The 124,469-nt window shown below is 31.1% G+C and overlaps 16 protein-coding genes and 1 pseudogene across 20 annotated transcripts; 9 read left to right on the top strand and 8 right to left on the bottom strand.

The window, feature by feature from the left end:
• Positions 1-1,777: 1,777 nt before the first annotated feature.
• On the bottom strand, positions 1,778-10,025 carry LOC113868420 (CSC1-like protein At1g69450). 3 transcript variants are annotated; one of them, XM_027503982.1, is made up of 11 exons: positions 9,931-10,025; positions 9,187-9,540; positions 8,821-8,976; positions 8,600-8,663; positions 8,073-8,282; positions 6,830-7,024; positions 6,401-6,696; positions 5,327-5,603; positions 3,955-4,227; positions 2,477-2,710; positions 1,778-2,201 (listed from the first exon to the last, which is right to left on the bottom strand). In XM_027503982.1, exons 2-11 carry the CDS (start codon positions 9,468-9,470, stop codon positions 2,046-2,048), a joined length of 2,145 nt encoding a protein of 714 aa, XP_027359783.1. In that variant the 5' UTR covers positions 9,471-9,540; positions 9,931-10,025; the 3' UTR covers positions 1,778-2,045. The 3 variants fall into 3 exon arrangements, 2 of the variants coding, with proteins under 2 accessions (XP_027359783.1, XP_027359784.1); XM_027503983.1 differs by having other exon boundaries at positions 2,477-2,607; positions 4,041-4,227; XR_003505369.1 differs by having other exon boundaries at positions 2,061-2,201; positions 2,477-2,607.
• A 1,573-nt stretch (positions 10,026-11,598) lies between these two features.
• Positions 11,599-17,496, top strand: LOC113869225 (vesicle transport v-SNARE 12). 2 transcript variants are annotated; one of them, XM_027505448.1, is made up of 6 exons: positions 11,599-11,748; positions 11,849-11,956; positions 13,131-13,189; positions 13,286-13,474; positions 15,260-15,430; positions 15,652-17,496. In XM_027505448.1, the coding sequence occupies exons 2-6, from the start codon at positions 11,860-11,862 to the stop codon at positions 15,802-15,804; spliced, it is 669 nt and encodes a 222-aa protein (XP_027361249.1). In that variant the 5' UTR covers positions 11,599-11,748; positions 11,849-11,859; the 3' UTR covers positions 15,805-17,496. The 2 variants fall into 2 exon arrangements, with proteins under 2 accessions (XP_027361249.1, XP_027361250.1); XM_027505449.1 differs by having other exon boundaries at positions 11,622-11,743; positions 15,652-16,013.
• LOC113869223 lies at positions 16,699-20,255 on the top strand. The gene is made up of 5 exons (XM_027505446.1): positions 16,699-17,228; positions 19,055-19,154; positions 19,236-19,371; positions 19,756-19,851; positions 19,937-20,255. Exons 1-5 carry the CDS (start codon positions 16,808-16,810, stop codon positions 20,072-20,074), a joined length of 891 nt encoding a protein of 296 aa, XP_027361247.1. The 5' UTR covers positions 16,699-16,807; the 3' UTR covers positions 20,075-20,255.
• Positions 20,256-22,046: 1,791 nt separating this feature from the next.
• On the top strand, positions 22,047-27,998 carry LOC113869222 (integrin-linked protein kinase 1-like). The gene is made up of 11 exons (XM_027505445.1): positions 22,047-22,396; positions 22,474-22,548; positions 22,751-22,867; positions 23,358-23,452; positions 24,109-24,229; positions 24,333-24,412; positions 25,811-25,870; positions 26,018-26,139; positions 26,701-26,786; positions 26,882-26,997; positions 27,561-27,998. The coding sequence occupies exons 1-11, from the start codon at positions 22,127-22,129 to the stop codon at positions 27,685-27,687; spliced, it is 1,269 nt and encodes a 422-aa protein (XP_027361246.1). The 5' UTR covers positions 22,047-22,126; the 3' UTR covers positions 27,688-27,998.
• A 1,505-nt stretch (positions 27,999-29,503) lies between these two features.
• On the bottom strand, positions 29,504-31,342 carry LOC113870402 (annotated as a pseudogene).
• A 1,862-nt stretch (positions 31,343-33,204) lies between these two features.
• LOC113869221 (rhamnogalacturonan I rhamnosyltransferase 1-like) lies at positions 33,205-38,048 on the top strand. The gene is made up of 9 exons (XM_027505444.1): positions 33,205-33,602; positions 33,716-34,034; positions 34,595-34,662; positions 34,750-34,838; positions 34,922-35,084; positions 36,003-36,292; positions 36,706-36,910; positions 37,224-37,381; positions 37,610-38,048. The coding sequence occupies exons 2-9, from the start codon at positions 33,764-33,766 to the stop codon at positions 37,887-37,889; spliced, it is 1,524 nt and encodes a 507-aa protein (XP_027361245.1). The 5' UTR covers positions 33,205-33,602; positions 33,716-33,763; the 3' UTR covers positions 37,890-38,048.
• Positions 38,049-39,279: 1,231 nt separating this feature from the next.
• Positions 39,280-44,253, top strand: LOC113869224 (multiple myeloma tumor-associated protein 2 homolog). Its single transcript, XM_027505447.1, has 4 exons — positions 39,280-39,470; positions 39,863-39,952; positions 42,267-42,534; positions 43,690-44,253. The coding sequence occupies exons 1-4, from the start codon at positions 39,428-39,430 to the stop codon at positions 44,000-44,002; spliced, it is 714 nt and encodes a 237-aa protein (XP_027361248.1). The 5' UTR covers positions 39,280-39,427; the 3' UTR covers positions 44,003-44,253.
• A 963-nt stretch (positions 44,254-45,216) lies between these two features.
• LOC113869220 (phosphate transporter PHO1 homolog 10) lies at positions 45,217-51,269 on the bottom strand. 2 transcript variants are annotated; one of them, XM_027505441.1, is made up of 15 exons: positions 50,863-51,268; positions 49,747-50,230; positions 49,142-49,496; positions 49,016-49,064; positions 48,765-48,836; positions 47,960-48,089; positions 47,736-47,856; positions 47,346-47,604; positions 47,086-47,190; positions 46,962-47,006; positions 46,735-46,884; positions 45,907-46,185; positions 45,683-45,819; positions 45,417-45,542; positions 45,217-45,257 (listed from the first exon to the last, which is right to left on the bottom strand). In XM_027505441.1, exons 2-14 carry the CDS (start codon positions 50,210-50,212, stop codon positions 45,440-45,442), a joined length of 2,271 nt encoding a protein of 756 aa, XP_027361242.1. In that variant the 5' UTR covers positions 50,213-50,230; positions 50,863-51,268; the 3' UTR covers positions 45,217-45,257; positions 45,417-45,439. The 2 variants fall into 2 exon arrangements, with proteins under 2 accessions (XP_027361242.1, XP_027361243.1); XM_027505442.1 differs by having other exon boundaries at positions 47,960-48,068; positions 49,747-51,269.
• Positions 51,270-53,170: 1,901 nt separating this feature from the next.
• Positions 53,171-57,567, top strand: LOC113868527 (TMV resistance protein N-like). The gene is made up of 5 exons (XM_027504177.1): positions 53,171-53,697; positions 54,326-55,424; positions 55,549-55,824; positions 55,928-56,752; positions 56,848-57,567. Exons 1-5 carry the CDS (start codon positions 53,213-53,215, stop codon positions 57,358-57,360), a joined length of 3,198 nt encoding a protein of 1,065 aa, XP_027359978.1. The 5' UTR covers positions 53,171-53,212; the 3' UTR covers positions 57,361-57,567.
• Positions 57,568-63,095: 5,528 nt separating this feature from the next.
• On the bottom strand, positions 63,096-64,179 carry LOC113870401 (piriformospora indica-insensitive protein 2-like). The gene is given in 3 exon segments (XM_027506994.1): positions 63,096-63,443; positions 63,446-63,487; positions 63,925-64,179. Coding segments are annotated over 3 exon segments (588 nt in total). The 5' UTR covers positions 64,123-64,179.
• Positions 64,180-65,487: 1,308 nt separating this feature from the next.
• LOC113868526 (protein CROWDED NUCLEI 3-like) lies at positions 65,488-74,733 on the bottom strand. Its single transcript, XM_027504176.1, has 8 exons — positions 74,356-74,733; positions 72,941-73,150; positions 70,846-71,099; positions 70,472-70,742; positions 70,264-70,347; positions 67,220-69,327; positions 66,160-66,370; positions 65,488-66,073 (listed from the first exon to the last, which is right to left on the bottom strand). Exons 1-8 carry the CDS (start codon positions 74,638-74,640, stop codon positions 65,876-65,878), a joined length of 3,621 nt encoding a protein of 1,206 aa, XP_027359977.1. The 5' UTR covers positions 74,641-74,733; the 3' UTR covers positions 65,488-65,875.
• Positions 74,734-79,508: 4,775 nt separating this feature from the next.
• On the top strand, positions 79,509-83,520 carry LOC113870400 (TMV resistance protein N-like). Its single transcript, XM_027506992.1, has 5 exons — positions 79,509-79,996; positions 80,147-81,245; positions 81,428-81,703; positions 81,813-82,637; positions 83,020-83,520. The coding sequence occupies exons 1-5, from the start codon at positions 79,509-79,511 to the stop codon at positions 83,518-83,520; spliced, it is 3,189 nt and encodes a 1,062-aa protein (XP_027362793.1).
• Positions 83,521-85,040: 1,520 nt separating this feature from the next.
• On the top strand, positions 85,041-87,626 carry LOC113869686. The gene is made up of 4 exons (XM_027506136.1): positions 85,041-85,182; positions 85,542-85,664; positions 86,909-87,011; positions 87,113-87,626. The coding sequence occupies exons 1-4, from the start codon at positions 85,088-85,090 to the stop codon at positions 87,341-87,343; spliced, it is 552 nt and encodes a 183-aa protein (XP_027361937.1). The 5' UTR covers positions 85,041-85,087; the 3' UTR covers positions 87,344-87,626.
• A 2,920-nt stretch (positions 87,627-90,546) lies between these two features.
• On the top strand, positions 90,547-92,323 carry LOC113868466. The gene has a single exon (XM_027504069.1). It carries the CDS (start codon positions 90,638-90,640, stop codon positions 92,117-92,119), a length of 1,482 nt encoding a protein of 493 aa, XP_027359870.1. The 5' UTR covers positions 90,547-90,637; the 3' UTR covers positions 92,120-92,323.
• A 5,949-nt stretch (positions 92,324-98,272) lies between these two features.
• On the bottom strand, positions 98,273-100,733 carry LOC113870399 (transcription factor MYB16-like). Its single transcript, XM_027506991.1, has 3 exons — positions 100,601-100,733; positions 99,971-100,100; positions 98,273-99,239 (listed from the first exon to the last, which is right to left on the bottom strand). Exons 1-3 carry the CDS (start codon positions 100,731-100,733, stop codon positions 98,273-98,275), a joined length of 1,230 nt encoding a protein of 409 aa, XP_027362792.1.
• Positions 100,734-109,900: 9,167 nt separating this feature from the next.
• On the bottom strand, positions 109,901-111,447 carry LOC113870398 (transcription factor MYB16-like). Its single transcript, XM_027506990.1, has 3 exons — positions 111,315-111,447; positions 111,039-111,168; positions 109,901-110,654 (listed from the first exon to the last, which is right to left on the bottom strand). The coding sequence occupies exons 1-3, from the start codon at positions 111,445-111,447 to the stop codon at positions 109,901-109,903; spliced, it is 1,017 nt and encodes a 338-aa protein (XP_027362791.1).
• A 9,016-nt stretch (positions 111,448-120,463) lies between these two features.
• On the bottom strand, positions 120,464-121,663 carry LOC113870397 (transcription factor MYB106-like). Its single transcript, XM_027506989.1, has 3 exons — positions 121,531-121,663; positions 121,241-121,370; positions 120,464-121,121 (listed from the first exon to the last, which is right to left on the bottom strand). Exons 1-3 carry the CDS (start codon positions 121,661-121,663, stop codon positions 120,464-120,466), a joined length of 921 nt encoding a protein of 306 aa, XP_027362790.1.
• Positions 121,664-124,469: the final 2,806 nt, after the last annotated feature.

Raw genomic sequence — 124,469 nt, 5'->3', positions numbered from 1 at the left:
TCATAGTCAAAATTTAGAAGCATCTCAAGAGTGTCCTTTCAATTGAACTATACAGCTTAGATAGGAACTTTGTTCTTATTGCTTATCCACTATTCCAGCAATTACCAGGATCAATTCAAAATGTAGATTGGATTTAGAAAAGGAAAAACAAATTAAGGGGAAATTATTTAATGGAAACCCTTGTTGTGTACCCTCTCTTGGACCAAGAAAAATTTCCTTCTTGCTTAAATGGAAGAAAGACGAGAGAAATAAAGTATGAAATTATGGTTAAAATATATTTATAACTTTGAAGTTTTCAAATATGCTATTTTCTGCTGTTTCCTCTCTTTCATGGAAAAGTAATGTAGATAGATATATTATCTTTTCATGTTTTGAAGAAAAATGCAAAATAATTATAGTAAAATTCACTCTCTTTTTTTGTATAAATTTCATTGGTTTCACTTTTGTAATATGACTTATCATCTGATCTTACTAACACGAGAGTATTTAACGGAATAGTTTTTATTCCACTGAAGAATTCTCTTATTTTGTTTGATAGAAAAATACTTAAAAATTAAAAACAAAACTTTTTTTAATTTAAAAGTATAAAGGAAATTAAACAATTTTTTTTAATAATTAACGTCTTCAAACATAGGAGTATAATTTATAAGGGTCCTTCTTTAAGCTCTTTAAATTTTCTGTTTTTTTTCCTCCAAAATTTTGACACTGCACAAAGAACCTTTGCATCTCAAGAATCTTGTCCTTCATAAAACGGATATGTTGCACAGACATTCTTCTCATAATATGCTTTGGTATGCCATGATTGGGTTCTTTATTGTTGCCACATATTTTTTCAACTGGAATGAACCATCTTTTTAATATAGATTTAGATTAGCTTTCGGCAACCTTTTGTCAACGTCACAAATCCTGTACAATTCACTCTGTCACTTGTAAAGCGCGCGTGTGTGTGTGTATATTGAGACATTCATATTATATGTGCAAAAATTAGAATAATAAATTTTATATATTATATTTTAAATTAATCATATGACATTAATTAACTTTTAACCTTGACTATTATATATAGTTACATGACTCACATTTATTATTTTTATTTAAAAAAGACATTTTCATTTAATATATTTCTTATATAAAGATATATTTAGTGGAATGTTAATTTTTTATAAGAATGAGATAAATAAATATAAATTCCATAATTAAAATTAAAATTCATTGAAATTACAGACCAATAAATAGGTGTGTATTAATATTCATGATTACTAACATATACTTCTTAAAAGAAAGTTAACAAGACTTTGATTTTCTTAATATATACTATATATTTGGTTTGCATCATTCAGATTTTTTCTGGGTCAACGGTATGCACCATTCAAGGGCGGAGAACAAGGGCCTTAAAATTCGGGCTCCATCGGTGTCAACCTGTGATGGATTGGGTCAAAATATGTTTGGTCCATAGTGGGTCACCTATAATTTGGTTAATGTTGTCTAATCCTACACTTGAGTCCTTGACCAAAACAGAACACTGATCGAGTTATTTATGTTGCCACATTGGCTCACCTGTTTTTCCCCTTATTTCAACAGAAAATTAATTGAATTCTTTATGTCATTCGTAAATCATTTCTAATATTTAATTAATGAAAAATATAAACCACTTCTAAAAGTAATTTAGAAATGGCTTTCAAAATTTAATTTCCAGATAGCAAGTGTGAGCAAAATTAAAGTAAAAATATACTTTTTATTTTGTTCCTGCTAGCAAAAACCATTCTCTAAATGTGTCAATTAAGCATCCTCTTTGGCGCAGACATATCATATACACAATCAGTTCGATATACACAAATCAAGGCAAAAGATAAGTTTAATACTATATGCAAGTTTTAGGCTCTTCATTTAGGACATTGATAACAATCGACCATTATGTTGGAATTCAAGAGTTTTCTATCTGCCCACAAAGGCATTTACAAGCTCCTTTTCACTTCATTACTCTTGAAATATGAATATTCAATCACACACACCTCTCTTATATTGAATAGCATTGTGCCTCAGCATTAAGTTTGAGATATAAGGGGACTGCGAAGACTGTCAGTGTTTGATGAGAAGTGACTTGGAAGCAGTGCAGGGTCTTTATAAGCATTCACCAAATTGTCATAAAACTCTGTCATTGTAGCATCATTTTGGTCTTCCCTGTCCTTCTTAATCAAACTCTGGAAACACAAGCCAACGTTAAAAACATACCTCAAAGATTTTATGCAACAAGCAACACATTGTTTAACATACTCTTTCTAATGCACTGATAATTATTAGCTAAGATTTATTTTAAAAAAATATATGGTCCTCACTCTTAATTTAATGAATCTCTCTCATACTTTTATAATTTTCAAAAAAATTTAGTCAATAATTAAGTAATTTAAAAATAAAGTATTACTGTTGTAGACTGTTTCTAGCACTCTTCTAGTTCTTTTCTGAATTTGAAATGTACCTCTGCAGAGTATGCAACAAATATGGGCAGGAATCTTTTTCGGCAGTACTCGTTGAAGAGAAGTGTGAGGACTGGTAGAGGAATCGTCAAGGTGGATGCTATAGAAAGCTTTTTCACTGCAAATATTCCCACTGCAATGGTGTGCATGAGTACAAGCGAAAATATCATTGAATTGTGCACAATAGGCCAAAATTTCCCAGCTGTTTCATACCTTGGTGCATATACATTTATAAACTGCATAATAGATAGGTACTTAATTATATTAACGTTGTCAGATTCCAAAATCTACAAAAAGAAAATAATCCTTGCATATATCAGCAATACCTGCCAGGCAATCAAGATTATATTACTACTAGCACTTTACAATAGTCAACCTTTTGAAAAAATCTCGCACTTTAACAGTTTACTTTCAAATTCCAAACCATCTTAAACATCCCTCATTTATCTTAAATCAAGTCCATCTCCTATTCAATCTTCTATTTCCAAACTTCGTTATATTTTAGAATTTGGCTTCACCCATCCCATTTTGGCTTGAGTCATGATATCGTTTCAATAACTACTGCAACCTACATGAAGCATGGAATAAGCACCCTACATGCAGTCGCCCTTACTCCTTACCCGCATGAACCAAATTGCTCATACAACTAGTATATTTTGAAGGAGCTCCATTCACAATAACCAATTGCTTTGTTCTTGTCCAAACCATCAAGATGACCTCTTGAATCATTGCTGATCCTATAATTATCTTTTAGTTGTGGCAAGAATATCTAAAACCACTGCTCAATTATCCATAATTACTTAACAAATATTTCTCCACAACATACAAGGCTTAATTTCACAGGAATTTCTGAAAACCATAACCCACAGTACACTACCCTCAAACAGTTCCCGGCATACACTCAATTTAAATTATTTGATTAAAAATTGTAAGAATAAATGAAAATATCTTGTCATATGTTGGAATATCTAAGATTATCCTCTAGGTTTAGTTTTCCTATTTTCTCATTTTGTTAGTATTGGTTACTATACTTCCTTGTCTTAACAAATTTCTACTATGGGAAAAAAAAAATTAACCAACACCCGGATTTAGCTATTAAGTGGAGACATAGGACTGATTATATATCTCTCTCTCTCTGACCTGCCCCATCACTTGAGAGCCCTTTGGACTTGAAGTATGGATAATCCTCCCATTTTATTTAGTAATTTAATTTAATGTAATTCAATTTAATTGTCAGAATGGGTGCAACAAGGATAAAACTTATCATTTGGCAACATATTAAAAAAATTCAATTTGACAGCTGAAGCCATTAAATGGAGACTTAGAAATGGTTCTATATCTTGAACATTTCATATATTGAATATTTTTCGAATATCATAATTCTCCTCAGAAACCATCCATAGCATAAAATAGGTTTAGCAAATCAAAAACCCTTCTAGAAATAGATCAATGTCAAAATAAAATCCACAAAAATGCTTACCTGGTTTCGATAAATGATGTATGCAAGACAAAAGTAGGCCAAGAGGAATGGTAAAATTAGTGGAGCTAGGAAGAAATATGTAATACCAAGAAGTCCCATGAACAAGACCCTTGGCATATCCCTGTGGTATGGAAGAGATGGAACGTCAAATTCATCGTCTGGACACTTGAACGGCCTTGTTATCAAACTGAAAATGTAAGGAATTATACGGAAGAGTTCTGATGACACACTTGTCCATCCTGATGTGACAACATATGTGATAAAAAAAGAAGCCTGCAATCAAACAAAAATAAATTACATCAAAGAGATGGAAATAAAAAGAATTACATTATGTTATTATAAATTGGTATTTTAGACTATATATTTCATATTTCAATTACCTTGTGATTTGAGGATTTAGCGTTTTGGTAATGTACAAACTTGATTTTGAAGTTCCTTTTATTACTTGGGCCAGGGCTCATGCTTCTTACCCAAGTATGATCAGGGGTTCCAAGGGTTTTCCATTTGCCTATTCAATTGAGTTACTAAATATTCAATTTAGTGAAAAACTTAGCTTCTTTACTGCCTTTTTCTACTTTTATTCTTCTACACTTCATATTTCTCCTCACTCTAGACCAGGAAAGAAGCATTATTTTTGAGAAATCATCGATATGTAACTGCCACCAGAAACTACAATGTCATTTATTACCTTTTGTGCCTATAAAATCATTTATGCTTAAACTAATACTATAATAAAGATAAATTGAATCAGGCATTGTTGAGTAGCTCTAAATATTTTTAGCAGCTAGTCAAGCTAGCCTCTACATATGAATATATAAGCTCATCCTTTTCAATTTGAAATACTAGTTGTTTTTGCTATGGGTAAATAACATAAAAGACTTCTAGAATTAATTCATTATGGACGATTTTAAAAAACAACTAACATGAAGTGTGGAGGAAGTAGGGGTGATCCCTCTCTTCTCTTTGCTAGCTTTACTGCTTTACAGTTAATTAAGATAGTAACTTGTGCATTCAATAAAGAAAGAAAGGGTGCAGCTGCTTAAGCAAAAGGTTAGTAAAGTTATATTGCTAATTATATTTTATATTGTTAAAAAATCATGATTAATGATAGTGATACTTCTTTATACATCTCAGAGCCTCAGACAAAGGAAGATTTGCTGAAATCAGATTAATTTATGGAACATAAAACTAGGTTCAAAGCTGAACCATTATTTTTGGGAGTCCTTGCTCCTTATTCCTCAAAAGTAATTTGAATAAAAGTTTCAAGGTACTTTATGATGGGAGAACATGTTTTCTAATTTGCACCAAATTTTTTCAGCCCCAGAAATATAAGTTTTAGGAACGTTTACAACAGAGAGAAACATTGTCTAACCTGTGCTGGAACTGCAACTGCCAACTTCCCGGGAAGGCCCTTGGGATCAAGGATGACAGACAGCATAGATAGGATTGAGCCAGAAAATAAAGTTGCAAAAAATACATTCCATATTGTGAACCACAGCACTTTATTACATGCACTCATTTCTATATCACTATGTGAGATGTACCCTTGAATGGAGGAAAGGAACTCCATAGCAGGAGGCACCAGTTTCAGGGACAACTGAAGAATAAGGCTTGGAAGGTATCCTGTAATTATTTGACTCACAATGTTTCTGTAAGCAAGTACACAAAAAAACTCAGATTTTGCATTAAGACATTAAAAAACAAGTCATAAATCTAAAGCTAGCATGTCAAAAATGTTAAGCAGATTTAGCATCACAAGTAGATATTTGACTAGATAGGAAAAAACAAAATCACATCCAGATATTTGGCAAGACACAAAATGCTGTGATTGGAACATCCTAGTGGCAAGAAATAAATTTCAACATTGAGTAAAGCTGCTACAAAGTTCTTCAACGACATCTACCTGGTCTTCAAGTAACTACCATCCTCTGTCAATTGCAAAACCTTTACTAATACATAAGCAAATATGTATGAAAAACAAGGGTTATCCCAGGGTTTCTATGTGTTGAGGCTGTGTTCATGCAATCCGATTGCAATATTCCTAAGTATAGACATTCATGCAACATTTTTCTTTCGACCAATAGATAGAACCATAGTTCTGAGTTCTGACAACCTAGGATGATATCTCAATTTGCTTTATGCTTTAAACTCAATTAACAGTGTCCTGAATTATCCTTGTCTGAACCAACTAATACATGCAATCAAGGCAACATAAAATCAGCTATCACCAACTTGTGATCTAAATAATTGAAAGTGTATACTTTGAGAAACATGCAACAATCACATTGACCAAATTCTCACTCAACCCTCAAAGTTATTCTTTTGAGTATAAACTCCAAGGATAATGATTAATGAGACTACGAGGGGAGGGAAAAAAGAGAAGCAAAATAACAAAAAGAGAAAGAGGGGTTAGGCATTAAAAAATAAATATACCAAGCTAACTTACATGGTTAGAATGCTTGTCAAGAAGGGAAACAAAATTTCCAATTGGCTCAGGTTTGTAAGCCCTTGTACGATTACTACAGGTATAAGAAATGTAATAGTGAAAAGAGCACACACAAGTACAATCACCAACTTAGAAATCCATTTTCGCATGAATGATTCAGAGAAGAAGGGCCAGTAAACATCACGAGGTTCTGGAGCTAGCTCAGTAATCCACTGTGTGGGATTGACTGATTGCTGCAAATGGAAAGCAGTTGCAGCACCAAAACGAGACTTGAATAACACAAAGGCAGCTCGAACCTACTTGAATATTGAACAAGAATAGATATTGTTGGAAAGCAATTTATATGAGAAAATTGTAAATAGTTAAAAGAGGAATGAAACTACTTTTATGATGTTTCTTTCAAGAAAAAAAAGACAGATTACCACATACTTCTCCTCCTGCCAATGAAGCCTCTGACTGTTTCAATCTTACATTCTCCTCAATGTCCTCTAACTTCTTTTCATAATGCTCTATGAGATTATTTTTTGGGCCAAAAAGTCCCAAAAAACCACCACGTTCATTCTTCTGCTGAGTGGGATTTGATCGTAATTGAATAACTCTTTTACACAGTATTTTTGCTTCATTCTAGATTAAAGAAATGGAAATATAGGGAAATGAGTTGCATAATCCTTAAAAATGAAATAGAAATAGAATATCAGATCACTTAATTTGATCAACAACAAAGCACCCCCCCTTATACATACCATTGAAAGGATAATTGGATTTCCAGAAAATCTGTTAAAATTAATGAATGAAGGTTGAGCAGTGAATAGATAATAATAGATTAGAATGAAGGTTTTGAGTAGTATAATTGTCTCAACTCTCACGGAGTTTTTCTTTAGGAACTTTATTTTACTATTTTCTCATGGAATATCACATTTATAACCATCTTCATAAGTGATTCTCAATCACGGATTTACAACACTACGTAAGATGAGTATATATTAAAAGCGATGGATGGGGGGGGGGGGGTGTCAATCACTTCAATAGGGGAAAGAAAATAGGTAGATTATTGTACACACAGCTCCAGCTTATTTGTCTGTCCCATTCATATACAGTCAAAAGAACTCTGAATGTCAATACTAAATGTAGATCAAGGGTTTTTTTTTTTTTTTTTTTTTGGTCAAGAATGTAGATCAAGTTGTGCAGCAACATGATCATCCCCACTCTCTCATATCTTAGTAATTTACAAGGGTACTTTAGTAATTCTATTTTCCCTGGTATGGATGGTATTTAGGCTTGGTATGTGTTATTCAGGTGTCATTAATATTTTAGTAAAATTCATATTTGTTGATGGGCAATAACAGAGAGTTGATAGCTAAAAATATATGTAGGTGAGAGAGTGAGGATGGACTTCTGTTTTAAATTCCATGGATGATATGAAAAGGATATTCCAATCAGTTTTAATAACTTGTTATTTAATTGAAGGTCTGATTTGACTTCTTTGTCAACTATAAATGATGTACCTCAACACTCAAATTTTGAAATTAAAGCACAAATATGTAGAAATGCACAAAGCCACAAAATTATGCACACCTTTGGAAGATTAAAAATAAAGTTTCCAAGAAAATGTAAAATATAAAGGAGAAAATCAATTACAAAAATGGAAATAAAAATTCTACACAATCCTTACTAGGAGACTTTGAATTTTGCTTGTACGACGAATAACCACATTTGACAGATATGTAGAAGGGTAAAGCTCTTTAAAGAAGTTCTCAACACTGTCACTGATGCTGCTAGAGGAGTATGTGGGAATGCTGCGAACTAAAATGGTGAAGTGATGAGGCTGAGGTTTGGATGAATATAAATAAGAAATTCTTCTGGAAGATATGTATCTATATTCCTGAAGATTAACAAAATATAGAAATATAAGTAAGTTGTTCAATTGTTGGCTCATGTATAAGCTATATCTACTTATATATTTCAATTAGTAATTAAAAAGAAAACTTATTATCAAGCCCGGTAGGATTAAGAGGTAATTCTTATCCCGTTAAGTAGTCTAGTATACCAGTAAAAGACATAATAGTTTCTTAGATATTACACATATTCATCTTAAAACTCTATAATAATTAAGTCTTATATACGACACATAAAACTGTAGAGTGATTGCTGAAGCAGTTAGACAAAATATTTCCGTAAGATAAGAACGGATATACTTACATAAAAAAGTAGTATACATATGAATCCAGTGAAAATATATACAGCACTGAAGTGGACCCATAACCTGAAACAAAAATCACAAAGGATGACAAACTCAGAGATTCTAATCCATGACAAACCAATAATAAAAGATAAACGCTGAATACTAAAACTCCCATGGCTGAAGTAAGTTCTCCAAGAGCAGCTCAATTAGAACAAAAAAATCTTGAGGCAGTACTCACCAGTGAGAGCCACTGTTTACATTTGATATAGTGAACACATCCAAGGAGTTATTCACAAAGTCTGCAACATCAATATCTTTTAACTGGTTTCCCCAACAGTTGATTGGAAGAAGCACAAGGATCCCAATAATCCCAGCAAAGGTGAATATTTTCAAACTGCATCCAAGAAACACAAGAACTCAATCTAAAATTTAAACAACAGAAGCTTATTGTACCATGTATCAGAGAGTACTGCGAATTATGTGGCTATGGTTTGGATTCATGTTAGAATAGGCATGGATACAAGTTTACTTCAACAATACTAGTTGTAATCTCTACGCTGGATCCACATTTACACGATTCATGTCAATGAATGGAATGATATACCTGAAGGTTATAATGCGCATAAACACCACACCATCTAATCCTGACAGTGATAACAGTTCCTCCTCTGAAAGCCTCCAGGCTTTTGCAACCCAACCTGGAGAAGGAATTAGTCTTTCTAAGTTGAAACGGCTTCTCCTCTTAGAAGTTCCTTCGGCCAGTAGGCGCGGCACATAAACTTCATAATTGCTCGGTTGTTTCCTCAATATAGAATACAGTGTGAAGAACAACACACAGAGAACAGCGTTGATACCAACAGAGGTCAATAGAGCAGACACGATCATCATTTCAGCAGACAAACAGAAAATTTATTGTTTCCTAGGTAATCTCAGAAAATGAGAAAGTTGGATTCAGCTACTGCAAGAAACATAAACAATAGGAACCAGAATGAAAGATTTTTCAAATTTCAGTTCATCATATGCACAAAACACAGTAAGACCAAGAAAGAGCATTAAGCAAAATTTGTAAATGAATGACCACTCATTAGATTATTTGATTATAAATAAAAGTACAAAACTATATCCCAAGTTCACTTTCTAGCAATAAATCATTGAGCAATCAATTGAACACTCAGACACATTCAATGCTGCACAGAACCATAGTTGATTGCTCAAAAGAGGAAAAATGAAATAAAAATAAAATAAACATACTCTTGAAATAGATGTTGAAAAGCAGAGATTTGAACAACCCAGATTCAGAAACTCCCAAAGTATAAAACTTCAATCACAGTATGATTGTTGCACTCACTCAACTCCCAAAGTGGAACATAGTTGGACAGTTATATGATTATGTGACAAATTTTGCTATGTTGAGTAGAAAAACTAAGAAGTAAGAAGACCCAAGGCAGAGAAGAATGAATACCCGATTCTCTTGTCTGTGTGTATCTAGTTTTGTGAAGGAAGAAACCACAAGAGAAAGTTTGTGTTTCAGAAGAGAATTGACCAAGTTAACATGACAATTACATCAAATCCTTTTTTTTCCTTTTAATTTTTTAAAAAAGTTTAATTTCAGAAAATAAATTAAAAGTCAAGTTATTATCATTTTTAATCCCAAATTAACACGCAAATGTTATCATGTTCTTAAAATATTGATTAAAAAACCAAAAATTGAAAACTTTAATCTGAAAATGTAATTCATAAATCTATTTTTATGTATTTTTAAAATAAAACTTTTACTTTTACTGTCTTTAGAACAGTAATTAACAAGACATTATTAATAATATGAAATGATATTCAACCGGGTAAGAGTTTTGATGCAGCTAAACTAATTAGGTTTGATAGAGATGGAGAGGTTTTTAATTTCAGTAGTTTAATTATTGATTTCAAAATGTATATTTTATTTATTTTATTTTTTTGTGATGGAATGTTGGAGTTGAAAGGTGGTTACCACTGTGGAACGTTCAACCAATGGCTTCCAACTGTCAGTCGCTTATAGTTATTGAACAAAGCAAGTTTAACAATGGCCCACCTTTCTTGCAGCTTATTTATGCTGTTTGAATAAATCAGTAGAAAAAAAATAAAAAAGTAATTTAGTGAATGTAGTAGAGATTTAATGCGACATTACTTTGTTTAGAATAAAAAAAGTATAAGATATTTATAATTTTTTTAGAAAAGGGCTTATTCGAAGATGGTCAAGGAGAGTAGAATGAAGATTTTTTTTTAGTTAAACATTTCATATATTTTCATTTTTAAATTTATAAGAATTAATATTATATTATACTCTCATTGCATCTCTTAATTATTTAATAAATTTACGAAGTAATTATTTAATTTTAATAAATTAAAAATTTATAAAAATCGAATATAAAATTACAATTAGTTAAACAAAAAAAATCTAAAAAAATAGGTGATTAACTGAGTAGAAAGTAAACAATATTTAAGTATGTTTGTGTATGTATAAGGATAAATTTAAGACTTACATATATAACAGTATTCAATATAAATAGTTATTTTTTAGTATGAGTATATATTTTACTATATTTTTTGTTTTTTGTTTTATGATGTATGACTCTATTATTAGTCAAACTTAATTTTTTATTTCGTTCAAAAAATTTAAGTTATTAAAATCCTCTCAGGTCATTTTGTTGAGTGTTTTTCCCTCAAAATCTTTTTATAATTAATTACTTATTTATTTTATGTTAAAATGTTCCTTTTTATTCAAATTTCAACACTTATATCTTCAAATTGACTATTTTCAATTTTAAAAAAAAATAAGTTTAACTTACTTATAATTTTAAAATATATTTTTCCGTGAACAAAATTCCAAGTGAATTTAGTTTGAGTAAGTAGCAGTAAAAAGAGAAATTGACTGTTGACTTTTTTTTATTGTCTGACCATTATATAATAGTAACCGGCAACCGTTAACTAACCGACACGGCATCATAGACAAAAGTCCAAAGAGTGTGAACCGCAGGCGATCCTTCCCTACGTTTGGTGGAATTACAGTTCCTCCAGTGCAAAAGAAAACTTGTTCTTTGTTTCTTCTTCATTTTTCACTGTTAACCAGCAACAACAATCTCAATCCTCACAGATCGCTCAAACTATTCGATCCATCATCCAAGGTAAGGTAAAGTCAATCATCTATCACCTTGCACTATTGGGTTTCTATTATTTCTAATTACCAATTTTTAATTTGTTCCCTTTTTTTTTATCTCTTCCTGAAAAAGGGTGTCACAAGATGAGTGAGGTTTTCGAAGGGTATGAGCGCCAGTACTGTGAGCTCTCTGCTAATCTCTCCCGAAAATGCAGTTCCACGGCTCTTGTTTCTGATCAGGGTACCTTCAAAATCCAAACTTTATTGTCGTTTCGTTTTGTTTCTGAGGAACCCTTTTCGTTTTACACCTATTCCTTGTTGTTTATCTGTTCTTGAACTGCTCCTTGTGTTTCATTGCTCTGATTGGTTCTGAAGACTCATAGAATGTATGTTTCTAGAGTTTGCCTGATAGCTGTACTCTATGAACGAAGGCCAGTTTTTTGTGTTGAATTGGTGTGTAAGATTGGTGTACTAGAAATTGGTGGCTTTGAGCAAGACAATAGGGGTTATTTTCCAAAATTTGTTTACTAGAAGTTCTTTGAATAGCAAGAGGTGGCCAAAACAAGTAATTGTGTGTTTGGGTGAACGTTTGCAGACTTGAGTTTGAATGAACTTAATTTTGTAGAATTGTTTTTCTTGAAAGAAAATTTAAATTAACGTAATTTATGTTTGGAAAATTTTCTTTTAAAAAGTAAGTTTGTAGTAAAACTCGGTATAAAATTTTCAATTAAATGCAAAAGTTATCATCTATCACATACGCATCAACTCAAACGTTAGTTTAGAGTCAAAATTAATTTTCATTCGTACCTGCCAAATATGTTAGTTTAATAATCAAAGCATGTTTGCATCTATTTAACATGATTTTTGAGATGTAATGTGTTTCCAAACACACACTGAGTGCTTGATTGTTTTCACGTTGGATCCATTCAAATGGATGTTTAGACGGCAGCAACAGATTCTTGCTTATCTCTTTGGAAGTGTTGGAATGCACATCAACAGAAAAACAAACATAGCCTAAAACTGTTAAAAGTCATTAGTTTTTGTGTTATGAAATGATTTTGAGCTACTGCTCTATGATTTCACGAAGTATCTGACACCAACAGCTATTAATCAGTGATCAGTTGAGTTAATTATATTACTGGCTTTTGTTGTGTTATTGGACTTGTTGATCTTTGCTACTTGTTGTGCAATATGATGATAGCTGGTGACATTGATTTTGTCATGTGTTTCTTTTGTTAATAGTAGAAATGAATTCTTAAACAGTTTTTCTAGAAGAGCTGGAGGATTTAATTTAATGTGCTAGGTGACAAATGTTTTCTCAGGCATGCTTCTGTGACATGATGCATGATGGCTTGTCATTTACTTTCACATCCAATCCCGGTTACTGATGAGTTTTTAATCAACACTAATTTCAGAACAGAAGCAGCAAAAGTTTGCTGAAATTAAAGCTGGACTGGATGATGCTGATGTTCTGGTACAAAGTTGAATTGTTTTCTCACATATTCACAATTTGTGTTTATATATATTATCTTCTATTTGTTTTTTATATCCCTCTTCTCTTGCTCTCCAGATTCGGAAAATGGACCTAGAGGCGAGGAGTTTGCAGCCAAGTGTAAAAGCAATGCTTCTTGCAAAGTTGAGGGAATATAAATCTGATCTAAACAAGTTGAAAAAGGAATTTAAAAGGTTAACATCACCTAATGCTGATGAGGCTGCCCGTGAAGATTTGTTGGAGACTGGAATGGCAGATACACATTTGGTATATCTGGAACTCTAGATTGTTTTACTTGATAGCATCTATTTCTAAGAAATAGCAGAACAGAACTTGACAGTTGACACTTTCTTGGTTAGGGAGATCCAATTTTTTTAAAAAAAGGTTCTGTTTCTAGTTCTGATCCCCCCCCCCCTCTTATTTGTTTGTGATTATGTGAAATATGTTCTCTTCTCTTCCAGATCTTGAATGAGTATAATTTGACTTGTTAGTTGAAGTAAATGTTAGAAATATAAAACCATTTGTTGTTACATGGATCTTGATGGTTGAGGATCTTTAATCCCGATTGTACTTGGGGATTTTTCTCTTGATTGACAATGTTGATGGGCGGTGTAGTTGCCTACCGCATTATATAGAGTGGATCCTTGTGGGTCAAGAAAGTTGAGATCTCCAAAATTAGGAAGGTAAAATCTACGGTACTCCCTATAGTTGAGAGGGTTTGGTACCCTCTCTTACACGTAAAATAATCGTCATCATTATTTTAATAGTAGAATTAGTGGTTTAGCTAAAAAAATTTTAATACCCTCTAATTTTTAAGATATTAAAGAAATTACAACCGTTAATCCTAAGAGAGTATATAATACCTTTTCAAATTTATGGATACCGTAACAAGCACCAATCAGGAAAGTAATCTTCCCCTATGTGATAAGGTAAGTGGGAAAGCAAGATATTGTTATTTTATGCCTCAATAGTGGATAAAAATCCATTGGAGAAAGGTCTTCAAGGATCTTTATGGGTTATGGTCCCCAGCACCATTCATTTGTTGTCTCCTAACAGCTTAAGTTTTTGGGATAGTGGGTTCATGATATATAGTATTTGAGCTCTTATGAACCCACGACTAGCATTTGATTCTTGCTGCCCCTACTCTTCTAATAAAAGAAGATTTATTTCAGCATAAGATAGATAGACACCAATGTGTTGTTCACGTTTCAATCCCAAAGAGCTCCTGCATGAGGAGGCATGTTAGAAATATAATATGAAATTATTCATTTGTATTCATATAGCGGCTTTAACTTTTGGGGTAGTTGGTTCATGACAGTGACCACCATTAAAGACTCTTCAAAAAGTGATCTTTTGATTGATCGACTGTTTCCATTAATACACACTAACTTTTGTCCCAAATTTACACTTTTTTGGCTATATTATCTTTTTTTTGGTACATCATATTAGGGTATTTAATTTTGATATCTTTACTCTCTTTTAATCCTGAATTCTGTTATAGAATGTATGGTTCTAGTTGCTGGACACAATTGATGTTTGAAAAAATATCTGTGACTGAATGTGAGTTTGATCAGTTACCGAGTCCAGTTTTTATAGAGGCTATGCTATTACAGAAGTATTTATTATAGAATGGTTGTGAATTATGACTGTTATTATTGTTATCATTATTAATTATTATTATTATTCCTCATGGCATATATATATTTGTTCATTTATGTATGTGTGTGTTATGCATGTGGTGAGAATGAGACTGATTGTTACTTGCAAATAAGGTTGCAGGTGTATGCTTATCCCAGGCTCTGTTTTGCTTATACCAGTAATTTGTTTTTCTAAAATTTGAAATTAAAATCAGTTTCTGAAAATGATTGCACTTGTAATGAAAGTAGTGCAGTTGCAAATGCATAATCAATGCTCTGGCCTGTCCCCATTTTCCAATTCTGGAATTTAAAATTAGTAGGCTTTTGAAGTTGGTTGCACTTATAAGGGAAGTAGTGTGGTTGATCTGATGTTGTTAATGTACTATTTGGCTGGGAAATATGGATAATATTGCAGGCATCTGCCGATCAGAGAGAAAGATTAACTATGTCAGTGGAGAGATTAAATGAGTCAAGTGATAGAATTCGGGAGAGCCGAAGAACCTTGTTGGAGACCGAAGAACTTGGTGTCTCAATCCTCCAAGATTTACACGGACAGAGAGAGACTCTACTGAACTCCCATAAAAAGGTATCTTGATATGTAAATGCTATTTTTATGTCAATTTTAGATAGTTTTGGTCCTGTTTTCATTCACTAGGAAAGAATCATGAGATGATCTTATTATCTAAGAAGTATTAAAACCAATTATGATACTTCTTCCTGGGAGAATAAGATTGTGAGCTTTCAACATAATGAATTCAATGTAAAAGTTGTGACGATTGTTGATGGTCATTTTTCTACACCTTGCAGCTTCATGGAGTAGATGATGCTATTGATAAGAGTAAGAAGGTACTGACTACCATGTCACGGAGAATAACTAGAAACAAATGGATCGTTGCATCTTTGATTGGAGCTCTTGTTTTTGCTATAGTTGTTATTCTATTTTACAAGCTATCTCGTTAACTAATATGCACAAGATAGGGCAAGAATCTTATCACAAGATGCTTGCAATGTTTTATGCTTATATGTACTTGGTTGTATATAGGCACCGTATGTGATCATATCCCTGCAATTATTTCTCTGTTGTTATGTTTATGATTGGTAAATTTTCAATGATACCTTACATTTTATGCTCTTAATTGTATTTTTCTTTTGAACTGAACGAGTGTTTACCTGATGCAAGTGGAATTGTTAATGTATACTCATTATATGACATGATGCTTTTATGAATTAAAAATCCTTGTGCTAATGCTGTATGCATGCTTGCCACCCTTCTTTTGTTTTTTTCTTATGCATTTTTGTTGCTTCTTGGCATGTTTTGAGATGAAAACGTGTTGGACAAAGCGTTTGAATGAAAGGGTTTGTTTCATAGTTGAAATTAAAATTTGGAGCAGTCGTCATTTTTCTCCTTTCTTTCCCTCTGGACGTTTCCAAAGAGTGAAACGTGGAAGAAACAAAAGGGCATTTTTATTTTGGGTCCACAGACATGGGAGCTCTAAAAGCACTTTCCCCTTCTAAGCGTGTAATTAGCAATTTTCTTTCTATTTATAAAAGGTTTAATTATGTTTTTAATTTCTCAAATTTTTTCATTTTCATTTTACTTCTTATATTTGATTTGTTATTTCTAACGAGTTTTTCATAATAATTTTTATTGTTAAATGGTTTTTTTTTTATTACCTTCTACTTTATTTTCCTCCAAGTCGAGTTATTGTATTTTTTGTCAATCTAAAGTATAAAGATTAACAAGGGGATAATATATAATAATCTTTATCTCCTATTTATTGGTTAAAGAAAAACGCTTCTGCAATTCTTGGCCTGAGAGTAAAAATTGAAATAGGAATGAGATGATTAAGGAAGAAGTAGTGATAGGATAGGGTAGGAGTGAAGTAGTTGAGATGATTAAGTAATCATGTAGAAGATGATGACCAAGTTTAGGGGCTTCATACCTTAATACAAGAGACGTGGCATGCGTTTTTCATTTCATTCAGAAGAAAGAAAAATAAGACCCACGTGGACCCCAACTTCCCCAAAAAATCTCCAAACTCCCAAACCCCAACTTCAACTTTTCTTCTTCTTCTTCTTCTTCTCTTCAGAATTCAAATCATCCATGGATTCTCTTCCTTCGGTGTCTCCTTCCATGGTTCTCCCTCCCACCAACCCCTTCCGTCGTCTTGTTCCCACCCTCGTCTCCGCCAGAACCAGAAGGACTCACCTGTCAGTCTCCTGCACCCTCGGCGGCGACGGAACTCACGACGACGTCGAGAGGGCGCTTCACATGGACGGCACCATTCCCACTACCTCCAACGAGTTCCTCAAACGCGTTTCCTCACGCGCCTATGATATGCGCCGCAACCTCCACCAGTCCTTCGATACTAGCAGCTACGACGGTACCTCCTCTTCCGTTTTGCTTCCTCGCTTTAATTCAACTTTATGAATGAATTGTTGCCAAAATTATTGGTTGGAGCATGAAATTTTGATCGTTCCTGCATTTATCAATTTTATTCAATTCACAAATTAAGTCGTTGGACATTGACACACGTGACTAGCTGCCATGAGTAATGGAATGAACAAAATGGTGTTGTTCTATTCTCGCCGATTACATTCCTTCTGGTGAAAACCAAGATGAACCATTTTAAAAGAATAAATAAAAAGGAAAATGTTAACCTAAAGGCCTAACTTTATTATTATTATTAAACTTAATTCTAACAAAACCATAAAATCCCGTGTGCCGTTATGTTCACATTGTTTGAAAGACCCAATAATATAAAATTGGTTTTTCTAGTATGTGTTTAGGGACACATAATAAGGAGTTAATAAATAATAATTTTTTATTGCAAATTGCATATGTATTAGATTTTATTATGACTTTAAACGCACATGGAAAAATTGATATATAATTATTTATGTGGCTTCACCTAATAGTTTTAGCTTTTATGATAGTTGACTCATGACATGTCATTAAAGCCTATGTGCCAAAGTGGTCTAGAGTTTAATCCTTACTGTCATCCCCATTTAAAAAAAAATAAAATATGCCTTTGTCCCCTGAAGTCCCAAGGGGCTTTCACACGAGGGGACATGTTAGAAATATAATATAAAACGATTTGTTTAATATATGTATCCTTGCACATTATAAGAATTTATATATGGTTTTTATTAAAAATTACAAAACTTAAGAACAATTTAATGGTGGATACTATTAAATACTATAATTTTCAATAAAAACTTGCACACTTTAGAAAAATCATATATAAAAACCAATTATGTGTTTGTACTTAAGAGCTTATCCTTTTGATTGTTCATGATATACATGTCTATGAATTATAAAATTCGAATGCACACACTATTATCAATTCAGATCAAAAGTAACTTATTCGCCCCATTTGTTGTAATACTTGATAAATGTTTTCTGATCTTGTTCACTCAGGTGGATGATCTATTCACCTCTTCTTAGCACTTCAGTGTGCATTTTAGGCACTTAATGGCTATTTGTACTTTTTGGATAAAAAGAGAAATATTATCAAGAGCATGTATGAGAACAATTTTTTTTTTCAAAACCCTCTTTAAAAAGTTGTATTTTCTTCAACCTCAAAATAAGCTGATCCAAATACACAGCTAGGATCATGAGAGAAAAGGTCTAAAGGAGACGAAGCTAAGAAATCTTCCCTAGAAGAGCAAACAAACTAGCAGCAAGCTCATCAACTAAGCTAAAATTACCAATCTCTTTACTTGTTTAACAAAGAAATCCTGTTTATAGCACCTATTGGCTGAGCAAAATAAAGAGGCTGAGAAAACGACTCTCACAGGAGGCAGCAACAACAGTTCATCCGTGAAAATTGTGATGTTCCTTTCTAACTGTAATCACCAAAAACAGTACTTACATTGCTTGTCTCCAGAGACCAGAGGGATTTTCCTCCCTACTCCTTGCAGGGCGTTTGTTCAACCCCACAACTATAATTGTACGACCTGTTTGATGTAGTGTTACTTAAGATAAAGATAAAATAAGTTTCACACTACCTTGCAAACGTTTAGATATACTGTGATTGTCAGCTAGTAAAGACTAACCCTGTCCATTTGTGTGTTGTATATGTGGATTGATAGATATGTCAAAATAGACACTTGCAGAAAGATTTTCTACTTCTCACAGAAAAATCTCAGGTTGATTTTTTTGTAAAAAGAATATCATTATTGATTTTTTTTCCTTTTCGTTCATCAGTTTTAGATGCCAACCCTTGGAGAGAAACTTCAAAGCCTGTGTATGTACTCACCCAAAAGGAAAATCAGTTGTGCACAATGAAAACCCGGAGAAATAGAAGGTTTGATTCACTTTAGTCTGTTCTTTTCTCTGATGTAATGTTTGGCATTCCCCTTAGCGGAGTGTACTTTTTGTGTAACAGCGAAGTTGAAAGAGAGCTTGGCTTATTGTTTTCTAAAGGCAGCAACTGGAGATCTGGAATTGGAAATCAGTCCAAACAAGCAAGGGGAGGGACAAAGTTTCAAATGCTTGTAGAAGATATTAGAGAGGGAGTACTGGTATGTATTCTATTCATAAACACGCACCCACACAAAATTGTAATCTATGAAACTGACTTCACGTTGAAACTTGCATTTATTGCCGGTATTTGTGCTCCTTTTTTCTTTTTTCATTTTATGTCAGAGGCTATTTTTTTTTACCTTCCTTTTTTTCTTTTTAATTTTGGACCTTTTAGGCCCGATCCATGGGTGAGGGAAAGAGTTTGGGCTCAAGCTTAAGTAACCTTTATCTAAAATCCCTTAGGCAAGTTTAGAGTTGAGGCTCTCTTACTTATATACATGTGTTGCTAACCTTCTAATGTGAGACTTTATATCTTAACATTTATTGTAATTTTGTATTCATTCGCATAATTTATTTACTTACAATTTACAATATCGTTGCAGGTATTTGAAGATGAAAATGAGGCAGTGAAGTATTGTGACTTGCTTGAAGGAGGTGGTCAAGGTTGTGAGGGTGTTGCTGAAATAGAAGCTTCATCGGTACAAAAAACTCAGCAGTTATTATTTGCCAATGTTCTCTGTTGTTTGAAAACTTAATACCATGACATTTACATTTTTCCTGCAGATATTTGATCTTTGCCAGAAAATGAGGGCTCTTGCAGTTTTATTCCGCAGAGGGAGGACACCTCCCCTACCTGAAAGTCTTAAGCTCAATCTTCGAGCTCGTAAACGGTCCCTCGAAGACCAAGATGATTTGATATGAGATTTAGATTCCCTTGTGATGGGAGGGAAGCAACTGTGTGCTATTTGCTAATATGCTTTGCCCCCAAAAGGAACACAAATATGTATAATGACTAGAAATTCATTCATCATTATAATTGAAAAGAATATAGCATGTACATTGTGGCTCAATGCTCAAGTTCAAAATTTCAGCTTTCCTTTGGTAATTTGACCCATGAAGGTGGCCCTCTATGGATTATGGATCCAAGATAATCAACTTAATGCGTATAAAATGGGCTTTTTGACTAAGTGATGTGAAATTAGGGACAAATTATCGGAAAAAATGGAAATAAAAAATGTTTTACTAGTTTGGGTTGCTTGGAAACTGAGATTTTCATGTGTTGTGTAACTGAAGTGGATGTAATGTAACTAGTATCACGCATAATAAAATTGTGGTGCATGTCAAATCGACGCAACACGTCATGTTAATCATGTCTGGTTTAAAACAAGTATGCGTAGTCATAAAAGAAATGTTCACACACATTTCTCTCCCCCTCTCTCTTCATATTTCCCCCTTTAAGACTCGAGTCATTACAAGTTTTGATCTCGCCTCTGTACTTTTATCTTCCTTCTCGGCAAATGAATAAGCTAAGCTAAGGTTCTCAATAAAATTGTGGAACTTGTTTTGCCATAAACCTTTTAATGCCTCTTTGGATAGCAGGCGAAAAATTTACAAGGTCAAATATCAGTATTTAGAGAGCGTTAAAAATATCAATGATTTTATTAATTCTTGTGTAAAAGCTTAAATGTAAAGTAAAAAAGAATGGGGGAAATAAAAGTTAGCTTAAAAACCTTATAGAATACACTAAAAAAGAGACTAAGTGTTACACTTACACAACATGTGTTACGCCAAGCTATGACGACACTACTTATATCATATGACAGTATTTTAGTTATTGCATATCTTTATCATTTGTAGCACTTCAATGAAGACGGTATGGAGAAAAATGAGACCAGTGGATTTCACACCTTGACATGATCGATTGAAATCGACAATGAAGTCGAGGCCAAAATTTAAATCTTTTATGAGAAAATTCTTCGATGAAAGTTGAGATTAAATTAGTTTTTGTTATTTATATATTATTTTAAAAAAATTATTCATATCTTTTACTTTAGCAAATAATAAATGACAAATCTCCTAATATTTGTTTGTCGCTAACAATTTTCATTTTTGAGTTACACTAACTTTAGTTGCATAACACAGATTGTTGCGTTGCAAATAATCTCAAACAGTTAAAATATTTTTTATTTACATTATTTCGCTTATTGGTTTTTAATTTTACATTATTTTGTTTTTTTAAAACAGCATAAAATGTCACGGACTTTGCTCCCTATTGGAACATTAAATATCCGGTCATCCACTGCCATGTGCCAAGACCAAGACTTAATTCCCCGGTCAGCGTTGAATTTTCCCCTCTCCCTTTTAAAGTCAATGCTGAGTAATGATTAGTATATAGATTTGACTTGTTGATAAAATGAAAGCCTCGTTATCCACTTTTGCATGAGCACCAGCAATTTCTTAATATTTTGATCCAATTTTACAAATTATCTAACAACATTACTTGTCCAATTATTGAGCTTTTGAAATTAAGGCTAAAACAGTATTTTACTTGAGCTCAATTTAAATAATTTTTTAAAGAAGTTTTTTTTTTATAAAAAATAACAAATTTCTAAATTAGAATAATTTATACTTTTTTATTTTTTGAGAAATTTTGAGAAACAAATTATTTAATTTTTATGCTAATTTTTTTTTTTACAAAAACTTCTCTCAAAATTTAGCTAGACCGGACCTTGAATAAATAATATATAAATTAAAATTACAATCAATTTATATTTGAATTGATTTAAAACGAGAGAATAACTAAAAAGTGTTGAATTAGTAAAAGTACAATAACTACTAACTGATAAGAGAGCCAAAAACTTCACAATCACATCCCACAAAGAAAACTAGAAAGAAATCAACAAATTACATTACAGAGAACCATTTTCATTTGCATTTGCATTTGAGAGCGACCGGCGAGGGAGGCAATCGGCGATGAGCAGTTGTGGATCGTCCGGCGCGGCGGAGAAGGACAAGGAGAAGGCTCGGGTGAGTCGAACGTCGTTGATACTGTGGCACGCGCACCAAAACGACGTCGCGGCGGTGAGGAAGTTGCTGGAGGAAGATCCGGCGCTGGTGAAGGCGAGGGATTACGACAACCGCACGCCGCTGCACGTGGCTTCGCTCCACGGTTGGGTCGATGTTGCCAAGTGCTTGCTCGAATTCGGTGCTGACGTCAACGCTCAGGATCGCTGGAAAAACACTGTACTCTCTCTCTCTCTCTCTCCCTCCCCTCTGTGATTGGTTAATTCTGAAATTTGGTGTTGTTTTGCTCTGGAAAGCCTCTGGCTGATGCAGAAGGAGCGAGAAGAAGTGCAATGATTGAGCTTTTGGAATCACATGGAGGCTTGTCTTATGTAAGTTCCTCGTTTCTCTCTCCAATGGATGTGACATTTTTTTTTTGTGTAAATAAAAATAAAAATGTGTTTTGTATTGAATGAAACCGAGGGAAAAATAAGTTGGTAATATTAACATGCATGTGTTGTGTTGTGAAGGATGTTCGGTTGGTGATGGATTTGAAAGTGGTAGGGGTCCCTGAATTTATGTTTGATGATGCAGGGTCAAAATGGAAGCCATTTTGAACCAAAGCCTGTTCCACCTCCATTGCCAAACAAGTGTGATTGGGAAGTTGATCCTTCTGAGCTGGACTTTTCCAATTCGGTTTGCATTGGGAAGGTGTTTTCTTTTCTTCCTGTGATTGGCATTGTATTGTATTGAGATTTTTAGCAATGAATAAGACTTGCACTTTGTTGAGGTGTATTGTTTAGTGTGGTAGTGGTAGAGTTGCGGGTCTGGAATTGTGTATCTTATCATAGATCATAAATTAGTCTGATGATAAAATGCTTTAGGAATTGGAATTTAAGTTTTTTTGGTTGGGAATCTTCATGATGAAAATGTGGTCGTTTGAATTTGCTTTCATTCCTGTCTGTCTGGGTTTTTGGTTGTTGGGTGATAATTAGTGTTAAAGATTAGTTACTGAAAGAAAAATCAACCCCGTTTATCTACACTAGCTAAGTTTGATTTTCTGTGAACACTCTGCTTCTTGCTGTTACTTTTGTGCAATTGCGTTGCTGCTTGGATGATTTTAGTTATACGTCCTTAGACTGTTGATGGACTAAATCTGCATTTGAGGTTTGGTCTTATTATTGATGTGTGTTTCCTGAAGGGATCTTTTGGGGAGATTTTAAAAGCCCATTGGCGTGGAACACCTGTTGCTGTCAAACGCATTCTGCCCAGTCTTTCAGATGATAGATTGGTGATGTAAGATTCTTTATTTATTGCTGTGGGATGAGATGATGGATGATGTGAAAGTCTTGTGATTGCCTGTGGTTGATGAATCTTTTTAAAATGTTAGCTTACTTTTATCAGTCTACTTTCAAGTGTTATACTTACTCGCCTGAGAAGGCGAGCATGGTTCCCCTTAAAAACCAGCAAGCCCATGTTCATGGGATAAGGTGTTCGAATCTAAGGTCATAATTCATGTCTTATTTTCACCTAGTGGGATAGGCTTGTTTGTTGTATTTATTTTAAAATTGACTTTTACATGTGTTTTTTATTTAAAAAAATTAATCTGGCCCTCACAAACTGAAATTGTCTCATTATGGACCCCATCACAATCTTCATCTAGCTCTATGCCTGGCTATGGATAACCATTTCAATAACTAAACTGTTTCTGATACTGAGATTTTGTTCTGGTCTAACCTACTTCCGCTTTGGGGAAAATTGATTTATTTTAAACCATGTGTAATTATTTGTTTATCAATGAATAATCAAACAAAAGGAGAGAGAGGCAAGGGAAGAGACAGACAAACTTGTGATTGAGCTTATGTGTTTTCAGAAATAGACCATTTTTTCTATCTTAGGCCTTTGCCAATCTACTTATCCTTTTCTATTTTGCTGGCTACTTTTTAATACAGTCAGGACTTCAGGCATGAGGTTAACTTACTTGTGAAGCTTCGACACCCTAATGTTGTTCAATTTCTTGGAGCTGTTACTGACAGGAAGCCCCTTATGTTAATTACTGAGTACCTGAGAGGAGTATGTGAATGCATATAACTGGTCACCTAGGCTCTGATGCACTGAACCTATGCAATCTTATGCTTTAAGATTAAACTTTACTAAATTATTGTGCCATTTTTAGGGTGATCTTCACAAGTACCTCAAGGACAAAGGTGCACTGAGTCCTGCAACAGCTATCAACTTTGCCTTGGATATTGCCAGGTATGGTGTATCATCACCTAAAGTTTTCTTTATATTTTTCTTCGTTTTAAATTTGTATATAAAGAGAACCAACAGAAAACCACAAGAACAAAAGAAACATTAACTCCAATATCTCTTCAGCCTCTCTGTAAATCTGTTATATAAATCACCCATAAAATGTATAATTCTCATGGAACAGTTACATACTGAGAAAACTATCAAACCTGATCCCATAAAAGATCTGAGATCACAAGCCAAGCACTCTTGCAAAGGACCTTACATTTTAACCTTGTTCAATGCTACTGAAATGGATGGACGAAAGATGTTCCAATTTCAAAGAGGCTGGCCAACCTACTTTTCAAACATTGTAAAAGCTATTTTTCCAAACGTGCCAAGCAACCTCAAAATCTAACAAAAAAGACTGACTGTATCTGAACTCTCGAATCATATAAACATTGGGATAGAAATAGTGTTTTAGCTTCTTGCTTTACAACCTTGTTTGTTGTTACTGTAGTTGTTTTATATCCAGCAACATTATTGCTTTACGAGTGTCCCCCTCAACCCACTTTGTATTGGATTGTGTTTTCTGGATTTCTTTGGTGTTCTGGTTAGCTATGCTTCAAGGTATTTTCCATTTCAGATATGCATCAAGATTGTGCAGCTTGACTGCATTTTTCCACGTCTTATAATACACCCCCCCCCCCCCTTTTCCCCTTTTTTAGCTATATATTATACTCCCCATAAATGTACTGTCCTTCGTCTGCTATAAATAAAGAAAATGAAAGAATGCATGTGTTTTATAAATGGATGCAAACTGACTATTCAACTCTCATGAATACCACTATATCATCTTTGCTGAAAGCTGATTTTCTCAGTTGCTTGACAAGTCAACTGCAAATTTTGAAGGAATTGCTGCAGTTTACTTCTCATTGTCATTGCTGCTGTCTGACATGATGTACCTAGAATTGGACCATGAAATTGTGTGGAGTGACCTTCTGTTAAGACATATGTCCTTGATATGATTTTCTACATGGTTTTTCTTGTTGTAGTCAGCTTTGCCGTACGAGAGGGTACATGAATTGCTACCCTAATTTAACATTTTTCATTAAATAGAAGCACTGAACCAAGCAACAATGGATGTAAACTGTATTCGCGGGCTGACTTAAGAAGGATTGAAGCTTTTGTTATTCCTCAGTTGAGGAAACTGATTAGTTCTTTTTGAGGAGGTGGCTTAGGTCGGGGGATAGGAGGAAGCCCTCAAAAATGTTGCTGGATTTATAACTGAGCCAATCTCAGAGCATCCTGTATTTATCAATGCTGAGAAAATAACATTAGGAAATCTAGAAACATTTGCAAGCATGCTGCTTAATTGAATCTAACTACTATGTTAATCAATACTTTTGTGAATATTGTTTGTAGAGGGATGGCCTATCTTCACAATGAACCAAATGTTATCATTCATCGAGACCTAAAGCCAAGGTAGATATATTATTCTTATAAACTGACATCAACTTTACTTTCTCCTAGATTGAAAATATGTAATGTCATCTGGAACGTGGCTGGAATTTATGTGTATATGCATTACATGTTGAACTCTTCTCCTCCCCCCTCCCCCTAAAATTTCAGGAATGTTCTTTTAGTCAATTCGAGTGCTGACCATTTAAAAGTTGGAGATTTTGGACTTAGTAAGCTTATTAAGGTTCAGAGTTCTCATGACGTATACAAGATGACGGGTGAAACCGGAAGCTGTAAGTATTAGAAGTTCTTTCAAATTAATAAGGGAAAAATGTATAGACATGCCACGAACTTTACCTTGTTTTGAAGTATCCACCTTGAACTTTCATAACGGTGTGAAGTCCTTAACTTCCTACTAAAATCTGCCATCAGACCCTTCCATTCAGCGATTAAGTTAAAATCAGTCATCCTGTAACTTGCATGTGATTATCTCTAATTTTTCCATTTTATTATAATTCTTTTTATTTATTTTCTTTTTCCATAAATTAGAGAAGTAGAATAATTTAAAAGGAATTGAAACTAATAGAGGATTTGAAAAGAAAAATGAGTAAGAGGTTATTATGTATATTAATCAAAATACATCCACCATATGATGAATGGTTTTTGTTGTACTTGTGTATGGAAAGGTCTATTTGCAAGTTTCAGAAGTTCAAGGGCCTTCAATCCAAAATTGAAAGTTCGGTATGAATATTTCAAATGAGGTAGAGACGTAAAGTTGAGGGAATGGGTGCTTTTTTTCCAATTAATAACAGTAACTTACAAAATTGAAATTCCCTTTGTGGGGGCAAAAATAGACCGCTATATGGCTCCTGAAGTTTTCAAACACCGGAGATATGACAAGAAGGTTGATGTGTTCTCCTTTGCAATGATTCTGTATGAGGTAATTCTGCGTACTCAAGATTTAGAATTTCATAGATAAAATCATAAATTTTGAAGCTAGTTCTAATTCATGATTGAAATTCTTATTTTGTACAGATGCTAGAAGGTGAACCCCCCTTTTCAAATTATGAACCTTATGATGGAGCAAAATATGTGGCAGAAGGACACAGGCCTACTTTTCGGGCAAAGGGTTATACCCCTGAACTGCGAGAGTAAGTCATTTCTGATTTTTTTTTCCCCGTCCAATTTCTCTTTTCCCATCGAGTCCTATACCTGTTTGCTAATTGTTAGAAGCATAAATCATTTTTGAGCTTGAACCCCAATAACTTAAGCATTCACTTCCCCCCTTTTCCTTTTACTTTTACACCTACCTAGCAGCTATGCTTACTGCGTGTGAAGTGTGCACAGTATGTTGAAGTCCTTGATGATCCGATTCATCATGAATGAGATTAAGATTTAAGAGAACAAAAGACATGGTTATGTTTTTATCCTGCTTCTTCATCGGACTTGGGAAGAATATCGTACCACTACGCTTACTCTCACTAGGTTCATTCAATTTTGAATTCTGAGTGTGACAAGCATAAACATGAAATCTCTAATTATAAAATCACTTAGTAGTAGATTCCGGATTCTTCGCAAATTAGGCTGTTAGAAGTTTCAGTTTAGTTCAATACTTATTTCTTTTATATCAACTACTTAATAGGGCAGCTTTAGTCTTGTAATATGTAATCCTACGAGTAGTATTATTATGAACTTTGAAATTGCATGTTCTTAGGTTAACAGATGAGTGTTGGGCTACTGACGCAAATCAAAGACCTTTCTTCATAGAGATCCTTAAAAGGCTTGAAAAGATCAAGGAAAATATACCTTCAGATCATCATTGGAGCTTGTTCACTTCATAAATTCTAGGATCATTAGTGTCCAGAAATTTAGATGACTATCAGCCATTACCATTGATTACAGCAGGTTGCCTTCTCTACTGCTGCGGGGTTTGTGAATAAAGCCAACTTGGAAAACCTATTGAGGTAGTGAGGCTTGTTTTCAACTGTTAGACTCTTATGAGCGTAACTTGTTGATGCTGATTGCTTTTATCACAATATAAGGTGTCTGTCTACATTCAATTACTCTTGTCCAATTAAAAATCTTGCGATGTTCCATTCAGCTATTCAAGTGAGTACTAGTTGTTGCTTAAGTGTAATGTGTTTAGTGTACAAAACCCATTGAGGAAATATAACATCTCATGTTATCTACTGTTTAATATTTTGTCTTGCGTTTAAAAATTAGTAGTAATTTTCAGTTTTGGATATTATTTTGAGCAATTTCTGTGGTCAATGCTTCCAACTTTCAGATTTCCCTTCTAAGTTCTTCGTTGAAGTTTCTTTTTATCGTTTCACGTTATTTTTCTTTCCATTACATTCTGGACTGGAGACCAGGAGAAAATTAACTATCCACCGTTTATTTTATGTTTCCAATTTTTATTGATATGTTTTTATTAATAATTATAAAAATATCATCATTTATACTTAGTTTCTTAATTTTAAGGAAAATGGTGAAAATACCGAGTTTTTCCGGTGATACAAACGGAGCCATTTATTACTTTCTAAGAAATGTTGAAATGGTAATATACAGTGTACAAGGATTATTCTAAAATTTTAATTTAAAAATATTTCTCTCCAGAATGGATAAAAATAGTAAGATTAAAGAAATTGAGTGGATAAAAAAGAATTTACTTAAAAATAATAAAAATAAAAATGATAAAATGATTTTAAGTTATGAGTTTAATAAAAAAACACTAATACTAACCATGCTTGATATCGAGTTAATTTTTCAAAAAAGAAAGATGAGGAAGAAATTTATGTAATAATTATTCTTATTTAAAAAATTTTAAATAATAAAAAAATATTTATACACCTTTCAAAACCTTTCTAAGATTATATTTTTAAAATTTTTTTAACTTGTATTTTTTATTAAACTTCTTTTTTTTTTCTTTCGATTCTTTTTTCTCTCTCTTCTTCTCTTACCTTTTAAAGCTTTTCTTTTTCTTTTCATACAAACTTTTAAACAAAATTTTAAAAAAAATACAAAAAACTAATTCATTTTAACTACTGTGTTAAGTTATATTTTAGTTTTATTAAATAAATTTTACAACAAGCTTTTAACTAATTGAAATGTTTTATAAACACAATCTAAAACAATAATTTTATCTTTATTCGTTATAAAATATATAAATTATGTTCAACATTGAAAAACCCTCGGACATTTGTTATATATTATTAATTATTAATTTTAAAAAAATTGCATAATCATATCAACAACTAGTGTTCATTATACCTATATTTTACACGACATACATATTACATAGTTTATGATAAAGGTATATTTTTACGGTATCAGTAAATTTAAAAGAATATTATATATTTTTATTAACAGTTGTCTATTATTTTAATATTTTATATATTAAAAAATAAAAATATAAAAAAGTGTAAATATATAATAATTCTTAGCTAAATTATATTTCCAGCTCATCACAGTAATATATCATATGTAATTGTTTGTTGATTTTATCTTTGAAGATTCAAAATATAGATCATCAATAATTCCTGAAAATTATTTGCCATGAATCTATTTTTCAATTAACAAAAAGGAATAATCTGAGAAAATTCTACAAATTGATGCTCTGTAGTACATTAGAAAAATATATAAATTATCACCAAAAATTTAGAAGAGTTTCTTTTTCTCGAAGAAGGTCTTCAAGTACCATAGCTGCAACCCTGCAACTGACATGCAGACAAAGACTGAAAGCAAGCTCAACCAGAACATTTTAGTGTTCGTTGCCCGATTATGCTGCTCCATTTCTTCTCCTCCTAAAGAAAAATGTAGATATAATAACAATACATATAAAGAACTTCTATATCTTTATTCTCATTTTCCTACGTTCATCTTTTTTTATTTGATTCATTTAAGGTGAGAAAAAGTATAAAATAAGTAAGAAATGATTTATCTATCATTGATTTAAAATTAGTTATATGCACAAAATACTTTAATTTAACTCGATACGACTAAATTTTTACTTTCTGCCTTTACATATTTACTCATTTTAAAAAAATTCCTTCATTTTTTTTATATCATCTATAATATCACTTCTCTCTCTCTCTCTCTCTCTCTCTCTTTCCCCTTTTCTCTCCTCTATCCACCCATTTTACATGAAAATTTAAGTGTTAAAAAATAATTTTCTGAATATAAATTAAGAACGTATGTGTACATAAGTGTATGCTTACTTTTTATAAAGATAAAACATCTCATGAATGCAAGACTACTTCATGCAAATTCCGTAGCTCTAGTGTCATTGCCTGGAACACGTAAGAGAAACCACCAGTATAGGAATTATTTTATCAAAGATTACCACTCTGGCAACTAATCTGAAAATCCAAAACAATAGTTGCTGCTGCTGCGAGAGTTTGATTAGGTTGACAAATTCATTTTATACATGTAAGACAACCATTGTTGAATTGTATATAATAAATAAAATGACTTACATGAACATTGCTTCTCTTCGCAAGATTGGACCAATCCTTGGCCACAACACCAGTTCTCCAATCAAAATCAATCATGAGTGTTATTGGGGGATTGTGATGATTACTACTCAAAAAACACGCCATTTAGTCACCACTCTCCACTGCTTCAGATGCAAACTGCCCCGATTGAACACTCTCCCCATAGTGATAAACATTGACCCCATCACGCGAACTCACCTAATTAGCAAGAAATCAAATAACCCATCAATCAAATTCAATTCTTTTAATGGTGTTGTAATAAGGTTTATTATACGTACCCGAACGGTGACAGTGGGGGAATTGGTGATGTTGTAATTGAATTGGCCTTTATTATTTCTTCCACTATGCATTTGACGTGATCAGATTGTAATTCGAACCTTAGGGATTGAACTGAACGTGACAATAGTACTTGAACTAGACCCAGAACCAGAAAAACAAATGGTAAATGGGGTTGCTTTGGAAACACAGTGTATGCTCCAAGAGGGAGAAATGAGAGATATTAGTGATGCCTACCAACTTTCTCTTTTAAATATGTTTTTAGTTATTGATTAAAAATATTAAATTATCACGAGAAAGAATAAATTTATATGATTTTTTTAATAACAATTAATGCTGTATTAAACAAAAACATGTTATAAAGTGTGTTCATATATTTAACAAAATAGTGAAAAATGTTTAGAATGTTTGAATATCATATTAAATATATCTAAGTCAAATTAGAATTAAAATAATTACACACGATCATTATTTTCATGAAAATTTAATGCAGTTAATGATTTTCAAGCCTTTTTACGCAGCTATAATATATAATTGTAAACAACATTAACATATTTTGAATTATTTGTTTAGATAGTAAGTCATACTTCACATTTATGAAACATAAAAGGTTTAGTTCTTAAGAATTTAATATTTTAATTTTTATATAAATTGTAGATTTCTGATGCAACTTTGTTTTAATATTCATTAATACAACTATATACACCAAATATTAAATATAACCCATTATTTTTGTCATATAATTAATAGTATGTATCATATGAATTATAATTTTTTTGGCTAAACTATGAATTATAATTTTTTAAGTTAAAAGGAATGTGTTTATATAATTGTTTAGGAGTTTAATAAGTTGTTATTACACAATAAATTCATATCATAAATTAAAAATATATGTTTTTAATTTAGACTATAAAAATATTTATTAAAAATAATATTATTTGAGTTAAATAAAATTATTACGAGCAACAAAATTTTTTATTTAAATATTGAAGACAAAATCAATTACAATTTAAATTCGAGACTGAGACCATAGTTAAAAAAAAATCTTATTTTAATAAGTTATATTTAAAAATTTGTTAAAATCATTACGAAGACAACTACTCAAATTGATCATATATCTATTATTTTTTATTTCTCTTTCCCCCACTCACTTCATATCCTAAGGATAATAAGGCTTGATGGAGTATCATAAAATGAAAAATGAAGTGAACAAATTATAAAATCCATGTGAACCAATCATGAGAATGGGCAGGCATAATAAATAAAGGGAAATTAAAGAAGGTGCTTTAGGTATCCCCAGTTTTGTGTGCCATTGAAATGGACATACAAAGAAAAGAAAACAATAGATATTCATTTGAGGACCATAAAAGAAACATTAATCAACATTGATTCAATACATGGATTGTAGGTAGGTACAACCATGATTCATTAATTCAATTCCATTAGCCATGATTACTTGTTTGTACTTCATTAAATATTAAATTAAAACTTATATATACTATTTGTGAAGAAAATTATAATAAAGGTTAAAAAAAATAGAATTAGAAGTTATATTACCTTATTCTATTTCCTTACATGATGATAGATCCTTGCACCTAACTAATGTTACAAAATATCATTGCCTTGCAGATGCTTAGATGGCTTTTCTCCTCACATTATGAGGATGAAAAGGGCAAACTTTTCTTGAAAGCCAAGTTATCATTTTTTTCAATTAGAAGAACACAAGTTTTTCAACCTTTTATGATTTTGGGATGGATTATATTGTTGTTGTATGCACAAATGATGGTAAGTTTAGATAGCATTTTGTGAATATATACATAATTTGTATATTTTAACTTTTATATTAAAAAATTATCACTCTGTTAAATTTATTGATGTAAATATCCAAAAATATCATTTTGTTAAATTACTAAACACGTAGATCAATAAATAGCTCAACTAATAAAGAATTATATATTGAGTTAAATTTTAGGTGGTCTGTTGTTTTCTCAAGATGTTGCTCATTGTGTATGAGATGTGCGTAAAATATGATTTATTGAATAAATATTTTTAATTATGTTATTGTATAAATGTGGATAATTTAAGAGCAGTTGCAGCTTATTATGTAGTTTGGAGATAAGAGTAATCTAATATCTAAATAATTAATGATATGTTTCTTAAAAAAAATTGAAAAAATAAATATTATAATTTTAATAAAAAATTATTATTTTTTAATTTCACATTATGTACAATTTACACAAGTTAAAAATATAAAAATCAAATAAAAAATCATCATAAACTATATTTTTCTTTTCAATTTTGTATTACCGTCTGTCATATTTTTTTAATATAAATTTATTACCATCAACTTTTAATATTAATTTTAAATTATTAAAAAACATATTTTTTAAAAATTGATTTTATTTTTATATTTCCAATATAAAAAATATTTTTTATTAAAAATTATCAATTTTAATTACGTAAAATTCATTTTGCTGTCATGAATTTATCATTTTCTTGAGAAAGCGAAAGGTATGAAAGTAACTGTGCGGTACTCATATCCTTTTTAAAAATTCCTATAAAGCAAGAAAATCAAAATCGGAGAGAGAGAAAGCGAACATTTTTTTTCCGTGGAAGAGAGAGAGAGAGAGAGAGAGAGAGACTGAGAACTTCCTTTGAGATTGGCGAAATCGTGGTGTTTGATACAAAAGAAAAAAACAGAGAGAGAAAACAAAATTTTCCCGGAAAAGGGAATCCAAAAATGCATTGCAAGACCCTTTGTTTGGCGTTGAGATTTGATCCTTTCCCTTCAATCTCATGGTCTTGGATCTTTCTCGTTTCTTTTTAACATTCTGGTCGTCGGTTCTTGAAAGAGCTTCATATTCTGTTGGAGCAAAAAGATCGTTTTTTGAGCCTACCTCACAATTCTCTGCTTCAAATTTAATTCTGGGTGGGTTTCCATTTCTCCAAAAAGATTCATTCACTCTGCTGCATTGCTTGCATCCGTGGTAGGGCTTTATGGGTTTGCCAATTTCAAAATGTAATGTACATCAATGATTTTATTTATTTATTTTTATGTAATGCTGATTTGAGTTTTTTTTCTTTTGGAATGTGTGTAAAGTTTTAAAGTTAGGTTCGATGAAGTGGCAATGAGGTGTGTGGCTAAGACATGGAGGTTAGATCAGAGGGTATACAAGTGAGGTGTGATAAACTTCAGGGTCCTGTGATTCCTAAGACACGTTTGAGGATTTGGTTCATTCGTGTGTGCTCAAGCATTGTGTTGTGGACGTGTCTGGTTCAGTTAGTGACAGTTAGTGAACTATGGCATTCACATTTAATTTCTGGGATTACTAGTGGTATATATCATATAACCCAAGTTCAGCTTCCAATACAAGCGAATAAAGGAGTTGCTCAAGCACCTCCTGCTTTACTTCCTGCAAGTTAGTTTCTTGACTGAGTACTTATTTGTCTTAAAGCTGTGTTTTTTGATTGATTAAGTTATGAATTTGAAGCTGTAAGGCAACGTTGGGTATAGTATGATTTAGCAATGCAGTATATGTGTATTCTTGAAGATGATTTTTTTTAGATGGTTATGGTTGTTAATAACTAAAATGTAGGTGCAAATTGTGTGCTAGATTTGTGGATTGTGAAAACTCTGTTTGGAGCATCAATAATGTATGGATTTATGTTGGGGCTGGCTGGAAAGCAAATAAGACTATAACTTAATGTGTCGTCCTTCTACTGTAACTTCCTTTATAACTATTTTATATGTATTGGTCATAACTTATTTGATGCTGCTTGCTTGAGATAGTTTGCTAGTGACTTTTTTTTTTTAGATATTAATATTGATATTTCCCTAGTGCTGGACAAAATTGGGTGCTATTAATATAAAGCAATACTTATAAATGTATAGCTTTGATCGATAGGATGTTTAAGTTTCTTTTACCCGTATTTTCTTATTTTGGGATATGCTAAAGCCTTTTGACCTAAAACCTTACAGGAAATTACACTAGTAATGGTTTTCTAAGAGTTTCCTGCAATGGGGGCTTGAATCAAATGCGTGCTGCGGTTTGTACTGCCACTTCCTATTCTTCAATTTCTCGGTTTCTGCTGTTTGAGAAGCATAAATACTCATTTAGAGGTATGATTTTTCAGATTTGTGACATGGTGACAGTTGCTCGTTTTTTGAATCTCACATTGGTTGTTCCTGAGCTTGACAAGACATCATTTTGGGCTGACCCTAGGTATCTTGTATGTTCTTAAAATTTTGAATATCCTCTAATTTGACCTCCTTGTCATTTTAATGTTTTGTAGTTTTCTTTTGCAGCAATTTTGAGGACATTTTTGATGTGAAACATTTCATTGATTCTTTAAGAGATGAAGTTCGAATAGTGAAAAGGGTGCCCAAAAAGTTTAGTAGAAAGTATGGATACTCTACCTTGGAGATGCCTCCTGTTAGCTGGTCAAATGAAAAATATTACATGGAGCAGGTGTGCACATTTTATTTGTTTCATTTGAGCAAATAGCCGGAGCTTTGCAACTTGAGGTCTGATAATGTGATTTATAAATGATTCTTCACCTTTATTTTTATGGCATGGAAATATATAGTTTTAGGACAACAGAGATTCTTTAATTTGTCAGTCTTATGAGGGTGTAGTTTCCCCTGAATTGCTAATTTTTCAATGCTTTTTGAGAAGGCCTTGAAGCATTTCTTTATTCAATGTCACTAGTTGTCTTATTTGGTAGGCATGACGGTAGGATGGATTGTGCATGTCAGTAATTTTGTCTTTCCTGAATTAATTGGGACTTTGGCATTATTATTGTCACCAGTCTATTATTATGAATTTCTTGATCTAAATTATGCTTTAGTTACTGTTTGGTATTTGTGTTATTTGATTTCTCTTGATCCTGTCGTGTTATGCAATGCACCTAAACTGAAACATAGTGATAACTTGTATTATATAAACAAGGAATGCAGTATATTTTCTCATTTGTCTTGTTATTGAAATGCCTCTTTACTGTCTTACCTGTCCATGGTGCAAGGGTGAATTGGGATAATGGTTAAAAAATCATTTTGACATTCCATATTAGGTGTTGTAGAAAATGGAGTCTGTTGGTTACCTTATATTGAGAATTAGATTGGAATTGAAGAGGAACATCTATTAAATTGAAATATTGATCAGTTGAATGAAGAAAATCGTAAATACTTATGGATGAATTGTATTTACTATTTAGCAACTAGACTGAGTTGCTTCTGATGTAGCAAAGTCAAAATACATTTCAAAAGTAGCACATCATTGACTGTTTTGAAGTAAGCAAATAATTACTTTTTAGTATATTCTTGCCCTCTCTTATTTTGAGCAGTATATATGTTGAGTTTAATTCAATGCTATTGATTCCAACTGCAGATTTTGCCACTTTTTGGAAAACATAAGGTGTTACACTTCAACAAAACTGATGCACGTCTAGCAAACAATGGTCTTCCACTTGATCTACAGAAGCTCAGGTGCCGTGTCAATTACCAGGCACTTAAATTTACTCCTCAAATTGAGAATTTGGGGCACAAGTTGATTCAGATACTTCATAAGAAGGGACCTTTTGTGGCGTTGCATCTGAGATATGAGATGGACATGTTGGCTTTCTCAGGCTGCACTCAGGGTTGCATGGATAAAGAAGCTGAGGAGCTCAAACGGATGAGGTCTTTTATGTTTCTTGTTGACTCTATATATTGGGTTTAAGTCATTATTTCCTGTCATTAATTGAGAGATAGATGCTTCTTATTTGACAGTTGCTGGGGAAGATACAAGTGAATAATATCTTTTTTGTTTTCCCTTTTATAACATTTGAAATAGTTAATTATGCCAACTCTTGGAGTTGAGATGAGAAATAAGCATATAATAGTTAGGGATTGATGGTAGATGCCAGTTACTTGTGCTGATATTCAGATGGATGCACCTTCCAGTTGGAGGAGAGTAATGGTTCTATACTATAGTTCATGAATTATATGATATGTTGGATTTGGAGTATTTTGACACAATAGAAAGAAAGATTTTTATGATAAAATATTTTGCAATGAGCCACAAAAATGTTGATTTTGCTTCTGTAATTCAGGTATGCTTTCCCTTGGTGGAGAGAAAAGGAGATAGTTTCTGAAGAGAGGAGATCACAGGGTCTTTGTCCTTTGACACCAGAGGAGGCAGCCTTTGTTCTGCGAGCCTTAGGTTTTGGTAGGGAGACACAGATCTATATTGCAGCTGGTGAGATTTATGGTGGTGAACATAGACTTGCACAATTGAGAGCTGCGTTTCCACAAATTGTGAGTTCATTAGCATTGTAATTTTTCCTGCCATTTTTTCGTTTAGTTTTTGGATTTTCATAAGATGTTGCTGAATGAATGTGACTGATACTAATGGACTGCTGGGGATTGTACAAAATTGTCCGCGTATATTTTATATCACATTGGTACATAGCAGATTCTGCTAAAAACGTTCAAATCTATGGTTGAAAATTGTTCTAGCTCTCAAAGTGGTTGAACTTGTACTAAATTATGCATTTTCTCGTTATTCTCATTCTGCTCTTTAACATTATTCCAGGTGGCAGCATCTGACTTTTCTTTATTGCAATATCAGGTGAAAAAGGAAACGTTGCTGACCCGTGATGATTTGCGGCAGTTTCAGAATCATTCATCACAGATGGCAGCCTTGGATTTTATGGTTTCAGTAGCCAGTAACACGTTTATTCCTACCTATGACGGGAACATGGCAAAATTAGTGGAAGGTCATCGCAGGTTTGCATTTACACTTGCTGATTGCAATTAGATTTTGAAGAATGCTAACAACACATTCTTTGACATAATGTCTCGTACTGTATGATTGAGCGAATTTCATGCAAGTCTACTATTCCAATTGATTGAGTGAGATCCATATGAAATTCACCAAGTGTATTTTTAGCAATTCTCTTAGATTTTACATGAATGTCTATGGGGAAAGCATCTAAGTAACTAGTTTATGTGCAGATATTCTGGTTTTAAAAAGACCATCTTGCTGGATCGAAAAAAGCTGGTAGAATTGCTTGATATGCATCAAAATGGAACCCTTTCCTGGAATGAGTTTGCAGATGGTGTGAGACAGGTTCATGAAAAGAGAATTGCTCAGCCAACTCGGCGCAGAGTTATTTTAGAGAAGCCAAAGGAGGAAGACTATTTCTATGCAAACCCTCATGAGTGTCTCTGTGAGGAAACAAATTGTGATGACTTACTTGGTCCTCATAACTCTAGTCAAGTACATTACTCATGAGTAAGGAGGAGGAATCCAAAAAATGCACTCATTCCACTAACTTACTCAGGTGCTCTGTTAAGAATCAAGATTACTGCCATAAGATCTCAGATTACTAGAATTTTGTAGAGAAGAGAAAAATAATAGAAAAGAGAGGAAAATTATTCTTCTATTGAGCCTAGCAATAGATGCCCCTTCATTTTTACCTTCACTAGTTTAATTCTTTCGTCCCTTCCTAGTTTCATTCAATAAATACTTGACAATTCAGGTGGAGTATACCCCATTAAATTGATCCTTTGGGCTAATTTTAAGTATCTAAAAGTAATATAATTTTATTGAAAAATAAATTATTACACTTTTGTATTTCTATTGTAAAAAAAATACCTTTTTAATGATTTTTCTACTTTTTAGATGTTTATAATAGAATTGGAATGTGAAATAATTTTAAAATATAGAAGTAAGAAATTTAGTGAAAATTTTATTTATTTTGTAAACTTTCATATTATCATTTGAAGAAGAGAAGTTGTTTTTTTTTCCCTCTAATTTTTCATGATATTTGATGATTTAGTTTAATTGACTTAATTTATATTAAAAAAACTTTAAAGTAAAAAAAAGAAGAAGAGAATTTAAGGGTTTTAAGAGGAAAATTGACTAGACAACTAAATTAGTTAAATTAAAAAAAAAAAACTTATTAGCTGAAAAAGTTTAAAACTAAATTAATTGTAGGTATATACGACTTATTAAATATTAATTTATTTAAATGCAGACTTACGTGAATTGACCTATTTAATCGCAGATTTATGTGGGATAAGAGCGATCGACTCACTTGCTAGTTACAATACGATAAATAAAAGGTTAAATTTAAAATAATTATCACATAATGACAATTTTTTTTTCAGTTTCATGTTTATAATACTCATTTATTATTATTTTTGTAAATATTGATACTCATTTTTATTTTAATTCTACACTCAATTGCACGTCAAAATTAATACTTATATGCATAGAGATTAAATCGGGATAAAATTTTTAAAAAATGCTGTATAAAAATTTTAATCATATTAAAAGAAATTGATATATTTTCATTATTTGGTATTTTATTTTTCAAGACTTCAGATTTATGGACAATTTTTAAAAATTTAACTATATTTTTAATTTCTATAAATATTTTTAAAAAATTATTTTAGTTCTTCAATTTTTTCTTATTTTTAAATGTAATATTTTTTATTTTTAGTGATGATTTATGGTGTGTTAATTTTTTTCAGTACATTAATAAACAAAATTAAAGTCTAAAATTTTATAAATTTAAATTTAAAAACAAAAAGTAAAAGTTGAAATTTGAAAATACAGAGATGAAAAATATATTTAAATCTTATTGATCTAGATTCTTAAGAATACGATTATAAACTAAACCAAACAAGCCCTAATGTTGTGTGAACGTGCTTAAACCCGGAAACGTGATTCGTTGATTTCATTGAATCATTGCATAGATGCAGTGAAAAGCAAATAATCTGAAAGTGGAACAGACAAAGGAGAGAACATAGCGTTTAGGGGCAGACATGTATCACCCAACCAGAGGTGGCGTTCGTGGCGGTCGAGATCGTATGTTTTCTCTTCTCATCCCTACCTTCAATTTCTTCCTATTTTCCAAAATCTCCCTCTCTATCTCTGTGTGTGTGTGTGTGTGTCAAATTTAATCTCTCAATATCTTTTCTGTACTGCCGATTTCGTGAAATCGTTATTCAATTTGGTCTTATGGACGATTTCTACAAATTAGGGCTTTGTCCTTTTCTTGTTATGCTTTGCAATTTGATCATATTAAATCGTAAAATTCTGGTGTTTACGCAAATCATGCTTAGAAGTAAAAACTTATGTATATAATTTTAATTATTTATGTGTGTGATATTGGTAAACCTGGTAGTTGGTTTCATCCTATAATGGATTCGTATTTATATTTTTTGTTGATTTGTTTGTGTTTTACTTTTGATGGTCAGAATTCACTTGGGAGGATGTAAAAGTTGATAAACATAGGGAGAACTATCTTGGCCATAGTATCAAGGCCCCTGTTGGAAGATGGCAGAAAGGTAAAGTTGATCGTTTATTTCAGCCCAGCTTGCTCTTTATTAAAAATGTGATATGTTGGATTATACTCATTTCATTTAGCATTAAGACAAGCAATTACTTAGTTAATTAGCAAGAGGGATATGGCTGGCCTTGACATGTTTTATTCTGGTTATTGTTTGGTGTCTCTAGTTAATTGGTATCTGTAGTTTTATGCTTTGAATTGGCTAATGGAATACTGAAACCTTATGCTGATCTAAACTTGAGTGATTCCTTCATTTGAAGAACTTTGAAGATCCCACTCTAATTTTCAATAGGATATTGTGAAACTAAAATTTCAATGGCAGAGCGAATGTCTCACTTTTTCTGTTATATAGATGCTGTTGTTCTACGTCCTCTGTCTTGTTCCTTATCAGGCAATCTGAAGGCCTTCTCAATGTATGTGTAGGTATTATTGGTCTGAAACAAGAAAAAAGTGATATTTCTACTGGGACTGCTAAAATTCCCTCATGATATTTTTTTTAACATGGTTGTTCAAATTTCAAACTAATTGTTTTTTATAGTCTTGAACAGGAAGTTCAGATGTTTAAAATTTAAAGTTGTCCTATTCTATGCTTGAATCAATCAAAATGTTGATTGGTCAGTCTTTGGTTTACAATATCTCTTGGTCGGTTGGTCCAAAAATTTCCACAAGAGTGAACAGTTCAAAGTTAAATAGAACATAAGATTTGATGCTATTGGAAGTATCTGAATAAGGATCTTCTATATAGAATAAATTTGTGTCCTGATCAAAGGCCAAATTTCAATTTTATTTATTTTTTATTTACAGGGGTCTTCTCTTGAGTGTTTCCCTGTATCCAATTCTCAGTTTAAACATTGTATAGTAATTTATAACCTTTATTTACTTCATTTTAGTATTTGAGTTTGGGATATGCAATCATGTTTCTGGCAATGTGGGTTGTAATGCCAAGTTGGTGCCTTGACATGTTTTTAAGTATGTTTAGAGATGAACTCCGTCCAATGTAATTTTTAGAGCTCTATTTGATTTACTTGAATTGACATATAAGAAGCTGGGAAGACTAAAGAAGGATAAATAGACATGTACAAGTTAGGTATCCATCTGCTTCCTGTTTCTATGATGCTTAAAAAGGGCTAGAGACTCATTTGTAGAATCGTATAAGCATTATACTATTGTTTGGCTCTTAGCATCTTTGTTTTTGTGCTTCTGCTTTTCCCATTTGCTTCTCATGTATTACTTGGAAGAAGTAAAGTAGGACTTCATTTACTGTTTGTAGGAGGATGATGTGCTGTTTGTATTGATGGTGAAATGGTAGTGAAGATTTGTTAGAATTGAATGCAATTCTGATGGTTGGGGAAATAATTGCTGTCATTTCAAAGTTTGCAATCACAGCTCTAAGCTTTAGTGCTTTAAATTTGATTATTTCAGTTACACTTTAACTTTGCTAGTGCTGGAAGAAATGTTATATATTAGGCTTTGAGCAAACTTGGAGGTGGAAGTTTTGTTGTTTATTTCTTGACTTAGGGGGAAAGGGCATTGGCTGATCAAATCTTTAAATCAGATGATTAATGGGCTTGGCTGGGATCTGGTGTACTATCAAAGTGGATCAAAATGAAAGTACTCAGTCCATATTTGTAAGAAAGGTAATTTTGTGACCAGGTGCCCAACAGAAAATAGAAAGAATAAAAGTAGTAATGGAGCTTAATATGTTTCAACCTACGGTAAGCTATAGGCATAGGTCCACCGTCCATAAATGAAATAGAAAATTCATGTCAATAAATATTACCAGGATTAGCTGTTTAGTGCTCACTGTAATCCCAATATTACCAGCCTATGCTCATTTCTTGCCCCCTCCCCCTTCCAAAATTTGTGTTTGATTGCATGTGGTACCAGGTCTATGTTTCAAGTCTGGTCACATGTTGGGCCACACCCAAAATTAAGTGAAAGCCTCTTTATTATATTTAATAAATTTTAATTCCCATTGTTAGTTGTTAACTATGAGATTGTAGTTATAGGAATACAAGAGTATTAGTCAGTCTCTCGCAAGATTTATCTTTCTTTGTTTCCTAGCATGATCATGACTCAATCTTTCATTTTTGAACATGTATAGAGGACTGTACTTAGCTGATCTCATCCGGTGGGATAAGAGTTAATTGTTGGTTGGTATAGAGGGCAATACCTCTTCTCAGTTCTCACTGTATATTTATATCACTTTCTCCTCCATTATTATGATTCATTGATCTATTTTTCTTGTAATGCACACTCTATTATTATCTTAGTAAAAATGCATCTTTAAATCTATTCTTTTAATTCAACAGGGAAGGATCTTTTCTGGTATGCCAGGGATAAAAAGTCCCAAAGTGCAGAAAGGGAGGATGTAAAAGAAGAAATAAAAAGAATCAAGGAAGAGGAGGAGCAGGCCATGAGGGAAGCTCTTGGCTTAGCTCCTAAGCGTGGCAACCGTTTTCAAGGTAATCGTCTTGATAAACATGAATTATCAGAACTGGTAAAGCGAGGGTCTACAGCAGAAGACTTAGGTGGAGGTCATGCTGAAGCAGCTAGGGTTCAAGGTCTTGGTTTTGCAAGGTAAATATTGACTAGGAAAGCAGAACATTTTTAAAAGCAAGGAAGTGAATTTGATTTTCATTATAAATACTTCAATTTTTGCTATTTCCCGTTTTGGTTGTTTGTGATATTTTTTAGCACATCATACAAAAATGATTGGAGTAAGAATCTCTTGGTAGGTTTGCTTGTTTTCACATGTGGACTATAAGATTACGTACTTACATTACCATGTAAGGTCTAATGTATTATGTTAGTTTTTTCTAATGATGACTGACCAATCTTTTAGATATATCTCACCAGATCATAAGCAACTCAATATTCATGAAACTTAGTCAGACCAATGTGTCAGAGTTCAGATTTCTGAAGCATCAGATGGTTCAAAAAGTATATTGTCCTCTTTTTAATTAGTTGGTTTTATAGAAAGGAGAGAAAAGAGATAAAAAGAATGCTGAATGTTGTGTGTCTCTTGTACACGTACAAAGAATCAATCAAATCCCTAAAAATAAGGTAACCGATATCTACAAAGATATTCATGAGATAATTACAATATTTACAGTCATGACTAAGAAGATAATTTAGTTATGTAACAGGTTTTATCAGAAAATGAGCTACCACCCCTTTGTTTATGATTTGGTAGAGCAGGATATGGTCATACTGGGTTTATTTAGTATATGGCCAAGAAGTTATGATACATAGCTGTTTAGAAGAACTGGCATAGAACAGAGAATTTGATTTGGCGATCTTCTTTTTCTTCCTTTTGTTCTTTCTATTTTTCCCAGCTATGATCCTTGGTGTTGAGGGAGTAGTGGATAATGGCTAGTGGAGAGTCACTTTGTATCTTGGTGAAATCACCTTAGGACCTTAGGTAGAGGAAAGTTGTCTGCTATAAATGTCCACATTCTTTCGTTGGCTTTGCTGGTCTTAACACTAAATGTGAAATTTGCTCAACATGGATTAATGTGGTGTATAAAATATAAATATAGATAGGTGGTAATTCTTGTATACTGTCACAGTCTTAAAAATTGGACATTTAAATGTGTGCACTGATTGTTTATTTAAAACATAACGGACTCAGTTTGTTTTCCTAGTAAACGAAATTATTATGCCATTGATCATGTTTCTTGTCAAGGAATTATCTACCAATATTTTTTAATTTATTTTTCCTACTGTCTGTAGAGCACCTCAACCTTGGGAAGAACCTGGTTCTTCAAAGCATGCACTTAATGTTACACCAGCTGAGGTAGAGAATGTATCGATGCTCAAACAATCCGTGCCAGAGGCTGAAGAGGATCCTGAAGATGAAAGTAGAAGAAAGAGGAGACGTGAGGAGAGGAAGGAAGAAAAACGTGAAAAGCGCGAGAAGCAGCATTCCCGCGAGGACAGGAAGCAAGAGAAACGTGAGAAGCGTGAGAAGCGAGATTCTCGTGATTCAGATGACAGGAAGAGACACAAAAAAGATAAGGAGAAGAGGAGACATGATTCAGATTGAATATACTCTCTGGGGTTTTCTCATCATCTAATGTGAATTGTCATGTTTTTTTAGTTTCATAACTCAATATGGATGGTGTATCTTGGTGATTGACAGTGCAAAATGCCTGCTCATTGGCACTAACAATCAGGCATTCTTTGTAATGTTTAAAATTGGAAATTCGTGTTGAGTAATGAAGCCAATTAGGCTTTGAAATTGGAGTATTCTTGCTTCCTATATAAACTGGGTATAATATTCAGTAACTTTGCCTTGTCTTCCTGTCTCTACGAGTGTCAATTAAGCTAATTAGATTTACTTTTCTTCATGTAGTTTGTGATAGAATTCTTATTTCTTACATTTATCGTTTCAAGTTATATGATTATTATTTTAACTTTAAGATATCTAACATCCTATTTCAAATATTTATACGCATCACAAAGGAAAAAGAGAATAAATTTCACTTGCCAATAGGATTACGTCACGGTACTTTCGTCCAATTTTCTTACAGTAATTTTCGGACTCGTTATCATCTTCGTCATAAAATTATGCTGTAAATTGTAACATATAAAATACATGCAGTCCTTAATTTTGAAAAAATAATACTTATTTAGTTAATATTGGTTGAATTTATATTTATTATCTTATTACAATAACTCGAGCTCATTTTGAAATTTGAAATAGTAATAACACAAACAAGAAAGCAAAAACATAAAGTTAGTCTAAAATATTTATAAAAAGGTAAATATCATTTTATGCTTAAGTGTTAACTTAAATTTATTAAAAATAATGTAAATCTTACTCTTTTTATGTTTTTCATATATTTTTTTAATAAATTTTAGTCAATAATTAAGAATATATTAAAAAAATATGCTAGAAAATTTGCTATTAGTATTTTTTTAAGACCAATATTCAAATTAATTTTAAAGTAAACATTTATAATGTCAAATTAAGATCAAATAAAAAGATAGAAATTTTTTTTTATAAAAATTAAATTTTATTCAAGTAAAAGTTCTTTCATAGATCAAATTCAACGTATATTTTTGTTTTAAATTGTAAGTATTTATTAGGTTAGAGAATAGTATGCTAGAGAATTTGCTATTAGTATTTTTTTTAAGACTAATATTCAAATTAATTTTAAAGTAACATTCATAATGTCAAATTAAGATAGAATAAAAAATAGAAAAAAAATTTATGAAAATTAAATTTTATTCAAGTAAAAATTCTTTCATACATTGATCAAATTCAACGTGTATTTTTGTTTTAAATTGTAGGTGTTTATTGGGTTGGAGAGTTTATAGGAATAGGAAAAATATCATAATAACTTCAAAACCTTAAGACATTGAATATATGAATTCATCTGATTATAAACTCTTAACTTACTCATATTTTAATCTATGTGAAACTCAATTCATACTTGATTCTAATATTGCTATATATAATCTGTGTACCGAAGTGCCACTAGTCATTCTTATCATTTCTCTCATCATAGTAACTAAAAGGATGAGGGACAGACTTGAAGGCACGGTAGTTTCCAACGTTGTTCAAGTGCTCATTCTCCAACCTGAATAGTTACACAGTGTCATGCAGAATCTGTCATTCTTTAAATTGTTACAACTTATACAAAACACAAAATAATTAAAGATATCCATGAATAGATATAATAAAAAGCCAATGCCATGAAGTTTATGTCAAAGACGTTACCTAAAGAAGTTCCAAATGCCACGACGAATAATTTCAAGGCAGGAAGTGACTGTAATCATTGCCACTTTATGAAGGGGGTTCCAATCCATTTCAAACACTAATTGCATCCAGGAAAGTCTAAGAATTATGTCAAGGACCTATGAATATGCAAATAGATTGAATGAATATCCAATAACAATATATGGAAGACCACACCACTTTTCTTTTGGTGAATTTATTGTTACCATGGCTATGAAGTAGATACTTTTGTGTGGAACTATGAGTTTATCTCTCAAATAGGGGTTCCTTGAATGCCTTTTCAAAAGCCCCCAGTCCTTGACAATGTCCCAAAATGTGTTCTGAATTACTGCTAGTGCTGAACTTATAAGTGCCAACACCTTCCAAATTCTTCCCTTCTTTAGTTCAAAGGTAGTCCTAAAGACCATGGCAACAATTGTGGAGAGATAATTTAAACCATTGAACAAACGGTTGAAATCTCTCTCTTCATAGAATTGGCGCATGCACTACACAAATATGATATGCTCAGTTAGTGTATCTTCTGGATTGCAATAAAATTTAGACACCATAACTCCTATAATGGAAATAAACATACGATCAAGATGTGATTGAATGTAAAGTTGCATATGTATATGAATGAAGTGACACACCAGAGCCCAATTAACGACCTTACTTATAATAAGATAGCTTAAAACATGAGAAAAGTAAACATATAATATGATCGCACTAGTGTATAGATCTTCATATTTTTGCTATGGACTTGGATTCAAGAACCGATTGTGATTTTCCATTCAAATTCGAACCAGTTTTAAAACAATTCATCCAGTACTCAGAAAGCATAAACAACGATCCCCATCAAACACAAGCTGTCACAATTGTTAATAATGTTTAACAAAAAATAGTCTTCTGGCATAATAAAGCATCACAAGAATAACACCTTTTAAACTCCAAGGCCGAACTTACTTCACTTATTAAATACATAGCTGAAAGCAAATGTCGTCATGCATATAGAAAATAAAATAGAAGGCATATAGCAAAAAAATATTGGAATGAACCTGTGCTAGGCGAAACCAGTAAGGAATGATGCCAACAATGAAATACTGGATATTGTAGAAACCACGACGGTGACATTTGTTTTGCCTCCTTGAGTGTTCTCCCAAGCCATAATAACATATGTAAAGCTCAAAACTCCTGAAAGTTTGGAACTAAAATAAAAAGTAGTAATATATTACAATATGAAGTGTATTAATTTTTGTGACATGAAATCTTGGGAGCACAATACCTGGCTGGTAAGTTGATCAGCCAAGAAGAAATCTGGAAGACGAACCTGCAAAGTAAAATAAGTTTTGAATAGCATCTAGTCATTTAATTTTGTCATTAAATTTTTGCCTCTTTGATTCTATTACCAGGAAAAGAGGAGCACATATGCATCGAAATAAACACTGGATAAAGAAGAAACGACTTGAACGGTGTATGATGTCGAAAGGGCAAAAGGTAATCAAAAGAACAAGCTGCACATGCAACAAAGAGTTTAATAAATTAAAGAGGTACTGAAGTATAGTCCAGAACAAATAATGGTGAGGACCAATGAGTAAAGACAAGTTTATTTTTGAAACAACATAGCAAATATCAAAAAAGAGGTTATAGTCCAAACTAAGCATCTTACAAAAATTAAGCTCAGAGGAACAAGTTCAGTCGCTGTCTTATAGTTTTGTGTCCTTTGATTCATCTCCAGCTGCAAATTTATCAGGAAACATAGTAGTGCAACCACTGCATGACCAGTGGTCAGAAGAAAAACTTCTCTATAATCCATCTCAGTTCCAGGCTTGAAGCCAAATAAGAATGGATAATTGATCTGATACCGCTTCCAAAAATATGTGTTTGCAGCATACATAAGCATATGGAGAGTGATATATCCAAATAGACTGCGAGAACTAATCCCATCTTAAAAAATAATATGGCAATAACGAAAGAGAACGAATCATCATGAATACAAAGGAAACCATATAATCATACCAATAGATGTGCAAACAAGGCTCTAAAAAAATATTGTCACCTGTACAGTGGGAAAATGTTTTCCATGTAAAATGTCCCCTCCTGCTTCTTCATTAAATGTTGAGATCCTATTCTTAATACAGTAGCAACCAGTAGAGCAACAAAGCAACCAGAAAAGAAACCTGTAAAAGAAGACAAGGTAAACATTAGTCAACACAGTGGTCAGTGAAAAAAATCAACTTAATTATTTACATACTATTATTTAACCAGAATAGCGTTATTTACCTGTAAAAAATGTTATGCTGTGCCTTTCCCTTTTTGTTTTATGCCTTAGTAACTTCCTCCCTTTTTTGTGATTTGAGTGTGTAAAGTTCCTGATAAAGGTACATTCCACCCTCTCCAAAAGAAAATTAACCTAAAATCAAATGAAACAGATAGCATTACTAGGACGGTTGAGGATGGTAAGGATCAGGGAATGATAGTGTTCACTTCTAGTAGTATCACAAAGAAAGTGATGAAGATTTCAAACCCATCAAATCAAAATAATCTCTAATACAGAATTCAATTGAACAGAATGCAACAAAACAATTTGGTGTTTATGTGCACAGTTAAATAATAGTTCCATCAGTAATTTATCCACTTTTTCACTCGTTCAAGGACATAAATTACATTGTTTAATACAATTGAATTATCTATTGTCATAAAGAGACAATGTAAAGCTCATAAAATATTGCCAAACGAAAGATGTACAAATAGGCTGAGATAGCCATCTTAAATTTGGAATTTGAGCTAAAACCCTATACCCTAAACAACCATTTTTTTTTTTTATTTGAACAAGGTTTCACATGTGAGACTAACTCCTCAAGCACGTCTGGGAAGAAAAGATTTAGCTCCTATAAAGTGAGGAGATGTGTAAAATGAGAAAGTAAGCTTATATGCACCATTGATTTGAATTTAAGAATTTATTATATATAACTTTTAAATCAAAGATAAATAAAGGCTCAATTTCTCACTTTACACATCTCATAAATATAGGGAAGAAATAATAATGATTAATGCTATGAATATAACACATAGGATTCAAACCAACCTCGTCAGAACTTCCCAGATAGGAGTTATCCACTACTCGCATGTATGCTGCAGATGCTGGTCTTGATGTACTCTTTTGCAAGCAAACATATAATGATAAAATAAAATGAAGTTAAACAAAATTTTTTCTGAATTCTGTTTCTGAATAGAGATTTTTTTCATTTGTTTTTAAATGCCTTCAAACTAAATAAAATTTGTGAAGAATGTAACTAAGAAAACTGAAGTTTCTTAGGTACTAAGTATACTTCTAACCTTTTCATATTTCTTCATGATCTTGGAAAATGCGGAGAGGTTCATAAAACTGTCGCATCCATTTGTATAAATACAGAAGCACATGGCAAGATTAGAAATTATAAGGTCCCATGATTTTCTTATTACCTGTAATCTTTAAGATGGAGAAGTTTCTGATAGAACTCAATAAACACAAGCTTCAGTTGCTCTTCAATTTTTCTCATCTCTTCTTTGTCGGGGCTCAATTCATTATTATTGGAATCAGTAAAAGCTTTTTTAATTGTTGACATTGGAGACTGAAGAACATTATCAACCTTTACATGCTCAAGAATTTCCATGGGATCTTTTCTATTGTAATTATTATGTGTTTCTGCTAGCTCCTCCTGATGAGTATTTCTATTGGCCTGTTGAATAGGATCAACTTCAGGACCATCTATAGAATCATTTTGCTGATGATTTTGATCAAAAGTTTCTTCAGGTGATGAGGAATTATGCTTTGATCCTGCAGATTCAGGTCAAACTCAATCTATCCACATGTGCATGGAAACATAGAAAAACATATATTGAATGTACATTATTTTATGAATTTATCTCTATGTGGTATCAAATTCCTTGTGATCTTATATATTTTTTTTATCTCGATTTTCCTTACATAGAAAAGCATCTACTGGATGTACATTTTTAAAATTTTGTTTCTAATAGAACTACGTACTAAACAAACTATAAAACTGAAGTTTGAATTTTGTATTTACCTGTTTCGGGACTTTTCACCTTTACCCTTAATGCAACTAAAGCCTCAACTTGTTTACTCAGAAGGGTTGCTTCATGCTTGGCTGCTTCTACCTGATCCTTGTAAAATGCATTGACCTTGTTGAGCTCTTCATCAAGCTTCTCAAAGAGTCTTGCCTCAGCCTCTCCTCCTACTTCATGGAACTTCTGAAAGTTGGTCTTATATAACTGTTTAGAACCATCTTGTTCTAAGGTTTTAACTTCTATAACCTGGTCTTCAATATCCCCCTCTCTCTGATGATTGCTACCATGCATGTTTAATCCACTGAACGCTCTTTCAAGTCTGAATCTGTGTTGCAAGGACCTATTGTGTATAGCTTTCTTGCTACTTTTAATCTCTTTCAATATCCTTTTGAGGCCCTCATAGTCCATGTAGTCTTTCTCCCACTCTGGCACCATTTGTTGTTTAAAGTCTTTCTGGAATGTCATCTTGTCTATAATTTTTTTTCTGATGAAGATTGAAAAATGTTGCAAACAATAAGAATATACAACATTCAAGTTCAAAATGATAATCAGCAGAAGGAAAACATCTTGGACTAGGTATATGAAGTATAGGAGACAGGAATTAACACAATTTACAGCCTAGGATTGATGAATTATGATTAGAGCGAAATGTCATCAATATGTCTATTCTAACAAGTCATTCTAATGATGTAAAATCAAATGAAAAATAATAATAAAATTTTAATGGTAAGCTATGCAATCTTATGATATCCCTTCATACATCAATTCTGGAAAGGCAAAAAGAAGATTCATAATAATAAATGAAGAGGCATAAGAGTAGCATTTCAAACACCACCCTTGAGGCTTCAGAATTTTAGTTTGAAGATGTTTTCATGCAGAACCAAATGCAAGGGAACCTACATTCCTACATTCTAGACAGTATAGCAGTTCCATAAGCTTAAGAACAAAATTACCTTGTCACATCACAATATACAAGTTCAAAACTTGAAAATTTGTGTTAAAGTTTTATGTAACTTTGACATACACAGAAACCACAAAGGAGAATTCAGAAGTATAAACAGGTTCGCCACAACAGGACTCAAGAATTCTACAAAAACACTGCATAACAAAGCCACCTTGCGATTTTCTCAGTTAAAAGGGTAGAGGCACCTTGGCTCATACACACAAAACATAGGTTCTAAATTTATATAGAGAAAACTAAAGAACCCTTCCCAGATTTTAAGAAACAATCATTTGAAGCAAGCTTGTTTATGGGTTGGCAAAGATAAAGGCAGTGCTGCGTGTCTTTTTCCTCCACTTCCACCCCAAAAACACTTGTGATAGAGGACTTGCACGTGGACAATTGATGAGGATGACCATGATCACTTTTTTCTTATCAGCTACAAAAAACTGAACAACAAATAATAGAGAACTAGTCATAGACTCAAACCACTTCAAGGAGAACAAAAACAAAAACATGTATAAGAAAATAGACTTATTTCCTGTATTAACATAAATAGAGTTACAATCGTTAACAGTAAAAGTAGTTGTTAAAATTGTAATAAAATATACGTATGATCAAATTAGTAAAATCTAATTCTTTAATTTTTTTTAATTTAGAAGAGTCAATAAAAAATAAACAATCACGTCGTGAAGGTGAATATTGAACACTATATATTTGCGTGCTTCAGTCATAAAATTTAGTGTCATGTAGTTATTATTAATAACATAATAAAGAAAAAGTCTCTCCACTGCATGAAGGTTGCAGTCGGTGGTTTGTTTCCCACACAAAAGGCTAATGAATCGAAGTGTTTTGATGGATATATGACCTGTCAAAAGCTGTACCAAAGAAGATTACAGAACCATATTGATATCTGATTAATGGAATGTGCCAGTTTAATGCAATTAATTGACCTTATTTGAATATATTCTCCTGACATATGACATATTAGGAATAGGCCAATACCTTTTTGTTCTTTTGTTTTGTATATATTGGGATTTGGATTAGGATTGGGATGCTTTAGAAAGCACATTAACTTTTGATTCTTCATTTTGATTTTCCCACTTATTCTTTTCGTAATTGATCACATGTTGTCAAAATTCAACACGCTTTAGAGAAATTTGGTTCCTTGAAATATTCAAGTAGATCATTAACAACGTAAAATCAAAGAAATTTTATTTAGTTTTTTTTTTTTAAATAAATAGGTGAGCATTGCTTATCTAGTGATACCATTTATGCACTCCACATTTATAATATTTTTGCTCTTTTAATAATTTAATGTCAATTTTTTGTGACGTCATTTAAACTCTTGTATAAAATCATTTTTAAGCAATTTTGAGTAATGCAATTAAATTTTTTTTTCGTGACTTGGAACTACTTTTAAATTTGCATATAGGTAATTTATTTTTTTTCTATATATATAGGACTTAGAAAATGGTATTATTGTTAGTTTTCATTGTCTATATCTAATCAAAACAACTTCTCTACAACCCCTGTGTATATGATATTTATACAACCTTTTAATGATGTGATATCTATTTTTATTATTCCCTTTCATAATTTTAAATTTCAATTTCAAAAATCTTAACTTTATAAGTTAACATTTCTTTCAAAATACGAAAGATGCATGTGATATTATTAGTAATTTTTTTTTCGCATTATGTTTCAGTCAAATTATATGAATCGACTCAAATATTACGTAAATAAATAATAAAATAAATTAACAAATTATTAATAAAATAATTATGTTAAATAAAAAATAATTTTAAAAAAATTAGATTAAAAAAAAGATAAACTAAAAGAGAAATTTTGAGAAACTAAAACTTTATTTAAGCTAAAAAAAATTAAAAAACATAAACTACCATTTACATCAACTTTGATAAAGTTAGGAGGGAAAAAACTCTGGATATCTTTATCAGTGACGTTTGTATTAATTAATTGCTCATGATAGAAAAGCGAAAATTCTGAAGTTGACTAAACTATTTTATTAATATTAAGAAATAATAATTTAGTTTGGTCAAAAGCATGTTCTTTGTGTAACACCACATCATTTTTTAATTTTTATTCTTTAAACAACTCTCAATTCTATTCGTTTGATTCTTAAAAGTTGCATTAAACGGATGACTCAAACTAATTCGAATTAATAAGTAAGTAGTGCATCGTTAAGTAAGTTTTTTTAAATCATTACGTATATTTTAAACAAAATAAACGGTTCATATTTTTATAATTTAATAATATTAATTTTTAAATTTTATGACTCTGTCTCAGTTTTTTTATTAAGCAAAAGTTACTTAATTAAACACCGTTAGCTTGTTTAGAAAAAGTGATTAAGCACTGAGCTGTAAAAGATACTTTCCATCCGTTGTAAATTCGCGGGTCCCCACTTACTGTAGCTTCCACCATTCTAAAACTTCATTCATATCTCATATGCATTCTTTAGAATTACAAGTCATAACTCTTCTTCAAAATTATTCATCTTTGCTCAAATGGATACCATTACAGTGTCAGTGGCAACAACATCCTCGTACTCTTATGATGTTTTCCTCAGTTTTCGGGGTGAGGATACCCGCACAGGTTTCACTGGTTACCTTTATCATGCTTTGTCTGAAAAGGGAATCAACACCTTCATGGATGATCAAGAGCTTTGCCAAGGGGAACAAATCACGCCTTCTCTGATGAGGGCAATTCAAGGATCCAGAATTGCAATAGTGATATTCTCAGAAAACTATGCATCATCTAGTTTTTGTTTGGAAGAACTTGTGAAGATCATGGAGTGCATCAAACACAAGGGAAGGTTGGTTTGCCCTGTTTTTTATCATGTGGATCCATCTGATGTGAGATACCAAAAAGGGTGTTATGGAGAAGCACTAGCCAAGCATGAAACAAGAATCATTGACAAGGAGAAGGTCAAAAGGTGGAGGCTTGCTTTGCAAGAAGCAGCAAATCTCTCTGGTTGGCACTTCCAACATGGGTGAGTTACTCACCAATCCATGCACTCACTCTCCTACTTAATTGCACTTTTAATTCCAATACTTAATTTACTAACAACTTTTTTCATCTTAATTTTAATTACTCATATTTAGTTCATACAATTTATCAATTATTATAATTAGGTCCCTCACCCCAAAAATTCATTCTATAATTAACAAAAATATAATAAAAACGTGACATATTATTGTTTAGTATAAATTAATAAGGAAAAAAGTAAACTAGTTAAATAAAAGCACTAAATGAAATGTATAAAATAAAATTAAAGCCTTTTTATTTTTATTTAATTCTTTTATATATTCTGTTCTTAACAAATTTGTATAAACCCATGATATGTTTTCGTGTTTGTTATATTAGATGAAATTTTAGGACGAGGAATTTAAATTCAACTGTTGAAAAACTAAAATAACTATATGTGAGCAATTAAAATTAGGAAAACTAAAATCACACGTAAGATAAAATATAAAATGCAATTAAACCTAGTATAAATTTCCTTATCAGAGAGAAATTAGTATACACATGATTTTTTAGTATAATGTTAGAATTGTTTAGTGAGTGAAGTTGAAACTTGACATGGTTTTGACTTGAGGTTTAAATTCGTACTTGAGCAGGTATGAATATGAGTTCATAAGGAAGATCATTCAAGAGATCTCTAAAAGGATTAATCGTATCCCTTTATATATTGCTAATTACCCAGTTGGGTTAGAGTGTCGAGTGCAAAAGGTAAACTCACTACTTGATGTTGCATCAAATGATGGGGTCCACATGGTAGGGATTAGTGGAATCGGTGGGATAGGTAAAACGACACTTGCGTGTGCAGTGTACAATTGCATTGCTGATCAATTTGAGGGTCTTTGTTTTTTGGCTGACATTAGAGACAATTCAAGGAAGCATGGGTTGGTACAACTTCAGGAGACACTTCTTTCTGATTTGGTCGGGGAGAAGGACATTGAGTTGGGGAATGTAAAGAAAGGGATTCCAGTAATCAAAAGTAGGCTCTGTCATAAAAGAATTCTTTTGATTTTGGATGATGTTGACAACTTGGATCAATTGAAAGCACTTGCTGGTGGACATGATTGGTTTGGTTCTGGTAGCAGAATTATTATAACAACAAGGGACAAGCATTTGCTACGTGTTCATGATGTTGAAAGAATCTATGAAGTAGAAGGATTAAATCATAAAGAAGCCCTTGAATTGTTTATTTGGAGTGCTTTCAAAAGAAAAGATGTTAAACCAACTTATGTGGACATTTCAGAGAGAGTAATTATGTATTCAAATGGCCTTCCATTGTCTCTTGAAATAATAGGATCTGACTTATATGGTAAAACGGTGTCTGAATGGAAATCTGCATTAGACACTTATGAAAGAATTCCTCATGAAAATATTCAGGGAATCCTAAGAGTAAGCTATGATGGCTTAAAGGAATTTGAGAAGGAAATTTTTTTAGACATGGCCTGCTTCTTTAAAGGATATAAGCTAAGTGATGCCACAGACATACTATGTAGTGGTCGTGGCTTTTCTCCAGACTATGCTATCCAGGTTTTAATTGATAAGTGTCTCTTGAACATTGTTCAATGTCGTGTGAGAATGCATAGCCTGATTGAGAATATGGGTAGAGAAATTGTACGGCTGGAATCACCCTCAAAGCCAGGTGAACGCAGTAGATTATGGTTCTCTAGAGATATTCTTCATGTATTAAAAGAAAACAAGGTATGTGCAGGGTGTATTTTTCTCTTAGATTCTGGATTATTCCATTTTAGACTAACACTTAGTGCAAGATTTGATTCATGTTGACAAAAAGTATTTGTACTAAGATTATGCTTTTGTTTTGAAGGGAACGGACAAAATTGAGTTCATCATGCTGCATTTACTCAAAGATAAAGAAGTAAAATGGAATGGAAAAGCATTAAAGAAGATGGAAAACCTTAAAATATTGGTCATAGAAAATGGTAGCTTTTCGAGAGGACCTAGTTATCTCCCAAAAAGTTTAAGAGTGCTAAAATGGTGTGGATATCCTGAACCATCGCTGCCAGCTCATTTTGATCCAAAGAATCTTGCCATACTGGACTTGTCCATGGGTTTCTTTTCATTCGACAATCAACTGATCATGGTATGTTTAGTTGCTAACTATATGTGGTCTAGAATATTAGTAAGTTTAAGCTCCTCATAAAATTTCATAAAATGGTTACTCAGTTATTATTTTCATTTTGCAGAAATTTAAGTCTTTAACGGAAATGAAGTTAAGCGGTTGCCAATTTTTAAATCAAGTACCTAACTTGTCTGGAGCACAAAATTTGAAGAAACTGCATCTTGATAATTGCAAGAATTTAGTTGAAGTTCATGATTCTATTGGATTCCTTGATAAACTTGAAGATTTGAATCTTAATTATTGCTCTAGTCTCAAGGTTCTTCCTCAAGGCATCTACTTAACTTCTCTTAAAACGTTGTCCCTTAGATATTGTACAGCTCTCAAGAGTTTTCCAGAAATTCTAGGGAAGATGGAGAACACAAGGTACGTTGGTTTGAGTGCTAGTTCCATAAGAGAATTGCCTTTTTCAATTGGAAATCTTGTTGGGCTCGCAATCCTGTCTTTGGAAAGGTGCAACGGACTTGTTGAACTACCAAGTAGTATTTTTACATTGCCAAAGCTTGAGACCTTGCAAGTTAACAGTTGTGAGGGGCTTACACAAATAAAGAAAGACAAAGCTCAAGAGTTGGAAACATTTTCTTTATGTGTGAGAGATGCCAGTTCCGTTTTGGTTGAAAGAGAAGCTAGATTTTCAAGATGCTCAATGACAGATGCATTTCTTGCTACACTTCTTCCTTGCTTGCATTATGTGACAGTGTTATCCCTTAGATGTAGCAATATTACAATCCTTCCATCATCCATCAAGGCATGTCAGTATTTGAGGATACTTAACTTGAATGAATGCAAGGAGCTTAGAGAAATCTGTGGGCTGCCGCCAAACATAAGATATCTTTCAGCAATAAATTGCCTGTTGTTGACTTCCCAGTCAAAGGAAATGTTGCTGACAGAGGTATCATATCTTTCCGTTCTTTCTTTTCTCACAGTCTTTCATCAAATAGTAAATTTAATGGGAAAAAAAAACTTTTAATTATATGTGACTAACAGGCACTACACAGGGCCAGAGGCACACTTTTCTGTTTTCCAAGTCCAGGATCAGCTGTCCAAGGTTTGTTCAATCATTGTAGCAAGGAACCATCTCTGTCCTTTTGGTTCCATAAAAAGTTCCCTGCAATAACTCTCTGCATCGATGAATTTTCAAGCTGTTATCCTCGCTTTGAGCTGGACCTGATCATTAATAGCAGTCAAGGGTTCTCAAAGTTTTTCATTGTTAGGTCTACAGTTTATCATTCACTTCAGACAAATCATACAACTTTGTTCGATCTGCAGTTCAAGTTTTGCAGCGGCCAATTCAAAGGATTATTTACTGAGAATGGATGGAACCATGTTGAGATTTTGTTATCAGAAAATGCAACATCAGAAGTGGAATGGATGGGAGTTCATGTACAGGAACAAAACACAAGCATGGCAGATATTAGTTTTACAAATCCTGATCCTGAGCCTCCAATAGTTATAGTAGAAAAAAATAGAAGGGTCGTACGCAGATTTAAAAGATCATGAAAAATAGTCAAAAGTTCTGATTATGTTTATCTCTATTCTCCTCCAATGTATGACTTTCCTTGTTTTAAGTATTTAAGATAGGCAAGTAGTTGGGAATCCTGAAAGTTAACAATGCTTTTGATTGTATGAGTACATACTTACTAAAAGGTTAACGAATGTTTGCTTTCTTGTCTAGAAAAGGTATTGAATGAATGACTTCTTCTGATTTATGTTATGTTCTGTTCTTTTAGGGAGATTCTAATATCCTCCTTTTATTTGTAAAAAGTAAATATAATATTTTTTAATAAATAAAAAGAAATTAATTTTGAACTGTTGATATTTGTAAATATAAAATGAATGGCTAAGATTGATTGATGAAAAGGTTAAAAATTAAGAAGAACATATGACTACATTGGGTAATAAAATGTTAATGAAGGGTAAATAAGTAAATTGTTACTTCTCCTTTATATCTTTTCTTTTCATCTCTACGACAACTCCTTTATTTTTATCTCTCTCATTTCCTCTCAACCTCCTTCATTCCCAGTTTTTTTTTTCATCTAAACTTTGAAATTTGTTGGATAAAATTAACTAAGATGAGATTTCTCCTCTTTGACTTCCTTCATAATTTCCTCTGAATTATATGCACTGGCCTATCAATCTAGGTTCCAATGAGACATGGCTGGAAGAACATGAACCGTGGTTGGGAAAAGTCACTTCTACATCGATTGAATTGGATGACCGAAACAATAATTCTTCCCAAAGTATATTTAAAAAATTAAAATGTAAGTTCTACATTGATTTTCTCAGATAACCGATGTAAAAATTAGCGACATAAACCTAATACAATCTATGCAAATACAGTTCATGCAAAAATGTATAAAGTGGCTGCCTAATGACATCAGACTTGCCACAAACCCAATGCAAATTGAGTCCATGCGCAAATATAAAAGGTGCTCACCTAATCATATTGGTTTTATAACACAACCGATGCAAATGTAAAGGCCGCACAAACCATTGTTCAAGTTTAACTCCGTCCACAATTTAACATCTTTTAACTCTCGAACTCTTGCAAAAATTATCCAATATTCATTATTTTTTCACTGCCTCTGACCTGCACAACCAATTTCATTGTAGTAATACAGTCACCCTCTTATTGAGTGAGATTAAGAACACAACTCAGTACAACTGCACATTACGTGGAATCAATACAACTAAACATTCTATGTTTTTAACATTGTAAATGCTCCACATATGCTGTTCTGTAAATAAAATTAGCAACATAACGCTAAAGATAAAGAGAACAAGATGACTAGATTATTGTAACACTCGCTGATGTACCTCGTAGTTAGGCTATACCTTCCTTAGGTGTTAAATCTGATGTTGTACATGGTCATTTAAATCATATCTCTATTTTGGTACAACGAGAAGGGGTTTACTATGGTCAGTGCAGTGAGATTTGTGAAAATATATAATCATGCCTTTACGCTTGTCGTTATAGAAGTTGTTCCTAGTCAAGATTATGGTTTTCGGGTATCCAATCAATTAATCCTACAAACAACAGGGGAAGCTGCAGCAAAAATGAAAGAGTGGGGTGAGGGATAAGGGGGGAACCCACTAAATGGTTTTACCACACAACCGATGCAAAGAGAGTCCATGCAGAAAATGTAGAAGGTGATTACCTAATGACATCAGTTTTTTCACACAACCGATGCAAATAAAGTCTATGCGCAAATGTAAAAGTTAGTCGCCTAATGACATTGGTTTTATCACACAATCGATGCAAAAGTCTACTAGACATTTATTACACAGTGACCACAATTTAACATTTCTTAAGTAGTGAACAGTTGTCGAAACTATCTATATTTCATTCTTTTTACGTTAGTGACCTCCACAAAAGCCAATATGTTCCCAGACTGATTGGGCATAATGGTGAATTTCAGTGTGTAGTGAATAAATAATGTAAAGTAAAAAAAAATCAATTTTATTTTAATACAATATGAATGTAAAGTAATTATATAATATAATTTTTTTAAATCAAATATATACAGATATAATTTTATATTAATTATATCAAATTCAAATTTTTAAGTATAATATATCAATAATAGTATAATGGACTACAATTTTATTTTCGTCATATCAAATAAAAATTGAGGATAATAAATTATAACTGATATGATTTGAATTGAATACAACATTCATGCATATAAAAAATCGATTATATCAGACAAAATAATATAATATAATATATGATTGTGAGACAATAACTTCAATGATTTAGTTAAACCGATGTAGAAGACACACCTAGTGTCAACATTGCAAGTTGAGGTTAATATTTCAAAATTGGCTCTGTAGCCCAACTGCTGTAAAAGAGTCCATCCATAAGTAACTTGTACATCGGTTGAATTGGAGGACCGAAACAATAAATCTTTACAAAGTATATTAAAAAAAAACGTAACTTCTACATGGATTTTCTCATATAACTGATGTAAAAAGTAGAGACATAAACCAAACAATTTTCTACATCAGTTTTTTTAGAGAACTGATGTAGAAAGGAGCAACGTAAAGGAGCACATCTGAAGGCATGAGAAGAGATGGTATTATTGTATACTTTATCATATGTCATAAAGAGAAGACAATGGTTAATCAGGTCACAAAATGAAGTCAAAAAAAAATTAACATAATTTATCTGTTAGTGCAGGATATAAAGTTGAGAATCTCAAGTCTGCTATGAGCTGTGACTATGTGAAAGACTATGAGTTTGTTGTAGTTTTTTATATAGATTTTGGACAAAATCTTGATTTTTTTAAGCAAATTGTATAGTATTTCAAGGATAGGAAGAGAATATAAACATATTCAATAATAATTCTTGATAAATTCATGTTTACCATATTTTAACATATGTGTCCTTTTATTACAGAACATGAATAAAGATAAAAACTTGTTGACGTACCTACAAAATATTAATTTATGTTTCTAATTTTTTTTTAGTATTTTTTCATATTTTTCCTGAGTCTGAGCTATGTTATTAATGCTGAAGAAGAAAAGGGAGAAGAAAAAAAAGAGGAACCGAATGAAAAGGCACCAAAATTATTAATATATCATTTCTAAATATAATTTGTATCACCAGTCTTTTATCTTTTATTTTTAACCATTCGATTTTGATCAACCGTTTATAATATTTAAAAACTTTAAAAAAAATAATTTTATTTTACTTCTTACAAAAGAAATGAGGATATTAGAATTAAACGTTCTTTTCACACTCATTTTAAACTCTCTACGTACCTATAGGATGCGTGACTTGAAAAAGGGAACAAAAAATTGTCATAGAAAGTTACTATTATGACACTGAGTGGTTTTGGTGTTTTAAAAAAAATACTATATTGTCAAAAACGGTATTTATAAGTGATCAAATGGAGTATGAAGAACTGGTGCAATTCTACATGAATTATGCAAACCTTTATTAATTTTATGTATAAATTTTTTTTCAACGAAGGAGATGTTTAGATTAAGTAAAGGAAGACCATCAACTTTAGTTACAATCATATATCACCTGTCAATGACTTTTCCCGAAATCGAAATAAGTTATGACAAGACAAAATTCTATAGGAATAAGAGCCTGAATAAGCCAATCTCTCACCATAAAAATTGCATGGAACCATCAGGATTTTTAAAAAGTGAAGCCTTTAGAGGCCACAAATGGTCCAACTTAATTTTGACAAAATTAGTATTCTAGTCCTCTAACCTTAGTTTACGAGTTTGATCCTTTTAACTTACTTTCAAAATCCTAACAGATTTATCTCCAATTGTTAGATGTTATTTTAAAAAAATGATTTAGTTTTTTTTTTTTTTTTGCATGTATTTGATCTAGAAATGTTCTCTTTATTTTAATTAATTTACATTTTCTGTGTCAATTTCACGGAAATTCTTGAATAAATGATTTTATAGAAATTACAAATTTTCTACAAATCTAGAATCTCCCCTTTAAAATATTTTCCGGCAAGAACCAAGCTCCTTTTCAGCTTAGTGAGTTTGCCCATATCTTGTGGAATCTCCCTCGTTTAAAGAACTAGTTATTGGTCGATCAAAAAAAGAAAGAAAACTAGTTATTGAAGGTTAAGGATAACTAAACTTCCAGGATTATTTGCTAGTGGGACCAGTATTTGCTAATTAAATTAAGGAATTTCATTTTACGCCCCCTCTCTTCTGTCCAAAAGCTTAATTTTGAAATTCATAAATAATTTTTCGAACATTTAATTCTTGAAGTAATCTATAAATTATTTTAAAAAAATAGACTTTAAAACTTATCAAATTCTCTTTTGCAAATTAAATTCTAACAGTGACTTACAAATCATTTCTAATATTTAATTTTAAAAATAATAAATAAAAAAGTTCACACACAATGACCATTTTTTCTATTCCATTGTCCGTATCCGACACAATTATGAAAGTCAGTAAGGAATGAAAATAATTTTAGTATTCGTATGACTTTTTGAACAATACTGCATATTGTTATTTTTTTTTTATTTTTAAATAACCTCTCTTTATCGTGGATCATTGTAAAGTGTAATTTTCCTTTATACTTTAAACATCTTTTACTTCGCATGGATTTTGTTGACAAGATAATTATTTGATATAGTTCATATATTAATCGATATTACTTCCAGTTAAAATTATGTGGTTTAAGTTAATACAAGAATAAAAAGAAAGATATCAACTAACCTTAATTAACAAATAAGTATACTTGATTAAACTACTTAGAAAATGTCCAAAAGATTATAACCAAGTTAATGCTCAAAGTTTTTTAACAAGACAGTAATTTCTTATCTGTATAGAGGGAAAAAAAACAACAGAAAACATGTTAATAATGAGAAGAATTACCAACACTTTAACGTGGATCGTTCTTGGTCAAGAAATAGTGGAGAACAACGGTAAGTTCAATGCTTAAAATAACACTGCCAAAATTCACTGTTGTGTAACAGTACAATTGTAGACAGCTGTGAATACGTGACATGGCATTACTGTTTTTCTTGTTTGAACATCGCAAAGCCATTATTCAGGCACCTGTGACTAATTGAGAATGAGAATGAAACATACGACCTACGCTCAATGCAACTATAACCACAAAAAAAATATAAAACCCAGCTACCCTCTCCCTTAAACGAGAAACTGGGTAGTGATAAATGCGAACTAATTATGTACAAACATTAAATAGATAAATTAAAAGAGCTGAAGTATGTTAAGATGATTACTTCAGGCCAATTATTAAATTGAAGAAACTCTAGCTTACATTAGATTTTTTAAAAAAACAATATAGGTTGCTGTAATATCCCTAAAAAGTCATAGCCCAAATTGCATTCTTCTAGACTGAAGACCTACATTAGGAGCATGGGTAATAAATCCCAAAGAGGCTATGAAATAAAAGCCTAGTTCATTCATATTCCCATTTTTTGTATTAGATTCTACAAATTTGATCTCTCGTTGGATCTCGCCTCCTTATGGAACATGACTTGTTGATATTACTTCATCTGGGTAGCAAAGGCTGGGGTTGTTCCCGGTCCCAAAACGCCTTCACATTTTTCTATTGAACTCCATGAGAATGTAAGCTCTCCTGCAGATTGTTGCCACTAACATAATGTGCATTGTGGCTAAGATCGGTTGATAGTTTTGGTGAAAGGTTGCCTATAAGGTAATTGTCACCAAAACCTAGAAATCTCGATCTCTTAAATTCTGATATAGACTCGGGAATTCCCCTTTCAATCCCATGTTAGAGATCCAAAATGACCAAGTTTTGAAGGCTTTCCTCCTTTAGGATCCTGATATTTCCACATATTGCATCGCTGGACAACCATTTCTTCCGAAGTATACATCTCTAGAAGACTAAAGGTCAACCCACCAGAGAATCTGTTATTTCTAAGGTCCATAAGGGTCAGATTCTTAAGATAAGCAAATTCTTTCAGCAGAATCCCCAAATGGTTATGGCTCACATTAAGCTTCAAAAAGGAAGTTAAGCTTCCAAGTGTCAAAGGTGAAGTCCCAGGTCGCGAATTTCTATCTAAATCTAGTATTAGTAACCCACATAATGCACTTAAAATATCTCATATCAGTGTCCAGTAAAATAGTTTCCAGCTAGAACAAGCCCCTTCAACTTGTTGATGTGATAAGAACCTTAAGAGAATTACACCACAAAAGCTAGCAATTAGAGTTGGAGAGTTCAAAACCTTATAAACCCCACATTAAAATCTTATACTTCTACCAATGTGGGACTCAAGTCTCACACCGTGCAATTAGATCCTAACATCCCACCATGTTTCACAGTCTCAACACTGACACAGGCTAAGTTGTGCACTCGCTCTTTTGACTAGTCCCAGGTGAACACTGCAATGTTGGCATCACTGCCCTTACTGCTTGTTTGCAACTAGGAGATATGGTAGAAGGCTTTGATACCAATTATGAAGAACCTTGAGAGAACCACATCATAAAAGATATATGTTGTAGTTGGAGAGCCCCAAATCTTATAAACCCCACACTAAGATTCCATATTTTCGAAGTGAGACTCAAGTCTAATACCTTGCAATATGTTACTAACATGATGTTGCCAATATCTGGTGGAGTTTCACCTGTTAAACCATTTTTTGATAATACTAGTGACTGAAGAATCTTGAGGACACCAAAACAAGAAGGAACTTTTCCAATGAGACCTGTGTTTGATCTAAATTCAAGTGATTCCAAGCTGCCATCCGGCTTATCCCAGCTTGCATTGGTGATGGTTACCTGATGCATGTGCTTTGATTCAAAGCATTTGAAGGTGCTTGAGCTCAAACAACTGTGGTCTAAATTCCAAAATTTTAGCACAAGTCAAGACAGTTAAAAACCAAAATCCATTAGACAGATAACGAGACCCCTGCAGCAGAAAACAATACTAATTATAGTTAACCAATATTTTAAGATCATAATGTTCTGGAAAATTTCTAACTATTTGGTTGAATTGGAAAGAGTTCTGATTACATGGCTTAAGAGGAAAATAAATTTAGTGGCTATTTACAGCATGTAATATTTTACTAGGACCAGTAGAAGTTAGAAAAAGGAGAGAAATAGCAAGAAACAAAATATTTTCATATTTTGAAAGCTACCATTATCTAGAAGAAACTAAAGAGGAAAATTAGAAAATGGTTTCTGAATTAAGTGTAGGATTGACACAATTAAGCCAAGAGGTTTTCTTTTCATCAGGCAGGTAGTAGAATGCATAGAAATTGAAGTTCATCTCAATTCATTTCTAAAAATTCCAAGTCTCATTTGTGGACAAAATGATTACCCAAATACCTTTGAGGAATTAAAAAATGATAATAGTTCGAAATGACCTCATGTAACAATGATCTCATAACTTTAACCAGAAATAATTCAAAATATCCCACCCTTTTCCATGGCACAGTATAAAGGTAGTTGCTTGGAAATGTTTTCAGTTTGATGTATAGTCATTTAGATGGTTCAAAGGTACCTGAATAGGAGTCCAACTACAAGGATCTTGATAGAGATCAGAGTCATTCCACCAAGCACCAGCCAAGCCTTGAATGGTGGAGCATAAAGCATTCCTCTATGCTTTCTTCATTGCAGCTATGTCAAGTTCTACTCGTCCATAACACCTTGCACTTAGAGAGATGATGAGTAGTAGTGCATGATAACTCCTCATCAGGTTATTTAGTCAAAATAGGATTATCCGGCACTAGAAAAACTCAAAATCAATGAAATAAAATTTGATAAAACAAACACAAAACAGAAGATGCTACTCTAGAGTGCATGATATGACTGATGAATCTCATAGACAATTCACTTCTCATAGAGATAATATTCAATGAATTACAAGAAAAGGGACAGACAGTGAAGAAGGAAGAACAAGAACAAAATGACTTACTTCCTCAACAATGAAGTGCATATCAAGACAAATACCAACATGGGCTACAGAAAACTAGTGATATTTTGATAAAATAAATATAACAGATTCTAGCTTCAACAGGCCCCCATAATTTGTTTTGGCTCTAATATGTATGCAAAATCCGAATAATAACAAAGGAAGGTAATGACTGCTTAGTAGCACAGACCATTCAGCATCAATAATTAAGATGAAATATTCCTGGAGAACCATGGGAAAACTGTAAGATAAAATTTGTATTAGGTTTTTCAGATATAAACTTCAGTTGAGTCACTGCACATGCTCCAAATAATGTTCTGAAACATCATAACAATTGCTTATTTATACTGATAACAATGCAAACGTTAATACTAAAATTGAAAACGTAAGAATGTTCTCCTCTAGTTAATATTTAGAAAACAAATCCACCTTTCTTAAGCAGCTTAATAGAACAGTTATTGAGAACAAAAGCAGCAGCACAATGCTTCTCATCCGCTACTGCTAGTAATAATGCCACAACAAACATGGAAGCTAACCCAAAGTAATATTACATGCCTAATCTCTTGAATAAGGAATAAGGACATTGTATATCTACTTTGATATCCATGATAGATATAACTACTTCCATCATGTTGTGAAAAATCTGAAGATCTTCTTTCCAATGGACACCTCCCCCTCCTCTTCCTCCTCCTCATTATCATTTTCAACTTCATGGCTTGTGCTTCCATCTTCATCTCCATACTCTGGTGTACCATTTTCTTCCACACGATCCAGAGAGTTTATTGCAGCACCATTGTCATCAACAATGTCTCTAGGTACTTCAAACTGTAAAATAAAAAAATGTGTAAATAACAGAATAAAACATCTAAAAATTCAAATAAATCAATGACCAAAACAAGAGGCTGTTTTACCCTAACAGTTCTATCATCTGAGAACTCCACAGTCTTCACTGTTGGAACCTGCACCAGGCAAGTGTTTTGTACATTGTCCTCAGCTACTAGTAATGAAGTTTCAACAATTTCTTCAGGGCTTTTATCCCTCTCCAGTCTACCACCACCTACTTCTTTCTCCACATTGTTTGCTCCTTTTGATAAGTTCTGTGTAGATGAATCTTTGCCTGCACTGCTAAAGGAAAGCAGTGATATCAGAACAATCAAGAAAATTCTTACCACTACACCCAATGCCAACAAACATGAACCATCATGGTGTTTGGTTCTGAATATACTATTACGAGCCACATGCAAGACATTTGCAATAACACCCTTAATATCCTCCCACATAAATTCAAATGGCATTAAACAGTAGCAGAGTATCTCAATTGAGAAATTCAATTTCCTACTTTCATACACAGTAAAATACAATTTATTATTGGGAAATTATCTACCATACTACAGCTGTACATCCATGCAGTCCTCCAGTAGCTGACCCGTAAGGGGAAAAAAATTCATAGCACCTTCAGTCAAGTAAAATTTGTGCTGCTGACCCCAAAATTGCTAAACAAATTAGCTAACCAAGATAGTGTGGCTTCAATTAAGATCTTTTCCATTTCAATAAAACATTCTGAATGATCAACATATCAATGAATCTAAGTCTCCCTAACCTTTGACAATTAGTAAAAGAGAATTTATTTTAATAAACATACTCCAGAGCAGAAACTGCCATAACAACAATTTATTTTAGCATATGAAATTTAGTATGTTTCTGTCCATACATTAAACAATTTTTCTTTATTCCTTTCTTAGTGGGGGAAAGGTGAGGAGGAAAAAATGAAGGATGAGTCTTTTAGTGTGGAAATTGACAAGAACGAATGAATTTATTTCAATTTCAAACATATCATTCCCTTAGAATTAATATAAATCTAAACATCAATACCAAAATATATCAGCTCACACTTCACATCCAAGAGAATTATCCCCGATATGTAAACCAAAAGCAGCATAAGATATAATGTAAAATGTTATCTAAACTTACGTCTTATGCCGTCTAAGATTGTATCGTTTCTCCCCAATAACTTGTGCAGGTGGGGCAGCCATTTGCCTCTTCTTCCTGCGCCCACCAGCTGTAATACTATCTGAGTGTCCTTCACTATCACCAGCATTCTGCTCACTTTCTGTAACTCTAGAAGTTTGTGCACGTTGCCGCTTCCTTCTAGCATTGCCAACGGCTTTCTCGTTATGAATGGAGTCTTCTTGACTGTCTTCTTTGATACAATCAGTATTGAGAGACTGTAACCTCACATTTTTTATTTCCTCTGGGGCTTCTCCAAGGAACTCCTTGGCCTCTTCAACAACAGCCTTCACTGAGCGTGTTCTAGCAATTCCAGATTTGCTTTTTCTACCAGGTCTACGACGACCTTGCCTTGGAACTGACTGCTGAGAATCATCTAGTCCTCCATCCACGAAACTATCTACATGGCTGTGATCCCCTATGGATACAGAGTATTCATCGTTCATGTCTTTAGCAATGTTGTCAGAGGAGAGGAGTGGTGTATGTGAAGAGTGATGTGCTATCTCACCAGCTGGTTGTTGTTCTTCAAGAATAACTCTAGCTCCTTCTATACTAGGAAGAGATGCAGGTCCATCTACTTTTTCTACAGTCACATTCACATCTAACAACGGTGACATCTCAGCCATTTCTGAAGCATTAATAGCATCAGTTCTTTTACTTGGAGACAGATTGAAAATCTTGGATGTGCATTTACGGAGCCAAGACATGGACTTTCTAGATCCAGAATTGTTAAATTCGGAAGCTCCTACATTGTCATTGGAGTTCTTAAGAGGCTTGTCATTCAGAAGAGGGAAGTTAGATGAGGGAATAAATCCTCTTTCCTTATAATCAAGTAATTGAATATCAGATACAACAAAGTCTCTAACAACATCGCCACAGCTTGTGCAACTCCTTAGCTTCTCAATAAGTTCAAGAAAGAGGCTTCTTTCAGCCACAAGGCGTTCACGCTCCCTCTTAACCTTTCGGCTGAGATTCATAAGCATTTCAGAATCTCCATGCATCTCACGTTGGCTTGACTGCAGCTGCTGCTTGTTTGATTCCAGTTCTTTCCTCTCGTTTTCTAACCTATTCCTCTCAGACTTCACTTCTTCCCATTCCTTCTCTGTAACATCCTTCAAGACATTAATATTATCAAGCTCTCTTCGCATCTCCTCCTGAAATTTACTCTCCTGTTCCTGGAAGTCTTTCTCCATTTCTTCCTGTCTTTTCTGGATTTCATTCTCAAGATTTCCTGTCTTTGATTCAAAATCTTGAAGCATTTTTGCCTTTTCATTTTTCACCATTTCAGACAAGATAAGTTTCTCTTGCTTCATTGAATCTCTAAATGATTCCTTCTCCAATTCAAGCTTCTCCAACTCTTTCTTTATATGATTTTGCATTTGTTGTTTCTCTCTTTTCAGCCTTTCTTCTTCACTGTTTTGAAGTTTTATTAAATTTTCTTTCTCCACATCAATATCACGCTGCTTTCTATTAATTTCTGCTCTTTTCTCATCCAATACTTCCCACTCTTTCTCAAACCTCTGTCTTTCTTCCCTCAAGTTTTCAGATTCTTTCAAAAGAAAGTCCTTCTGCAATCTGGTATGCTCTATCTCTTGTTTTAGCTCCAACTGCAAACGAGAATGCTCTGACCTCTCATCTTCAGTAAGCTTCAAATTCTCAGTCTCTTGGCATATTTGCAGCTGCTGCTGAGAAATCTCAGATTTTATCTTACCAAGTTCAGCATTTAAATTCTCCAAGCTCTCTCGATCAGCGAGCAATTGTTGTTTTTCCTTCTCTAATTCTTTCTCTCTGATTTTGATCGTCTTTTCATTCTCCTTTATAGATTTCAACTTAGCTTCAAGCTCCTTATTTTGCTCTTTTATTCTCTCAGCCTTCTTACTCAAGGCCTGCTCTTCTTTTCCAACCTTCTGTTCCCTATGGTTAACTTCAACTTCCCTCTGCTCCAAGGCTTCCTCCTTGCTGCTAAACTCCTCCATAAGGGATTTCCGCTTCTGTTCCATCTCAAGCTCAAACTGCTTCAACTTCAAATCTAGCGTAGCCTTTTGTTCACCCATGAGCTTTTGGATCCCCTCCTATAAGAACCATAGGTTCAACAGTCAGAATGCAATAAAATCATGCAAGTTACTCAAGTCATACAAGTTATGCACACTTTCCTAACAAAGGATATTATATTTTTAAGTCACAGGACTAAGGGCTTATATAGCAATTTTCCGTTTTCAATATCTTTCCCTACTGCCACTAGTGTAAAGTAGTCATTCACAAAGTAAACTTTAAAAAAATAAAATATCATATTGATAATTGATCATAAAAAGTATTCAGTTAAAACTTAAGCAAACGATCCTTTAAACTATCATATGCTAATGTAAACTGCCAAAACCTCAGTGTCTGATCTCTCCCTATCAAGCAAACTTTGTTCTTAAAAGTAGTAAAATCTACTCAGTGGGGAAGTTATTCTAACCTTTCCTTATCCTGTAAAAAACATTAAAAGAACTAAAAATAAGCTGGCAAGCATGTAAACAGGTAGTTATTCAAGTTATTGGAATTCATTAATTTTTATTATTAAATACATAAATAAAAGGAAAATGTCAAGATGATAGAATCAAAGCAATCAGCACTTCTAATATTACAACCGAAGTTTTAACTTCGGGATTAATGTCTGCTTGGGCCAGTGTATGATGCAGACACTAAAAGAAGCCTTGGTCCTAGAAGCATTCATTCCTTCATAATGGAGTTTACCCTATGTTCTTATTAAGAAAATTTCAAAGATCATGTCATCACTCTTTAAATCACAAGATCACTCTCGCAGCTCAATGAGACCAAAAGCTGGTGCATCATGTTTAAAATATTTTATATCTTAATATTTCAAGAAGATGTGTATCTCAATATCACTTTTTATTTCATTTCTGGTCAAAATAGCTTAGCAATTATAAATTGATGTATCAATACAGTAATTCAGTCAAAAAAATTTGCACAACATTTTGCTGTATTGTAAAGTCACTAGGTCTCACCCTTTCTCTAGCACTAAGCTTTACTTCAAGTGCAAGTACATCTTTCTCTTTCATCTCCAGCATGCTCTTAAAGGAATCCACTTTCTGTAACCATAATCACAACACATAAATAACGGAAAGGGTCCATTAAATCAACTAGATGTTTGCATACATAAAGAGAACACAAAAATCAAGAGTTCTAGACATAATTTAAAATCACAAAACACACCTTCTGTTCCACATCTAAATCAGCTACTTTACTTCTTATCTCAGCTTCCTTTTCTTTCAATAAAGAATTAGATGAAATAATTTTCTTCTCCAGTACTTCTAGGTCTCTCTCTTTCTGCTTCAGGTACTTCTCAGATTCAACAGCCTTTTCTTCTCTCTCATCAAGATTTTGCCTACCATCACGTAGCATTTCTTCCCTTTGCTGTAGCTTCCTGTCCCACTCCTTCAAATCTTCCCTTTGTTTGTAGAATGTTGCCTCAAATGATTCTCGACTGTAATGGGATAATACAATTTAATGAATTGACTCACATAGCATAAGAGCTAACATAATACAATGACTAGAAACATCCATAAAATGCAGAGCATTGTTCATACTCAGTAGCTAAAGTCAAACGCTCCTTTTCAAGCATTCTTTCACGAATCTCCACCTCTCGCAATTTCATATCCAGCTCTCCACTTTTTCTGTTTACCTCAGCCAGCTTAGCTTCCGCATCAAGCAGTTTTTTGTTAACCACTGAAGACTTCTCTTCGATTCCGTCAACCATTGCATTTGCTTCAGCTAGCTTTGTATGGGAGGAAGACTTGACTTGGGCATGCTCTTCCTGCATTGCACGCAAAGCTCTCTCAAGCTGCACAATTGATCCATTTCCGCAACATCAGCATAACATGAAAGAACATCTAAACAGACAATCTAAGGCAACAACCCTAACATGAGAGCACTGAAAAATATCCTACAAATTTTGTCATAAAATTGAATTGAACAACATGAAGAGTATAAGGAAAGAGAAAGAAGACAAACTTAAGGCCCACTTGGTTTCAGAAAATTATTTTTGTATTCACTAAAAATTGCAAAATATATAACCTTGTTTTTGTTGTTTTCACCATTTCCCATAAAAATATTTGAAAACAGGAAACCTAGTGAAAACAATGTGGCATTTTCATAATTATTAGTAAAAAAGGAAAAGGAAACGAAAACAGAAAAATTCCACAAACCAAACAGGCCCAAACATTCTTGGACTTTTATTCAACCTCAACTAAGATAGCAAAGGTGAAGATGATGCTAAGATTGGACAAGCCTAGGACAAAGGAGTATAACTATTTTATAAGTAGCTGAATTGATTCTTCTCATGTTTTTTATATTAACAGCTTACTCCAAAACAAAGAATGATAAAAATACCTATACTTGTAGCTGTGTTAAAACTTCATTTATGATAAAATCACTCATGTTGTTGATCCAGCTATTTTTTATAACATTTCCTATACTTGTAGCAGTGTCATAAACTATCATTCTGTCAATAACCTTATTATACAGCATATACACATGATGATCATACTAGTAGCAACATTATACTCATGAAGTCACACTGTTTTACGAGTAGCTAAATTCGTTCTTTTCATGGTTTTGATATTGTTTTTACTTTTTATTGTATTAATATTTCTTTAATTGAAAATTTGTTTGAATGATAAAAATAATCAGATTTATTATCATTTATGATACTATTAAATATTAAAAGCCGACTCCAAAACAAAGAATGACAAGATTTCCTATATCTAAAATTCCTTTATGCTGTCCTCAGTGTACAAGTTTTAAATTTCTGACAAACAATCAACAATACATTGCCAATAATAGATGTCCAGATATATATATTTTCTGTAGAAAGTAGAAACAGCTCTACATGTACCATTCCACAATTGATATACAGTAAAAATTTCAATGACGCAGAAAATATAACCGTTGGCACAATATCCAAACCGCCATCATATACAATGACCACCAGAATAGTTTTATCAAGTGTGTGTGATCTTGAATCAAGATTATATATATTCATGGACTGACAATAACCCTTGGAATGATGATAAATTTCTCTTTTAAGGTAATATAAACATGATATAATCACTCAGACTCAAAAGGGCTCTATACTTTTGTACAAGACAACAGTAAACCAAAGTGTCTATCAGATCTAAATTATATTTGGCAAGTACATAGTCCTGATTCTACTGAATATTATGCCTAACATACAAAAATTTAATAAGATGGTTGGTAATTAAGTAGCATAATATGTTTCACATGTCTCATCAAATCTAAACAATTAAGTAGAAAACACTCCCCCCCCCCAACCCCCTCGGCCCACACACTCACTGCTGTGCATTTCAAGATGATTATAGAGACAGAATGGAATCAATGGATCAGGTCAGCAATTAATTTTTAAAAGATCACAAGTATAACACTGCTACAAGTCTATTAATCATGTATGTATACACTATACAGCATAATGAAGTTCAAAGAAAAGGGAAAAGTGAGCAAGAGGAAATAGTTAAAGCCCAACCTCAGCCCTATATGATCAGCTCTAACAACACTAACTGAAGTAAAAAAAAAAAGAAGACACATCAACAGAACAAAGGAGAAATGTAAGCAAGTACAGAAAAATTTAACACAACCATATACTTGAAGATAGAAACAAGAACATACATCAGCCCCACACTGCCTCTCTGTGTTCAATGCTTTCCTCAAATTTTCCTCTCGCTTCTCAACTTCAGATAATGCAATTAAATGTGCTGACTGTTCTCGTTTCAGAATCTCCTCAGTTTCATCTAGTTCTTGCCTCAGCTGATCAAACTTGGAACACCATTCTTTCTTCTCAATCAACAGGAGGCCCATGTTGTACTGGTAGTCAAAAAGCTATAAAAAAAATGGAAGGAACCAAATAGTTCAACAAGGGTCAATCATTACAGAGATAATAAATGGTTTTCACAAGAACTAGCTATTAGAATAACATTTAAGGAACACAATATTGGGAAATCATGCAACCATAAAATCATTACATAAATTATAATGCAAAGGAGTAAGCAAAGAGTTCGCTTAGTTAGCCACTTAGATATGTTCTTGTATGTTTTTTTTTTTACTTATTTATATTTAGTCCACACAAGCAATACTTGTTTAGCTCTCATTGCAATGTCATTACAAAATCATAGCAAGTGGCTTTTAATGAGTTTGAATCACCATGTTTAGGTGAAATTCATTGAAATTAAGAGTTAGATAGAATCACAGAACCAATGTAAACCTGTCATACCAACAAATGAATCACCTCATTCTTAATGCAGAAAAAATATGCTTCTCAACCTTAAATTTATCATTTGACACCAGCTTTGATCTTCAAATTTATTTTTTTTCTAGAGCAATTTTAGGTGATTTTGCTTTATTTTTGGGCTTCATTTTCACTGTGATATGTTTTTACTAATAATTGCAATAACTTTACCCAAGGATTTGAAAGGCCCGGTTATCATGGAACACCAATACTTACACTGTTTTGTGTGTGTGTGTGTTTTGCTGCCAGCCAATTTGAAACATAGATGCATGGGCCTTGTGTGGTTGTCTCAGCTTTTTTGTTTTCAAAATCTGTTTTGTAAAAGAATTTTAGAAAACAGTTTTTTTTAAAGAAAAAAATGCTCGGCTAAACAATTTGAAAAAAACTGCTTTCTCAACTTCTTCACTCCATTACCTCACCGCTTCATTCTTAAAGAACTGTTTTAGGTTTTGAAAATATATTTTTTTTGTTTTTAGTTTTTAGAAACAGAATCTTTTACAAGTGCCTGCCACTAGAATCAATCATAAGAGTTCTTGTCTCTAAATCATAGCAGCATCAATATCAACATCCAAAAGATTAGTGAGCAACTTCAACTACACATTCAAAATAATCAATTATAAACACCATGCGCCAATTGCCAGCATCCTATTAATCCATAACCTAATTTGCAAAAAACCGTGAAAAACAACCAAATTTACCATTAAAAGCAAAAAAGAGTAGCCATAAACTTGGCATAAACACATCGAATCAATCAAATGAACACTAGAAACGCGAATTGCAAAATCTTCATCTAACTAACCTCTCTTTCGAGCCTCGTGACCTTCTCGACGAGCGCTTCCTGGTCCTTCTTCTGCATCACACCCTCATCCAGCAACCCAACCTCCTTGAACCTCTTCCAGTCCTCAACGTTACCCGCGTCGAACCCCACCGTCACGGCGGTTTCGCTCAGAGAGCCCAAAGGCGGCGGCAGAGGATCGTCGGCGATGGCCTTGCCCTTGGCAGAGATGGAACTCGCAGCGACACCGCCTCGGTTGGGCGTAAACGCCGGCGCGTGGGGCCACGCCTTCCTCTGGGGCGTGAACATGGCAATGGCGATGAGGTTTGCACTCTAACGGCAGCGACAGGTTTTCACAGTCTCAGGTAATGGACGCAGGGTACGAATCAGACTCCGTCATTCACATTTCTCTTTTCATAAATTTTCTTTTAATTTCTTCAAAATTAAACGATGCCGTTTTCACTTTGTAAAGAAATCTTTTAACTTTGATTTTTTTTTTAATTATATCCTTCCATTGAGATTCTATTAAATACAATGAATCAATTTAAAAGTTTAAAAAAACATTAAGGATTTGAATCACTGCTTTAGTCATTCAGTAGGTCTTTAACTGTTTCAAAATTTTATTTAAATCCATGTATTTACATAACTTTAGTGAAATATATATATATATATATATATATATGAAAGGATTTTCTTACACCTATATAAATTTAAAAAACTCTTATATTTTACTATATATATATATAACTAAAAATCTTATATATATATATATATATATATAAAAGATTTTTAGTTATATATATATATATATAGAGTTAAGTACTAAACTAAAAATAATTTAAAAATTAATTACAAACTTATAAAGTATAAAGATTTATTTAAAAATTCTTAAATAATTCATAAATTTATAAATTAATTTTAAGAAAATAATGGATAAATAAGAAAAGTAATTTTAAAAATGTTTTACAACAAAAAGTTTTTAAAATTTATAAAAAAATAAAATAAAATATTTAAAAGATAAAAAGAACATAAAAATTATGACAATAATTAAATATGAACAATATTGACATAAAGAAGAGATCAAACGTAATAATACTATTATTTTAGAAAAATCTTATTATAATAAAAATATATTAGCAGTATAGCATTTTATAATACTATTTAAGTAAAAATTATTAAATTTGTACAGTAATTAATTTAATAATCATATTTATTATAAAATTAAAAAATGACATTAAACATGGAACAAAATCAAATTCTTATAATATTACCATAAATCAGAGACAACTGTAAATGATACAATTAAAGAATAAAAAAAAAAGTCCATAGTAATGTCCTCTGTCATAAAAGCGGTTAGGACTCAGAGAAAGGAAATTAGTGTGTAAGTGTGCTTGGAGCAACGAGGACCATACCAATTACTTGTTTTTTTCACTATTAAACAACAAATTTTTAAAAGATTGTTAAAACCTACTGCACCATGTTTTTCCTAAAGAGAATAATCCTACCTTTAATAGTTGGCAACATGAATTGGGGTATTAGGGAGAGAGAAGTTAGAAAGTAATGAGAAAAAAGTTTGAATGTTGAGAGAGAGTGAAAATAGGGATTTTTTTTAAAATCTACATTTATAAAAATAACTTTTTTTCTAGTTTACATAGAAGTGAAAAGGGAATAGATTTGTTTATTTTATTATTGATACTATTTATATTAGTTTAAAATTGTAAATTTCTTATTAATTATTTTTAATGTAATTTAATTATTTTATTTTTCTTTCTTGTTTATTCACATAAACAAGTAAAAATGTCATTATTTTTAATTCTCTCATATTTAACACATTCAAAATAACATATTTTTTCATCCCATTTTTTATTTTTTTTTTCTCTTATTTCATCCATCATCCAAATAGACCATTTATATGAAACTACAAGGATTATCATTATTAAGGTAAAAAAAGAAAAAAAAAATACTTTCTTTTCTTAAAATATTAGGTTAATTATATTTTTTATCACTTAAAATTAAATTAAGTAAATGACACCCTAACTTAACATAATTTTTTTAAATTATTTTTCTATATTTTAACAATGCTGAACGTTTTACAAAAAAAAAATGTTTCTAAAAAGATAAATTTCTCTTTATTAAAATTAACCTCTAAATAGGGCATATGTTTACTAAAATCAAATGTGGATTATTAGCCCACCATTAAACATGCACAGTGAGGAATGAAACTACTGAATATAGAATATAATGAGAAGCATGAAGGGACTAGACAGAAGTTTAAAATATGGTACAAAACAATAATGAAAAGTTGATGATAAATTCAGGTAAGATGACGTTGGGATTTTGATGAATTAAATTCATTATTTTTAGACTACAAACTAAATATAAGACTATGGAAGTGAAACTAAAATAATAATTTAAAGGGTTAAATTCTTATTATTTTCTATTAGATACAATCATATTTGAACTGGATAAAATTATAATAGGTTACATAAATTAAACCAGAACAACTTTTATTAATTGATGAATGTGTTTAGTGGGGTTAAATACTTAATATTTAAATTTTTTTTCAACATATGTTTCTAAAATTGGATATAAAAATTCTTTGTCAACCAAAACAAGAGATTGTTTGAGTTGTGCAAGGATGCAAGGACAATAATGATACTATATAATATTTTTACTTAATTTTAGTCTTTCCAACAAGGTTTTTTAAATCATCCAATGTTCTTAGTATATTGTTAAATGAAAGAGTTTTAGAGTATTGTATAACACTTAAGTCTAATTTGGTTAAATTTTTCAATAAATATTTTAAAAAAATAAAAAAATTTGAACTAAAGTTCTTTCATAAATTAAAATCAAACAATGTACTTTAACTTTTAAAGAAATTAGATGACAAAACTTTTACAAAATATTAGTGCATAAATTAATTTTAACTTATTAGAGGAGTTTGATGTATTTATTTTCTTATAAATGCTTGTTGAGAAATTTATCTTAATATCATTATAAAAAAGATTTTGAGTTGAAATGTGTCATTAACTTTCATACGCAAAACTACTATAATTTTCAATGCATGTTAAGATGTTTTGCATAATTAGAAATACGATTAAAATACTTAAGAAATTTGTACAAACATCTTTTTATAAACTAACTTTTGAGAGCAAATTAAATCAATTTCTTTTAACAATATATCAAAACTTATCTAATTTGAATGTTGGATCCTGATAAATTTAAATGTAAAGGATGTGCATTGTAAATTTTTTTATATGAACTAATTTTTAAGAGTAAATTAAATTAAACTTTTTAATAGTGACAAAATAAAAGACATTATACAAAATAAAATAAAATATGTGAAGATTTAAGTTCAAAATGATAATCATTAGAAAAAATCTTGAAACACAACTTGTATCCTATGATTGATGATTTTTTAGTATAGAAAAAATCTCATCAAACTGGCAATTTTAACAGGCCATTTCGAATTCTCCAAGAGGAAAAACCAAATGTAAATTAGTGTAATTTAATGGTAAGCTTGGATTTTGGACTATTACCCTATGTCTAGACTTGAATGCTATGATAAAGAAGAAGATTGATTATAAGAATGAGAAGGTAATAGAGTAGCAATGCTAGCGAAGTTTGTCTCCCTTGAGCCTTCAAAATTTCTAGCTTAAACAAGTTTTCATGCAAAAACAAAATTCTAGACAGCATAGCAGCTTCAAAAGTTTAAAGAACAAGCACAGCCTATCACATCATAGTAATCAAGTTTAAAACGTGAAAACCAAACATTTTAGATTATGAGGATGATCTTACACAGAAACTAGTATTAATAGGCTTGTGATGCGTTGGCAAAGAGAAAGCTCCTACTCGTGCTGGAGGGCTTGCATTTGAATTGAAATGACCATGATCACTCTTGTCACATCGTGCATGCTTCTGTTTCTTTCTATGTATTCACTTATGTAAATAGCACGTATTAAAAAATATATTTGATATTTTTGTTTATATTAAAGTTAATTTTAATTTTTTTAACTTTTACAATTAATTCTTTCTCATTTATGATAAATATGTAAGATATTTAAAATTAAATAGAGGTAAGAAATAATTTCAAAAGATAATAACTATAATTATTTTGAAGTTTAAAATGAACAGGTAAATAGTTAAGGATGAAATGTCTGAAATGGTTTGTTATTGCTTAAGCTTTATGAAGGACTTGTGATGAACATATCATACAATTAATCGAGGAGTGTGAATGTCAATTTTCCATGCTTCAGTATGGTCCATTCCGTAATCAAATTTGTTATCAATTCAAGCCAACTAGAAATTTCACATATTGTTGAGATAATTAAAGTGAGAAGATGGTCTTGGTTCATGGCTTAGGTTGTCAAATTTAATTATCCTTTCTCATGCAGGTATAAAACTCCTGCAGGGTGTTTACATTTTATTTCAAAATTTTTATAATTTTGGCTTTGCACTGTGACTACTTACTTAGATGACATGGGTGTTTACATATGTACAAGGGGGCTTTCAAGGCATATAAATGACCCTACTAAGAGGTATGATAATGTTTCTTTTCTTTTCTTTCTTTATAGTAATTAGGGAGGAACTTCTACTGTACTCTGGTTGGGTTTGAGTACCCCACGTACTCAGCATATTGGAATTTATTTTGCCTATCAAAACCAATATATAGTGTTCATTAATATAATAATGAAAAATAGCTAGTAGATTGCAGTGAGTGGATAGTTTCATGCATGAACACACACAGAGAAAAGCCTAATAATGAATTGCAGTGTTTAGTTAATTTTCTGCGATTAATTTGTTCCAAAAGCATATTTACATTGTTTGTGCCATTGTCTGCCATTTTTCATGGTCCAAACTTTTCTCGTAACTTATGTTTCTTTTTCTTTGTTTTTTTTTTTTTTCCATGTCTTCCCTCCTGTTTCCTCTTGGCTTCCCAACTACTTTCCATTCACCTACTCTCTGCCTTTTCTTAACCCTTTTTCCAGTTTTCATTTGGTTGACTTTGACTGCATGGAAAATTCATAGACCTCTCTCATTTCCTTTCACCTTCCCAGTATGACACTTCATATTTCCATCTTTCTATATATATCTGATATTTCTCGCTCATTCTTTACAAACCCTACTGCATCCCTCTCATTTTCAATACTCGAATCTTTATCTTAGCTACGAGAACCATGACTATTCCAACATTTTTATCCTCCTCCTTTACTTATGAATGGACTTATGATGTTTTCCTCAGTTTTCGAGGTGAGGATACTCGCACCGGTTTCACTGGTAACCTTTACAATGCTCTACTTGAAAAAGGAATCAACACCTTCATAGATGATCAAGAAATTAGAAAAGGAGAAGAAATCACACCAGCTCTAATGAATGCAATCCACAATTCTAGGATTGTCATTGTGGTTCTTTCAGCAAACTATGCATCATCTACATTTTGTTTGGAAGAACTTGTGAAGATCATGGAGTGCATCAAACACAAGGGAGGGCTGGTTTGGCCTGTTTTTTATCAAGTGGATCCCTCCCATGTGAGACATCAAAAAGGGTGTTATGGAGAAGCACTGGCTAATCATGAAGTGAAAATCATTGACAAGGAGAAGGTGAAAAGGTGGAGGCTTGCTTTGCAAGAAGTTGCTGATCTCTCTGGTTGGCATTTGCAACATGGGTGAGTAACTCAACATGCACTCTCCGTTACCTTTAAATTTGGTTTTATCATTGAGAATTATTGTAGACGTGATTTATTAATATGGAATTAGAATTTAATGTGTGAAACTAGACTTGGTTTTGACTTCACAACTAATTTGTACTTGAGCAGGTACGAATATGAGTTTATGAAGAAGATCATTCAAGAGGTCTCTAAAGAGATTAATCGAACTCCTTTATATGTTGCTAAGTACCCAGTTGGGTTAGAAGCTCGTGTGCAGAAAATAAACTCACTTCTTGATGTTGAATTAGATGATGGAGTCCACATGGTAGGGATTTATGGCATGGGAGGAATAGGTAAAACAACACTTGCATGTGCAGTATACAATGTCATTGTTGATCAATTTGAGAATTTTTGTTTTCTGGCTGATATTAGAGAAAATTCAGTGAAGCATGGGTTGGTACATCTGCAGGAGACACTTCTTTCTGATTTAGGAGGGGAGAAGGAAGTTAAGTTGTGGAATGTAAATAAAGGAATTCCAATAATTAAAAGTAGGCTCTGTCAAAGGAAAATTCTTTTGATTCTTGATGATGTTGACAAATTGGAGCAGCTAGAAGCACTTGCTGGTGGACTAGATTGGTTTGGTTCTGGCAGCAGAGTTATTATAACAACAAGGGATAAGCATTTGCTACATGTTTATGGTGTTGAAAAAACCTACGAAGTAGAAGGATTAAGTCATAAAGAAGCCACTGAATTATTTAGTTGGTGTGCATTCAAAACAAAAGAATTTAATCCTAGTTATATGGACATTTTAAAGAGAGTAATACTTTATTCTAATGGCCTCCCATTGTCTCTTGAAATTATAGGTTCTGACTTGTTTGGTAAAACAGTGTCAGAATGGAATTCTGCATTAGATACATATGAAAGAATTCCTCATCAAAATGTTCATGGAATCCTAAGAGTAAGCTATGATGGCTTAAAGGAATTTGAGAAGCAAATTTTTCTAGATATAACTTGCTTCTTTAAAGGATACAAAATAAATGATGTCATAAGCATGCTACATAGTGGTCGTGGCTCTGCCATAGACTATGTTATCCAGGTGTTGATTGATAAGTGTCTCATAAAAATTGTTCACTATCATGTGAGAATGCATGACTTGATTGAAGATATGGGTAGGGAAATTGTACGGCAAGAATCACCTTTAAAGCCAGGTGACCGCAGCAGATTGTGGTTCTCTAAAGATATTCTTCATGTTTTAAAAGAGAACAAGGTATGTGCAGGGTTTATTTATATCTTGGATTCTTAAATTTTTCATTTTTAGACAAATGCATAGTGGAAGATCCGACTCACAACCTTCTACATTTCAATTTTATGTCAACAGAATTTTATTAGTTCTAAGAAAATGCTTTATAATTTGAAAATTTATCTTAATTCAGTGCTTTTGGGTTAAAGGGATCCGATAAAATTGAAATCATCATGCTACATCTGCTAAAAAATAAAGAAGTGCAATGGGATGGAAATGCATTAAAGAAGATGGAAAACCTTAAAATATTGGTTGTAGAAAATGCTCACTTTTCCAGAGGTCCCAATCATCTCCCAAAAAGTTTGAGAGTGATAAAATGGTGTGGATACCCTGAACCATTGCTGCCAGATCATTGTGATCCAAAGAAATTTGTCATACTTGACTTGTCTAGGAGTTTCTTTTCATTTGACCAACAATTGATCATGGTATGTATTATTGCTCACTATCTTGATACTTTTTTGGTCTTGAATATTAATAGCGCTCCATTTATCAAATGATAAATTACTTACATAGTTATTGTTTGCATTTTTTCAGAAATTTAAGTCTCTGAAGGAAATGAAGTTAAGTGGGTGCAATTTACTAAAACAAGTACCTGACCTGTCTGGAGCACCGAATTTAAAGAAACTGAATCTTGATGATTGCAAGAATTTGGTTGAAGTTCATGATTCTGTTGGATTCCTTGATAAACTTGAAGTGTTGAATCTTGATTATTGTACTAGTCTCGAAGTTCTTCCTCGTCGCATCAACTTAACTTCTTTAGAAACCCTGTCCCTTAGGATTTGTACAAGTCTCAAGATTTTTCCAGAAATTTTAGGGAAGATGGAAAACATAAGGTACATTTATTTGAATGATAGTGCCATAATAGAATTGCCTTTTTCAATTGAAAATCTTGTTGGGCTTACAGTGCTGACTCTGAATGGATGCAATGGGCTACTTGAACTACCAAGTAATATTTTTACACTTCCAAAACTTGAGATCTTGCAAGCCAACAGCTGTAAGGGGCTTGCACATGTGAAAAAGGGCAATGCTAAAGAGCAAGAAACAATGTCTTCAAATGTGAGAGATGCCAATTCTTTTCCATTTGAAAGAAATGCTAGTTTAGGCCATTGCTGTCTCACAGATGAATTTCTTGCTACCCTTCTTCCTTGCTTGAACCATGTGACACGTTTATACCTTATTCATAACAATATCACAATCCTTCCATCATGCATCAATGCATGTCACTCTTTGATGGAACTCTATTTGGATGGATGCAAGGAGCTGAGAGAAATCAGGGGGCTGCCACCAAATATAAGACGTCTCTCAGCAGTAAATTGCACGTCATTGACTTCCCAGTCCAAGGGAATGTTGCTGAATAAGGTATCAAGTCTTTGTTTTCTTCTTCTCTCAGTCTTTCACCAAGTGCATAAATATACAATTTGATCCCTGAAAGTGATATCCTAAGTATATCTGGTCCTGGAAAGTTTTGTTTTGTTACAATTAGTCTTGAATGTGTTTACATACTCACATCTCAATGCTTTCTTCACGAAAATGTAAGCAAAATGAGAGTAAAATGTGAGCAAAACTAACACATTTAAGGACCAAATTATACAAAGCAAAACTTTCAGGGATCAAAGATAACCTGAGAGTCACTTTGAGGTACTAATTTGTGTATTTACTTTTCACAAAATAGTAAATTAAAAAGTATTTTCTCATGGTAACCATTTTTAATTCACAGTTTTAAATTATTTGTAATTGACAGGCACTGCACAAGACTGGGGATACATGTTTCTGTTTTCCAGTACCAGCATCAACTATCCAAAGTTTATTCCATCACTGTAGCAGGGGACCATCCCTTTCTTTCTGGTTCCGTAGGGAATTCCCAATGATTACTCTCTGTGTTTTTGGAGCTTTGGATAGCTGTGGTTGCTGTGTACTTGACCTGTTTGTTAATGGCAGTCAAAAGTTCCTTGAGCAGTTCAAATTTATGACTATAGATGATTCAGTCCAGATAAATCATATTATTCTGTTCAATCTGCAGCTCCAATGTCACAGTGATAAATTTGAAAATTTATGCACTATGAATGGATGGAACCATGCTGAGATTTCATTTTCCGAAAATAGAACAGATATTGAATGGATGGGAGTTTATGTAAAGGAACAAAAAAGCACAGAGGATATTCAATTTACAAATCCTGAGAAAATGCCGATACATCATTTTAATGGATCACAGAAAATAGTTACAAGTTCTGGTTATGTTTAGCTCTGGATGCTCTTGTCTGAGGTCTAACTATCCTTGTTATGAATAATTAAGATAGGTTAGTAGTTAAAAAATTGTGAATGCTGATAAATATTTTTATTGTTTATGTACTTTGTGCTCCTCTTATTTCCATTCTCTTCTTACACATTCTGCTCTAAGCTAAACTCGTCACACACTTATAGAAGTGTGTCTTGAAAAATATAATAAAATATGATGCAGCAAGTTTCTATTTAGGAAGAAATGATCATGATTGATGTTGGGAATATAATATGCATATGATTCAAATAAACCACATCAGAGCTGGCCAGATTAGGAGTTAACCGCTACTATCATGTATGCTGTAGATGCTGCCCTTGGCTTGATGTACACTTTTAAATAGAACATGAAAATAACAATAAGTTAATCAAATCTTGTCAGATAACTTCTCCTCACATGCAACGTTACACATATTAAAAAAATCTTAATAAATAAGGATTTATATATAATATTGTATATAATGTTAATTTTTTGTATATTCAAATAATGAGATTGATCTCAAAAAATTGTTTTGACCTAGCTATGTGGATTGGATTTGAATCAAATAACACCAATATTAAACTAAGTAAAATAAAACTTCAATTTTCTTTTTATTGAAATCGAATTTTATTAATTTAATTATTTAATTTAAAATTCTAATAAATTATAGTAAATTTATAAATTTCATAACTTAAATGCCAATTGATACTTTATTATCATATTATATTTTAATGAATGATATATTATTTAAAATTTAAATAAATAACTACTATTGAATAATACCCATGATGTCTAAATTACATAAATTTTATATATTTAATTTTCATAATAAAATTACAAGTTTAACAATTAGATTCTTAATAATATTTTATTAAAAATAAGTATTAATAATCTATTTTTTTATACATATAATATTATCATCGTAATTATACACGTTATTATTTTTTTCTTTTAAACTTCAAATATTCTTCACTTAAAGCAATCATTTTCGAGCTAAGTAAAATTATTGTATGAAATAAATTTTTTTCAAATATTTAATACAATTATATTTACTAGAAATTAAATTTAAGACCACGTATTACATTTTAATAAACGTACAAATAACTAAATTATATTTATAACTCAAAATTAAAATTAATATATTAAAAATTATTTTTAACTGAGTTCTATTTGTATTGAAAATTATAGTAAAAATATATTTGTTATTTGTTATTTAATAATATTGAACAAAAGTTCCGCATGCATACTTTTACGCAATATAAAAGTAACTTCTAAAGTAACCTTAGTTTTTAAGGTTAATTTTAAATATATAAAATAATATATAATTTATTGATTTTTACTTAAAAAATCGTTTTTAAAATAAATTATTTTAAAAGTAGCTCAATTAAAGCCTAAACCAAACCGTTTCAAATGGGCAATGAACCCGGTTCGCAAAAAAACCCGGTCTAGTCAGTGGGACACTGTTATTTGACCCATCTGTGATTTAACTTTTGGTTCTTGCAGGCTGCAACAGCAAGAGGTGGCATCGTAGCAACGAAGGAGAAGAAGCTAAACGATGTCGTTTATGAAAGGAAATTTGCTTTCTCGAACCCGGAAGCTCGTGAAGGGTTTGGCCAAGGCAAAACCCATTTGGCTCAAAGCCATGGAACAGTTAATACCCTAATTCAGATTCAATCTCTTCGATTCGTGCCTTTGCATTCTTATTTTTGTTTTTCCTTTGCCCATTTGGGAATCTCCCATCTGGGTTTCCATCACTCATGCCTCATTTGCTTCAAAATAGTATCTTTTCTCATTATTTGTTATCGCTCATTTCTCTTTTCAAAATTTATTTATTTTCTTTATTTATTTTTCCTGAATTAAACAAGGATTATTATGGTGCTTGTGATGTTCAATTTTCCAGTCTATGATTTTTTTTAAAATGTTCGTGAAGCATAATGATGATCCTTTCTATTTTATTTTTCCTTGAAGGGTGATAATTTGTGTAATTTTTTTTTTACTTTGTTTTCCAGAGCGCCACCTGCAACGTTTCCTCGAGCTGAGGCAAAAATTCAGACCATCACTCTACCTGAGGATGTTTATGTAAAGAAGTTCTACAAAAAATATCCGGATTCTAAATATCATGACCCCATCAAGTATTGTCCTTTTTTCTTGTCTCGATAGTTTTTCTTCCATTTGCAATCATGCATATAATCTTCGTTTTTGTATTGTGTGATGTGCTCTTTTGTGATGTGTGTGGTTTCGATGTGGTAAGATATACTAAATTTTTATTATTATTATTATTATTTTTGCTAAGAGATATACTAAATTTTTATTCATGAACGAGGGGAAATATCGGACCTGTTTGGTTAGGGAGATTTTTTGTTTATATTTTGTTTTTTTTTTTACTCATAATTACAAAAAGATCACTTTATTTTTACCTTTTGTTTCCTGTTTTTAAATATCCTTTGTATTAAATGGTCAACACAATGAAATTGAAAGAGCAAGACATTTTCATAAACTAAAGAGGCTCTTACTACCTTTCAAGTTCCAATTTGATTCATAGTGGAGCAGTAAGAAAGAACTTGTTTGCTTGTTTTAGTGGTTTTGGATGGAAAATCTTGAATGTGTCCTGCTCTTGAGCATGATCATTTATCTGAATGTCTGAATAAACATGTAAACTGCTTAGTCCAGTTTAATTCCTTACATTAACAGCTAAAACATGTGTTCAAAAATTTGAGTTCTGTATCCTCAATATCAATTATGTTGTGTTAGGGTGTGTTTGGATACCTAGCTTCATTACATGCTGTTTCAATAAGCTTTTATTTCACGATGACTTATGCTATAAATTTTACTATGAAGCTTCTTGGAATAAGCTAAAAAGTTTATTTTGATAGGTTATGCTGAGAAGTTTGTTAAAATAAGCTTAAAACTGGTGTTAACCAATTACCTGTTTCACAACTTCTCACTTGGACTCTGCGAAATAGTAGATGTCTGTGTCTTTGTTTCTGCTATCTGGTAATTGTTTGCTTTCTTATGTTCTTTTAATGGTTGTGAGATACTCAAGTGTTCTTTTTCCAACAAGTATGGTTAGATTTACTTGGTTTCTTAAAACTTATTTTGAGTTTTATATTCTTATTATACATGCTGTATGCCAAAAATATATATATATGCTGCTTTTGTCAATTCACTAAGAATTCCTCAATGAATGGCGGTTACTAATTGATGGGTAATACATATTGGATGTTTAGAGTTGGTTAATTTTTGCAGTTGCCTCCATTTGCATCAGGAGAACTTTTAAATAGGCTCTAGCCAATGTCTAGTTGTTGATGGAAAGAATGAAGTAGAAGCTTCAAATGCATTAACCACTTATAGTTACAAATGATTAATTTTTCAACAGGTTTAATGCTTTTGATCCCCCTCCATCTCGTATATTTGGCTTGAGAGTTCTTGAGTTGAAAGATCAGGGCGTTAGTGAGGAACAAGCAATGGCTATAGCTGATGTATGTAACCTGAATTGGTTCCTGAATAAGCAATCTCTTCAATTTGTTTTACCCTTTTGTCATCTAATAATCATTTGGACTTTTTCACTTTTGCTTCCTAGATGGAATATGTGACAGAGAAGAGGGCAAAGAAGAAAGCATATATGCGTTTGAAAGAAATTGCACGTATTCAAGGAAAGAGACTTCCTCCAAACCCATATCCTAGTCCTATCAAGGAGATACAAGCTGAGGAGAGGAAATATGTTCGTGATCGTTTCTACAATCCGAAGATACTTGAAATTGTGAAGCAACAAAAAGCTGAGTCAATGGAGAGATTCAGAGGGAATGATTAGTGAGTTTTATGGGGGCAAAATTACACTACATTGAAAGTTTGGCTCTTGAGAAAATTAGCTCTGACAATAATATTTACCCTTCAGCCACTGAAAAGTGCATAATTTTTCCCTGATATTAGTTGAAGTGTTTAATTGGTTTATTAGATCAACAGCAATAGAGAAGTTTTACCAAAGCTTCATGCAAGCACGGTTTATTCCAGGCTACCCATGTAGCTTTGTGAGTACTTGTTTGGTTTAAAGTTAAGTAGAATTGATTTCGAGCCATTGAATATGACTAAGATACATACCTAAATTAATCTGAACCACACATTTTTGCTGGAGCATGTGTTTTTCATTAGTATCTAATACTTGGCCTTTGGCAGATGCCTTGTTTTAAGTTCGCATCTGTTGTCAAGATTTTTTCATTAACCAGTTTTTCAGAGTTTCTTTACATTTGCCGTGTCCATCATAGATTACTTGCTACAGAGGGTTTGAAAGTATCTGTAGCACGAACTATGATACAAAAATTTTGCCTCTGTTTTTGGAGTTTAATAAATCATAGTTAAACCGTTCATTATGAATTTTTCATTGTAAATTTGGAATAATTTTTGTTTTCTGTCTTTATCGAATGTTGTCCCACTTGCAACAAAGTGATTGTAAATTCATTAGTCTTTCTCTAAAATATTTAGCAGCATGGCTTCCTGTTGGGGGAATTTGCATGGTTGGATCATTCAAGGTTTTTTAATGAACTTTGTTGGTTTAATTGTATTGGAGTAAAATGATCTGTTGATACAACTTATGGGGGGAAAGGAAGCTGAGAAAATATAAATAACGATGTACAACATTGCATATAATAATAACCTATTTATAGCATGATTTTATTGATAAGTGTATCATTTAATATCATAATGCGTTCAAGTGCATTAAATTTTGTAGTTTTCAATAGAAGCATAATGTATATATGCTATTATCACGTACAACAGGTTAAAAAATTAGTATTAAAAAATGCATAGATTTGTATAATAAAAATGTTTTCTAGTCAACTTTTGGTCTGTGCTCAATTGTAAGAATGATTTCCTTTGGAATATAAAAACAATGCTTTTGAAATAAAAATTATAAAAAGAGTGAATGGCACTCACCACCTTCTAAGTTTTGAAAAATTACACAACGCTAATTTTGCCCCCAAAATAATATTCCACCCGAATTGAATATGTCTTCTTCCTCTTTCCCTTCTTACACCTCATATCCAAAGCATATTGATATCTATATTGTCAACTACTACAGAAGAATTTGTGATTGTGATAAGCACCAATGAAAAGATAAATCTCATGTTCTCGAGGAGAATTTGTCATACAGACCAAATGAAGTGTATTTTGAGTACAAAGAAAACACAATATTATATATTTTTTATATTAATGTGTTGTGAAGTGCCACGTAAGTAAAGATAGAATAACACCATTTCTTGGAGGGAGAGTTATACCATTTCTTTATTTCCTTCCAACCTTTGTTGTTAAAAGACCATTATATTATATTGTGTAAAGATATTCTTTAGTGAACACTTTCACTGTTCTTGTTTCACAAAAGTTCTAGACTGCAACAAAATCAAACCAAAAGAAGCTTAATTTATATAAATTATTGGCTTTATATCCTTTTCCCCCTAGAAAAAAACAGCACCCAGTATGCCACGTGTCAGTGATCCCGCAATATTATCAGGAGAAAATTTTAGAGTCTATTTGAGTATTCTCTTATTGTTTGTTGTTTTTTAAACCATTTTATTAAAATTGTTTTTGGAAAGATTAAAAAAATATATGTTTTGTGTATTTGTTTTGTTTTCTAATTTCTAAAAATGTTTCTATATTACCAAGCAGATTTTATTTTTCAAAATTTAAATTTTAGAAAGTAGTTTACAAAACAGTTTTGAAAAATAAAAAATTAGAACACATCAGTTTTGTGCTAATAAAGGTGGTGTACTGGTGGAGAGACTTATCTCTTAGTTTGATCTTAAAGAACTCAAGTTTAGTAAAAAAAGAAAAAAAAAAACATGTAGATTTTCTCCTAATATAATTAGATCTTATGTGTGTTGATATTATTATCGAGCAGATGTGTTTCGATGTTTTATTTCTAAGTAAAAAATAATATATGTATTTTACTCCAATAATAAAAATTGAGTAAAAAATAACGTAATTTAAAAAATGAGATTATATTATTTACAGTCAAATTGGTTTTTTCTTGATAAATTTTAAAATCGATTTTAAAAGAATTGAAAAAAAAAATACAACAAATAAAATATGTCACACTTACATCGTAATTCATGCCAACGATGAAAAATCTAAAGAGGCTCCTAAAGAAAATGATCTAAATTGTCTATGATATTAATATTGGTATCACAAATTTGCATCCTAAACCAAAGGGATCTAATTCCAAAAGTGGAGAAGCAAGTGAGACACAATAAAGCCGTTTCTTAAACGTGCTTTTTGAATTTGTGACGTCTAAAATTTGATCATATTTGAGACACTGACATTTTCCTTGTTGGGTTAAATACACCACCATGCCTTGAAATCTTTTGACAGCACGACATGCTGCCCCAAACTTTTCTCATTCTACAGTTATAATTTTTTAAAATTAAATTTTGACACCATTTTGGAATGTAAAATAAGTGAAAGAGAGAGAGAGAAAATAAAATGAAATAAAAATATAATTTTTTAAAATATATTTTTTTTAAAATTTTAACATTTAATGTTATTAATGTATTAAATTTTGTGATACATTATAGTTTTTTTTATAAAAAAGTATTATATATTTTTTGTATTGCATGCCCTTAAAGATACATTAAAAAACTCTAAAAAAAGAAAAAACAAATGTTAAAAAAAAACATGTGTGAAAATGTATGCACTATATATTTTTTCATTCACTTTCTTTTAATTCGTTTTTTTTTTTTACTTTCATTGTCCCCCAAAACCTTTTTTATTTAAAATTTTATCTCAATAAAAAGTGACTAGTATTTAATATTATTATAAACTATTAAGATAAAACTCAAATTTTAATTAAGATATAAATAAATACAAAAATAAAAATTGCATCTAAAACATGTGCTACTATAAACTGCCATATAATTTGGAACACAAGCACAAAGGGTCCTCTTCTCATTGCATTTCTTTTCCACCCTTTCTTTGTTGAACTTGCACCACACAAATACATAAAAACTTCTTTTTTTGTCTCGTTCAAATTCCGTCTTCCAGTTCAGTTTTTTTCAACCTGTCACCGTCCATTCAATTGGTCCTCAAACTCTGTGGTGTGCATCGCCATTCAACAGCCATGGACGCAGCACCATCATCATCAATGGCACTTCCTTCATTGTTACCCCGCAATGCCCTTTCAAAAGTTTCCATTTTCCAACGTTTGACAACCCCAACAACCTTAATTCCATCATGGGCATCTTCCACCAAACCCAACACCCTCACTTTGGTCTCCTCAAACCCTCTCCTCACAACCTCAAAGTTCCCATCTTTCTTACGTTGTTCCACAAAACCAGACACAAGCGCCAACAGTGAGACACACAGCAAGCCCAATGATGAACCAAGTTCAGTTTCCAAGGCACATGAATCAGATGAAGCAAGTGAAGCCTTTTCTTATGGTTCTTCTTGTGCTTCATCACCTTCAGAATCACGATCACATTCTTCTTCTTCAAGAGGGTTGGTGTTTGCTTTGGGTGCTTCAAACTCTTGGGACAGTGCAGAGGTTGGATCACCAGTGGTGAAGAGGTTTCTGAGTGATGAAGAAGAGAGATGGTACATGTGGTATCATGGGAGGGCTAAAGGGAAACCTTCTTGTGATTTGATAGGGTTGGCAATTTCAAGCAATGGGGTTCATTGGGAGCGTGGAGGAGGGGTTGCCAGATCAAGTTCTGATGTGGGTTTTGTGATGAATTGTGGTAAGGATTGGTGGGCTTTTGATACTGGTGGCATTAGGCCTTCTGAGATGGTGATCATGTCTAGTTCTAGAGTTAGAGCTTCAAGTGCTGTTTACTGGCTTTACTACACTGGCTATGGTTCTGATAAGGTGGAGTTTGCTGATAACTCTTTGGAATTCAGTTTGGAAAACCCTGATAGTTTTTTCAATTTCATCAATGATGGCAATGGAAAAGTTTTCAAGTCCTTGCCCGGTTTGGCTATTAGTCAAGATGGGAGGCATTGGGCTAGGATTGAAGGGGAGCATCATAGTGGAGCATTGATTGATGTTGGGTCTGAGAAAGAGTGGGATTCTTTGTTCATTTCTTCACCACAAGTTGTTTACCATGGAAATGGTGATCTTAGGATGTATTATCATTCATTTGATGTGGAAAAAGGGCATTTTGCTATTGGGATTGCTAGGTCAAGGGATGGAATCAGGTGGGTGAAGTTAGGGAAGATAATGGGGGGAGGAAAGGCTGGTTGTTTTGATGAGTTTGGAGCAATGAATGCGTGTGTGATGAGGAACCGGAGTGATGGAAACTATGTGATGGCATATGAAGGTGTTGCTGCTGATGGGAGGAGGAGCATTGGTATGGCTATATCTCCTGATGGGTTGAAGGAATGGATGAGGCTTCAAGATGAGGCAATTTTAAAGCCATCGGACAAAGGCTGCTGGGATGATAAGGATGTTGGATCGCCGTGTCTGGTCAAAATGGATACAGAAGAAAATGAGTGGAGGTTGTATTATAGAGGTGTTGGAAATGGAGGAAGTGTTGGAATAGGAATGGCCATTTCTGAAGGGAGTGATATTGGAAGTTTTAGAAGATGGACAGGTTTCCATGTATAAAGCTAGGTGTAAGCTATGTTTTGTTATCAATTTATTTAAACAAAGCCTAAATACACTGTCTTCATTCTTTATGAATTGTAATTTTTTTTTTGTTGAGTTTGGATAAACTAGTTTTGTATTTAGCCTTATTGCTGGTTAATACAATTCTTGTACAGTAAGCTTTGAACTGAACTTGTCCTGATTTTTATTAATATTAACACCTTGTTGCTCCGAACTACAGTAGGAACCTCTTAGCCATAAAATTTAACATTTGTCACCGTAAAATGGCATTGGGTAGCAAATATGCAAGGCAGAAAGTCTAACATTCTATTTTTAATTTAATTGTCTCTGATTACTGATCAAATTATATCAATCATTTGGTTTATGTCGTAACAATAGTTCTCTTTTCCCTGAAAAGTTCCAAATTGCAACGTAGAACCTTGGTACTAAAGGGGCCATGTTTGAGAATTGATTTGCTTAGCTTAGAGAACTGTGATGGTTTGTTTTGCTGTGCAAATTGCGTCAATGAATGGTCACTTTATTCCATAATCCTAATGTTTTATGGTAAGCTCTTGCATCATATAATCCCAATGTTGTCGTTTGTTGAACATTCTTGCAAGACTTCCATCTTTGTTTGCTGTTTTATCTGCTTTGGTGTGTATGTTGAGTGGTATGTTACTACGCACATATTTTTCGTTCATGAAACGTTCCTTAGGCTACTAAATATTATAATATATACAAAGCTTAGCGGGTTCCATTAAGATTCGTGTTATGCATGTTGAATGTTTGGTAATTCCTTTTGACAGCAAAAGTCATGTTTGAACTCTACTGCAAATTCCCCCGTACTATTGTTTCTGTTGATTCCCCTGCCCCTACCATGTAAAATTGGTTATTCTTTGAACAAGATAGCTCAGCAAAGGCAACCTACCTGGTTCTAAGTCATGGAACAGAACAGTTCATCTCTTTCCCTATCCATGTCAAGTTTATCTTATCACTGGATTTTAGATCCATTATACTCAATCAATGCCATTCATGTTGATTTCTTATTTTTCTTGAGTCGTTTTCGAATTACTTTCTGGGTGAGGCCAGTTTTCATCTAAAATGGTATCTTCTTGAATTTTTGTTAAATCTTAGTTTTTGAGTCTAATCAAAAGGAGCATTGCGCAATTCATTTTTGAAAAATGATACTTTCTTTTCTGAACGCAGTAAGGATTATGATGCTTATCATATTCATTTTTGCAGTCTTGGTCTACACGCTTCAGGTTAATTAATAATTTTAGTCTAGGAACCATACTTGTTTTTTTAATAATACTTACACAGAATCAGCCAACATTTATTTGAACATAGTATTAATCTTTTTCTGGCCTTCGTTTACGAAAGGGTTGAAAATTGTCTTTTATCTGCGTGTGTATGTGCTGCCTTTGACATGCCCTCTAGCTTGGAAAGAATCCTGACATTTATTTAAAGTTTTAGAAGAAAAAAAAAAGTGCAAATTGAAATATTGTGATCATGATCCCATCAACTATGCCCTTTCTCGTCTGTATAATTTTATAGATTGCAAGGCATGACCATGAAGGAAAATTTTAACCACCAACATTTGATTCCTAGTATAGTAGCAAGAAAGGACATTTGGAATTTTGGATTTGGATGAAATATTTGATCGTGTTCTGCTCTTATGCCAAATAGATTATGTAGACCAGTTGTGTTTCTAACACTAACAGGCACTTAAATGGCAAAGTTGAATTTGATGCCTAATGTTAACAACCAGAATCATATTTTCGTTATGTCATTGTTGAAAATTTTGAATTCTTGATTTTACTGTTGTTCACAAAAACAACAGTATTCACTGCTAATTTTTTTTTAGAGATTACTTTTTACAACGCCCATTTTTTGTCACTTCCAAAATTTAATTGCGTCTGTCAAAAAAGAAAAAAAAAACTTAATTCTGTGTTTGCGCTTATGCAGACTTGCGCTTTTGAGAAGTGACTGAGTTCAACATGGAAGTTTACATGTGAACTGTGTAACTGATAACCTGCTTCACAAATTCCCATTTGTTGGACAGTGAAAAAATGGTATTTGTTTCTACCATCTGATGATTATGTGCTTTTTCTTATATGTTTCTCTGATGATCGTGATGTCCCAAGTGCTCCTTTTCCAACAATTTGGAAAACATTAACCCGGTTTCTTAAAATTCCTGTGTTTTATGTAAATATTAAGAAAAGCTGATTTTATCAATTTGCTAAGAATTCCTCAGCAGATTAGTTGATGCTACTTTATGGGAAATATGTCAAAATCTAGTTGATAATGTTGATTCCATTTGTGCAAAGAGAACTCCTAAATAAGGCCTACCCCTTTTATCACGTATCGTATCATATGCTTTATAAGAAATGACATATCGTCAATCCAATGCGAATTGTATCTGATACTCATATCGTATATGTTGGTAATATTTCTTCTTTACTCTATCACTGTAGAAATAATATCTTATTTCTCTTGAAGTTATTTTAATTAAAATTATTCTCTATATCAAATTATTTTTTGGTGGTAAAATTATATATATTTTTCTCTATTTAATCCAATAATTTATAGTGACATATGAAACGAATACCGAATCTCTTTTTAGAATGAAACTAAATAAAACGAATCACTTTGATTGTGGAATCAATGAAGATATTGATTGAAGATCAGAGTTGAAAACTATCAGCTCGCTACAACAATCTCTGGCACAATTTGAAGAAATGGAACAAGTTTTTCAAAAGAAAGGAATATTTATATGGGTGTGAAAAGAAGCCTGCAAGTGGGCTCTTGTTAAAAAAGAGAGGCACCTAACTAAAGGGAATGAATGAAACTAAAGATTGGTTCATGTTTTCTACGTTACTTTCCTTGATGAACAAGAATACTATTTCTTTATCATCTTTACGATCTGTGCCGTTTATGCGGTTAGCCAAAGAATTATTAAATTAAGTAAAGTTGATTATTCAAAGAACACATTCACTGTCCTGGTTTTGGAAAGGTATGAAAAAGAAAGAAACAGCATCATGTGGTTGATTTAATTGTACGAGGATGGTTAAATATACAGCATCTTTGCTGTATATTTTTGTTCTACTACTTACAAGAAGTGATTGCAGGTTTAAATATCTACTGATCAAGGAAATGAAGCAAAATACAATAATTGTTTTGGATATTTTTATATTGAATCAAGAAAACTATCTTATATCCCAAACTTGAAGGTAAAAAAGAGAGAAAAGTATAATTTTTTAATTTTATTCTTTTTTGCAATTGAAATATAGTTAACATTTTATCTAATTATAAAAAAAATGGATTACATAAAACAAGCTAGTAAGAAATGTACTTGTGAAAATAGCTAGTCATGGGATTAAAATAACTTTTAGTGGAATCTGAAGCGTATATTTTTATTTCTTACATGTATCCTATTCTCTAGTATTGAATAAAGAACAATGCTAGAAACAGGTTCTAAATGAGCTATAGAAGTCATGGGATCGGATAAATTTAGTGCAATCTGAAGCTTATATTTATGTCTTACCAATATGTTTCCTAGGTTGGAATAATATGCAGAATGCTAAAAACTGGTCCTATTTAACTCATCCGCAAAAGCTAATTAACCAAAGTATTAAGATAAATTGAAGTGTTACCATACAAAAGAGATGAATTAATTTATCAAGAGAAATTCTCTAAAGTTAAAAATTAAACAACATTATTAATAAAATCAATTTACCCTTTAGGACAATTACATTAATTACAAATTATATAAAACAAAAATACATTAACAGTGAGATTGTTTACTATTTTCTTTAGGTGAATAAGATTATCACTGATAGGCACAAATTGCTGGAGTGATTGAATTCATGCAACCAAAAAGCCCAAAACAGTGCAAATTTAAGAATGGTCCGGGCAGTAATGTTGGTGAGTTTTTTGTCCAATTAGAAATGGGCAGAGCAGTCGATTTCGGGTTTAAGATTTCTTACCCGAATGAAAGTGCCTATTCCTAAAGAGGGGTAAGAATATATCTTTTAACACATTTCTAATCATCAGTTAAATTTTATTAAAAATTATAAAAATATAAAAAAAATTATTGAATTAAAAATAAAAACTATTAAATTAAAATAATAAAAATTTTATATTTTAAATAAATTTGGGTAAATAATTAAAAGTGTTAAAAAGAAAATAAGTTAGACAATGTAGGGTTAACAAATTTATTTTATACCGACTCCATGACTAGGTTGGAAAAAGAAAAAAGTTCTAATTATTCACTGTTCATGTCTCACTTCATTCACTCTGGCACTCTAACCACTCCACCACCTCTGTACTTGTCTCTGTTCTCTTGTCTCTTTGTTAGGTTTCTTGTTTTCTTACTTTCCTTCTCTAATCTCTCTTCATAATTATCACTCTTTTATTGAATTATTTCTCCTTTGTTTCCTCTAACATTATTATTTACTTTTTAAATACATTTTTATTTATACTGTTAAAATAATGGATGAATAAAATTAAAAATTTATTCCAAAAAAAATAATATTTTCTTTCTCTTTGAAAAATAGTTGTTTAAAATTATGACACAATAATTAAAAAATATATATAATTCTTTAAAGTATTATAAAAAATTATTATACTCATTTTAGAATTTATTTATGCAATAAATAAACAAATAAAGAGAGAAAATAAAAAATAAATTTTAAGATAATAATTATATAGGGATAAAGTTGGAAGAAAAAAGTTATTTTACTTTAAAATTGTAAAATGACTATTATTCTAAAGAATAGTTAAAGAGAGTTATTTTTCAGACAAGTAGTTGAAAAGAAGAAGAAAATAGTATTTAGAAACATGTAATGAAGCTGGTTAATAAATGTTTTGGTGATTGGAAGGGTCCATTGCCAATTTTTAGAGGGAAACGATAAATCTGCGTAAATATGGTGAACTTAGAGGGTTTTTAGTTGTGTTTAGGGTAGAAATGCTCATTATTACATGCATCTGTTTTCTCTCATGTTTCTTATTCTCACAGTTGGTTCAAATTGAAAGGATTAGTGCCAATTTGATCTTTAACTTGTTGTCTTACATTTAGCTAAGTTCATGGAAGATTTTTCATTTAATCATTCCTTAAAATATGTAATGCAGTTACACGGGTAGGCATCTGTTGCCAAAGACTCTCATTTTAAACTGTGGATGATTATCCCATCAAAGAAGAGCAAAATGGAGAATTTATATATATTAAGTTAGCATTGATATTGGCCCAAATCCCAATGTATATAAGCTAGCTGGGTTGAGACAATTTCGTTTAAATTTGACAAACATAAATTGTATTAATTATTAGATTTTTCACATTATTTTTTATTTTGACTTTCTTTTACCTATTTCACTCTTATTTAGTAAGTGTTATGATACCCATAAAATCTTATTCCTACCTTTTTTGAACTTTCTATAACTCTTCTTTATACCGCAACTATTTTTGTTCTTAAAATATATGCATTAATAATAAATAATATCTAACGTGGAACAGAAACTCCTAAATATTCATCAAACCGGCCTATTGAATAATTGTGCTACTGTGAGACAAGAACAGTGCAGATTTTCACACGAGGAGATAATAGCATGTGACTACTACATGTATTTATTCTGCCTTGTCATCTCTATACACAGTGACTTTATTTTTTAAATCACTGAAATTTTATACTACACGTGACATTGTATGTTACAATTTATTGAGTACAACCATTTCACTGTTTAAATCACTAAAAGTAAACACTAAATGCAATAATAATAATAATATGCATCTTAAAAATATTTTTTCTAATATTTAATGAATTACTTTTCTTTATCAAAATTAAAAGGATAAAAATGAGCATTATTTTTTTATAATCTTATTAATATAAAATTTTAGAATTGAATTTAAGTATACAAAAATACATTTATTATATTAAAAATAAAAATTATAATAAATATCTTATTTTCACCAAAAATTTAGTATTATTAAATATTTAAAATTATTTCTAAAAGTTGTGGTTAATAAAATTGTTATATTATATTTACTGTCCTTTGTTTCTTTTTAATGCAAAAGAACACTTGGAAGAAAGTGATAATAGAAGAAAATAATTATTTCACTGAAAGAAACAAACATAATAACATTGATGCTACACTCTCGTACTGGTAAACATATATCGTTCATTTATAACCAAGCAAGTTATTCCAATAGTTCTTATGCTCGAAGTTCACGTCACCAGTGCTGCAAGTGCTTCCACTCCCATTGATATTGTCCAAGTTATTCCCTGCTCCAAAGTTTTCGTAGGAACCAAAAACCGACATATCGTTGTCGAAACCAACGACAACATTGCTTGAGAGAGTTGTGAGAGTGACATTATTGTCGTAACCCGCACGTCTAAATGCTTCAACAGCCACCATAATGTCATCATCATCACCTTGTAAACATGACATTGCATCGTACATACTATTTCTCTTTTGATTTTCTTCTGCTTCAGCCGTGTGTTTGATTAAATACTCACTGCCACCATCATTAGCTTCCGTCATGATTGCATTCGCACCACCCTCTGAAGAAGTAGTGACAGTGGTTGGAGGGAGTAAATAATAATTCTCATTGATTAACCCAATGGGGTTGTTGTTGGTTGAGATCACATTCATGGGCACGGCATTAGCGTTATTCATAATTGGCAAACTCTCGGGGAAGCACAACGTGGAAGTGGGGGACTCAAGGTCATGATGATCATGAGTGGAAAGCATCATGGCATACATGCTATGGTGTATGGGCATGTGCATGGTTCTCTTGTTGTCGTTGATTTGGCATGCTTTGAGTACGTCGAGGCATGGTGGTGGTGATGGTTGAGGGGTGATTTTGTTGAGAACCAGCCTAGTTTGTGTGAAGGAAGAGGGTTTGTTTTGTTGTAGCAATATTAACTTTGATTCTCTTACGAGTCTGGCTTCGGCTTCAAGCCGAGCGCTCTCCCATTGAGCCATGTGGCTGAGATTGGAGCCGTCCTTGAGGGATTCAAGTTTAGGCTTGTGGGTTGTGGGATCTATGCCCATTCTGTCAAGTCTTTTCTTCAGGTGAGTGTTCCAATAGTTCTTTATTTCGTTGTCTGTTCTTTTGGGTAAGTGAGATGCTATTGCTGACCATCTGTTCAATTTCAAGCTCCAATCATTCTCAATACCAAAATCTTTTCTTTCCCATTTAAAGTAGACACTTACTAAACGTGTCTCTTTTCCATTTTGGACTTATTTTTAGCTTGGCTCCATGTATATAAAAAAAATTAAAAATTAAAACAATATATAATATCATATCTAATGTTAATGTTTAATTGTGTAAATATTATATAAATAATATTTTAAGTTCATATACTTGAGTATGTGAAAAAAATATTTTTATTTTATCCCACAATAAAAGTGTGTTGTTACTTTTATTAACTAATTCGAAATTGTTTCACATTATTAATTTTTATGCTCTATACCGACAAATTATGTAGTATACTATAATATTATATATATATATATATATATATATATATTTATACTGATAAAATCATTTGTTAATCATATTATTAGTAAAAATTTAAAATGTCTATACTAACTAGTCAACTTTTGCTAAAAAAAATTATATACTAAAATAAGCTAATTAAATGAAAAAACTACAACAAATGGATTTTTTGGAATGTCTAATTAATTAGAGTAGAGTTATTTATCTTATTTATAATTTATCTCTCTCTTTTTATCATGTTATTTATTGTATTTCACATTCTTTTCTTTTTATTTATCTTGTAATTGTAAAAAAGATAGAACAAATATGAGCAGCAATAGAATATTTCATTTGATTACATATAATATATATGATCAATATGGGACATCACTGACCTGTTTCCCAGAAGAGCGTGAAGTTGAATAATGGTTTGCTCTTCTTGCAAGCTGAACTTTCCTCGTTTGATATCAGGTCGGAGGTAATTAGTCCACCTCAATCTGCAGCTCTTTCCACATCTTCTCAGACCTGCCAAACAAGAATCTTTCATTATTTCTTCCTCAAAATTGTATGATAATAATATCTAAAACTAACTTACACAATTTAAATTTTAAAAAAATTAAATATCTTTTTTTTTCAAAGGAGACAAGTACAAGTTAAATTTAACTTCTATAAAAAAAAAATATTTTTTACTTTCTTATTTTTATACCACGTAAGTATTAGTTTATCTAAATTCATATATATATATATATATATATATATATATATATATATATTAAGTTATAGAATTAGATTTTATTATAATTTCTTTTACAAGGATTCTATTATCATCACGGAGTCAGCAATTAATTTAAAGTGACAAAAGTCAGTCATTATTATTAAATGATGATAAAATTTATTTAAGCGTTTAAAATTAATGAACATCAAGACCAACATAAAGTTTTTAAAAAAAGTAGTATTAAATTTAACTATATTTACAAAACTTAAAAATATATTTTATCCCAAAAAAAAAAGTATCATCCAATTACCAGCTTTAGCAGGCAATGCACGCCAGCTTCCATGGCCATGCTCTTCGATGAAAGCAATGAGCTTTTGGTCTTCCTCGGGAGTCCATGGTCCTTTCTTCAACCCATTCTTCTCACAGCATGGTGACCTTCCCATTGTTCAGCCTATGCAACTATTTAATCGAAGGTTGGTGATTGGGTTTCCTTCCTATGTGAAAAATGCGTTGTAGTGAGCAAGAGAAACACACAAGACAGGGAAACGAACACTTGAGAGTTCAAAGGATGCACGCAGAAGGGTAACTCTATATATACAGAAGAAACTATTAAGTATATATTAATAATAAATTGATAATTATGAGGCTGTACGCATAACTTTGTGAGTCAGGTTATATACTTAATTTGCCACACCAGTGTGTGAGTGCCAAATTTATTACAACGCCTTTCTCTCCTGTTACTCTTATACACTGTATAGTAGTTACTTGTTTTAAAATGTCAAAGTAATTCTTGATATTTTTTATTTTTTAACCAGTGTCCATTGATTGATAAATACCTTAATTCTATATACCAGAAAAATATGAAAATGGTAATGAGCATTTTATTTTTTATATTTACATTCAATAATAAATAAAATCATCACACACATCGTTGTTACTTACCTTGGTTTTAGTTAATGAGAACACGATAAAATGATAAATAAAAATGTGTCAAAAAATATTAACATACGTAAGGATAATTCATAAGAATTTAATTAGAATGAATATATTGATGCAATGAAAAAATATTATTAGATGAGAGAGAAATATAATTTAGTATATTAATTAGTCTTTTGCTATGCAGCAGTGGACTAAAGCACCTCTTTCACCCATGCATAATTAAGCTAAGGTGGCTTGAGGATTAGCAGTTGATTCACATCTAAATAAACTTCAATTCCTATTTTACATATTATGACAAACTATGAAGCAAAAGTATTATTCATAGTGCCATAATAAGTACGGGGTATTTCACCAGAACAATGTATACGCGTTAATTTGTTTTCTTCAAATGAAATGATGCTGGTTATTTTTACTATTTTATATTATCGAGTTAAAATTTTGGATTTAAGAACTAAACAAACAAATTAACATATTTTATATCATAGTAGAAGTATTTCTTTCATTTACAAATATAAAAATATTAATTCTATCAATACTTAAGTACAAATTTCAATTACCATGTTTTAGAGTGGGATAAATTTTTTACGTCCAATATTTCTCATTTTATTATGCATGTCAAGTCAATATCTCTTGTGTCCTTAATTAATTATTATAAGAAAAAAAAATTAAGATCAAATTTTAAAATTGAATTTAAAGAACCAATATATTGATTATATTTTTTTAATTTTAATGTAATAAATATATTTTTTAATAAAAATTTTGTTTCTTTTAAATATTTAAACTCAACAGTAAATAAAATTAACAAAAAATTATTTTAATTTAAAGAGTTTATTTTGCCCTTAAATTTTTAACCAATCTTTAAACTTATTAAATTGACATTGAATATAATAATAATTCAAAAAATTCATTAATGGAATAATATTTTATTAGATATTTTCAAAAATAAAAATATTTATATTTGAATTTGTCTAAAAATTTCTATTATATATATATATATACGGAGAGAGAGAGAGAGAGAGAGATAGAAATGCTAGTTTAAATTAATTAATTTGCGCACCAAACAATGAAATGGTTTGTAAAGTTATTCTATGCCAGCTTACTCTTATTATTCTCATTCCATTTCTATTCTAGGTAACAAACATACATAACTGTTGACATTAAATACTTGTAAAAAGAGGTTTAATTTGTACCTTTTATCTGCTTAATTTGGTCTATGATTTTGGTATCCAAGTTTCTTTTAAGTAAACGAAGTTTTTTAGTTTTAAAATTAACGAATTTAGTTTATTTATCGATCTTTTCACCAAAATTTTTAAAATTCCTGTTATTTTACTTAAAATCTTTATAATTTAAAAGATAGAGTTGTTTTAAATTTGTTTGCTCAAAACTCACCAATCAAAACACTAAGTCTTTCGCTAAAAAGTTTGGCTTGCTTGATTTTAAAAATAAAACAATCGAATACAATAAAATTAATACTTTAAATTAAAGTGATAAAAAATATAATTAGACAAAAAACTAATTTACGTACACAAACAAATTTAGCAATTATTAGTTTCTTTTCTTAGATTTTTATTTAGGATTGAGTAATATATATATATACATATATGTTGATAACTGATGAAATAAATTCACACAGGACGCAGGGGAGATATGTGGTTCAAGCTTCATATAATCATATCTACCATTGTTATTTCAAATTTAATTTCTTTTACCCCATTCCATATCTAACATACACGCGCTAGAGTGAATGCTATTATCCTATCCAAGCAGGTTCATGCCACTAATTAGTTGTCCAATGTTATACCATTGAATTTGAAACTTGCAAAAATAACATCACAACATAACAATAAAATAAGATTTCATTATGTTTTATAATTGACGTAGATTAAAATGATAAAAAGTATATAATATCATGTTATTTTATTATACTGATAAGATTAGCTCATAATCTTATTATAAGTTGAGTTTATTGATATAAAATAAAAATAATAGTGTTGTACTGAAACCGAGCATTCCGGAAAATTGAATCGATACAGATAAAAATTAAAGAAGCAGTAAATATAAAAATGAAGATGGAAGTAAAGGCGTGCTGACAACTCGCCTAAAATAATTCATGTAGATTAAGAGCAATGGGTCCTCAGCTTTTATTTCCTGCAAATTGCAATGTCATTCTTACACCTAAATCAATACCCTCTTTTACCTTTATTGCTTATATTTGGAAAAAACATCTAACGCTCATTTTCTTCTTTTCCATTTTTCCTTTCCTCCAATGTTTGAACTGAACTGCCAAAGTCAAGTCATGGTTTGATTGGCTCAGTTGCGCACATTTATTTATAGTTCAGTCGTGCATCACTCAATCACATGTACTGTTCAAACTGAACTTAGCTAATTCACACTCCAATAAGCTTACACCATGTTTCGTTTTCGGTTTTCAAGCTATTATCAACAGTAAATATCCACTGTCGATTGATTTTGCAGATAAATCAATCAGACCCATGATCATCTTGTTGAGATGTTGTCTGTTTCTTCTTCATATTAATCAATATAAATGTTTAAGTTTAAAACTAATGAATGAAATTTACTACAATGATATAAGAAATCGATGTCAGATTACCTTAATAACAAATACTAACAAACGATGTGTAGAATCTAAACTTAAAAAGTGAGTGTAATGATATTGATGGAAAACAAGAATTTTGCGGGTAGATGTGGGTGCGAAGGAAAGCTCGGAAGTTGTTTTGCTTGTTCAAGTTAATACAGGGTGTTGGTATGGTTTAGTTTAATGTTTTTTATAAACAAATTTCATTTAATTGAATATAAAAATAGCGTGTAATTTAATTTTGTTTAAATTTGAATATAATATTAAGATTGAATTAAATAAAATTCGTTTTTTCCAATCAATTTAAAAAATATATATATTCAACTGAGAGAAAATGAAAAGAGTTTAGAATTAATCGGAGCACAGCATATTTATGTAAAATTGTCATAAAATTAAGTGTGATATTAATTTTAATACGAGATTATAATTTAAAACCTTAAAAAAATTATAATAAATGTAGTTGAATTTGGTTCAATTTTAATAATAGAAATTTAAATATAAAACAAATTTTAAAAATGTGAATTTTAATATTTTATTTAGTTATTTTAGATTGATTTAATGGTTTGAAAATAGTTTGTTTCAATTTTTAGTGCACTTAGAAATCAATGCTATTAATTTTAGGTTTAAGATTGGGTAAATTAATAAAAAAATTGTTGTCATGAAATAGTATAAAATCATTAAAGTTTGATTTTTTTCATACTTAGACTTGATTGAAATAAAAAATTTAATTCAATTACAACAAGTTTGAACACTCATTTTTCTAATTCTAGAAACAAATAAATAAAATTAAAATATAATATTTTAATATGTTTAAATTTATGTTTGGTTTTTGTAAGAAATTTAATATAATTTTGATTTATAAATTTACTAATTAATTTTAAAATTTATAAACATTTTTTTTATAAAATAACTATATCATTATTTAACTATGACCTGACATATTTTTAATAATATCACTTCGAGGACTTTTACAAAATGACGTGAGGTGTCTAGTTATGTGCCATGTCGTCAGTAAATAACAATAAGAATCATTTTTAAAAATTTTACATGTTATAGAGATTAAATTAATTAAGTAAATATAAAATAAATTTTAACCATATTTATAAAAGTTGCATATTTACCGTGTCTTAATAATTATGACAGGCTTGAGTTATGTAAATACAATTTTAACTTTAATATAGTATTATAATAGTAGTTGATTGATGATATCATAAAAGATCACTAAATTTCAGTTTTGGTGAATTTTTAAATAAGTATTTACAGAAAAAAAAAACAGTATAAAAATAAAAAAAATTCTAATTTGGTGAACAAAAGAGATAAGTTTGAAATAATATATATCTTAGAATGCATGTGCAGTAAACATTGTGAGCCTCAGATACCCTTTTAAGCATTGATGGTACAAACCTAATTACATTGACAGTAACTATAATAATTAAATAACTCAAAATAAAAAAAAAAAAAATTTTAACTTAACCCTTTGCCATCAATAAGTCCCATCCTGCAACTTTCCTCTGTCTTATCTTCATAATTAATGTAATAAAGGGTGAATAACTCCTCCTCTTATGCCTCTTTTCTCTCATTATATTTATTTACTTATTTTCTCTACCTCATGTGCATCTTTCATACAAAATATTATTTTATTTAAGTTTCAAATACTTATATTGCCTTTTTCTTTTGTTCTTTGACATTCTAATAAGACAATGATTATTTCTTAGATTACTTGGTCTCAAGCAGTGCAAGTTGTCACCATATCTTCCAAAAATAACAGAAAACAGAAGAAATAGTATGATATTCATTCTCAAGCAGGTTTGATTTTCTATTCTCACATGAGCAATATCTTTTTCATTGGATACATTGATGGGTCCAGGTTTGTTTTGTGAGTTGGGCTGAAGGATGGTACCCATTAGTCTTGGTCTGAGATTATTTCTTTTGGGCTCTATGGTTTTAAGCATTGGGGCTTGGGTGATGGGAAGAGCTGGGTTTGCAAGTTTCTCTAATGTTTGGGAGGGTATGTTGCTGTTGGAATATTGAGCTACAAATGTTGAGATGATTTATCAATGCTCCCAAATAGATTATGAATTACTTATTGTTTATCCTTTAGAAAAGTGAGAAAGATGGAATAATCGTCAATAAAGTTTAACATAAAAATAAAAAGAGAGAGAGAGAGAGAGAGAAAATAGAATAAAATAAAAATAATGCAAAATGAATAAAGAATTTTATTCATCTGGACCAACATTTTATTACTCAATCCTTCTTTAAAATTGGGCCCAACTCATTTTATACTTCAATAAGCATTCATGCTTGTATATACATTCCATGAACCCTCATTACGATAGATCATAGTCATTGACTCATTTGTCACACTTATGATTACAAAACACTCATAAACTTTCATAATTATGCTATGTTGTTGTACCATAGAACTCCACTCTTATACCACAGTTGTTTCATATCTGCAAGTGGTATAAATTTTATAGTAGTTGTTAATAACATGAATTAATATTTGTTTTTTTAACAAAAAAGTTCATGGTACCTATTAAAAATTTCAAAATACTGGGATGAATTATTAAACTGCATTTATAATTTAATTATAAAATTTATTTATTTTGTATAAAAATATTTTTAAAATTAGACTGATTTTATTAAAATGATAAAAATACTAATTTATGATTTATTGGTTCAATTGTAGTTAATCTGTGATCGAACCAATACTAATTATAGGTATAATACTTAATTAAAAAATAATACAATAAGGTAATATTTATATTTATATTAATTAATTGTATTACATATATATAACTATATTTTAATATTGTAAATATATTTATTATATAAATTTGTTTTAATATACTTTCGTATATATTAAGTTACTTTTGTATTATATTCAAACAAAATAATATAATATATATTAGAATATGTTATTTTATTTAATAAAAGATAATAGTTTCGTGATTAAAAGCATTTTGTTTGTAGGTTACAGTCACACGTTCAAACTCTTCTCAAATTATTTCTTAATTTTGTCTTTTTATGTAACTAAAGATAAAATATATTTAAAAATTTATTTATAATAAATATCGTATAATCTTTTAATTTAATTATATAAAATATTTATCATCTTTTTCATTCAAAACCTTGATGCCAAGTGTGTTCATGAAAAATTATTTACCTTGAATATTTTTTAAAAATTATAAAAAAAATAATTGATTTTGTTTGAGAAAGATTAATTATAATTTTTCATTAATTTTTAAAAACAATTTTTAAAGATAAATAAAAATTTAAAACTTATAATTAAAATCTATCAAATTATTTTTTAAGAATTAATCATTTTAAATACAAAATTAATTATTATGCATAATTTAATTTTAGATTCATTTATTTTAAAGTCACGATATAATTAATTGTTTTCAGTTAATCTAAATACAACCGTATCATCATAATGAACAACAAATTAGACTACCCAAAGTAAAAGATTCTCTTTTTTTTCTCGAGAGAGATTATTGCATTTTTAAAATTGAACAATATTCTGACGTGTTTGTTTTTTCACTTTGAACTTTGAAGTGCTACCTTAACATTGTTATTAACCATAATTACAAGTACGCCACCACGTACATTAGTCAGTGTATTTAGAAAATAATATTAAGAATAATAAAAACTTAATTTTAATTATAGTATTAATTATTAGTAAAAAATAAGTTTTGATAAATTTAATTGAAATATTTTTTATAAAAATATAAATTAAATTTATAATCGATTGAGTTATTAAAATAAAATTTTTAAAAATAAGATTATGAATAATAAAAATATAGTTTGAGTGATGGTTGGTTATAAGATGTTTTTAATATAAAAAAAGGTATATTTTACACGTGTGAAAGTTCTTAATGTCTCATGTTGTATCTGTATTTAATAAGGCTGAGATAACTCCAACTACGTATTAGTGAATGGACAGTTGATGAAACTTGGTCACCATGAATAAGCCTTTTTTATATAGAAACTTGGTTGTTGGGTTTTGGTGTTTTAGCAGATAGTTGTAAAGTGACACATAACATGGTTTTTGTTGAGCCCTCCCTTCCCTGCAGGGGAAAGAAAAACATATCGATGGAAAGGGAATCTTGAGTCTAAATTGGCTTACCAGCTCCAGCCACCTCATGAAAGGGCATAGCATTTGACCGTACACAATATTCAAAATTCATAATTGCTAGGATCGCAAAAGTAGGTGAAACCACTAACTATTGTCTTTTACGCTTATTAAATTTCTCATCTCAGTAATGTTTAATTTCTTTCTCTGAATTACTGACATCCATTTAAATGCATATATCATTGCTTCTTCAAACCATCTATACCATCCCTAACATGCACCAAATAGAAATCACTGTCCGCAAAAGATCACAAATACTTTTTTTTTTGTCATTTTTCAAATTTACTTGAGCTATATTAACACTATAATTAATTATAGCTATCATGTAAATTAAACTTGTTAATCTTACAATAATTGTTTTAACCAGTTGCACTCAGTTTTATATTTATCAAGAAAGGTTCTCTTTTATTTATATTAATAATTAAAAGCAATACGATAATTAACATAGCCGACATTTTTAAAAAAAATATTTAATATAATTATATACTTTTAAGTTATAACTCAACTTCACGATCATTGTTTTGATGGGAATAATTCTATGTTGTTGATCGACAAATATATAGTCATTTTAGCAGTCCTTTTATTTCTTTATTACCACTTTAATAAAAGTTTAAATTTAATTTCTAACATATATATATATATATATATATATATATATATATTCACGTGATGCAATCAGTAATTTAAATATTAATATATTTTAAAAACTAATTTCTAACACAACAATTATAAGATCTCATTTGACAATTAACAGAAAACTTGTTAAAATATATACATCAAACACAATATTTACAGAGACAAAAGAAATTTATCTAAACCTCTATTGTTAAATGCTACATGCTAATTAAATAAATGTTTGTCACATATCTAAAATATAAGAAAGTTTATATTTAAAACTTATCAACCAATTCAACACTTAATACATAAAAATTAATGACTTAGCTTAATTTCTTATTCTTTTAATTTGTTGAAAGCTAAATCTAAAAAAAAAATAAAAGATTAGAGACTAATCCAAACATAACAGATTAGATAAATGTATGGTAACAATTTACTTAGAGAAAAATGTATAACTGAGGCATCACAATGAGCCTCAATTGACGAGGGCGACAAAACATCCCATTATATACAACCGATAAATGGTGATTATTTGAGTTGCGTGTGTTTGGAAATTGCTTAATTATGAGATATAATCATTTTTTGAAAAATGAAAGGCTATTACTTGAAAAAATTCAAATTAAACAAAACACACAAGTTCCACCAGCTATATTCAAATTAAATGAAAGGACATTACATGTCAATTCTCAGCCACCTCCATAGCCATCACTCTATCAGCTTACCCCTTGTCAGCTTACCCCTTGTCTACTTGCTCCACCCTTAGCTTTTTTACCATCACATCTCCTTCATGATCATACTGAAAAACCACCTCATCATCAAGAAGGAGGAAGACAAAGATGATTATATCGAGCAAATGCATATGATATTGGAAAACAAAAATTTATGATTTATTACCATCACATCCCCTTTTTATTCGTGAGCAGCGGGTTAACACTTTTCAACTAAGTTGTAAACCTTCGTATTAATTATTCAATTTTTTAAACACATGTAGAAAAATAAAGATTAAGATTTTATTAAATTATATTATTTATAAAAATTTATTATAAATAAGCTTTTTTATATATTTTTAAGTACACATTAAGTAGTGTTTAATAGTTATAATTTAGTTAAACTAATGTTTTTAAGTAATCTATAGAGATATTGATGAATGGTGATAGATTAAAAACAATGGATACATCAATTTCATGACATGGCTTTCCATGGAAAATTTGCCAAGGGCTAAATAGGAATAAGAGGCTTTTTCTTTTCTTCCATGCAATGTAATCTCACGGCTAGATGTTCCACCATTATTAGACAATTTCTTTAATTCCTAAAAGCTAGGACCATTATCCAAGTTTAGTAATTTGTTCCAGAAATGGAAAGTTGGTATACAGATTGCAGTTTCCATTTCTATACTCTTCAAAAGAATCATCAATTAGACCTTCCATGGAAGAGGCACTATTCAACAATTCAGGGATACTCTCACACGTTCCTCTTCTAAATGCTTCCACAGCCACCATGATGTCATCATCATCTGGTAGGTTTGACACATAACCTTCCATTATCTTTTCAGTTTGAGTGCTACTTGTTTCTTTGATATTATCATCATCACCCTTATACGAGTGTGAGCTTTCGGTGAATTTCCCAACATGGGTAGTGAGTGTAGGATGCTTGTTACCGGGGAAGCTCAATGTGGATACCGGTGATTGAAGGTCATGATCTGTGGCAAGGGTGATGGCGTACATGTTATACACTATGTTGTTGTGTTTTGTTGATAATGAATCTGATAATGAAAGAGAGGGTTGAGTTGGGATTTTGCTTATGATTAGTTGAGGGTTATGGAAAGAGCTAGATCCAATTTGCAACATGGATTCTCTGGCTTCAGCTTCTAGTCGTGCACTCTCCCATTGAGCCATGTGGCTCATATTTGTGGCCTCCTTGGACTGGTCATCACCATAGGCTTCAAAGGTGTTGGCTTTTGGCTTGTGGGTAATGGGATCTATGCCCATTCTAATGAATCTTTTCTTGATGTTGGTGTTCCAATAGTTCTTGATCTCATTGTCTGTTCTCTTTGGCAAGTGAGATGCAATGATTGACCATCTGCATGTGCATTATAATATGGATAATTTAACTAGAAAAATAATTCTATAATTTATAAACATTTTACCCTTATAAACACCCATATAATTTTTTTTTCCTTATCAAATCACTTGTTCCGTCAATCACTTGTCTTTTTATCTCTATGATTGTGTATGAATGAACTATTTTCTTTCAAACATGTTTGTCTTATCTTACCTTTTTCTATAATCCTTTTGTACACAAAATGTCAAATATAACTCTTCAAATATAGAAAGGACAAAGAGTAAAAGAGAATCTTTTCTAATACAAACAAATTATAAAAGCGTGTAAGATGGGAAATAATAAGGTTTCATATGATTGCGTTGCAACAATAGAAAAACCTCAAAGCTGCAAAAGAAATCTCACTTGTTTCCAAGAAGAGCATGGAGTTGAATAATGGCACGGTCTTCCTCCAAGCTGAAGTTTCCTCGTTTTATATCAGGTTTGAGGTAGTTAATCCACCTCAATCTACAACTCTTTCCACATCTTTGAAGACCTAAATCCACACACACATACATACGTGTGTGCATATAACATGAAAGAAATGGGAAACTTGATTCTTCGATCGATCAAGGAATAGTTATAAATAAATAAATGAGAAATAAAAAGATGGTATATATGTACAAATTAAAGTTTTATTACCTGCTTTGGCAGGCACTGAACGCCAGTTTCCATGGCCATGTTTTTCAACATAAGCCACTAGCTTCTTGTCTTCTTCTGGAGTCCATGGTCCTTTCTTCAACCCTACCTTCTCGCAGCATGGTCTCCTTCCCATTTTTCAAACACAAATTGATTTAAGGAAAATCCCAATTAGACCTTGTGCTTGTTCTTATGGCTTAGCAGTCCAACAACAAACCATATATATAGAGGATAAATATATGAACTAATGAAGTTTTAGTGGTTTGGGGTCCTAAGTTCAAATTAACTTATTTTATGAAAGCAAAACTAATGAAAAATAATTAAATATAATTGCTCTAATTTGTTGTCATCAATCTCCTAATAGTTGGTCGAAAGATAAACTTGAAATAGGTTATGAAAACATTGCTTAATATATTTATCTGCCACCTTTAATAAGACAGGGTCAAGGTTATAGTGGTAGGTCAGCCTGGCCACCGACGCCCTTTGCAGCTTTTGGTTTTAAGAAGAAAAAAAAAAAGCAAGGTTAGCTTTAGTACCAGATAGTTATACATTTTAATAATATTTCAAAAATATAAAATTGACTTATCTTATTATTAAATTATTTTATATCATTTTGTTATTATATATATTAAATTTTATATAATTTAGATACTTATAACTATATTATTTTAAATTTAATATTTATTTATATTTAAAGCTATAATATTTATTAAAATAAAGTAATGTAATGTATATAGTATATTTACTTTTCTATTAAAATTTATAAATTTATTTATTTAACAAGAACCTTCAAATCAACAATTAGATTAATCACTTTTATATTTTATAAAAATTTATTAAGTAATATTAATTTTTAAGTTTAACATTTAATGTCATTAGATCTTAAATTATATAAAATAATACCTACTTTCCAATAGTTTAAAAAATACTTTTAAAAACAAAAATGCATGATTTATAGTTTTTTAAAATTACACTATTTAAGATTTTTTATTAAAAGTTTTATTTCAAAAGCAGTTGTTGGATTAAAAGTTTTATCATATAAATTTTCTATAAAGTTTTAGGTTATTATAAAATTATTTAATACTTTATATATATATATATATATATATATATATATATATTAAAATTGCATGATATATTCTTTTAAAATATTTAAAAATGAGAATTTTTATTACATTTTTATAATTATTTAATATTAGCAAAATTTACTATAAATAGTCAAAGTAATTAGAGTTATGATTCAACACTTGGGTCCAGAAAAATCATATTTTATATAAAATTATTAACAATATAATTTTTATTTAATTTACGCATATATAATTTAAAAAATATTTTTTAAAACAAAAATTTTCGTTTATAACGTTTTTTCTGTTGCTTACTTCGGACGGTTATTCGTTCAATATTTGTTTCTATAAATCCCCATAATCTGAATTGTTATTTTTTCTTATTCAGTCGAATTTTGTTCTTGTGATTTCTACTTTTTTTTTTCACAAAATAAATTTTATTAATAAAGATTACAAGAGATATACTCTAATCACTTCAAGATATACAATAATAAGACTCTAAACACTGCACATGATTAATACACCATTGATAAAAAGAATTTTGAGGTCAAAGAAGACCAATATCTAAGTTCTATAAGATCCATAATTCTCATTATGTCAAGCAGTTGTTCATCAAACACAACGTTAATTCTATTAGTCCAAATTACTATCGTCCAAATAAGCATCCAAATCCTCTTATTATGTTTAAATTTTAACAACTTTTTGGACGGTAAAAAATGTCTCCTACAGAGTATTACTCCATAACTTAATAGCTATTGTGCATAAAAAAATAAATGGAATGTAGATTTAGTATATGAGTGCCAAAGAGGATAAAGAATTCACTTAAAATAGCTTATTAAGGTATTAATTTCTCTTTTTCATGAAAGATTGTCCCCGTAGGTATGTATTCCCTGAGGAATAAATCATTATTATTTAAACTTATGTTAATCTTGCTTATAAACTTACAGATTCTGCACAATAAAACATAAAAGCTTATCACATATAGGAATCTTTATAAAAAATAATTTATAACTTCTATAAATCTTTCTACGTATTTTAATAATTTATTCATTACAATTTATCAAAATAATTTTTTATTTATTTTAAAAAAATTATTATAAAATCTATAGGATAATTTCTCATATAAAAATAGTTTATTACATTATTGTTTAATCAAATTGTATTCTCAAAATCAAATGAGATCTAGACATGTCAACTGTTTTACAATTACATTTTAGAAATTTTAACGCAGTCCCAGGTGCATCCTAAGGCTATACCAAATTTGATTGTTTACTGTGCATTAATTAGAGAATTAAGATTTCTTTCAATAGTTTTTCCAAGATCTTAAAATCTCAGAGTTAAGATGATAATTCGGTTGATGCAAATATCTATGAAAACAGTGTCAACATGTAAGAAGACCACTTTTCTCTAGTTTGTGGAGTTATGTATGCGCTAAGATAATTTTCTAACATGTAATATATCAACTAAAGGGTTATGATAATTTTCTTTAACAATAAAGTAAAAAGTTCAGATAAAAAAGTGTTAAGTTACACGAGGTGATGCCTTGAATAAATAATAAATTTATATATCAATTAACCTAAGTGTTTGTTAATTAATACAATGTCCATAGAATCTACTGATGGTTTGATCAAGCAACAAGCATCTTATGATTGAAGTTGACCAACGAAATATTCACCTAAAAAGAAGCCTTTACACTTTTTATCCGACAAATTTTTTATAGAACTTGTATTCAATTTCGTGTTGACAGCTTTATCTGAGGACAGTACAATTCAATTTGTAACTAACATACATATTACATATCAGAGAATAATTAATGCAAATATTTTCAAACAGGTACTATGCATTAGCCGTGTAAAAGAAAAACAAGTACTTCTAAAATGAGGATGTATGTATAAGTATCCTTTTTGTTGCTTCTATGTAAATCCTTGGATTTTTTCTTTATTTTTCTCCACAATTAATTAATGGTTTTCCCATGCCTAATGGATTCTTGTGGGGGCGTTAGCAGTAGAACTGCTATCTGTGGGTTAGAGATTTACCAACAAAAAAGATAAGTAGAAAACTGTGTGCCCTGTTAGTATCAACTGATATATTGATTCAAATTTCCTCTCATAATCACCTCTCGTAAAAAATAAAAATAAAACATTATTTGTAATCATTTTAAAGTGCTATTTGACATTTATTTTGTCGGTCAAAGAAATAAGGATCCATTTCTCATTAGCAAGACTGACGAAACAAATATACTTACTGAATTTATGATGCTAAAAATAAAATGCCCATCTTTTTTTTTATCTCTTCATTAAGAGATTCATTAATTCAAATGTTGTTGTATATGTCAATCTACTCAAAAACAAATATAGGCATGCAAAGCATCGTATAATTCAACTCGTCATGACTTTAAAGTATGACACATTAATGTGAATCATTATGAGAAATGAAGCAATTTGTGACCAAACTTTCTCACTGATAATCAGTCACTAATAATTAGGAATCATTTTTATGATCAATTGGTTTTGTCCATCAAGGTAAAAATGAAATTCAAAAGTAGCATTGAATATGTTTGGCTACTAAATCAATGTTTTGATTGCTAATTCGTTAATCAAATGTGTATTTCAATAGCTTTTAAATTTGGCTATTATATCAATGATTTAATTTTTCTGTCACATATCTTTTTAACATTTTTCCACTCTCTTTCTCTACCTGTGTCTCTCTGCTACCTTCTTTATTTAGTTACCACTTAATTTAAGATAATTTATTTTAATGTTAATTTATTTTAGAAATAAAATTCTAAAGACAATAAAGGAATGAATATGTAAGATTTGTTTTAGAAAAGGTTTTCTTTAAAGCAATCAGGGAAATGAATGCGTAGGAATTAGACCTTTAAAATAATTCAACTCATTACTACATAAAAAATTTTAACTTAAAATCATTACTTAAGTTAGTTTAAGAAAGGAATTAAATTTAATAAATTTTTTAACTCAACTCTTTCTCTTTATACATGTTAATTCGAAGTTAAGTAATCACTGCATATGAAATTGTTTACTTAAAAATGGGACAACCAAAATAGTCATTTGTGTGAAATATGTTATTGTTATTTGTTATACTTTTAAAAGTGATAGTTAGAATAATAGACACTTAATAGAAATTGTTAGATTAGTTTATTATTATATATTGATTAGAATAAATCAAATTTAGATCAAAGTTTATTACAAAACTAATTAGAACTAAATTGCCTATAGCCTTATATGAACATGAACTTATGTCATCGGTAAAATTGTGTCATCCTGCCTAAACATATTTTGATTTATTAATAGTTTTTAAATTTGATCAAAGTTTCAATTTTTTGTTTGAAATTTCATATGAATGAGTCTCAAGTATTTGTTAAAGGTATCATTCATGTTGGACAATTTAGAAAGAAGAAAAAGCTTTTCTTAGTTTAAATAATAGTAATTTCATAAGTCTCATATCTTATACTTGATAAAATTTTGCTGTAAACATTTTGTTATAGTCTATGGGTACAAACTTAATTGAGGCAGATGTCACGGCTATCAAGTAATGTACTTAAGATTACAGCCAAAATTTTGTTAAATAAAAGATATGAAAATTTAGTTTGCTATTTTAGTTTATTCCTTCTAACGTTTTGTCCATTGTACCAATGTTTTTAAATTCAAATTTACTAGCATCAACTTTTAAACTTAAATAAAATTTATAAACTTTAGCAAAAAAATAAAAAATAAAAAATATAAACTTAACTATTTTTTTTCTTTACTTGTTGGGGAAAAAAAATAGAACGTGATTTTTATTTCACAAGTCAACAAATTAAAATGAGTGAAATCACAACACATAGTTGAATCATTGCTTCTATTTTTAACAGAGAAAATTGCATCAAATTAAACCGCAACAACTTGGGTGCATTATAGTACACCTCCAAGTTATAGAAAATAGACCAGTCATTTCGCATCCCAAAAAAAAAGGCATATTTATTAGTTTTCCATCACGTTGCGTACTTGTTTGTTTGCATGTTAACTATCATTCTTTATGGCTTTTGTCATGTAAGTTGTTTGGTCATACACGATTCCATTCATATCTGTATTAAACAACGTTATGCTTATTGCAAGTTTTGTTCGCCTTGTCCTAAACTCTAAATTTTAAACAGAATTTTTTTATATTAGTATAAGTTTATAAATAAATTTTTTATTTAATTTATATTTAATGAATAGTGAAATAATAAATTATAACATGTTAAATATAAATTAAATAAAAAATTTAAATTAAATATAAAATTTTTTAGACTTATACTAAAGATTTTATCTTTTATATTTATATATATATATATATATATAATATTATTCGTATTATTTTCTTTACTCAAATAATCTCTAAGAGTGCAAATAATACAAATTTTGAGGATTCGTCGAGTAGTAAAAAAAATGATTTTGATTATTTATGATGCAACAAGAAAATCAAAACTGAATACTAAACAATGATGAAGATAAACTAGAGAGTATGTGTGCTGAAATGTTGCTTTGATACTATTCTAGCATTATTTGAAAAAGGAAAAACTATCAAATCAAGATGATAAAGATTAAATGTCTTATTCACATTATTGAATACGCGTTATTAATTATTTAAACAAGAGTTGGTAAAAAAAAAACAAGTTAAAATAGGAAAGTAGCTAATTGATATCCACTCCTAACATGTATAATATAATTATGATGTGTAGTTCTAATACACCAAGTGGCGTGCATTAGCGTCTAGTTTGCTACATTGTACCTAAAGAATTAATAGTAAATAATTTTTATTTGAAAATATTGTGTCTTCTTTAATTAATTTTAATATAAGTGAAGGGAAATTTAAAAAATTATTTTTAATTACTTATGTACCAATGCCATACTTTTTTTTATTTATAGTAATCTTTTTGTGAATTATGGGCTGCTAACTAGTTAGTTGGGGCTAACATTAGTGCAATGCTTGGGGCAGGCTGGCACAAAAATCAGGTGCAAAAAAAATTACTTTTAAAATTTAATTCTTAAAATAATTAATGTATTCTAAAACGTTTTTGGAAGAAACAGAAATGAGGGTAGTGTATTTAGAAAAAAAAGGAAGTACAGCTTTTTTTCATGTATATAAATCTTATTTGCTTACCTACACTATAAGAGGCTTGTATATGTCTTAAAAAACTGGCATTTAACTTGAAAATGTGAATGTTGGATTGATACCATGTAACAAGACCCTTATATTTTTTACATTAATCCATTCAACTGTTAAATTTTTTTATACCATTTATATTATATATATATATATATATATCAAATTTAATATTATTTGAATATTTGTGAATATATTATCTAAAAATTAATATTTATTAATTAAAAATATATTACACGTTAGAATAAAGTAATGTGAAAAATGTCTATTTATTTTATTTTTACATAAAATTTTATAAGATTAATCTACTTGAGAATTTTTTTAAAATTAATAGTTAAATTTGTTAATAGTGCATTGTTTTGCCCAAAATTGATTATAGGTTAGATTTGTTGAGGCAAAAGTGGGAGATTAAGATTCCTTCGTCGAATCTTTTAACATTGTTGTATTGTCTTAGGCCGTTTTGGGCTTTCTCTTTGTTACTCTGCAATCTATGGACCCAAAAGAATTCAGAAATACCAGGGCCATGTCCACTCGACTGGGCCGTACAACATAATCCAAAGTCATTTAAAATTAAAATGCAGTTAATATTGGAAGCTAGGAATTTTCAAAGAAAATTTCACCATTCATCATGAAAATTGCTCCATTAAAGATTGATTTAAGTGATATATACTTTAATTTTTTCAAGAAAAAATACGAGTTCAAATTTTATGAATAAAAAAATTATAATAATGGAGTTAATTTAATCATGCTATAAATGTTTTTGACCCCAAAGAAATTATCTTTTATATAAAAAAAATTACATGCAATCTATGAATGTATTTGGTGAGATATTTTAGTTAGTTGAAAGCTTATTTTACTAATTGAAAAACTTGTTCTAACAAAATCAATATTGTTTGTAAAACAGATGAAATGGGTAACACTTATCACTACTCATACTAGCATTTTTTATTTTTAACCACTAGCCAAAAGTGATTTTACTATTTTTGTTCCTATTATTTTTACATTTTTTTTATTCATTCAGTTTCTTAAACCCTACTTTCTTTACTCTTGTTACATTGAAAATAAAAAATAAATATCACAAATAATTAAAAAATAAATAAATGTCACAACATTCATTATTTTAAAAATAATAAATTAGGAGTGTCTTGAGAGGGATTTAACGAAGTCATTAAATTTTTTTATAATAAAATATTTAAAAAAGAGTAAAATTAAAATTTTATTATCCTAATTTAAAAATGATAAATAATTTTGAATAAATTAAGATATACAAATTATAATTTTTAAAAATATATAATTATTAAATTTCAAATTTTGGTCTGTTTAATTATAATGCTTTTATTTATCATTTATATTTATCAGCTAGTTTAATAATTAATTTTACTAAAAAATTAACACACACACACACATTTTGTAATTTTGCAATATGGAAATATTTATTATTTTAAATGATTTAAAACGTTTGGATAATGATTGATTGAAATTAAGTAAGAACTAATATAAGTTTCTTGTGTCTCCTCTCAAAGTAGTGCCCTCTTCTTCCGAAGAAAACAAATTGCCAAACCAACTTTTATTGAAAATGCATTGAACTTGGCACTACAAATGTACCTTCTCCAACCATCTCTTAAACCCGACTCACGTCTTACGTTGTATCTGTGTACTGCTACAGTCTTTAATGCACCTTCAATTTATGGCATTGTACGATCAAATTAAAAGTCATGTTTAGATGGGAGAGAACTTGGGGGAAAAAAGGAAATATATAAATATTAAAGTATGCAAAGATAACAAATAACTTTTTTATTTGATTTAAGAAAAATAGTCTGTAAATATTCATTTTTCATTGTAAAGAAAAATACGTATATATAGAAATAGATTTTAATGACAAAAACAAGAGGAAAATAATAATTTCAAATTCATTTTCAGCGAATGACAGATTTCAAAGGTGGATCGAATCATCATATTTTTACAGTTATTAAATTTCTCAACCCAATATGTTTATGTTTCAAATTTCTTACACTGAATTACTGACAACGAGTTAAATGCATAACTGGATGCTTTGATGCAATTCAATGTTTTTGTCCACGGATCCGTTGTTTTCCCACCTTCAGTAAATGAAAATCAACTTATTATATTTAGTATAAAATGATGATATTTTAATCCGAAAATAGGAAAATCTCTATCCATATTTACAATTTATTAAATATAAGAGCACACTTTATTCTAATGGACGCATTCCTTGATGATCGTAATTAATTTATTTTGTTTTGAATAATTTTAAATTTTTGTAACCTTTTTTTGTTAGTTATTAAAAAAATATTTATCCTCTCTTTTCTTCTCTTGTAAAACAGACCTTAAAATTAATAAAAGAAAAAGTCTCAACTCATGTCCCGCCACCTTGACTCGCAATTTTCAAATTTCATTTAATTTATTTGACCTCAGAATTATAGAAAGAAAGAATAGGTTTGTTTTGGACGGTACGTGTTGCGTCTTAATGTTTCATCCAACGACTGCATCCAAAGAATATCAGAGTCTGATGACATTGGTGGTGTTCTACGAAATGACGAAGGTACAAATAAAAAAGTAATCATATAAACATAAGTTTTGTTATTTTAAGAAAAGAATTGCTAGAAGATCGAAAAAGTTTCTGCACCAAGCAACTTTTATATAGAACATAAGAGTATCATTCAGTGCAACTTCAGTTCAACATACATAGATGTAGTGGATTGGCTATATAGACAGATAACAAGCAATAAATCACTTTCATCACATGGAATTCATAAATTAAGGCCCGAAGGACTCCATAGGAAGGAATTGTTTTTTGGCCTTTCAAATATATATAATCTCAGGGCCTTGGCCTAACCTTCATGGAATAATTCCCTTGATCCATTTTCCAGTAATGGAAAGTTGGCATCCAAATTGAAGTCATCATATCTACCAAAAGATTCATTAATTACACCTCCCAATGCAGTCACCGTCAAACAAATCTGGAATACTCTCACATTTTCGTTCTCTAAATGCTTCCACAGCCACCATAATGTCATCATCTTGCAAATATGACACATAATTTTGAGTTAGACTATTATTATTTTGTATCTTAACATCACAATCACCCTTGTATGAGAATGAACCTTCTTTGAATTTCCATTCATTGGAAGAGAGTGAAGAAACCGGAAAGCTCAACATGGAAACAGGCGAGTGAAGGACACCAACATGATCTGTGGCAAGCATGAGGGCAAACATGTGATACATTGTGTTGTTGTGTTTGGTTGATGGTGAATTTGATGAAGGGTAAGGTTGAGTTGGGATTTTGCTTATCGTTAACCGAGGAAGATGGAAGGAGGAGCTAGATCCAAGTTGGAAAATGGATCCTCTGGCTTCATATTCTACTCCAACACTCTCCCATTGAGCCACGTGGCAAATATTATTGGTGTCCTTGAACTGATGAACACCACCATAGGCTTCTTCACACGTGTTGGATTTTATTGCTTTGTGGGTTTTGGGATCTATGCCCATTCTCATGAGTCTTTTCTTGATGTTGGTGTTCCAATAGTTCTTGATCTCATTGTCTGTTCTTTTGGGAAGGTGAGCTGCTATGATTGACCATCTACGCAATATATATAATATAATTAGTGTATTTATAAACATATATAAAATAAGAACTTATAATACATATATGATTAACCATTTTAACAATAGAAAAATCACAAAGCGAAAAGAAAGCACCTATTTCCTAGTAGAGCATGGAGTTGAATAATGGTTCGATCTTCTTCCATGCTGAAGTTTCCTCGTTTTATATCGGGTTTGAGGTAGTTCATCCATCTTAGCCTGCAACTCTTTCCACATCTTTGAAGACCTAAACCCAAACACACACATATATAATATGTATGCATATATCGTTATAAATATATTGGGAAACTTGATTTTCCCCGATCGATTAAATATATTAGTTGACGACAAAAAAAAGAAAGATGGTATTTATATGTAATCAAGTATACAAATTGAAGTTGTATTACCCGCTTTGGCAGGTACTGAACGCCAGTTTCCATGGCCATGTTTTTCAACACTAGCCACAAGCTTCTTGTCTTCTTCTGGAGTCCATGGTCCTTTCTTCAACCCTACCTTCTCACAACCCGGTGTCCTCCCCATTTTCAATGACAATATCATATAAGGAATTCTAAACTAGACCTTGTGCTTGTTCCGATTCTGATAAAGCATAGTGTAAAAGTAACCCTATATACACACACACAGAGAGAGAGAGGATGAATATGAAACTAGAAGCTTCCGTAATTAATTTGTAGGTCCTAAGTTCAAATTACCTTAATTATATCTTCTTGTCGTAAGAAAAAAATAAAGAAAATATATTATATTATAATAATTAATTTGTCCTTATTCCACAGTGCGCTAAATAACTAGTTTGAAAGAAAATTTTCAAATCGGATATGAAAAGTGAAAACCTTGCTTGCCATATTTATCTGTCACCATTAGGTCAGGATTGAAGTGGCGGGTCTCAAGGGGCACCATCTGAAAGGCTTGGTATGTAATAGATCCTGTATAGCTTTTGGTTTGAAATTATTTTGTGTTCGTAATTAAGCTTAAGATTTAATCCAGTTGAGCATTTTCTTAGGTTTACCTCTGTTTACTTCGTTTTTAGTAAGAATTAATACTTCGGTTTTAGAAAAACAAATCTATAGTTTTACCCGTTAAAACTGAAACCAATGCCTCCTCAAAATCAAGGAGTGTATCCCCGTTGATCATTGCACCAGTCCTTGTTGGTTTTCAAATAATATAAATAAGAATGGTCATTTTCAACAATATTTTAGACAAAATACGACTGAAATTTATCAATATTTTATCATTTTCGCTTTCTCATTGAAAATCAAGCATAATTAATATAAGAGAAATATTAAATAGTACGAAAAATTTGAGTACAAATTCGATGAAAACAACTTTCTTATCCAAACAGTTCAAATAATTTTTTAAGCAATTTTTCGTACTCTTAAGCAATTTTCTTAACATAAATAAATTGTAAAAAAACATATTTAACAAATTTATACAAAGTTCTTCAAAACAGAACAATGGACTGAAAAATGTATAATCTTTTGGCGTGAAAACTTGCTAAATAAGCGTAATAATCTTGTTTCTTTTTATACACACACATGTACAATCTTTTGGTGTGAAAACGCTCACATATTCACACAAGAACGTTTTGCCTGTACTTGTTTTTTTTTTATTATTATTATTGAAAAAAAATTCTTGAAATTGTCTTAATCGATCAACAATATTTGGTGGAAAGACTGAACTAATCCCAAGATAGTCAATGAGAGACCATGGCAAGCGAGCAATTTGTGTGTGTGTGTGTATGTCTATCAATTTAGAAAAACACATTTGAAAAATCTATTTATCTCTTTCTTCTTTATGCTCATTCACACGTATAAAAATCTCATTGTTCATATCCATATAGGACGTCACGGTTTATATATATATACCATATTCTTCAAGTTTGGGATGTAACTCAAAATGTGTTATTAGTATGTATTTAGTTTGGTCCTTCTATTACAAATATTTAAAGGGTCTTTCAAAATCATTTAATAGCTCAAAATGTTAATGATGTGTTTTTTATTATTGAATAGAATTCATGTAAGGTTTTGGAAACAATTAATGAGAGATTCATTACATAAAATATGAAACCCACATTATTTAACAAAGACTCACGCAAATGAATTCAATGACTAATAAAATTGTGCTGAAGCTGTATAACTTTAATTAGTGAAAATGCAAATATAATTAAATGTCATCGTAAAAATAACATTTACAATTACATCTTTTCAAATACCAATCAAACAATGTATATGTTATTTGTCTGGTTAATAAGCAACATATATATATATATATATATATATATATATATATATATATATATATATATATATATATATATATAATGTAAGACGAACAGCATACAAATAGCAGGTTGAGAATAAGGTCACACAATGTTTCCTAGGAAGATATAAATGTAAATATTGTACTACGAAACAACTAAAATGAAAAAGCTATAAAGAAGGACAATCATGCATGCAGGCGTGTACAAAGGTGGGTGGAAAGGCATAGGTGGATTGTCTACTCACCATAATATGGAGTGCACTGTATGCCCCCAAAGCTGTTGTATTTTAATATGATAAATCTTTATTGAATAAATATTTATTTTAGTCTTTAAAATTATGAGCATTAATTAATTTAATTTTATAAAGAAATTATTTTAGTTCTCAACATATTAAAAATAACTCATTTTAATTTTTTTATTGTTGTTTTATATAAAAAGTTAAATATTATTTTGTAAAGACAAAAACTAAAGTAAGATTTTAAAAATGAATGTTAAGGCTCACTTTTATTTATTTATTTTCAAAAGCAAAACTAAATTATTTATTTCATAAGATCTTGAGAATAACTCACTCAAGTAGAAAATAAAAAGAAGCATCAAAGCTACGCTAACACACTTCAAAAAGAATAATGTTATACATATACTCTTTTTGGAGTGTAGAAAGAGAGACACAGAGAAAATAAATAAATGAATAATATAATGTGATAAAAATATAAAATATATACTATGAGAATGCAAGAATATCATTATTGCTTCAAAAAGTTACTACCCTCCTCCAAATGTAATAGAAAAAGCTAATAACAAATAACACACTCGTAGAAAAATATCAGAAATAAAGCTCCCTGGAAAGTATCATCAACTATTTTGAAAAGAGAGTTCAGTTAGACATATAAAACACGCAAGCAGAAGCTGCATATAACATTGAAACAAGAAAATTTGATACATTATCAACAATTCTAAAACCAAATCCAAAGCCATAAAACTTCCGACAAACACATTAGAAAGCAATCTCCCATGAACAACCATCACCATGCATCAAGACGGGCCCACCAGCATTTGCAAAAGATGATAGTT

The sequence above is a fragment of the Abrus precatorius genome, unplaced genomic scaffold (genome assembly GCF_003935025.1).
Source record: "Abrus precatorius isolate BTA unplaced genomic scaffold, Abrus_2018 Scaffold6, whole genome shotgun sequence".
Taxonomy (NCBI): Eukaryota; Viridiplantae; Streptophyta; class Magnoliopsida; order Fabales; family Fabaceae; genus Abrus; species Abrus precatorius.
This window is presented reverse-complemented; position numbering and strand designations above follow the sequence as displayed.

Bases quoted from the DNA above. Each gene is read 5' to 3' on its own strand.
- LOC113869222 (XM_027505445.1), top strand. From the start codon at position 22,127: ATGAGCAGTTGTGGATCGTCCGGCGCGGCGGAGAAGGACAAGGAGAAG. The intron at 22,549-22,750 runs GTAAGTTCCTCG...TTGATGATGCAG, and splicing joins CACATGGAGGCTTGTCTTAT to GGTCAAAATGGAAGCCATTT. The intron at 24,230-24,332 runs GTATGTGAATGC...TGCCATTTTTAG, and splicing joins TTACTGAGTACCTGAGAGGA to GGTGATCTTCACAAGTACCT.
- LOC113870400 (XM_027506992.1), top strand. From the start codon at position 79,509: ATGACTATTCCAACATTTTTATCCTCCTCCTTTACTTATGAATGGACT. The intron at 79,997-80,146 runs GTGAGTAACTCA...GTACTTGAGCAG, and splicing joins GGTTGGCATTTGCAACATGG to GTACGAATATGAGTTTATGA. The intron at 81,246-81,427 runs GTATGTGCAGGG...TTTGGGTTAAAG, and splicing joins ATGTTTTAAAAGAGAACAAG to GGATCCGATAAAATTGAAAT.
- LOC113869686 (XM_027506136.1), top strand. From the start codon at position 85,088: ATGTCGTTTATGAAAGGAAATTTGCTTTCTCGAACCCGGAAGCTCGTG. The intron at 85,665-86,908 runs GTATTGTCCTTT...ATTTTTCAACAG, and splicing joins AAATATCATGACCCCATCAA to GTTTAATGCTTTTGATCCCC. The intron at 87,012-87,112 runs GTATGTAACCTG...TTTGCTTCCTAG, and splicing joins AAGCAATGGCTATAGCTGAT to ATGGAATATGTGACAGAGAA.
- LOC113868526 (XM_027504176.1), bottom strand. From the start codon at position 74,640: ATGTTCACGCCCCAGAGGAAGGCGTGGCCCCACGCGCCGGCGTTTACG. The intron at 66,371-67,219 runs GTAAGTTTAGAT...TTCCTTTAGCAG, and splicing joins AATCTTAGACGGCATAAGAC to TGCAGGCAAAGATTCATCTA. The intron at 66,074-66,159 runs GTAAAACAGCCT...TTTATTTTACAG, and splicing joins CAGATGATAGAACTGTTAGG to TTTGAAGTACCTAGAGACAT.
- LOC113870398 (XM_027506990.1), bottom strand. From the start codon at position 111,447: ATGGGAAGGAGACCATGCTGCGAGAAGGTAGGGTTGAAGAAAGGACCA. The intron at 111,169-111,314 runs GTAATAAAACTT...GTGTGGATTTAG, and splicing joins TTCAGTGCCTGCCAAAGCAG to GTCTTCAAAGATGTGGAAAG. The intron at 110,655-111,038 runs GTGAGATTTCTT...ATGCACATGCAG, and splicing joins CATGCTCTTCTTGGAAACAA to ATGGTCAATCATTGCATCTC.
- LOC113868466 (XM_027504069.1), top strand. From the start codon at position 90,638: ATGGACGCAGCACCATCATCATCAATGGCACTTCCTTCATTGTTACCC.
- LOC113868527 (XM_027504177.1), top strand. From the start codon at position 53,213: ATGGATACCATTACAGTGTCAGTGGCAACAACATCCTCGTACTCTTAT. The intron at 53,698-54,325 runs GTGAGTTACTCA...GTACTTGAGCAG, and splicing joins GGTTGGCACTTCCAACATGG to GTATGAATATGAGTTCATAA. The intron at 55,425-55,548 runs GTATGTGCAGGG...TTTGTTTTGAAG, and splicing joins ATGTATTAAAAGAAAACAAG to GGAACGGACAAAATTGAGTT.
- LOC113869221 (XM_027505444.1), top strand. From the start codon at position 33,764: ATGGAGGTTAGATCAGAGGGTATACAAGTGAGGTGTGATAAACTTCAG. The intron at 34,035-34,594 runs GTTAGTTTCTTG...AAAACCTTACAG, and splicing joins TCCTGCTTTACTTCCTGCAA to GAAATTACACTAGTAATGGT. The intron at 36,911-37,223 runs GTGAGTTCATTA...TTGCAATATCAG, and splicing joins GAGCTGCGTTTCCACAAATT to GTGAAAAAGGAAACGTTGCT.
- LOC113870399 (XM_027506991.1), bottom strand. From the start codon at position 100,733: ATGGGAAGGTCACCATGCTGTGAGAAGAATGGGTTGAAGAAAGGACCA. The intron at 100,101-100,600 runs GTAATTGGATGA...CTTGTTTGGCAG, and splicing joins TGCATTGCCTGCTAAAGCTG to GTCTGAGAAGATGTGGAAAG. The intron at 99,240-99,970 runs GTCAGTGATGTC...GAAATTGAACAG, and splicing joins CACGCTCTTCTGGGAAACAG to ATGGTCAGCAATAGCATCTC.
- LOC113869220 (XM_027505441.1), bottom strand. From the start codon at position 50,212: ATGACATTCCAGAAAGACTTTAAACAACAAATGGTGCCAGAGTGGGAG. The intron at 48,837-49,015 runs GTTAGAAGTATA...TGCTTGCAAAAG, and splicing joins TCATGAAGAAATATGAAAAG to AGTACATCAAGACCAGCATC. The intron at 47,605-47,735 runs GTGACAATATTT...TAGTTCTCGCAG, and splicing joins AACATTTTCCCACTGTACAG to TCTATTTGGATATATCACTC.
- LOC113869224 (XM_027505447.1), top strand. From the start codon at position 39,428: ATGTATCACCCAACCAGAGGTGGCGTTCGTGGCGGTCGAGATC. The intron at 39,953-42,266 runs GTAAAGTTGATC...TTAATTCAACAG, and splicing joins TGTTGGAAGATGGCAGAAAG to GGAAGGATCTTTTCTGGTAT. The intron at 42,535-43,689 runs GTAAATATTGAC...TACTGTCTGTAG, and splicing joins CAAGGTCTTGGTTTTGCAAG to AGCACCTCAACCTTGGGAAG.
- LOC113869225 (XM_027505448.1), top strand. From the start codon at position 11,860: ATGAGTGAGGTTTTCGAAGGGTATGAGCGCCAGTACTGTGAGCTCTCT. The intron at 11,957-13,130 runs GTACCTTCAAAA...CACTAATTTCAG, and splicing joins GGCTCTTGTTTCTGATCAGG to AACAGAAGCAGCAAAAGTTT. The intron at 15,431-15,651 runs GTATCTTGATAT...TACACCTTGCAG, and splicing joins TACTGAACTCCCATAAAAAG to CTTCATGGAGTAGATGATGC.
- LOC113870397 (XM_027506989.1), bottom strand. From the start codon at position 121,663: ATGGGGAGGACACCGGGTTGTGAGAAGGTAGGGTTGAAGAAAGGACCA. The intron at 121,371-121,530 runs GTAATACAACTT...GTTTGGGTTTAG, and splicing joins TTCAGTACCTGCCAAAGCGG to GTCTTCAAAGATGTGGAAAG. The intron at 121,122-121,240 runs GTGCTTTCTTTT...TATATTGCGTAG, and splicing joins CATGCTCTACTAGGAAATAG to ATGGTCAATCATAGCAGCTC.
- LOC113869223 (XM_027505446.1), top strand. From the start codon at position 16,808: ATGCGTTTTTCATTTCATTCAGAAGAAAGAAAAATAAGACCCACGTGG. The intron at 19,372-19,755 runs GTATGTATTCTA...ATATCGTTGCAG, and splicing joins ATATTAGAGAGGGAGTACTG to GTATTTGAAGATGAAAATGA. The intron at 19,852-19,936 runs GTACAAAAAACT...TTTTTCCTGCAG, and splicing joins CTGAAATAGAAGCTTCATCG to ATATTTGATCTTTGCCAGAA.
- LOC113868420 (XM_027503982.1), bottom strand. From the start codon at position 9,470: ATGATGATCGTGTCTGCTCTATTGACCTCTGTTGGTATCAACGCTGTT. The intron at 8,977-9,186 runs GTATATCATTCC...TCTTGGATGCAG, and splicing joins ATGCGCATTATAACCTTCAG to TTTGAAAATATTCACCTTTG. The intron at 2,711-3,954 runs GTAAGCATTTTT...TCTATTATGCAG, and splicing joins ACATCATTTATCGAAACCAG to TTTATAAATGTATATGCACC.